The 100,948-nt window shown below is 46.4% G+C and overlaps 1 protein-coding gene across 2 annotated transcripts; it reads right to left on the reverse strand.

The window, feature by feature from the left end:
* Positions 1-21,953: 21,953 nt before the first annotated feature.
* Positions 21,954-95,849, reverse strand: ST8SIA5 (ST8 alpha-N-acetyl-neuraminide alpha-2,8-sialyltransferase 5). 2 transcript variants are annotated; one of them, XM_090037741.1, is made up of 8 exons: positions 95,577-95,849; positions 73,211-73,318; positions 56,716-56,808; positions 43,637-43,723; positions 39,581-39,725; positions 36,215-36,327; positions 32,864-32,956; positions 21,954-31,573 (listed from the first exon to the last, which is right to left on the reverse strand). In XM_090037741.1, the coding sequence occupies exons 1-8, from the start codon at positions 95,705-95,707 to the stop codon at positions 31,105-31,107; spliced, it is 1,239 nt and encodes a 412-aa protein (XP_089893867.1). In that variant the 5' UTR covers positions 95,708-95,849; the 3' UTR covers positions 21,954-31,104. The 2 variants fall into 2 exon arrangements, with proteins under 2 accessions (XP_089893867.1, XP_089893868.1); XM_090037742.1 differs by lacking the exon at positions 73,211-73,318.
* Between the last annotated feature and the right edge of the window lie 5,099 nt (positions 95,850-100,948).

Consider the following 100,948-nt stretch of genomic DNA (forward strand, 5'->3'; position numbering starts at 1 on the left):
ATTTAAAAAAAATCCCCAATTTTTGGTTTAAAAAAAAGTAACCTCTTGTTACTATAGGATTCTTCCAATCTAAGTGCAGGACTTTGCACTTGTCCTTGTTGAACCTCATGAGATCCCTTTTGGCCTAACCCTCCAGTTTGTCTAGGTCACTCTGAATCCTAGCCCTACCCCCCAGCATACCTACTACTCCTCCCAGCTTGGTTTTATCTGCAAACTTCTGGGGTGCACTCCATCCAATCTTCCAGATCATTAATGAAGATATTGAAGGGGGAAAAAAAAAAAAAAAAAAAAAAAATCGGCCTCAGGACCAACCCTTGGGACACCTGCCAACTAGACATGAAACACTGATTACTACCCATTGAATCTGATGATGCAGCAGCTTTCTATCCACCTTACAGTCCATTCATCCAACCCATACTTCCTCAGCTGGCTTGCAAGAATGCCATGGGAGACTGTATTAAAAACTTTGCTAAAGCCAAGTTATATAATGTCTACTGCTTTCTCTGCATTGTAGAAGGCATTCAGGTTGGTCAGGCACAATTTCTTGATGAATCCGAATTCAGCTTTGTAATGCACAGCACTGCAGCATCCTTTGGTGACATAACCATGGATACAGTTGCGTAGCTGGAGCTCTTGCCATCAAAGTGCATGAGCCTTGAAATACAAGGCTGGTGCTGAAGATTGCCTATGTAGACCCCGCTGTAAACTGGCACCTGATCTCTCAAGGTGGGGATGTGATGCTGGATACAAAGCTGACCATGTCAATGCCTTGTGTGCCACTGAGTGCAGAAACTGCTGTGTCTTACCCGTGCTAACCTGATTGGCCTGTAGCCTCAGGAAGGCCTTAGTTTGACATTTCTGCGCAATCGTTACAACTTCTGTAAATATGCAAGATTTGCCTTTACTTCTCAGTCCCCACATCAACAAATATCATATTGACTCACATACCACGTGCAACTTCTCCGCCAAAAGTGGGGTGGGCATCTTAAGCAGGGAAGCTGATTTTCTTTGCTGGACCAGATGCAGGGAGGAGAAGAAGCTGGGAGAAGCTGTGCTGCAAGATGGCTGCTGCTTCTCTCTTAGCGAGTAAGCAGCATGGGTAGAGTCCAGTGTTAACCCTTTTACCGCCAATGCCAAACGGTGACAATTTAGCATCTGCTGTGAAAGGGTTAACATAGGACTCTATCCCAACTCTTTACTCACAAGGAGAAGCAGCAGTCTTTTTGCAGTACAGTTTCTTTATGAAAAAGCCAGCTTTGAGTCATAACTCAATTTTTTTCTACATCCATCTACAAGCTAAGGAGGCTTGTCAGAGAGGCCCTAAAAAGCCACAGCCCAATGGAGAGGGGCGTTCAGGACGAGTGGTTGCTCCTCAAGGGAGCAATCCTGGATATGCAAGCAAAGTCCACCTCATCTCAGAGGAAAGGCAGCAAAAGGGCGCAGCAGCCCCCTTGGCTCTCCAGGGACCTGGTAGACCTCCTGTGTCTTAAAAGGAAGACCTACAAAGGATGGAGGACTGGAACCGCCACCAATGAGTATTACTCTAATTTAGTCCGGACATGCAGAGAGCAAACCAGGAAAGCCAAGGCTGCGATGGAACTCCAGCTAGCTACAAATATCTAAAAAAAGACTTTTTATTTTCCTTGATATGTGGGGAGCTGGAGGAAAACCAAATAGGGCAAATGACAGCTGACACATAGGAAAAAGCAAACTTGCTAAATGGGTACTTTGCATCAGTTTTTCACCAGTCCCATGGGATGCCCATGCCCACTATGGGTCAGGGAGGCCCGGGTGAGGGAGATTCCTTGCCCTCCATCAATGCTGACCTCGTGAAGGAACATCTTGACAGGCTGGATAACCTTCAAGTCAGCCGGCCCTGAGGGGTTACACCCAAGGCCACTCAAAGAGCTGGCAAGCATTATAGATCTGTGCCAGGGGCTGAGCTTCGAGAGCTCTTGGTGCTCTGGTGAAGTGCCAGATTGGAAGAGGGCCAATACGGTGCCTATCTTCAAGAAAGGGAGGAAAGTAGGTCTTGCAAACTACAGGCCCATCACCCTGACCTCTATCCTGTGGAAGGTCTTGGAAAAGATTAATCAAGGAGGCCATCCTTAACAGACTAGCTGAAGGTAAGATCCTGAGGGATACACAGCATGGGTTTGTTGCAGGTAGGTCTAGCCTGACCAGTCTCATTTCCTTTTATAACCAGGTGACTTATCACCTGGACAAGGGGGAAGAGATCGACGTCGTATACCTCAACTTTAAAAAAGCCTTTGATCTGGTATCCCACGATCACCGCTTGGCTAAACCGGCTAACTGCGGCCTTGACGTGACCACGATCCTTTAGCTGGGGAACTGGCTCCGCGGTAGGACCCAGAGGGTGGTGGTCAACAGGAGCCAATCGTCATGGTGCGCTGTGACCAGTGGGGTCCCACAAGGCTCTGTCCTGGGGCCTATACTGTTTAACATCTTCATTAATGATGTGGACATTGGTGTCAGAAGAGGACTGGCCAAGTTTGCCAATGATGCCAAACTCTGGGGTAAAGCGTCTACACCTGATGACAGGAGGGTGATCCAGGCAGATCTGGACAGACTCATGAAATGGGCGGACGAGAACCTGATGGTGTTCAGCACTGAAAAATGCAAGGTTCTCCATCTTGGGAGGAAAAACCTGCAGCATGCTTATAGGCTTGGCAGTGCTATGCTGGCTAGCACTACAGAAGAAAGGGACTTGAGGGTCATCATTGACCACAAGATGAACATGAGCCTTCAGTGTGATGCTGCAACTAGTAAAGCGAGCAAAACGCTGGCTTGCATCCATAGATGCTTCTCAAGCAGATCACGGGACATCATTCTCCCGTTGTACTCGGCCTTGGTGAGGCTGCAGCTGGAGTACTGCGTCCAGTTTTGGGCTCCACAATTCAAAAGGGATGTGGAGAAGCTTGAGAGGGTGCAGAGAGCCACACGCATGATCAGAGGTCAGGAAAACAGACCTTATGACGACCGGCTGAGAGCCATGGGGCTATTCAGCCTGGAAAAGCGCAGGCTCAGGGGGGATCTGATGGCCACCTCTCAGTTTATCAGGGGTGACCACCAGGATCTGAGAGAACGTTTGCTCACCAGAGCACCCCAAGGGATGACAAGATCAAATGGTCACAAACTCCACTGTGACCAATTCAGGCTGGATGTAAGAAAGAGCTTCTTCACTGTCCGAGCCCCCAAGGTTTGGAATAGCCTGCCGCCAGTGGAGGTTCAAGCACCCACTTTGAACGCCTTAAAGACACATTTGGATGCTTATTTTGCTGGGATCCTGTGATCTCTGCTGACTTCCTGCCCCTGGGGCAGGGGGCTAGACTCGATGATCCTCCGGGGTCCCTTCCAGCCCAAGTGTCTATAAAATCTATGAATCCTGCCTTCCAGGAACGAGGTGCATGTCTTATTTACGAGTGTATGGTGTGCAATAAAATAAGGTGCTCAGCTGAACATAAGATACATTCAGTAGAGATCCTCATCCCGCATTTGTTTCTGGCTGTGCGAGTAGGCCTGCCACACTCAGTGTGAAACCTCACTTGATCAGGTAGATCAGGGTAGATGTTCTCAGGATTTGGGCTTGAGATAATGACTGAATTTCTATCTCCCCTCCTCTCACATCCATTTTTTTTTTGCCTCAGGAGAAAATGTTTCAGAAACGGTATTAACTATATCACCCTTGTCTAATCAGTCATTGAGTCAATTAGAATTAAATGCTTTAGAGTGCCAAGAATACCAAAGATTTCAGTTCTGAGTTCTAAAAATATCACTTGGAGGCAGGGAGAGAGTAAAAAACCACAAGGTAGGAGACAAGAAAAAATGTTAAGTGTTCCCAACCTACATTAAGATTAAGTAAAGTAGTCATTAAGACTTGTATATACTAATTGAATAATACAGACATGTGGTAAGCAGAAGTAACTGTGCAACAGACTTCAAACCTGACTTTCAAAAAAACATGCAATTTTTGTGCTCAAGCTGTTTGCCAGATTTCCACATGCAAGTCCTAGCACGTGGTGCAACAAAACTATTTGAATAGAGCTTCAGAGAAGCCAACATCCCAGCAATGTCCCAGCTCTGCAGAGCTGCCCAATTAGCTCTGCAGTAAGCATCTTGGTGTTTACACATGCAGCTCTATTAGGCTGCAGTAAAAGAATCTACTCTGCCACAGGTTAGTACTTGTAAATACATGGACTATCCTACAGCGGACTTTTTTTTAAGTGTGCTGCAATGCATGCAAATGCCAACAGGGCTGGCTGGGGCATGAGAGTGCTTCAGTACAGGGGCTGCATGCTGGCTAGCCCTGCACTGGAGCACCCTTGTACCCCAGCCAGCCCCTCTGAAGCACGCTGAACTGGATTGGAGTGGCTCTGGGCTGGCAGGCTGACCCCCTGGGCTCCCTGCCAGCCAGAGCTGCTCTGACCCAGCTCAGCATGCTGTAGTCCTGGGTGCACATGTAAACATGGCACCTGGGAACAATAAACTCCAGCAGGGTGTGCCAGAGTTTATTGCTGCGTGTTAATAGCACGTGTAGATGTACCCAGTAGGATGTAGGGTATCAAGTCCCAAAGCTCTCTTTTGGAAATAGAAATATATTTTGAAAATATTGCCTATGTGCTCATGATGGCCACAGATCCATTGGATGGCAAGAGTAAGTAGACCTATGCAACCAGCTGTAAATCAATCAGGTTTTGAAACTTGTAAAATTCCAACATGCTCTCAGGTGGGGCCTGAATCTAGCTGACCAGTTCATCCAACCAAGGACCCTGAGGTCCATTTGGCGCTATGTGAGCCAGAATGCAGATTTAATACAACATTGTCATGGAGCAAGGTCCTAGGGGTGGCTGTGATCTCCTCTAGTGCCCCCTTCCCGTGCCAAGTTTGCATTAAAGCACCCTCAAGTCTTGTCTGCCATGTCTTGATCTTATACATCTTAAAGGGAGGCTGCCTTTCATCCTCTTAGCCACAGTTCTCCTGCTATTGCTTGTCTTGTTCTTATAATGGAGTTTCCGTGTACCCTGGCCTTATAGGCTATGCATGGCTCCAACCACTCCTGCACCATGCCCTAAGCTTTGCAGATGTACCAGACATTGTTCAGTCTGTCTCACTCTCTCTGCACCCTCTGGTGCCCACACCCCCCTTGCTCTGGGGCATCTCACAACTGCACCCCCCTTACGCTGGTGCATCTCGCGCTCAGGTGGGCTCAGGTGGCTGTAGCTGTGCCTGGCCCCTTTGCTCTAGGGCTGGGATGTGCACACCCCAAAATGCTGCGCTACCATGGGTCCCCTATGAGGCCTCCTCCAACCACAAATAGCCTCACCCAAACCACCAGTTATAAACAGTAAACAGAAAGCTCAAGCTCCTAGGCTGCAACATAAATTCAAGCCACTCAGCTATCACATTAGTCTCACCACTTCAGGGGTGCTCTATCCTTCCCCCAGTCTCGAAGCTGTACCTGCAGTCTAGCCTCTCCTCTTTGTTCAGTCCAGCCGAGCTCCTTCCCCTATGACTGCTGGCAGGGAACTGCCTGCCTGGCCTCAGCCTGGGAGTTATATAGGAGCCAGGCCCTGCCCCTTCCGGTCAGCTGATGCCCACCAGTTACCCTGGCAACCCACAGCTGGGCTCCTTACTGGCTGCTCCACAAATAGCAGGCACTTTAGTGCCCTGCTACAAACATACATGTTTTATTCTCCTCCCATCAAAATATTTTAAAATTTGATGTAATTTTACAAAGTGCATCATACTTGGCCTAGTAAACCCAACCCATAACAAAAATCACTACTGGAAGAAAGGAGAAACAGTTTTATCTTTAAGGATATCTTTAAGCCCTTGGATCCATTGCTTGATCTGCAGAAGACTTCTTGCATTACCACATGGAAGTCCCATAAGGCAAGATTTCCAAAAACAAGTGCCTAAAGCTAGGCTCCTCTGTCAGTGTTTAGAGACCTAAATCAGTGTTATGGGATGCTCAATGCTTCAGAACAAGAGGTGCGGCCCTTTGCTTATTCTTCTGCCTACATGCCAAGTATGCCATAACTGTCAGGCCCAGTTCTCCAATTGTAGGAAGCTGTTCGAGATCAGTAGCCAGAAAGGCAGCATACAATTGCTACACTGTTCAATTGCCAGGGACCCACTTCCATTGTAGTACTTCTCCATCCTGTCAAGCAACAGCTTATCAGTCTCAGTTTAAGAGTAAGCTATGAAGCTATGCACTTGGTGGAGCATTCCTCATCTGCCCAAAGGCAAAGAACAGATGAAGTTGTGGGGGGGAGGCCTTCTCCAGTTGGATGCAGGGATTTTTCCCAATTTACTGCTTGCAGCGGCCATATGGAATCTTCCAGAACCTAAAATGGGTCAGCTTTAGTTCATCTCAATTAAAGGAGGGAAAACTTCGAGCCTTTCATTAAATACCTAGCTGCCTCCTCAGCAACCAGAACCCATAATCCTCCTGCCTTCCTATTGTGATTATGGTTATTTAAGAAGCGATGCAGTAGAAAATGGTCAACACCTATTCCTGATCCCCCAGTGAGCGTGACAGTTCATATCACCTTAGATTAGAGAGTATCAATCAACTCTTGTTTTAACAGTTTCTGAAACACCAGCTGTAGGAGCAGGCATGCATTTATGGCCACAGTCATAAAGTGAATGTTTGCAATTTTAAAAGTGTCCAATAGTTGATGTTTAAATGACTGAAGTTTTAAAGCTGAAATCAACTTTGTATTTACAGACTCTCCACCAGCACTACCCATGGAGAGAAAAGAGACTGTCCGCCTGGAGGCCCTGACATTTAGGTGGCTGACAGACATGCATTCCCCTCTAACTCATGGCACTTGGCATGAAGCACCTTGAGTTACAGCACCCTTCCCCATCCCCCAATCCAACTGATGTTCCCTGTTGGGTCCAGCAGGGTAGGGGAATCAATCTCCACTTTAGAACCAGATAGTGTCTGCAGCATCTCCCCCCCACCCCCAGTCTTGCGCGCCCGCCCCCCCCCCCCCGACCTCTGGTGCTGTCTTCAGGATGTGGGGAAGGAGAAAGGGAGCTCAGTCTGTGGTTTGTCTAGATTGCACTGGAGGGGGAGCAGGTGGATTGGACCCTCCCCTCCACCCCCCAACCTCAGAGGATGCCTCCAATCCACCTGCCCCACACTTCCAGCACAGGCTAGGCAAACCCCTCCCCTTCGCATCCTGAAGAGAGCACTGGGGATGGGGCTGAGCTGCATGAGCCCAGCCCTGCTCCTAGGCAAGCGCTGACAGAAGTTAATGAAGGTGCTCCACTTTGAAACAACTTCATCTGAACCCTCATGTAAGGAATCATTGTGTGATCAGGCACTTCTAAAGCGCTCAGGAGCTGTGTGCTTTGGCCAGGGCACAGCGGTAGAGTGCTTTCAGGGGACTGGCAGCACAACAAAACATCACTTCCGTCAGTGCCCTTAGAAGGTCCTTACCTTGGCATTAGTCTCTGCACCTTTCTTATTTCTGAAAATCCTCTCATGGCTTTTTATTCTTTCATGGGGGATCACAGCAAAGCCATGTTTGGCATGTACAAACAAAGCACCCCTTTTCAGATTTTTTGTTAATAGCCAGAATTGCTTCTATAAAAATATTTCCTATATTCTCATTCAATTGTCTAAAAAAAAAAATTGAGCAATAAACTGCTATAAGTGTATTAATAGTAAGTTGATGCCATAACCTTATCTAAACTCAACTAAAAGAGAATAGGACAGAAGTCAAAACAAGAACTGAGGTACTAGCTATTTGCCATCTTTAAAAGTCTCGCATGACATTTTTAGAGCAACAGATGTGTCAATCTGCATTTTGATCATATTCTAATTTGAGCATTACATTTTGCTTCTTAAAGTCCTCCCACAGTTCATACACTGCATTATTTTATCCAGTGTTTGGTTGTGCTGTTGCCGGTTGCTAGACAGTCCGGCATTTCAGCCCAGCAGTGACTGCATTTTAAATGACTCGAAGTGAACACTGTCCTATGTTTATACACATTATACACACACACACACACACACACACACACACACAGAGTTAATAGCTTTGGTTTTGGAAATCTTCAGGGTGACTGGTGATATAATGCATAAATATTATTCCTATTATAGTCAAATAGAAAATAAGACAAGCAAACAAAAACCCCCCCAAAAATAACTACAGCTGGGAGATATTTGGGTTGCAATCCAGACTTCCAGGCCTGGTAGATGAACAAGTGGGAATCATTCACTAAATTGAACATTGAGCAGCATATCTGCATGACCAATTTTTAAACCTAGCACCACTCAGTCCAGCACTTAACATTTGGGCTATAGGCATAAAATAAATTAAAAAGATATTAGAGTGAGTACAATATGTAAGGACATGTCTTCCTATTATTATATCATTTATCTAGAACTATACAGCAATCCCTATATGTTCCATGACATCTGCTGGCGTACCTGGATTTTACAAAATTTACTAGTGGGATAATTTAGACCAGACCAGCATTTCCCATTTCTTGTTTAGGATATAACTACACGGCAGTATGCAGTGCTGAGCAGGGATACCTGAGCTTTCTTTATATCAGTTAATTTGGGCTACAGAAGCATGACACTCTTTGCATTACTTTAGGCTTCTCAGAAGCAAGAGACATTCATCCCCCAATTGCCTCTTCTTCATCTACTGGTGTTACGGTTTCACCAGTAACTCTGGGTTCTAGAAATTACTAAAGACAAATTGAAGCAGTCGCACACCTCGTTTCTAACTGTACAATCCTCTTTCTTGCAAGAGGACATTGTCTTCAGGAGCCTTAGCTCTTGATGACAAATACTTCAGTGACTATTTGTGTGTGTTTTGTGGAAATTAAATCTGCTGCTGGGAAGGATGAGGTATCATAGTCATAGAGCTAATTGATTAATTGATGATTAAAGCTCCTCAATATCCACAAAGAAAGCAGCCCTGTGCACGAACAAGTTCTTCCCCTCTTCTGGACTGGTGAGGACAGCTGTAAGGCAATGGCATGTGTTGGTGCCAGCTCTGTTCATTTTCAAGAGACCCAAGCCAAAGCTGCAGGAGTGTAGCTAAAAGCAAAAGGCCTCAAAAAGCCCATGTCTGAGTGACCATAGCATAGACCCTTGCAGATGCAACAGCTGGCTTAGTTAACACGAACACGGTAAAGAAAGCCACTCGTGCTTAATTTGGCACAATCAAACAACACAAGGCCTAAAAAGAAACACTATAAAGAAAGAACCATACATTAAAAAAATCTGAATACTTGATATCGTAGTTTCATCTTAAAATAATTAGAAGTAGCCCTGCTAAAAAACAAAACAAAACTGCTGGCTGTAACTGTGGACTAGTGTAACAAGCAGGGCTCCTGGGGCCGCTGTAATCGTTGGCCCACCCACTTGTCTAGGGCTAACTGCCCGCCTGCCTCGTCTACCATGCTTTTGATGGATCATTATGATGCTCCCAGGCAGGAGGCTGACCATTTAATTGCCCTAATGCCAAGGGCCTATACATGGCTCTGAACCTCCCATTATACCATGTCCCGTGCCTCGCAGCTGACATCCATGGCCTAACACCCAGCCTAAGTTGGCCTCTCATCCGGCCCACAATCCCATGCCCCCACACTAGGGCTCTCACTCTTTCACCCTTGCACCGGGGCTTGCAATCACACCGCCCTGCCTGGGTTCTCTATTCACATGCACTTGGGGTGCCTAACACCTCCTTTTCCCTCAGGCTCCCTGCCCAGCTCTGGACCCTCTTAGTCCCCTCTCACCCCATGCCCAACACTGGGCCTTAATCCCCTTGCCCCTGGAGCCTCACAGCCAGCTCCTTCTTGGGGCTCCCGCTGCAAGCCTACACCCCTGGAGCCTCACACCCAACTCCTTCATCAGCCTCAGGCCTCGCTGTGGACCTGGGCCCCCCTCTCAGGCCCCTTTACCTCAGTTTCCACACAGTAAACCTTGGCCCTTTGCTTTGTTCTCAGGGTGTGCTCCCCTGGCCTCTCCCATCCACAGAGTAACCTGCAAGCCAGGAGGGTCCGAGGCTTTCTAGCTCCCCATACTCACTCTTCAGTAAGGAGGCACAAATAGAGTATTTCCTGAGGACTGCCCCGCCACCAGCAGCCCCACCACACCATCCAGCCCCAGCAGGGTATAGTTTTAGACCATGCCCCAGGACCGGGAGCCTCCACCATCCCCACAGCTCCTGCTCTGTACCGCCAAGATGTTGTGTGGGCAGCAACTCCAGCTGGGTGATGTTCTCCCCAGCTGCCTGCAGCAAACTGCTGGCCCTGCTGCTCTTATGTCTAGAAGCTGGGCCTCCGTCCCAGTCAGACAGCCTCCTACTGGCTGTGTGACTCCTGGTTGGGAGTGCAACCACCTGAAGCCCAACTGGGCGTGCAGCTGCTCGCCCACACCTTTCTGAGTGACGGGCACAAGCTGTGCCTTGTCGCAACTACAAATCCCAGAGGCACCAGGAAGCAGGAAGAGGAAAGTTTCATAGTTTCATAGTTTCTAGGGTCGGAGGGGACCTGAACAGATCACCTAGTCCGACCCCCTGCCGTGGGAGGAAAGAGTACTGGGGTCAAACGACCCCGGCAAGGTGTTCATTTCACGTCCTCTTAAATCCCCCAGGGTAGGAGCCTGCACCACTTCTCTTGGAAGTTGGTTCCAGACCCTAGCCGCCCTGACCGTGAAGTCACGCCTCCTGATGTCTAACCTAAACCTACCCTCTGCCAGCTTGTGACCGTTATTCCTGGTCACTCCTGGCAGTGCTCGGGGGAACAGGGACTCCCCCAGTGCCTGCTGGTCCCCCCTGACTAGTTTATAACAGGCCACAAGATCCCCCCTCAGCCTTCTCTTGTGGAGGCTGAACAGGTTCGGGTCCCGTAGCCTCTCCTCGTAGGGCCTGCCCTGTTGATGCTTAAAGCGGTTCATTTCTCTGGAGGCCACCAAAATCACAGACACACACTCATTAGATGGCACAAAAGGTGTATTTGCAAATAGGGTCAGAGCAGAGTCAAAAACTCAGATTACTCTGAACCCATACTCTGAATTTTGCAGGCTGTATTTATCTTTTTCCTCCTGGGCACGTGTGCAGAAACAGGAACTCTTACAGCTCACTTCCATTTCATACAAGCGTACATGTGGTTACATCACTACATACATCGCATGTATATTATAATTAACTACTTAAGTATGCAGGGTGGAGAGGTAATATGCATCAGCTAATTAAGCATGCTCAGAGACTACTATAGGTCGCCAAGAGTTTAACAACCCCCCCTTTCAAGGACACAGTCAGTTGAATTCCAGCTTCTGTAATCTGCATGAGAAAGGCTAGGGAGAAGCTGGGGGAGAGTCTGCGATTTAGTATAAGAAAAGCTGTGGCAAGGCTGGCCAAGGAAAAAAGTCCTTGGCAGTGTTTCTTTCTTATCAGGTGCAAGATGCAAGCTGTGCATTTCTAACAATACTCCATTTCTAACAATATTCCATTTCTAACACTGTTGTCCCTTGATCATACGAGTGGCCTCCTCTGGACCAGCTTCATGCTGTCCACATCCCTCCAGAAGTGCGGCGCCCAGAACTGGACACAGTACTCCAACTGCAGCCTGACCAGTGCCGCACAGAGGGGGAGGATCACCTCCCTGGACCTGCTCGAGATGCATCTGTGGATGCATGACAAGGTGCGGTTGGCCTTCCTGACTGCATCCCCACACTGCCGGCCCATGTTCATCTTGGAGTCAATGATGACCCCAGATCCTTTTCCACCTCCGTGCTGACAAGAGGGGAGTTCCCTAACCTGAAGTGATGAGCAACCCTGCAGAGTCCTACTGATTTGATTCTGGACTGCAAATCCCAGAGACCTTGGGGCAGCAGGAAGTGAACACACAGCCTGTGGCAGGAAGCCCCCTTTGTTTCTCCCTAAAATCTCTGCCCTGTGACAATGTGATTAGGATGTGCCCAGCAGAGGAGATGCACCTTTACCCTATCTCTTTAGGTCACTGAGCTGGCTACATTCCTGAGGGAGGGGGGAAACCTGCTCCCTCTGCCTACGTGACTGGTATCGGCTACCTGGGTGAGGGGCATCTACCTGCGGGGCTAGAGTCTGGCCGGCAACTAGTCATGTATTTCAAATTCAAATTGGCCAACAGCCAATTGGAGCTGGCCTCCACTGGACCAGGTGAATGAGGTCACAGGGGCTATATAGGTTAAGACTGCCCAGGAGGAGGGGGCAGCAGCCATGTGGGGGACTCAGAGGAGCTTTACCATCTGAAACTGGCTCTTTCCCCCAAAACTCATGAGCTAGGAACGGCCTGCCTCCAGAGGGAAATTTCACCTGCCTTTGGAAGATGCTTGTGAGTAAGCTACTTGAGATCTGGGTAGATATCTAGCTGGCAGTAACTCAGATGCATGATCAAAAGGCTACCTCAGCCAGACTGTTTGCTTTTTAGAATTTCTATGATATTGCTCAATCTTGTACCCTATTTTCACCCTACCCCTGTAATCAATAAAGTTCGCTTTTGTGACTGGCATGGGAAACTTTTTGAGGGGTGGGTCTAAATTATGCCTAAGAGACCCCTTATGTCTGCAGACTAAGGGAGACTTTCCTTTTTGCCCCCGACTTGGGGAAGTGCCCCAAGTGCCTGTACTGGGTTGAGTACCCGTAGGACTTTAGGCCTGTGTTTCCCTGAGGACACAGGGCTGGGAGTGAGTCCCCTCTCAGGGTGGCGGCGGCTACGTTACCCCCAGGCTAGCGAGTGTGCTCCAGAAAGGGGGTCGGCCAGACGTAAGGCGCCCCTAGGGAGGTGCTTGGAGCCCGGCAGGTGGTCAGGCACAGGGAGGTGGGCGGCTCAACACAGGAGCACCCCCTACTGGCCCACTACACAGCCCGTGCTGTCTAGGTGCTAGAAAGCTGTGCCCTAGTGCCTCCGGTTTTTGGCCTGAGCCACTGCAGACATGTGATGCATTTCTTGAATCAAAAGTGAACGTATGTCCAGTTGTTCCTCAGTTTAATCTCTGTAGCTTAGATTAACCTGCAAAGGCTGAATCTATTCAGCCTCAGGCTTTTTGGCTGTCTGTACTTAGCCCAAGAAATCTAGTTAAATCCAGTTCTAAAGGTGTCAATGAAACAAAGAAATGTAAATAAAAGCAATTGGAAATTAGGTATTAAAATATTGAAATTGTGCTTACTGGACATTGGGGGGTGAGGGTTGGAGACCCCCTAACACAACATCTGCCAAATCATTTGGAGAATCCCCTACTGATGGAGACTGAAAGCCTGGCCAGCTTCACTTTGTAGCAGTCAAGACGCATCATATTATGCTTTGCTATGAATCTTGCTGTGTCAATTAATAAACCTCTCACATTGGTTGGAATGACTCGTGGGTCTGTTTGAATTTTTTACCCATCCACCCCTATTTAAAGTTGGTTAGCATTGTGTCTAGTTTTGGGCCCCACACTTCAAGAAGGATGTAGACAGTTTAGAAAGTGTCCAGCACAGTGCAGCAGAAATGATTAGGGGCCTGGAAGACATGACTGATGAGGAAAGGCTGAAAGAACTAGAGTTATTTAGTCTGGAGAAGTGAAGATGCAGGAGGGATTTGATATCCATCTTCAAATATCTGAAGGGAGATTACAAATGCAAGAGGCTGATTTCATGGATTTCATGGTAATGACAGGAGCTGGAGCTGAGGGTTGTATGCCTCGGCTATATATGGTAGCCTAGGAGTGACACTGTAGTTATGATGGTCCAGAAATTATGTGCACAGCCAGGATTTCTTAGGGTGAGCTCTTTTATTGGAAGAGCTATGTAGTTGAGATAAAGTTGAATACGCTTTTGAATGCGAGGCATTCTTTCTTAGGTCTGGAGGAAAATCTGAGACTTCAGCACTCTTGCTCCCACTCCTTGTTCACTGAAGCCAGGCATGCAGGCAGTGTGGAGTGCACACTCCAGCACCACTCTTGCACATGCCTACATCTGGGGCATAAGCCATGAAGCAAGTGCCTCACTTACCTCATTCACGCAAGGAGCGACTTCCGCATTTCCAGGAACCTGGCTGCAAGCCTAGCAGAGAACTGCAAGGGTTTCATTCCCAGAAGCTCCTGCATTTCAATACAAAGGTGAACAGAAGCAAGACATTTGCAGTTTATGCTCTTCCCTCCTTCCAAAAAAAAAAAAAAAGGAACATGGGCTTTGTTTTACTTCCGGATGATGCATAAAGAAGGCCTTAAAGATTTGTCTTCAGTGTTAGTTCTCTTCCTGCTCTCACTCTGAGGGCTGTCCAAGCCTGATTAAACAGCAAATTTTGAAACTGAGGGCTCATCTACACGAGACACTATGTCGCTGTAGCAATGAGCTACATGGCCATAGCTCATAGCTATAGTGACAGCATCAGCAAGCACGAACTGTGGTGCCAACGCTGCTGCGCAGTAGCGTGGGGAAAAGCCCGTGCAGCGTTGGGGCGGTGCAGTAATGCTGGTCACTGTGCAGTCACTGTGCAGTCAGTACTTGCTTAAATGACCTCTGGAGCTGGAATGACCTCTCTGGGGCACAGAAGTATGAGCACTACATATGGAGACACCGAGTTGCCTGTACACCAGTGCCCCCTCAGCCTTACTGCTTTAATCCAAAGGAAAACCAGGTGCCAATACGTTTTGAAACAGCTTAGCTGCAGGAGCTGCCAGAGCAAAGGAAATCGTCCTTTGCTCCGCTCCTGGACTGGCTGCTGACCAGGGTTAAAGAGCCTGGTTTACCCTATTGTGGGGTAGACCTCAGTTCCACAACATTTTGGTGGCATTTCCTCTACCAGGGGTAAGAGTAGTACCCCTCTCTAAGGAGCTCTTCTACCTGAAGCCATTGGTACCCTACAGATTGCCAGGTTATTGAACCACCATAGGTGACGGGTAGGGGGAGTACAGGGGGGCATGTGCCCCACCCAAAGAGCGAGTGCTCCAGCTAGTAAGGGGGCACAGAGAGCGCTTGCGCCCCCCCCAATTGCCTGGGCTGGGCGCCCCCCGTTACCGGCTGGCTGCTGGGGGACCCCCCCGGCCCCCAGTCATGCTTCGCCCAGACTCGGGAGGCACCAGTCAGCCATGTGAACCACTGCCCAGCACTCAGCAGTAAGTCGCAGGTACTACTATCTACTGTAAGCTAGGGTAGCAGGCAAACCTGACCTGACTTCAATAGTAGTGAATTGAGGCCTCTTTAAAAAAAATCAAAGACTTCCCTGGGCTAAACAACAGGCAAACATTGAACTAAGAAGGCAGGCCCTACTCCCAGCATTTTTATAATCCAAGTTTGCACTTTTCACACTGTTTGTGTATCCTCGGTTTGTGCTTTTTGCACTGAAGGCGACGTATCAAAAGCGTACTTAGATTATCCTGATCTCTTACACTTCCTTTTCCTCTCCAGCTTTATTGAACAAGCTTAGTCCCTAGGTCCTTTCCTCTGATACACAATGCATGATTAGAGGCACAGCTATTAGATCCTCAGGATAACAAATGCCTGCCTTTATCTGATATCAGAAAACCCTGCCTTGCCATATAAACCTGCCTGGATCCTGGCCAAAGCCCTGTAGAGCATTCATTCACAGAGCTGCAAGACCAACAGGCACTTATTTCAGCTCATCGACTACAGTTTGGCTCCACGCCTCCCATGGTATGTTCATGCTGCTGTCCCCACTGTAGTCGTCATCTCATGCAGGGACCTGTGACAACAGTGACGGCCATCAAACTCCCCCGCCACACATACTAGATTTTGTTCTGCATACCCAATTCAGACCAAAGTGTGAACCTGATGGGAGTTAGCAATCTACCTCAGCTGGATCAAGGTTTTTCTTGCATTTACCCTCCATGCATTATCTTTTTTCCTATTCACTTGTTTCCTTAGCATTGGATTTCAGCAAGTGTTCTTCTAGAGGTCAGCAGAATTAGGGGTGCAACTGGGAATCTTGGAGCTCTCTACCAGTATGAATGGATTTGGTCTTGCTTTATCCTTGATAAGCAAATAAGTACTATGATGCATGAGCAGGGTAATCAGAAGTTTTGAGGATGGCTCATTAATAGAAAAAAAATAAAACTAAAAAAGTTTCCACCCTCCTTTTAATCCACTTCTCAAAAACAAAACATGTTTCCCTTTATTTCTGAATATTGCTCACTATCTTTTTCCACTGGGAAAAGCAGCACAGGAAAACAGATCATTGCTGCAATCCATGCTACGTTATGCTGTGGTGGGATGTAGATAAGTCAGGATTGATGAAGCAATCTCTTCCTGGAGCAGTGGTAAGTGTGCTAGAAGCCCGGTGGCATAACCGCAGAAATAATTATAGCACCTAATGCTAGGTAAGGGGGAAGCTAAGGAAGGTGTGTGTCTGGGGCCTGGGAAACCCATTTCTATTTAATAAGTGATCAGTGTTGACAAAATGCTCCAGTCTCAGGGGAGAGAGAGAGAATGGGAAATAATACTTATTTTTAAGTAGCAAGCGAGCTGTAAAATGCCATCCAGATTAGAAGATAGTGTCCCTGACTAAAGGAGTAGGGCTGAGGCTCTTTAAAAAAAAAAAGGTGTAGCACCTTGGGAGCGTAACTGGGATTCCTGTGGTGATAGGAAGGTTTGGGAGAGGCCTCCCCCTCTTCCCTTCACATTTAGGGGTCTCATTTTCCAGTTTTCCCAAAGTGAATCATAGAGAAGCAGGGCTGGGCTTTAGTCCCCACCTCTTCCCGACTGTGTTCCCCAACCTGCTCTGCCTCCTGCTGCTCGCCTGCCACCACTTGATGGTAATCGGTATGTATGCCGAGGGAGGCTGCCCTTGAGACGGGGCTAGCCCTTCCTTTGGTGCCTTAGGGTTATTGTTGTGGCCTTCTTGCCACCCCACAGCTATGCCCACACCTCACTGATGACCAAGGATCCTGGTTTTCTCTGATTTAAGAAAATCCCCACTTTTCAGTTGCAAAAAAGTTGCCCCAAATCCACATTTCTCCATGGTTAAAATGAAACACCACTATCTATTTATCTGTATATTAGTGGTGTTTCGCTTAAATCATGGAAAATGTGGATTTGAGGTTACTTACTTTTAACCAAAAAACAGGGATTTTTTTTAAATTGGAGAAACCAGGATCCCTGCTGATGACTCTGTTCCCCTGCCCCTTTGTGGGGACTCTCTCCCTCATGCTCTCTCTCCACAGGGCTTCAGGCCCCAGCCCTTGTTCAGGCCCCAGCCCCTTCAGTTCAGGTCTGCCGTTTTGGGTCCTGGCTCTCCAGATCTCAGCCGTGCAGCAGACGGCATGCCAGGTGCCCTGCTCGTGGCCTTCTCCACCCCTGCAGCCACCCCCCACCCTCCAGTCCTGAAAACTCAAGTCCAATACAAAGAATAAGAACAAAGGGGTTAATCCCCTCGTTACAAGCTACTTCCAATCCTCCTGGGTCACAGCCAAGGTTACCACTATCTGGAGATACTGAAGCTTTCCTTCCCCACCTGCTGGGGTTCCTCTCACTCTCATGCCCACCACCTGCAAGGTAAAAACCCTCCTTGCCTCCCAATTTGGAGCCTGGGTTTATATTCCTAAAATCCTGCCTTTATTTGCCACCCGGCTGCTGCCTGGAGGGAGAGAGACCTGTCCAGGTGTCCTTACTTAGCTTAATAGGCTCCTTAACCACCCCTGGCCTCCTGGCTTGAGTCTCTTTTAAGCTGCCTGCTGCCCCAAGGATGTGTCCCTCTATGGGAGAAAAGGAGATCGTGGCTATGCAGCCCAACACCAGCCCTGTTAAGGATGACCTTCTATAGCCACTTCCAACGGGGCAGGTGGCTGGAGCTGGTCCCCACAGCGGGAGGAGGGAGAGGCATCTGCCCTGATTTCCTCTCTGGATGCAGCGCTTCCACCGATCGATTCCCTTGATGTACATGATGGGTGGCATACGTGGCTATGAGGAATAATATTTTGCAGATCCTGCAATCGAAAGATGAACCTTTTCTTGATTGCTTGCTTAGCGAGCAGTCTGTAATGTGATAGACTGCAATTATATCATACGGAGCAAGTTTGTCTATTCATTCCCTTCCTCTCCATGTTTCCTCCTCTTGATTGAATAATCACTAACAATAATCACAAGCAGCTGTAGGAAGGAAGTGCACCCATCAGTTTTAATGTCAGCAAGAATGAGAGCTGATTCCTCCAGCATTCATCATAATTCTACTTCTCCAGAGCAATTTCAGGTTTTTTCATAATGGCACAGTTAGTTAACACTGAGATGGCATCGGCTCTATTACTGGTCTCTAATTCAGTTGTTTGTAACCCAGAACAATAGAAACCCAGGGGCATGGAAAATATCTGACTTCCATAAAAATAAAAAAGGATGGTCTTCCCGCAGAATTTCCTGAAGTCTCAAAAAAGCTTTAAATATGATGCTTTATCTGTAGTGTTTGTGAAAATACCATTGATGCACTAAGTGGATGCTGTGCAGCTTGTAATTTTACCCAGACCAAACAAATCACATCTAGGGAGGCATAAGCTTTCCCCTGTTAACCTATTCAAGGTATTAGTTTTCCAGCCTGATTGAACCACCTAACAGATCGCTGTTAACTATTTGGCTACTGATCCCTGTATCAGAAATTGCCAGCTGATAGGTTTGCTCAGGCAATATACCTAACAGTTCTCCCTGCTCAATACTGCACCCAGGGAATATCTAAAATTAAATCCAAGATGATGTTGTGGTCTTGCTTAATATTACTTAAGTGTGATACAATTTCGAGATTTAGTTTTTTCAGTGCGGATAACGGTAATGCTATCTGACAGCACTCTTTGTTTAAGTGCAGATAACTACTTAACGGTAAACAAACTGTCTTGACTTACATGGTGCTTTGAGGCAGCAATGATGAGCATATTACTAGTGCAGAGAAAGAAGACTTAGAAAACAGACAAATTCCCATAGGGTAAGATCTGGTAAACTTAGGCTTGGTAATTTCAGGTAACAGGCCTTCCAGCTCAAATCATTCCCCACCCCAGGGATCAGGATGAGACCAAATCTTCTAGAAGTATTCAGATACAATACTGGAGATTCAGCATCCAGTTAGTCCAATGCAGAGGAAAGATTATAAAACCCCTGCAAGAACCAATGTGTCTGGACAGAGAACTATTTAACTCTCTGCAAATCAAGAGATGCATGCAGGCAACAGAAGGAAGGCTGTCACACATACAAAATGCACAAAGGAATAGCATGAATTTGTAGGAACAGAATCAGGAAGGCAAAGGCAAAAAAATAGGTTACAACCAGCAAGCGCTATTAAGACAACAAGAGCAGGTCCACTGAATAGCTCAGATGAAAAGGATCAGAGAAGCAGGGACTATTGCTCAAAGAAGAAAGTGAACCATCACTGAAAGACATAAAGACAGTGATGATGCAAAATGTCTCTGTTGCTTCAGTCTTCACAAAAGAAAGTGAACTGCCAGCAGATGGCTAGCAAAATGAGCATAGACAAAGAAGGCAGAGGGATGTAGAGCATGGTAAGGAATGCACCAGAACACTTTCCATTAATCTGAATGAATTAAAGTCAGTAGGATCTGAAAGCACACATCCCAGGGTGCTAAAGGAACCAGCTGAAGAAACAATGCCATCACTGGCAATAATATTTGCAAATACCTTGATGATGTGTGAGACCCCCAAAGGGTACCTGTAATATCTGTACACCCATCTTTATAAAGAGAAAATAAGAAAACAGAGAAAACGATAGACCAACTTGGGCTGTTTCTAGAGTAAATTATATAGTAAAGTGGTAAATACCTGGAGGCGGAACAAGCGATCACTAGCAGCCAAAAAGACAAAAATCATGCTGAATCAGTCTGATTTCCTTCTTTGAGCAGGTGACTAGTTCGGTGGAAGAGGGGAATATGGTGGACACGTAGCTGAGCTTTAGTTAAATGCTTCTCAGAGGGAAGATGGAGAAAAGTGGATGAGTTCACATTACCACGGTATAGATACATTATTGTTTGAACAGCAGCAAGGAAAAAGCAACTAATAAGGGATCAGTGCTGTTAGGTCTTAGCTCAGGGGTGGGCAGTTATTTCAGGTGGAGGGTCACTTACTGAGTTTTGGCAAGCCATTGAGGGCTGCATGACAGGCAGGCGGGGGCAGATTAATATTTATTTTCTAAATTTCTGGGGGGTGCCACAGGCCAGATGCAATGGCCTGGCCGGCTGCATTTTGTCCGCCCCGTCTTAGCTGAAGTATTAGGTCCGGTTTGGGGTACTATGTTATAAGAAGGATGTAGAGAACCTGAAGGGGGTGTGAAGGTGGGTAACAAAGAAGATAAAGGAGATTCGGGCAGGGGCATTTTGGTAGTTTTCAAATATCTGCTATAAAAAGATGAAAACATTATTCTCCCTTGGAACATGGACACAAGGCAGCAAGTCCCTACTGCAGAACAGATTTAAATCCAAACTCAGAGAAAACGTCCCAGATGTTGGAACAGTAAGACAGTGGAAAACACTATCTAGGAAAGCTGTGGGATCTCCTTCACTGAAGGCTTTCAAGGTTGGAGGAGCATCTGCTTTGGCATACCCAATCCTGCATATCTGCAGGTGGCTGGATGACATGACCTGCAGGTCCCTGTCCACCTCTCTATACAGAGGTCCCCTATAAAATCTGTACACCAAAGTAGCTTATTTTAGAACATAAGGCAAAATCCCTTTATTTGCACAAATAGCTGCATTAAGAGCAGCTGCAGAACACCCTGAAAAAAAGCTGGTTTGGGGAGTTGGTTTGTTTGGGGTTTTGGCAACAGAGCAACCAGAAGGAATGAATCCCACTTTCAGAAGCAAATCTCAGACAAGAGAGCATAGAGACAACAACCCTTTTCAGACAGAAAAGATGTTGCTCATAATTTGATGGGAGGTGCCAGAGTACTACATGCACAGCACCATCACAGATACACACATAAAGGAGGAAGATGTGGGGAGGGGGTAGATCACAAAGGTTTTTGAGCGGTTATTTTAGGACTGCTGGGAGCAACCGTTTGCATTACACTGTCTTGTCTAGGTGTGCTCAAGGCTCCAATCCAGAACTTACCATGCAGCATTCAACGGTGACACTATTCACTCTCCTGCTGATTTAAATGCCCGTCTTCATTTATCCAAGCCAGTTTATCTCAGCTGATGGTCTGGCTAAGTTCAGAGACCATGGACTGAAAAAAATACGTGTTAATATGGAATCACAAAAAAAAAATGGCACAAAGTGCTTTTAAAATGAAACTGTTAGACTGATTTATTGGACTGAGTTAAATTGTCTTTCAAACACAGTGACACAGACCAAAAAAAGTACCCTGATTACTGTTTTAGTTATGGCTTACATCAATTGATAGGCTTTCTATCACAATTGGAGTACAGCTACAAAAACAATAAGCAAAAATTACAAGGTGGAAGATTTTAGTAAACCAAGAATCCATGAGCATGAGGTTGTTAACAAGTAGGCATAAATCAAGCTGATTTTTCCCCCACCTAAACATGACAGAAAACACGAACAGAGTTTATTTTAATAGTAGCCCACATCCATTAGCTTGAAGACACAGACATTTGTTCCAATGGATTGGAATATTTGTTTCTATCAGATGACAATGGAGGACATTGAACCAGCATTTTTCCCTCTCTCTTTTCCTTTGTGTGATGGTCTCTGTCAAACACACTACAATTTCACTTAGGCTGCCATCTGATAAGAGACCTTACAACGTTTTGCAAGATGTAGACCCTAAGCAAAGAAACAAAGGTCACCACCAGTAGCAAGCAGTTTTCCTTGCAAGGTTCAGTCGCAGGGTCTCCCATGTGCAGCACTTCTACAGGATCCGGTGATGCAACCAACAGCGTGTCATTGCCAATGCTGGGTGTTCCTTACCAATAAAGTTGGTATTAATTATGGTATATACAAACTTTATGGGGCAGCGGAGAGACTTCAATGCCTTGATTCCTCTCAGGAGTCCAAGAGGATGCGAGTTTTAAGATCCATCCAACATGTTATCTGGTTATCCGCTGCATGAACTTGTAGCCATGGTGTGCACTAACTTGTTACGATGACTGGGGGTGTTAAAAGGATGCACATCAGCTCACCAAACAACTGACATGGAGAACATGTATGGCTTTCTAAAGGGAACTCGGACATATCAGTAGCATAGTCATTTATTTACAAGCTTCCAGCCCCATACGTACATTCAAGGAAGGTTTTTGTATGTCCTGTTTCCCAGTAAGGCTCACGCCTGTATCCCAAATGTACCCCACATATGCAGGGCAGTCTATGGGATTTTGATGTGCGCAAGGCATGAAATGTCAGACCCCTGCACTGTCATACCAGCGCACAGTCTGCTCTCCCCTAGGGTTGCTGAAAAGGACTTCCCTAACTACAACTGCTGTTGATTTTCCAACACCATGCAAATGACACGCTTACGCCAAATTGCCCATTCCCATTACAAGGATCACAGCATAATACTGACGTGGTTTTTCCAGTGATATGTTATCCATTCATCTATAACTTTAACTTACAGTTGTGAGACCCTGTTGCTGCCCCACAGAAGCCAACTGCAAACCTCCTGAGGACTTTGAAGGAGGGAGATTGCAGCCTTGTCCCAAACCCATTAGAACAGGTTTGTTCAATCCTCAACCTGTGGGCTAAATTTGGCCCCCAGCACCATATCATCCAGCCCATAGAGTTCCCCACAGGTCCATGGGGAGCCTCGCGGATCATTGCCCTGTGTACTAAATTGGGAGTGCAGTGTGACAATCCTGGTATATAGGGATGAGCAGAGGTGACACGAGACCCACCAGGGCCAGATCTCAGCATGCAGGAGGGGGCAGGGGTGGCAGGAGGCTTTGGGGCCTGATCCCAGTGAGCAGAGGTGGTGCAGGACTCCAGGGCCCAATTCTAGCATGAGGGGTCTGATTCAGCCCGCACCCCTCATCTGGCCCATGGGGCTGAAAGGTTGAGCACCCCTGCCTTAGAATCACCAAGGAACGCCACGCGGATACAAGCAAGGAAATGGCCGCTTCCTCAAGGCATGTGATTCCTACATGCACCCAATCAGGTCGGGAAGCCTGATTAGTATTTACAGTGTCTGCGATTTTGTATATGGCAATTTACGCTATCTCCTTGAAATGCTTTGCATAGATGGCTTGGAAATACGACGCTTCCCAGGGATGAAGGTGCAGAAATCTGGAGGAGAAAGGGAGATATGCAAAGTTTCTGCCCCAGGTAAGATTTGCTTCTTGTCTGCACACACACAATTAAAAACACTGTAGTGCTACTATCCAATATCTACAATCTATACAACTGGCTGAGAAATGATAAACTGCTTGCACCATTGCAATCAGGGCTCAGTCCTGTGATTGCCCTCATAATCCCATCCCCTTTGCTCCATACATCATCTGGCTATGGATCTGGCCTGTGGCATAACGATGCCTACTAATGCCCACTGCGGCCTGGACTTTTATTCCAGAGTCAAGCAAAGCTCCTAGCGACTTCCACGTTCCAAGGGGAGATTGGGCAGAATAAGGGCTGCAGAATTTTGCAATGGTTTCCCTTTTAAGTCATGTGCAAAAGTCCCAGAGCTCTCTGCACAATGAGATGTAAGCCAGGTGAAAAGCAGGGTTATCCTCAGGGTTGTATCATTTTGTAAATTCAGGGTTCTGATTGCAAAGGTCTATGCCACAAAAGGCCCAGAGAAGAAGCAAGTCCCCTAGCCGCTCTTTCCAGCAGTGTTTATTCAGGAACCCCCTCGCACACCAACTTCAGAAAGCACTGACTCATTGAGCACAGCATAAAATCTTACAGGAAGGACCACTCTATCTCTGTGCTGCATTACAAACAGAAGCCACAGTCCCTGTTGATTTGACTAACCACCCATTCAGTGTAAAGTATTTGTGGTATAATGCATCTCTCCATTTGAGTTTCTCTGCCCCTCTTACACATCACTCAATCACTCTGGGTGAATGATTCCCTCTGTGCATGCGGGCTGTCAACATCAAACTTGCGTTTGCCCATACAAGCACCATTCACCAACTATGCAGTTGTTATTGCAGCTTCCAAAATGTAGTGCTCCTGCAACAGTCATCACTACAACCTGCTACCCTCTCCCTAAGGTTTCTTCAGTGAAGCTCATGGGCTTACTTGCCTGCCCTAGATAACTCCCAGGTACTGACATGTGGTGGAGCCTCCAAGGAGCATCTTGGAGCCCAGGGATGAGAGACCCGTAGGCAGTGTGAGTTGACTTTACTACGCACTAGTGGAATCACAAAAGTTATGCTGCAGTACACAACAGAGGATTTACCCTGGTGTTGATCTATCACATTTGATCAACACCAGGGTTCAAACATGAGCTCTACAGAGCTGAAAGCAAGAGACTACACTGCTTATCCTGAAATGACTGGCACCCTTAGGAGCAGTCCCATTGATCCTTCCCTCCCTCAATCCTGAATTGCCATCCTGTGTAAGCCCATGTGTCCAATGCCCAATTACCACTGTTATGCTGTAATGTTAACCTAATACCGCCTTCCTCAGAATTTCACGTGAATAATATCTGGACCCAGCAAATAACTCCTAATATTATCATTACCTCTGCCCCTGTCCCAGCTCTTCTCATGCTCAGCAAGGTGGCCAAGAGTCAACGTTAACCTCCCAGAGTGATGCTAAATTGCTGAGCAAGTTCCTGCTATGACAAGTCAGATTTTTACTGCAGGCTTTTCCATGTGAAATGTCAATAGTTTAAAATAGAAAAGGATCCCCTTCATGCAGGTAGCATATTGGGGCATCCACACACATGCTCCAGGATGAGGGGGGCACTTTAATTAGAGCGGCTCTGATTGCTGCTCTCATTAAAGGGTCCGCAGCATCACGTGTGTTCAGTGCTCTGCGCTTCAAGATCGTGGCAGAGGCACTTGAACTAAAGCTGGTTCGACAAGCTTTAGTTAAGGCATCTCTGCCACCATTCTGAAGCACGGGGACGCTGAACAGACATGACATGGACGCTACTGGAGCATGTTAATTAACATGCTCAAGCAAACTTGATTAATTGTGTCTGTTCCAATGTGTGCTAATTAGCAGACGTTGGACCAAACATCTGGCCTGTGTATAGGAGCCCTTGGTGTGCAACTCGCCAGCAGCTGGCTTCTTCAAAAAAGCATTTACAGCCATCAAGGGTCAGCCAGATGTACCAGGTGTAAAAAGAAGCTTAAACAGTGGGTACTTTAACAGTGGCTATTGTTGTTTTCACTGGATGTGGGGGAGCCAGATACCATCAACTACCAGGAATTTCCTGGTTTTCTGAAGCTTAACACTGATTAAACTGGGAAACAAAATAAAGACAGAAGAGCAATGGTGTGGCTTTCCTAACAGTCTTTTAGCCCTTTTTGTCCTCTTCTCTAACTGGCAACATTAGGCAGGGCTGCTGCGCCATAAATCAGGGGCAGGCAAAATCGCAGCCGACTTCATTTCCCAGCAGCCCCTGTGGCAGCAGCTCCTTTTGGGTTAGGTTTAGGGTTAGATCCACTGCCCACGTGCCCCCTGGGACAAGCGTGGGTTTCACGGGCAGGGTGTGCAGGGAATGGACCGTGGCTCTGCCCCAGCTCTGGCCCTGGACTGTCACCGCCCCAAGATTACAGCCCCGGAGCAGCCCCGGGCTGGTGGAGACCCCAGGACTGTGGGGCTCCAACAGCAATGGGCCAAGGCTGGGGCAGAGCCCCAGTTCTGCAGTCGTATGATCCCGGGGTCTCCACGTAGACCAGCCGAGAGCTACATGGGCAGGGGCTGCTAGGAAATGGAGTCCGACCACGGGCCAGATCTGCCATTTTACCCACCCTTGCCATAAACTCTGGCTGGTTTGAACACTGAACACCTCATTCTGCAGTTACATGTCACAAGCAATGAGCACTCAATGAGCAGTAGAAGAGGAACATTCCCTTCTGTGACATTTATTTACACAGAGAACAATTTGGCCTTCTCAGACCTAGTTCCTGAAAGCTGCTCCATACTGCTAGAGTCCTGCAACGTGACCCTTGACGTTGTTTTCTGCAGGTAGTTGTCTGGGGTTTGGGGGCCCGGTGCAAGACCTGAACCCAGGACAAAGAAATGCCATTCAGGGCATTTTAAAAATGCCAAGAACTTTTTTTAAGTCCCTTTTCCAGCAATAATCTTCAAAATGAACAAGATAAGTAACAATAAACTCTCAAGGAAACAGCATACATTTCACATCATAGACTAACCACATATAATACAATTATTTAAAAATATATATATGGGCTCCATATGCTATCATATATCTCTAAGTCCACCCATTTATGTACACCAACACAAAAAGCTTCAGAAGCATAGATTTGGGGCCAAGTTCCACAGTCCCTACACAAATCAACCACCCATTTCCTCCAAAATAAGTTTTTGCCTGGATGAACACTGCTGGTCTGGACCTTTTATGTTGGTTGGAAGCATCATGCATATTAATTCTTAAATCACTAAAAAAATAGAGTAATTAGAGAATCATCACCAAACACAGCAAAATTGTACTTCTTACAGTATACCACTGTTTTAGGTACATTATTCATTCACGTGAAATGAACAAAGGAAAGGAAGATCTATTATCCAAGAGTCAAGTTTCGGTCCTAAAAATCCAAGTGAATTGAAACTGAAATTGAAAAAGGAGAATTGCACCATTATCTTCCTACTTGCAGGTACCTTCCCAGTGCTTTCCTTCTTCTACTAGTGTCCTTCACAGTATGTCAGGCTCCTAATCACTGTTCACTTCATTCAGAACAAAATACCCTCCACCCCGGAAATACCCAGTAGTGTAACTGAGGAGGGGTGACTGGAGCAGCGGCCCCAGGCACTGCTTTTATGGGCAGGTGAAAAAGCAGCCATTACCCCAGTGGTGGCTGACAATCCAGACACAATCAGGATAGGAGCCAGCACTGCCCTGGGTGTAGAGCTGTGCTGCTATACCTCTGAAGATACCCACAGCACAGAAATACTGAGCCAAATACTGAACTCAGTTGCTCGCTCTTTGCTCAGAAAGAATGACTGAATCCTATTAAGGGCTTCAGGATCATTCCCATTATTATAAATCTCAATGCATAACGAGAGGCATTGTTTTCCAGTGGGCTAGACAAGGGCTGGGCCACCCAGCTCTCACACAGACTCACCCCTTGGCCTCAGGCAATTCATCTACTTGACTCTTGCCTTGGTTTCTTCAGCTTTAATAAGAGGGCATGACAATCTGCATATCAGGAAGATTAGTTGATTGGTGTTTGCTGGATACTGTCAGGACGACCAATGTTATGCATGTTCTAATGATGCTACCTGCTGTTACATAACACTTTTCACCCTAGATCTCAAAGTATCCTGTAGACAGTAGCTGACCAATGTCATATCCATGTCACAACTGGACAAACCAAGGCCCAGACATTCAATCCAATTTAATTCAATCCAGTTTAATCTCATTTAGACCAGCCATCTATAGCAAAAATGGGACTAGAACTCAGACCCCTTCCATTCCCATCCTGACCTCCTAGTCACTGGATTACATTGCACTTTTCATCATCAAAGCCCTTTAGACATCATTTTAGGAAACACATCAAAGACACACGTTTCTTTTATATGCAAAATCAAGGCAACTCAGACCATGCACTCAGACATCCATCAATTCGCACTCACTATGCTTAGAATTTCATACTTATTATTTACAAAGAAATGCTCACTAAAAAGTAATACACCTCCAGTGCCTACAGCCTGGCAGCAAGAAACACAGGACCCCCCAAATACAGGCATCTTGCCTGATTCCAGCTATTCTTCTCCTGTGACTTCTGAAATCTATAATCTATTACCCTCATGTCACCAGACTGTGACCTTAAAAATCACTGCATTTCCTATTTCAAACACAGAGCACTATAGTAGTATTACCATCTGGTCACTGCTAGTCAATAGTGACTTTTTAAATAATATCTGCTGTATTTCACTTTCTTTTAATCCTTGTTTTGTGTGTAGGGTAAGCCATTTTGATAGCTGCCGGGATGGGAAAGGGGCTTCAAAACAGAATGCCTTCAAGCTGAAAGGGAGGCAGACAACATCTTGTGAGCTTATTAGATCTCTGTAAACTAAAAACCCTAAACTCTGGCTTAGACTTAAATTTTACCCCAAAACTAATCATCACATATAACGCACATACATTTACACAGCACTCCACAGAATCAAAGATAAACTGGCCTGTAAAGGACCTCAGAGACCCTCTCGTCCAACCCCCAGGGAGGGTCATCTCTGTCTAAGCCACCCTAGACAAACAAACATTCATATAACCTGCATCTAAAAACTCCCAAGTCATACCCCAATTAAGACATTTTCCTTGATAAAAGCCCTTGAAATCTAAGTTAGACAAGACAAAACACTGGACAGTACATCAAGCATGGAAAGACGTGGAGACGATGAAGAGAGAGAATTGTCGGGGAAGAGGGCAGGACTGCCCCAGCTGAAGGAGGCATGAAGCAAAGAAAGTTATGAAGATGCAGGCAGCCATGGGAAATGCATAGGAAGAGGATGCTGGAGTAGGAGAAATGAGAGCAAAGAGACAAGATCATGCAGAGGTGCAGCATAGGTGACTGGATGTGATACAGTAAGAGCTGGGGAACCATAGTGGGGTCTTAGGGAGAAGGTCAATAGGATCAGAAGCAAGACCAAGAACGATGTTAGCAGCACTTTTGTTTGTCCAGGCCAAAGGGGAGAGGGGAAAAGTCAGGGAAAATAGACAGGAGCATGTTGCAATAGCCAGGGCGAGCGAGAACCAGGAAGTATTAATAGCAGGGTTGCTGATATTCATGGAGCAAAATTTACAGGATTTGATGAGCCTGAATAAAAGGAAACAGAGTGAAAAACGACCCAATAATTGTGAGCCCAATAGACAGGAAGGACAGTAGATGTGTCTATGGAATTAGGGCCAAAAACTGCTACTACTGAATTCAGTAGAGTTTATCTCTGACATCAACTGGGTCGTTAGAAGTGGACGCTGGGATGACAGGAGTTGAGAAGGCCTAGAAATTAAGTTGATGGCACCTGTAGAAATAGGATAAATAGCTGGAAGGAGACCAGTTGATGCGTTAAAGACAGACAACCAGAAGAAAGTTCTTGAATAAAGGAATAAGGGAGGGAGTGGTGGGATAGATTGGGGAAAGGACAGAACTTGTCAGACCTGGGTAAGTGCTGTTTTTGAGGAAGATGGCTAAGTAAACCTTTTCTGGATCCAACCTCCACATACTCGTCTTGTCTCTAAAAGGAGGCCTCTTCCATGTAGACCAGAAAAGGTGTAGCTAAATCAGTATGGCAACAGTTTACAAAGGTAGGGTGCCTGCAAAAAATATTAAACTATTCAGCTATAAGTTTTGATAGTCCTGGGGAAAAGCATGATCCCAGGTACTATCCTCTACCCTTAACAGACCCATAATCACTATACAAAACTATACTCTGCCAGAGGATGCTAACATTTGCTTCAGGTTAAAGGCTTGTCTGCACTTCAAAATCTTGCCTTTTCAATTACAACAGCATAGTAAAAGCAGCAAACTCCATCTTAGTGTGGACATGATTAGGCCAGTATAAGAATACAAATACCAGTATCATTTATACCAGTTTCAGAACCAAAATAAATATAATTATTAATATATTATGTAGTATAACATATTAATATTATTCTAAATATGATGATACACAATGCCTTTGTGACCAGGAAAATCGCATCTACATTACAGCTTTTACCACATTACCTATGGAAGCAAAACAATTCCCCTGACACAACTGACATACTCACACTGGTTAATCTTCTAAGTCTAAACTAGCCTTAACTGGGATAACAATTTTAAGGATGCCCTCAGCATAAAGCAGTGTCTAATTAAGACACCTGAGGTCCTTAAGTACATCATTTTCATGTTCATCAAACTAAGTTTTCCCATTGTGTCCTAACATCATTCCCTCACCCCATGAGGACCTCCTAGGAGGTACTTACAAATATGACATAACTAGACAATTTATACAACAGCACATCACAGTTCTGGTACTTCGTCAAAATCAACAAAATATTCAGAATAGCCTTAGTCACACCCATGCTCTGTGACATTTGAGTCCCAAAACATCAATTCTGCCAAAATCATGCAGAATCATCTCGATGGCTCAACAGAGTGATACAAGACCACCGTTCAGCTTGAAAACTATCTGGCAGAATTCAGAGGGGACAAAGCATTCCCAAGATTGGAAACAACATCTGAAGTCCAGAGCTGGTGACTGCAGAAGAAGACATACATAGACACTGTTAGCCTTTTTGGCTGGAAGGAAATATTACATCTATGAAAAAGACAGATGCATTTGGAGAAGAGAAGAAGACTTGTTGGGGGGGAGGCACAGGGAAGAAGCATCTGTGATGCTTTTACTGATTCAGTAAGACTTGATATTGATAGTGAGAGTTGCTGGGAACTGGAGTTTAACCCCCCGCTGCATCTTGTCTGAATTCTTATCAAATGACCGTCTTGGCTGTATCACATCTAGCAGATGTGTTCACCAATACGGTGCGACCTGATGGAATAAAGATCACAGCTTATACACTTGCCCTTTGAACTACCCAAATACATAAAGAACTTCCTTTTAAAATCTGAACGCATGAGAACCACGTTTCAATAAAACTGCCGATGTCCAGTGGTGTCTGCTTCAGAAGCATCTGTGCAATGCCATCCGCTGTGTGCTAAAATCCTCCTCAACCAGTGAGTTCAGTTGGGTGCTTTTCCCAAAAGTGAAATGACACCTACAATGATGTGCTTTGTGGATCTCTAAAACCTATTAGAAATGTGCTTCTTTCTTGATTTGATTTCTAGGGCAGGGCATATCTTGTGACACAAGCGTTTTGCTTTACCCGAATCAATGTGAACCCTACTCAGCTAGCAGGAAAGATGCTGCTATCCCAGCTCCCGTGGAACGCAATGCCTTGAGAAATTTGTATCAAACAATTATTGCATAATCTCATGATGTAAGAAAACTCTTCTACACTAAACACAGACGGTAAGTTCCTGTTGCACTTTTACACCGGAGGAAAAAGACACAACCATCAACAGCAGCTGCAGGTCCCTGTGTGAACCCGCAGGATACCTTTGCTGTGCATGTGAAGGAAGTTGAAGATTTCCGATGGCATAGCATGGAAGCCAGGGCGAGGTTTGACATTGTCATAATAGTGATGAGTTATAAAAATCCCTGAGGGGTTCATGGGGAAAGCCCAAAAGCCAAACAGGTGGACCTCTTCACACAGCTCCAGGGCAGCAGTCACCAGAATCAGCCCCGTGCTAATGCGCTTGGCCCGCACCCCTTGGCCGAGCCAGTACCGCGAGACATTGATGAGATACTGCGGGTGGAAGTAGTAAACAGCTTGCTGAGATTCAAAATCATCCAGGACGTATTTGACCCGGATGGAGACGTCCGTGTTGCGCGTGTTGTAGAAAGCGGGCAGCAACACTGACGCGTTTTCATAAACCTGGAGCACGTCGTAGAAAGGTTTGCGCCATTTCTCCAGTTTATGGAACCTGCAGGTACAAGAAGGCAAATGACAATCTGGCTGCAGAGAGGTTCAGCGCAACTAAACAAACCAACAAGAAACTCTTATCCTGATGGGGAAATATGTTGCGTGACTCATTCCTGATTTTTCAGTTGAGCTGGTTGCAAAAAATTCCGTTGACTTTTTGTTCCAGTGAAAAATGAAAAATATATTTAGCTCAGCAACTGGGGTACATATTCATATGAAAATTTTGGCATAAAGGGAGAGGAACTTAAAGTTAGGAACTTATTTCCCCGGATCAGTAAGTTCACTGTGACCGTTGCATGGTCAGTTGCATGTTATTTTCTTCTTTCAAAATACAGGCATTTTAAGATTTTTAAATTTTTTGATCAGCTATTCCTTAAATAATTAACCCCTATTGGCATAGAGTTATGTAAAATAATAAATAAGCTGCACAACAGAACAGAAAAGTTAATGAAATATCTGAATTCCTATATCTGATCAAATATATGTTATCACACTCAGATTATTCATAGACAGCGACATAATGAAGGAAAAGATTGACTAAGTGATTTAATAGTAGATTTAACAGTAAGGCCCCTATTGTATGATTGACTTTACACATGGGAACGCTGTCTTTGATTCAACAGGATCATACAAGACTCTGCTTAACTTTATATATACAGTACCTACCATAATGGGACATATGCAGATGCCTACGTGATTTGGTGAATGATAGCCAGAATCCCAGCATAGCACAGAATCAAGCCCCTATGTCCAGTCTAAACTAGGACTATGAAGTGGGTTTAGCAAACTGGCTAATTAGCCTGGGTTAATTAGCAAGATTTAGTATCCTTGGACAACCCTTGGCACTCAAACTGACTAGCATTAAGAAGAAGTTTCTCTGTTTACACTAAACACGACATTTTATCTAAAAAACATAATTAAGTGTTAGCTTAGTTAATACACTTACTAAACAGTGTGGACACTAAGCACGTGGAGGAGAAGATGATTAATTCCTGAAGTGTACACATGGCATTTTTGACTAGGAGAGGGCTCCCCTTAAGGTGATTTCAGTTCATCAACTACCCACTTTTCAGTATTAAAATGCAAATCCAGGTGCTGCTATTTATCACAGTGTTTAGATACAATAATCAGGAACTATTTTTTCTTGCAGTTAATTACCATGGGAAGAGTAAAATACATGATTAACAATGGAGGATTTTTAAACCACTGAAGACAGATTTGAGTGATATTTTTCTGTTTGCTTTGCAAAGATATGGGAAGTCTAGAGAGGTTTAAAAAGAAATGACTTAACCTTTCAGTAATTATACTGGGATTGACTGTCACAACATCTGTCTTCACCCCAACATCCACTGTATATTTCTCAGATATAGGAGGCAAGTTGCATCTAAAGGAAAGAAGTAAACAAGCATGTTAAATATTTCATTGCAGCTGTTCAGGACTAGAGAATGAAGTCGTGTTTAAACATTTGTTCCAAGAAGCAAAATTAGAAACATGCTGTGAATTTAGATTCTGATCAAACTGTGCTGATGTTCAAACTGCGTATTGCAGGTAACAAGCCAGTGATGCTAGTAGGTGTCAGAAGAAATATATTTACTCTTTTCTGCTATGGTGAATGCTAACCTCTCTAGTAGAAATGTCCATTGCTCATTGATAATATTTCCCTCTTGATGGCTCATTGATTTGCTTTTGATAATATTTTTGTCCAGAAATACATGGCTGAAATTCCAGTAAAAATAATCTCTAAAAACATTGAGTTCTTTAGTGTCAACTGTAATGCTATGGGTTATTTATACATTTGGCCCAAAAGCTAAAATTAAATTCTGAAAAAATTCAGTGAAGTTACAGGACATACCATGCTTTACTACAAAAAAAATCCAATATACTGAATCAGAAAAACATTATGTCTCAGCAGATGGTCATTCAATGGGTAAACGTTTCAAAGATACATATGTGACTTAGGCCCTCCTAAAAAGCCAGTGGTGTTTATACACTGATAGACCACCTAATTAATGGTTACATACGTTGTATAAAAATTATGAAATCTTCTCACTCCAAAGATATTTTTGTCGTGAAAATGAAAAAACAATAGTCCCTGCCCAGGCATTTCTTCTCCGCACGCGTCTGATATGCTTCAGTGCAGTTTGCCAGTTTGGGCAGTAGGCGGAGCTAGGCGACAGTACATATTTCCGTAAGTACATAAAATAGACAATTCTTTGTGATAAGTATTTGCTTATGCAAGAAGAAAATGTTTTAAATCCCCCTGCCCATAAGTCTGTCTGTCAGTATTAAAGTAAGCACAGGCCTCAACACGATACCACTGAATTCAGCAGATCTCTTTTGACAGGCCATGCGGCAAAGGCTGAAGTGCTCAATGCCTTTTTCCCTCAATCCTCATAAGCAAGGTCTGCTCCCAGACTATTGCACCGGGCAGCACAGTTTGGGGAGGAGGTGACCAGCCAACAGTGGTGAAAGGACAGATTAGAGACGATTTATAAAAGCTGGACGTGTACAAGCCTGACAGGGTGCACTTGAGGATGCTGAGGGAATTAGTCAATGTGACTGCACAGCTGCCGCCATTATCTTTGAAAACTCATGGTGACGGAGAGGTCCCCAATGATTGGAAAAGGGCAAATATAGTGCCCATCTTGAAAAAAGGGAAGGAGGATCTGGGGACTATAGACCTGGAGCAAGACTCTCTAAGAATCCATTTCTAAGCACGTGGAGGAGAAGATGATTAGGAACAGTCAGCATGGATTCACCACGGGCAAATCACTCCTGACCAACCTGATTGCCTTCTCTGACAATGTGACTCGTTCTGTAGCTACAGGGAGAGCAGTGGATGTGGTATACCTTGACTTCAGCAAGGCTTCTGATAAGGTTTCCCACTAGGCCTATGCAAAGTGGCTAGTATTCACTTCTGATTCAGCTGATTTGGGGGACAGTGATTCGATTCAGTGACTCGAATCCCTGTCCCTGAATCGATTCAGCCAAATCTGATTCGGAGATTCAGCCGCTGCTGAATTGGCCGAATCTCCAAATTGAACAGGTCCCATCCCCCACCTGCTCTCCCAGCCCTGTCAATGGCTGTCCTGCCTGGCCTGGTTTTCCGGTCTTAAAAAAAAATAGTAAAGCCCTGTGCTCACCAGCTCCTGCCTGGTACGGGGGTGATCCCAACTGGCCTCCACTGCCCCGTGCTGCGTGGGGAGCTTGGCCACGAGCCCCCAGAAGCCCCAAGGGCTGCTGCAGCAGCTGGTGAGTGCCAGGCATTTTTTTTTTTTTTTTTTTAAAGAACCGGGAGCTGGGGCAGACGGGGCAATGGAGGGAGCTGGGAGAGTGGGTGGGAGATGAGGGCTCATGGCAGAGCCCCCCATGCAGTGCAGGGCAGTGTGGGAACAGGGGGATTGCCCCCACCGCCTGGCAGCAGCTGGTGACTATGGGTTTTGTTTTGTTTTTTAAAGCAGCAGGATGCTGGGGCTGGGCAGGGCAGCCATTGAGGGGGTGGGAGAGTGGACAGGGGTCAAGGGCCTGGGGGATCAGGCATGGGATGGGGCTTGGAGGGGATCCCCCCATGGTCCCCTCTCCCCTCCTCCAGCCCGCCCCCCCCCCCCACTCCACCCCCTTCTTACCAGCACAGAGTCCAAGTCCAGTTCCCTGTGGTGGCAAGTGGGGACTGCCCGAATCTCTGAAGCTCTCTGAATCTTTTCTGAATAGATTCAGGGAGCTTCAAATTGATTTGGACCTTTTTATTGGTCTCACGATTCAGTTTGGATTCGGAGATTCAACCGCCAAATCGGGCTGAATCTCCTCCGAATTGAATCAGCACTCAAAGCTTGACACAGCTCTATTATCCACTCACTAAAGTTACTCCAGTTGTCCACCTCATAGCTGTTCCTCTATAGATCCAGTACTTGCTTCAACAATGTTAAGCAGTATAAGTAGGTGGGCATCTATATGTATTCTGTTATGGCCATCCTATTTCTAGAAGGATATACCAAAAGTGGAAAGGAGTCTGAAACACCACAGATATTAATTAGAGGTACACAGGGTCTTCCAGCTGAGGGATGGCGTTAAAAACATTGCAACTGTTTTGCTTGGAAAAAGTAATAAAGGTGTTGAACAGTAAAGAAATATCAATACGGTGCTTCTATTCATCGTTTGACCAAGTGAAATAATTAATCTGCTCTTATTTTCACCAGTTTAAACTTGGTATAACTTATTGACTTTAGCTGGAATTAATCTGGGTTTATACCAAGTTCTCTGACCTGATGTATGTATAAAGAAATACTCGATACCTTTTCCAACACACAAACTAAACTGTGGAATTCAGACTCCTCCCCAATTACAACAGTGAAGAGAAAAATATATAGGGATATCGACCTTCAGGACATCAGCCAATTACTAGTCACATGTTGTTAGGCAAAAAATAACCAGACAAGTATGTTATTTCACAGTTGTCTATTAGGCAAGTTTTTTTCTTCTGAACCATATTGTTCTGACACTGACAGAGACAGGGTAGAACATTAGGTGAAATATTGTTTTGATCAAGCCTGGCAATTCCTGTACTATTAGGTCAGAAAGATGAGATACATGATCCTCCATTTAGTATCAGAAAATGCTAAAATTGCTGCATAGGAAAAATTACCGAAATACAAAATCTGCACTGTTGATCTCCCGTCCACATCTGCTGTTCTTCAGAATCCCTCCATTCCCAACTACAGCACATTTCTTAAATTGGGAGCGATAATATGGCATATCCTACAACAGAATGAGAACAAACCAGTTACTCTCCTGAAATATGACTGTGGCGGGTCTCTTTTTTTACAACTGTGCCTCCAAAGAAAGTCATACAGATAGGGAATTACCAAGTATATCATCCCCAGCCATTCGTAATGCCATGTTTATTTGAACTGACAAATTCAATGGAGAAAACCCTAACCTTCCACTGATATCAACAACTGATTCTGTAAGGTGCTATTCTCTTAAAGACTTTCTTTCATTTCTGGTTTCCAGGTGGGGACATGAACCATAGAATCAATCCATCATAGGCATTTTATTCTGAATTGCTACAAAGACTCTCTCTCCACAAACTGACTTCCTGCTTATAAAACCCAAAACTCTGCGCACACAAGCCATGCAGCCCAGTTTAGAGTACTCAACAGGTCCACAAACTTCAGAGGAAGGGGAGATATTCTGGATGTTGATCAGAACTGAACTTGAATGCTGGGGTTTGATATTCAACCATCATAAGCTGTCATAAAAGCATTAGGCTTATTATGTAGTACTTGAATTAGGACAATACCTAGGGGCCCTAATCAGGGATTGTTCTAAGAACTGTACAATATAACCCAAAGATAACTCCTGCCCTAAAAAGCTGACAATTTAAACCCTGACCTATAAAAATACATACAACTTCTGAATGTTATGAATGTTGACTAGTGCCCTTGACATAGATAAATTATGTGGGTCAATCTTTGCTGGATTGAGGCCTGGGTTGCAAGCATCTCTTCTCCCTGCTGAAGGGCAAAAGTCTGCCATCACACATGCATGTAGGTGTTACTGAAGTCAATGGGAGCTATGATCATGTATGCACAGGCGAAGTGGAGCCCTGAGGGTGAGAGAAGCATGCAGTAAAAGCTCAACAGGAATGACACCCTATGAATATGCAGAGATGTGCTTAGGTATGCATGAAAATGCTTCTGTTGCCATATACATATTTTATCAATAATTTTAGACTGAAAAATTGTGATGGGAAATGTATTTCTAAGTGATTATCTGTGGCATGCTTTCCATGGGTTCCACAAACCTGGGGCTGAAGGGTGTCAAGAGTGTCCATCCACAAAAAACATGGGCTCTGACAGACATACAGGTCTCCACTCTAACTCATAGCGTTTCAAATAAAGCACCATGAGGTAGAGCACCCACCACCTGGCCCAAAAGATGTCTGCCTGTTGGGTTGTGGGAGGGGGAAAATCAAGTTCCACTTTGGAGCCAACCCGGGGGAGGAGTCTGCCTGCAATCTCTCTGTCCTAGCATCTCTCCCACCACACCCCTGCCCATGTTTGCCTGACCTGAGCTGGAAGAGGAGGGGGTGGGGGGCTTCAATCCACTCTTTCCCACTCCAGCTCAGGCCAGGCAAATCCCATTCCACAGCTCCCTCCCCTCCCCCTCCCCCTCCCTTCTTGCAGACAGCACCAAGGGGCAGCTGGGTTGCATCAGCCCAGCCCCAATCACACTGACAGACTGACCCTAGGGAATACAAGCTTCCTAAGGTGCTCCACCTCGGAGCACCTTCGTCTAATCCCTCATTAGATGAGGGTTAATTTGTCTCACAATTGGCTGCTTTTGAAGTGCCCCACACCTGTGCACGTGTCATGGGAAAGCTGTAGAGCACTTTCAGGGGGCCAATCACATGACATATGTCACTTCTGTCAGCACCCATACAGAGTCTTGATGCTCTTACACAACAGACCTTCGCAGAACTGAGCAAAGAGTGGGACAGGGTTTTCCTAGCATTCCTGTCAACTCAAACGTTTACATTCCACAAACTTCAGACATACGTTGGTTCATCATCCAAGTTGCAATTATTATTTCTGATCTCGGACTGGATAAGTGACGCAGCTAACCAGCCTAGGCCGTGATTTAGCAAAGCACTTAATCATACCCTTAACTTCAAGCATATGTATATATCCCCTTGATATCTATCAGCTGTAGACATATGCATAAAATTAAATATGATGTCCTTCAATGGAATAGAGATGGGATTACTCATGTGCTTAAGTCCTTTCCTGAACTGAGGCCACAGTGGGTGAAATTCACCTCTCATGCAGAGGTTTATGCCCAGTATAAGTTTCAGCTATGCCCTCAATACAGCATTTAAGTGAGACTTTGGGTATTCAGCCTTGGAGAAGAGTGATGCAGTGGTTGGGAACATGGGCAATTTGAGTTCAGCTCCCTGTTCCACCAGACTTTTTCTGTGGCATCAGGCTTAGCTCTTCTGTGCCTCAGTTCCCCCATCTGTAAAATAAAGTTAATAGTAATGCTATATATGCTATATCTGTGTGGAGTACTGTACTAATACATGTTATAGATTATGCTGCATTCAGATAGTGCAATAACAGAAATCATGTAAGCACTTAAAATACGTCATGTTGCAGGCCTTTGGGAAAGGGATGAATTCCATAAATGCACAGATTGAAATTCATATAGCATCAGTAGCATAACTGAAAGGGTGACTAGGGCAGCAGCCCTGGGGTCTGCCTTTTTGGGGGAGCACAAAAACAGGTGCTGCTGCAATGGTAGACAGTCATGCTGTCGCAATCAGTTTGGCAGCAGCCCAAGCTACTCTGTGCGTCACAGCTGCCCCAGGCATGCAGCTGCCTGGCTACGCCTCTGCACAGCATGATTTTGTTGCATAATCCAGAGTCGCATGAATTATAGCATGCACTGTCACCTGAACATGAGATCAGACTGTTTACACTGTGTTTCTACTTCAGGTCAAGAGTTGCTGATGGAAGAAATTTGTGAATTTAAAATGGCAAATACATTTGACTGTTTTGTAACCTGATCACACCAACAGTCTTCAAACTGGAAAAAAAGGGATTATTTAAATGAACTATTCATTGAATTCTAGATATTTCAAATACAAACAAAAATCAGAGCGAGCTAAACATTGGGTTTGATGGACATGAATACATCCTCATTGAGTTCTGGTCAGTAATCTGCTTTTATAGACAAATTTCTGAAGTGTTTTCACTAGACACTTAACTCTGGGGGCAGTAATGTTCTGCTGTAAACAGCAGACACATTGCATGCCAACTTAAGCAGATATTATGAAGCAAAATAATCAGAGATGCTCTTATGGAAAATAATCATACTTGTAGTAAGACTGTAAGAAACCCTGCAAAAAATGTCTACCGGTTGGTTGAAGTCTGACTACCATATAGGAGTATCTGATACAGCAATGACAGTGTAGTTGATTCCAACACACGTAGGCAGCCCCGTAAAGCACCTTTGGAAACATCCTGAAGATTTCTTGATTGATATGGAAGATCCCACTAGTATCCACTTCATATTTCAGTTTCGTTCCCAGGGGAGTATTTTTCTGGGTGGTGAATAGAAATGCAGGGGCATTGCAACATCTGGATAGAGTAGACCTGTAATATAAACAGCAAAAAGAGATTATGTATGAAAACTAGGTCTTACAATTACCACGGAAATCACTGCCCATTCCTTACAGATGGTAAGGAATCTTTCAAAAATATATATGGAGTTGGTTATATGCTTTTTTAATAGGAAAATGCTGGTGCACCAAAACCAAAGTCCTGCTGGACTATAACAGGTCTGATGAACATTTTTACAATGAAAAATGTTCTCAGGTCCAGGAATACCTGGTTGAAATCAGAGACAGGGATACCCCAACCTCTCAAAACAGCAAATGGCTTCACTGACAGTGCACACAAGCTACTGGCTATCTTGGGGAGAGCCTGAGCATGGGCGATTGGTGCCTCCCGAGTGGGGGGGGGGGCCACCAGATTACTGATGGAGGGGGTGCGGGGGTCCCCCAGCGGCCAATTGCCAAGGGGAGGTGGATTTCCGGTTTCGTGGCTGGTGCTTCCAGGGGGTGCATGTGCACCCGCATGAACCCCCTACACATCACCAATGGCCTAAGCCTTTCTCAGTCTCCCCAGTTATCATTCCACTTTGTATTAATCAACTGTTTGTGGGACCAGAGGCCATCTCTACCGCACAATAGGAAGGTCATTCACCTGGGATGTAGGAGACTGGCAGTACAGGAACTTGTCCCCGGGATTCCCAAACCCCAAAGAGTGTTTCCCTCCCTCTCTCTCCCTCCCCCAGTTCTTCTGGAGTCTCTCTCATTTCTGAAAGAAAATCCTTACTTGTATCCTTCTGTGAAACAAGAAAAGTTCTGAAAGTCTGAAACGTTTCAAAGGATACTCTCCATTGAACTCTAGCCCTGATGACACTATTGATAGTGCTCTACACTCACTACAGAGTTCATGTTCAATTCCAATATGAAGGTGTGACAGGAGTATCAATATCAGAGCCTTTCTGGAGTGGCTCCGCCCTCCTATAATGGGCCAACCGCCTGCTTACTCGCCTGCCATGCCTTGATCCTATTTGATTAGAAGGTGGTTGTAATCAGCGGGAGGCTACCCATTTTTCCGTGCCCCGGTGACAGGGGGCGCTACCTGCGGCTACTTTTCCTCCCCTACACTGCAGCCCAAGCCTCGCAGATGGAGTTGACGTGGTTTGACCTGGGCCTTGTTATGTTCTGGCCCTCCTCTTTACTCCCAGGGCTCCTCACTGCCCCGTCTCTTGCTCACTCTGGGGCTCCTCGCTGCCCCTTCTCCCTTGCTCTGAGGCTCCTTGCCACCCCCTAGCTCCGGGGCTTTTCGCTGCCCCCTAGCTCCAGGATTGGGGCCAATGTGCCCCCAAACAAAGCTGCGCCCTCTCCAGTGCCAGGAGACCCCATGCTACTGTGGAGCTCCTATGAGGCCTCCTCCACCCCAATAGCCTCGCCCGGTCCTCCGGTCAAAACAGTAAACATAAAACATAAAGCCCCTGGGCTACAACATAAAAACTAGACCGTCTGGTCAAACAAAAATCTACTCCCTACTAGAGTGAGGGAGTGGGGGGGAAGGAGGGCTCCCCAACCTCAGCAGTGACCGGGGGATGCTCTCACTGCCAGAGTCCTCCCCTCTGTCTGTCCGAGCTGAGCCCCTACTCCCACAGCTGCTGGAGAGGGACTGCCCTCCTGGCCTCCTACCTGGGCTTAAGAAGGGATAAGCCCTGCCCTTTCCTGGTCAGCTGGTTTTACCAGTTGCCCCGGCAACCAGCACCTGTGCAGCCCTGGTGACTGGCAGCTGAGCCTCCCCCTTTCTGCCACTAGGGGTCTCCCCAGAGCAGTCTCTGCTTTCAGGCGTAGGGCACCTGAGCGCACTGCGACAGAAGGAATGCATCATATGCACAAAGGAAGCCACTTTCTTGGTTCACACCTTTCATTTAATGCTTGTTTGCTTTTATCTTTGGATCCAAAATCCAGTCATCATCTCCACTTCTATTCTAGGAGAGGTTTCCTTCTGAGTTAATGCATCTGATATTTTGGTGGTGAGTAGGTTATGACAAATACACACATTTACAAATAGGGCGAACTGGTTCCCAGCTGAATTACCTTTGCTCTTAGGGTAAATGGCCCATGTTATAAACTGAAAAAATAAACCGATTCTGTATGCTTTTTGTGGATGTTATTTATATAGTCTATATAAAGAAACATAGAATCAAATATACATATTGCAAAGGCTGAAGTTCTACAATTTGATGAGGCTAATTGAGGGAATGATACAATGCTCCAATCAAGGTCATAAATGAGACTGAATCAACAGATGAATGGCAATAAATTATCAAATAACTACAAGAGATACTTGAATCGAATCAGGAGGGTGATACAGGAAAGAACTGCTCTTTCATTATTTCTGCACCAGGAGAGTGAGGGAAGAGCTCTTCTCCTCTATCCTACAACCCCAACTAGTGTTCCTGGAGCATCGACCTAGTTCACCACTATGAAGGCCTGCTCTAGTCTTAATCTTTCACCACCAGAGCACTGCACCACCCTGTCCCACCCCTTGGGGCAAGTGCTGGACGTGGAAACTGGTGGGAGGAGAAGCTCAGACAAGCAATGGTAGGAAGATGTCCATGTGGGAGCTGGGGGCTGCAAATGAACCCCTCATGAGCTGCATGAAGCCTGGGTTGGACAGCCCTTTTATAGGGGAAGATTTATGAACTCTCCCAGTGACTTTTAACGAGGAGAGGAATCACTTCTTTTCATCCATATCTTTATCACAAGAGGTTCCACTTGCTCTAAAACAATGAAAGTCTTCCCAGGACCAAGCCAAACAGGTGCCTAGCACAAAGCTGAAACAAGGCTTTGGGTCCAATCAGACATTGCTCCTACACAGCTGGAGTCCTCAGCTTGTTCTGAGGCCATTTCATATGAGCTTCAGCAAGGGGTGGGTGCATGAGATGAGACAGAGGTACCAGAGGAATAAGTAGCAGAGGTCTCTGGAGGGCAGAGAAGTGGCCAAGGTGCTCAGGAAAAGATAACTGAACAGGGTTAATAAAGGATACAGCGGGATGGGATACAGCAACCTGGACTCTGAATACAGAACAAGCAATACCGAATTCCATGGCAATGTTTCTGATGACGACAGGGCCAAATCCTCCCCTAAAAGAAAGTCCTCACTGCCATCATTGTAGACGCACCCTTTCACACTGGCAAGGTGAGCCTCCAGCAATTCTAGTGACGGCAGCGGAGAATTTGGTCACAAAGAGCAGGGCGGCACTTCTGACGGAGAGGCATGACTGAGAGCCAGAGCCTCAGGTTTCTCTTCTCTGGTTGGCCACAGACTCACTGTAACCTGGGATAAGTGCTCCGTGGCCCAGTTTGCATGCTGTCTCCCTGACACATGCATGGCATGAGGCTGGGGGAGACCATCACAGACTGATTTCCCCTCCTTCACAGGGAAGTGGATATTTTATATTTTACACTGCAGCTGACAAACCAAGGAGCAATGGGCTCCAGTTGCAGCAAGGGAAGTTCAGGTTAGATATTAGAAATAACTTTCTCATGAGAAAGGTAGTAAGCACTGGAACAGGTTACCCAGAGAGGTTGCAGACTCTCCATTCTTAAAGGTTTTTAAGACCCAGTTGGACAAAGCCTTGGCTGGGATGATTTAGCTGGGGCTGGTCCTGCTTTGAGCATGGGGTTGGCCTAGATGTAACCTCCTGAGGTCCCTTCCAACCCTCATTTCTATGATTCTATATTAGATGCCTCAATAGCAACCTGTCCCTTGCTACTTAGCTTTCCTTTTATAAACCCTAGTCAATTCTAATTTAAATGCATCAGCGCCCCAGATCATAATGAATGGTAAAGAGTAACAGGGTCCTGATGTCTTACTTGCTCCTTCATAGCTATCAATGTGATCATTTCATCTGATTGCAACCAGCTGTGGTCAAAGACAGCCCCATCAGTAGCAACCCTTCTTACTTGAATAGGTTAGCTGCTGTTACATTCATCTCCCATTTGCATATCTGCAAGCTCTTCCACCTGTCGAACAATTCAGTTTGCTTCACCCTAAGGAAGAAGAAAAAAAGACACACGGAAGTCAGAGTTTGCTTTTATGAAATGCATTCATCACTATTGGTAACACTTCCTTAGGCAGACATGAGACAGTCACGACGGAGCAGGAAGAGCTGGATGAGCCATAAGGAACCCCTCAGTCCAAAACAATCCCAGCGGTTCTTACGAATTCCATTACTCAATTGCCCAGAAGTCCTCAACCAGTACTGGAAATTCACTGGTCTAGGCTCTGTAAAAAAAAATATTCCCTATTCCAGTGGTTTTCAACCTTTTTTAATTTGCAGACTCCTTAGAAATTCTGAATGGGGATGCAAACCCCTTTGGAAATTTTCAGTGGAGGTGTGGACTCCTTTGAATTGTACGTGTGGGTATTCACATACTTTTGATGGATCATAGTCATCTTTTGCAGACCCCTTAGACATAGTCTGTAGACCCCCTGGGGTCCATAGACCACAGGATGAAAACCAGTGCCCTAAACAGGCCCTACAGTTTAAGTCAGCACAGCGGACTTAGAGCAGGAAAGGAAGCAGGGGACAGTGGGTGAAGTGACTTGCCTAAGCGTTGTACAAAAAATCAGTGATCAGGAAACAGTGCATCACACAGGGTCCCAGCCCCGTACCTTGAACCCTAGAACTGGAAGGTTACCGCTTTTCATTAAAGGCAGACCCTGAAGTTGAATGAAACTGTCAGTTGTGCCAATGTCCACCTTCATAGTTGCTCCTAATCTCCAAACCTAAATTTCCCCTGCTGCACCTTAAGGCCATTGCCCCTTGGCCTGTCTCCTACAGCCACAGAGACAGACCCATCTCTATCCTCTCTGTAAGCACCCTTCAGCTTTTGAAGATTGTTATCAAATCTCCCTTCAGTCTTCTCTTCTCTAAACTAAATAGCCCAAACTCTTTCAGCCTTTCCTCATAAGTCATGCTTCCCAGACCTCTAATAATTTTTGTTGCTCTCCACAGGACTCTTTCTAAACTGTCCACATCCTTCTTGAAGTACAGGGCCCAAAACGGGACACAGTGCTCCAGGTGAAGCCTCGCCAGTGCTGAACAGAGCAGAAGAATGACTTGCATTGACTTGTACGTGCCACTTGTGCTCTGGCTAAGCAAGGATGCTAGGCTGCTAAGGAGAGACTGGGAAACCCCAGGAGGACCTGTGTGCTCCTTGGGGAGGAGCTACAGTAGAGAAGAGGCTCTGAATCAGGGAAGAAATCAAGGTGATGGCTGCCCTGTGGATGAAAAGAAATGCAAAACTCCCAAACTCTTGGTTCAGAGATGATACCTTTTATTCAGCTAACTAAGAAATGGCAAAAAAAATTACCCCTCTTTGCGAGCTTTCAGGCACGCAGTGCCCTTCTTCAGGCTAATGGAAAATTAAAGATGGCAAAAGTCCCCTTAGGTAGAAAAGAAACTTCATTTTGCACAGAGGAAGCTGAAAGTAGATGTCTGGATCTCTGGGTCCATGAGAGTTCCTTTGTGTGAGTTGCTCTTTGATGTGCAGATAAGGCTGTTTTTTTAACCCTGGTGGTGTCAGATGGCAGTAGACATTTTTCTTTCTTGTTTAGCAATGAAGTTTCCAAAATTGGCTAAAAAAGTGCATGTGCTCAAAAGCTTGCAAAGAAAGATATATATTTTTTTGCAATTTCTTAGTTGCTCTAATAAAAGGTATCATCTCTGAACCAAGAGCTTTGGATTTTTGCATTTCTTTTTATCTCAGACCAACACAGCTACCAAATACATCCCTGAAACTGGGTGAAAGGCATGGAGCAGATCCAAGGATCCAAGTAAGACTTAAACTTTGTTGGGGGATGTTTCTCTGCTAAGATGCCTGGGTGAAGGCCTTCCTGGTATCTTTGATGAACTTTATAAAAGAACAAGAACCTTAGAGGACATGGACTGCTATGTAAAATCCTGAATGGGTCCACATGGGGAACAAAGACCAAGCAAATATGCACAGCATGCACCATCTCAGACTGCAAGGGGATGCATAGAAGAGAACCACACCATTGTCACAAGGCATTTTTCCCTGCTTCATTTCTTGTTAGTGCTTTGTCTAATGTAGGTTTCACTTCAGAAGCTATTACACAGTAACCTTAGGATGACGGATATATTTTGCAGATAGCCTTAACTTCATTTAGTCATGCTTTGATGCATTGTAATAAATGCCTTCACAGCTCAACTTCTCTGCTCCCATATACTATACTGCAGCCATAAACCTGTGTTCAGTATGCGTAACTGCAGCTTGGAGTTCATCACCAATGCTTTAGGCTTCAGTTGTAGGTAGTGAAGGGGAAACAGTCTGAATAAGAGGAATCAAAAGAAAAAGTACCGAGCAGTGGGGAAATGTCCTTATTGCTAAGTAATCCCATACAGCAAGGTATACTATAGTCCTCTGCTAGAAATGAGCCAGATTTTTCTGTAGACAGATGTGTGAAGGACAATATTGTACTCCAGGGCAAGGCCGAGGACTATGACCTGTAAGGATCAGCATTTTGGAACTGTAATACATTTCCAGAAGTTATTTCTACCTCACATTTTATATAAGTTTTCCAATATTTGGCCTTTAATAACTAAGGAGAGGGACTAGGATTACTGGATTTCACGGAGATTTTTATGGAGTTTGAGGTTTCTTTGAATCTGCTGGATCTTGGTGTATTCCCTTTGGGTTGAGGACTTTGAATGCTCTCTATCCTGTCTTTCAATAAAAGAAGGCTTTGAAGAGCTGTTTTATACTTAAACTGGATGCAACTTTGAATTTTCTAGAGTAAGTCACACATAAAGAACTAGGTCGTTCTGCAGCCTACCAGAGCATGCTAATTTAGAAATCTTCCATTATCCCCCCAAGCTCTCTAAAGAAGAATGGATATTCTGTATGCACATTAGAAAAACATAGCCCAGAAAAAAAGCCTTACTATGTTAAACAATATATACTGTACATCCAAATCTAACATTATCTCATTAAGTCAGAGTCCATTAACAGTTAAGCACTACTTGGTAAGTGAGAGAAGGGATTTCCCTCTATGCCACCTAGTGAGTATTTGAAAATCACATATCCAGGACTCACCATCTCCAACACGAACACTGGTAAGAGTCTCAAGTTCTCATTCTTGCTATTTATTTTTAAGCACTGTGAATCAGCACACAAGATAGAGTTGTTACTCCAGTGTCCTTCATCCAGTGCCAGTTATGAATGAAGAGGTTGTAACCAGCATTTTTATCTGTGCAAAGTCAATGAGGGAGGTTTGCATCCAAGGTTCATAGACATTAGGGCTGGAAGGGACCTTGGAAGATCATCGAGTCCAGCCCCCTGCCCCAGGGGCAGGAAGTCAGCTGGGGTCATAGGATCCCAGCAAGATAAACATCCACATGTCTCTTGAAGGTGCTTGAACCACCTCTGGCGGCAGTCTATTCCAGACCTTGGGGGCTTGGACAGTAGAGAAGTTCTTCCTTATGTCCAGCCTGAAATGGTCATGGAGGAGTTTGTCACCATTCAACCTTATAATCCCTTGGGGCGCTCTGGTGAATAGTCATTCCCCCAGATCCTGATGAGCACCCCTGATAAACTTATAGGTGGCCATCAGATCACCCCCGAGCCTACGCTTTTCCAGGCTAAAGAGCCCCATGGCTCTCAGCCTGTCATTGTAAGGTTTGCTTTCCTGAACTGTGATCATGCACGTGGCTCTTCTCTGGACTCTCTCAAGCTTCTCCACAACCCTTTTGAATTGTGAAGGCCGAAACTGGATGCAGTACTCCAGCTGCGGCCTCACCAAGGCCGAGTACGAGGGGAGAATGTCGTCCCAGGATTTGCTCGAGAAGCATCTATGGATGCAAGCCAGCATTTTGCTCGCTTTACTAGCTGCAGCATTGCATTGCAGGCTCATGTTCATCTTGTGGTCAATGATGACCCCCAAGTCTCTTTCGTCCATAGCGCTAGCCAGCGTAGCACTGCCAAGCCTATAAGGACGCTGCAGGTTTTTCTTCCCAAGGTGGAGAACCTTGCATTTCCCAGTGTTAAACACCATCAGGTTCTCATCTGCCCATTTCCTGAGCCTGTCAAGATCAGCCTGGATCGCCCTACTGTCCTCAGGTGTGGACGCTTTACCCCAGAGTTTGGTGTCATTGGTGAACTTGGCCAGCCTGCTCTTGACTCCAATGTCCATATCATTAATGAAGATGTTGAACAATATGGGTCCAAAGACAGAGCTTTGGGGGACCCCACTGGGCACAGGACACTATGATGATCGACTTCCGTCAACCACCACCGTCTGGGTCCTACCACGGAGCCAGTTCCCCAGGCAGTGGATCATGGGGAGGCAGAGGCTGCAGTTAGCCAGTTTTGCCAAGCGGTGATCATGGGATACCAGATCGAAGGCTTTTTTAAAGTCAAGATATATGACGTCAATCTCTTCTTCGTGCAGTGCTATAACAACCAAGTGTTACCATAATCGCTGTTTCAATTAATACTCAGCATTGCTGTAGCATCCTTCATGTGTGAATCACCAAGCACTTAACCTCTATTAGGTCTGTGCATAGGTCAGTATTACTGTGACTGCAAGCACCTTGGGGTAGGGATTGTGGGCTGGAGCCCAATAAAAGTGCGTAAAGTAGGACTTAAGCAGAAGCAAGGCACCTACATCAATAACTGCAATCCAAAAAACCTTATGTCATGCCAGGACTTGAGCAGCTGGGTCCGGGACCAGGATCAGGATGGGTGAGCAGAATCCAAGGACAAATCAAGTCACGAAGCCAAAACGTCAATAGGAGAGCAGGGTCTAAGAGTGAGCCAATCACAAAGCTGAGAGATCAAGTGAAGAATGGAGTCAAGTAGGACTTTTTTAGTCAAGAAGCTGGGAGATCAAGCAAAGAATGAAGTCCAGGAGCAAGCCAGAAAAAATGGCAAAGCAGTCTTCAGTCACCCAGCTGCCACCTACCCCTGAAGACACCAAAACTTACTGTGCCCTACTCTGATTTAATTTAAATTTTATTTGGGCTTAATCCTATACTCGGACACGCCCAGAACTGCCTCAGGCTAAGCAGCTCTGCTTCGATCTCCTCCCTAAACCCAACTGGAATCCAGCAGTTGGGTGTGCAGACCTCTAAAAGGCATGATCCAGGCACTGAGTGTATCTAAGACTCAGACAGGATTGGACCCCCTCACCAAAATGCAGATGTGATTGCTTTCTATTAATGGGTGGGGGTGATGCCTCACACTGAATTTTTGGAGACCTCAGTCCTTTGATGGATCTGATCCCTTGTCTTCCAGGCCTGATACTTCCCAAATAACTGAGGAGCTGAGAGGTAAAACCTCCTGCTCAGGGTCACGCAGCAAGTCAGCGGCAGTACGGCAGCAGGGGATGACTTGGTGGGATCTGCAGTGCAAGGTAACCTAGGGGATAGTGACCACCCATTGATAGGGTTCACTATCTGAAGAAAGGTGGGGAAGATAACTAGTAGGGCAGAAGCGCTGGACTTCAGGAAGGCCAACTTCCAACAAGCTCAGGAGATTAGTTAGGGAGGGACTGACTGGTAAAAGCCTTGGAGAGATGGGAGTCCAGGAAGGGCGGGCGTTTCTCAAGGGACTAATCCTGCAGGCACATAAAAGGACCATCCCAGTACACATAAAAGGGGGCAAAATAGCAATGAAACCCTCTTGGTGGAGCAGGGAAATCCAGGAGAGCCTGGAGGGAATAAGAGAGGCCTACAGGCTGTGGAAGCAGGGGGCTGCCACCAAGGAGGAGTATACCTGCTTGGCTCGAGCATGCAGGGAAGCAATGAGGAGAGGTAAAGCGGAAATGGAGCTTAGGCTGGCAGCAAAAGTTAAGGATAACAAAAAGTCATTGTTTAAGTACATAGGAAGCAAAAAAAAAGGGTGCAGGGTAACTTAGGGCCCCTTCAGGATGAACTAGGGCAACTAGTAACGGATAGGATGGCCAAAGCGGAGCTTCTAAATGATTTCTTCGCATCCATGTTCTTAGACACGAATACAAATACACATCCCATTGGGACCTTAGGTAAGACCCGTATATCAACCCGCCAACTGGGTATACCAACCTGCCAGCTGTTCACGCTGACCTAGTAAAGGGGCACCTGGAGGGGCTGAATGTATTTAAGTCAACAGGTCCTGATGATCTTCATCCTAGGGTACTTAGGGAATTAGCTGGAGTCATAGCGGAGTCACTGGCACAACTGTTTGAGCACTCGTGCTGCTCAGGTCAGGTCCCAGAGGACTGGAAAAGGGCCAATGTGGTCCCTATTTTCAAGAAGGGGAGGAAGGAGGAACCGGGTAACTATAGGCTGGTTAGTCTCACCTCTATCCTTGGCAAGACCTTGAGAAAATTGTTAAGGATCACATTTGTGGGGGACCAGCAGGTAAAATGATGCTAAGGGGCAATCAGCATGGGCTCATAGCAGGCAGATCCTGCCTGACTAACCTGGTTTCATTTTACGACCAGATCACAAAATGTTGGATGAAGGAATAGAGGTAGATGTTGTTTACTTAAATTTTAAAAAGGTCTTTGACACAGTGTCGCACCCAATTCTTATAAATAAACTAAACAGTTGCAATGTAGATTATTACACAGTCCAGTGGGTAGAAAATTGGCTTATGGGATGCACCTACAGAGTGGTGGTGGACGGGTCGGTTTCTATCTGGAGAAATGTGGGCACCGGAGTCCCCCAAGGCGCTGTCCTGGGACTGGGAATGTTCAATATCTTCATTAGTGACTTGGATGAGGGAGTAGAAAGCACCTTGTCCAAGTTTGCTGATGACACCAAACTAGACGGCAGGGAGCGAACTGAGGCCGATCTGGACAGGCTGGGGAAATGAGCTGAACAGAATAGGATGCAGTTTACCAAGGACAAGTGCCATGTGTTGCACCTGGGGAGGATGAATCATCAACACTCCTACAGCCTGGGAGGTACCATACCGAGTAGCACAACTGTGGAAAGGGATCTCAGAGTTGTAGTCGACTCCAAAATGAACATGAGTCACCACTGCGATGGGGTAATAAGTAAAGCTAATGCACCCTTTCTTGCATAGGTAGGTGCATGATAAACAGGTCCAAGGAGGTGATACTTCCCCTCTATCTGACACTGGTCAGGCCGCAGCTGGAGTACTGCGTCCAGTTTTAGGCACCGCACTTCAGGAGGGATGTGGGTGGCCTGGAACAGGTTCAGAGGAGGGCCACTTGTCTGGTTAAAGGCCTATGGGGACTGATTGGGAGACCTGAACCTCTTCAGCCTCTGCAAGAGGAGGCTGAGAGGTGATCTCATGGCCGCCTACAAACTCACTGGGGGGACCAGCCAGACATAGGGGATACGATGTTTACCAGGGTGCTTGTCGAGGTAACTAGAAATAATGGCCACAAACTCGAAAAAAGCAAATTCAGATTGGACATCAGGAAAATACTCTTTACAGTGAGGGTTGCCAAAATACGGAATAAGCTTCCAAGGGAGGTGGTGCTGTCCCTTTCCTTGGAGGTGTTTAAAAAGAAATGGAACAGACATCCGGCTGGAGTCATCTGACCCCAGCACTCATTCCTGCCTAGGGCAGGGGGTCAGACTCGATGATGTACTAGGTCCAGTCTGACCCTAACAACTATGAAACTGAGAAGAGAGCCCTTCAACCCTTATTCTGTACCATATTTTATCACGTACAACATACACTCTTTCCCAAAAATTCAGCTGCTGGAAACTGAGGTACTCATTATCATCATGGAAATGTGGTAAACGTAGTTTCTGCTGCTTAAGCCTTTGCCAGGGGAAACAAGAAATAAAGCTGCATGTGCTGCAGGAAGGGCTCCCTAGCTGCTGGCTATGAACACTTCCTCTTTCAGCCCTGGCAGAGGTTTTCAAGAAAAGATCTTTTTTCCTCCATTCTTCCTTTCAAAAAATAAGATGCATACTTTATTCTGGGGCATGTTGTATGCTAAAAATGCAGTGTTTTGCTCCGACCCCTAGCAGCTTGTTTCTCAGGAAAACAGCCTATGAATGAATCAGTGACCCCTAGAGCACCCGGACAGGGACACGTGCTCCTGCAACAATCTGAACTGTACTGGCCAGGTATCAGTTTTCTTTTGCAAGGAAATGAGGTGTGAGGTTGATCCCAGCAGCATCCATGAATGTTCAGTCGGTTTGCTGGTCCCACCATGACCTCTGGATGAAATTCTCATCTGGCTGGGGTCTTGCCCAGTATTGGGGACTTAAAAGCAAATGTCAATCATACTGGCAAGCAGGAGAGGTACAGGGGAAGGGAAGAGCCTCCTGTACAACTATACTCATTACAGACATGTCCTGTCAAAAGATAGGACTGCTACCAGCCTACATCCTTAAGCTACTGCGGATGTAAGCAAACCACTGGTGTAGCTCTGCTTCTGACACCCCCCCAAAGACTGTGTGCAGCGCCCCTTCTGCCTCTCTCTCATCTATTGTGCCCACAGCCCTTCCTCATCTGACATGTCACCCAGTGTCTTGTCTCCTTTGTTTGCTCTTGCTTACAATGAGAGCCTTCACAGCCTGGATTCATGAATAGTCTCAGTGAAGTACATGAAATTTCAGCACATGCTTAGCTGCATAGCAGGATGAGAGCACAGGGTGTGGGGTATGTCTTTATTTCTGCTTATTAATAATAAATGCCTGCCTGTTAATACTCAAGTTACAGACCTCAAAGTCCCTCACAAAGGTCTTTTTCCACCAGTCCACATATGAAGAAACCAAGCGCAAAGATGGAATGAGACTAACATGAGATCACCCAGCAGACCGGTGCACCATCCACTGGGCCATACTGTATACTGTGTGCAAGTGGCCTCCAAATTTATAGTAGCAGATGCATTATTTTTAATAATAAATACCTTACCTAAGCCAACAGCTGGACTATTTTTATGCAGGGAATCTCTCCAGCTTTGTTACGGTATGGTAGAGGAGAACTGGTCATTTAATCTTCTAGAGCTCAGCTTTAGTCTGCCACGTAAGCAGAACTCAGGAGTATCATTAGAAATGAACACAGCCTGTGCAGGTACCATGGCTCAGGTGGTTAAGGTGCCCGATTAGTAAACAGGACAGCCTGGATTCAAATTCTTTTTACTTTTAGGGTTACCAAATTTCCAGGTCCAAAAAAGAGGACACCTGTGTGTGGGGGGGAAACATGATGGTGGGTGGGGGGCAGTGACATGCCAGTGCCCTGCCCCTGCCCATTCTGCTGCCCCTCACTCCCGACCCACTGACCCCAGCCCTGCCAGTACCCCTCACTCCCAAACAGCCATACCCTGCTCCCCCCTACCCTTGATGATGCCCCTCACTCCCAACCTGCAGCCCCTCTCCCCCTGCTCCCCCCGCCCACCGCCAGCCATGTCACAATGTACCTACTCCTGTCTGCTCCCAACCCAATGAGGCAATGCCCAGTCTGGGCTCTGGGTCCCTGGGCTCTGGTGATCACACCTCAAGGATGAAAATATGCACAGGGCAGCTGGCTGCTTCTCCTGCAGCTGGGGGAAGACCCAGTGAGTGTAAAATCATGTGCTTTAGTGGGGGAGTGCAACTGAGACAGAGCGAGTGAACAGGAAAGGGGAGATACGGCTGTGAGTGACAGAGACCAGCAGCGAGAGGCTGTTGGGGGCAGAATGGGCTGCTCCTGCACCAGGAGCAGGTCACACACACACACACACACACACACACACACACACACACACACACACACACACACACACACACACACACACACACACACACACACAATCTCTCTCGCTCCCTCTCCTCTGGCTTGCAGAAGCTCAGATGGGGAACACGTGACCTCCAACAGCCAATCACCTTGCCCACTGCTCCCAGCCCAAAGCAGCCTGTCCAGGACACTGGAAAACCCAGACATTTGTTCTTATTTTAAAAAACCTACCTGGATGCAGCACAGGGGGCCAAAAAAGAGGACATGTCCAGGAAAACCCGGACATATGGTAACCCTACTTTCACCTTACTGGAGAGGGTAGGACACAAAGCAATGGCTTTCAATTGAAGCACAGTAGATTTGGATCAGCTGTGCAGGAAAGTTGTGGGATCCCTTTTACCTGAAGACTTTCAAGAGACCGTGAAAAAAGCAAGCCAGGGATGATTTAGGAATTGCATTGATGCAGGGAATTGGGCCAAATGACCCTTGAGGTCCCTTCTGATTGTATAAGGGATGTAGAGAGAAGAAAAAGATTCTGTCCAGAGGACACCTATTATTTTTGATTATTTCAATCCCTTTGGAGGATGTATAATTCTCAAGCCTATTTCATAACAACATAAGAATTGATATTTACTGGGTCAGACCATAGTTTCGTCTTGCCCAATATGCTGTGTCATACAGTGGCAGAGAACAGGGAATGAAAAGGAGAATGAACTGGGTATGACAAGGTGTAACAGGGATGCGGGGTTCTCCTGTATGGGCAGCCTGTCTAACACTCACATACCACATCTTGATGTCTTTACTTGTTGGACGAATATATTGCAGGAGGCTGCCTTATGCCCACGGCCCTGGTTTGGGGGTCTAACTACATGGCCCCACCATCCCCTACACCATGTCTGTCTCCACCCTCTAATCTTAACAACACTTGGTCAGTCAGTAGATCTTTTCATTAGGCTTTGTGAGAATCTCAATTGCCCTTGGGAACTACATGTTCAGTCAAAGACGATTATGAATCTCCACAGCTTGTTCCCTGCCTTTATTAAACTGCCAATGGAGGTAGTGAACTAAAATAAAGAGTTGTCATCACTCGTCATAATATTAAACCAAAGCAGCCATACACCATGAGAGGTCGGTATCCTTCCCTCCCCCAGTCTTCCTCTTTCTGGGTTTCCCCTTTGGAGGAGAGCCCTTTTGGCCTCACTTACAATGTCATGAAATTCCTTAGAGATAGTCTGGGCAGTCACATGCTGCAAAAGCCTTGGACACACTCAGCCACTAGGTTATTCCTCCCTCCAGTGGGGTTACCGTTTCTTCATGGGTGCCCTTCCCTGTTGCTCTTGATCACAACAGGAGTACAGCCCCACTTCTGATGGCTATTGGCCCACCACTTTACTTGAGATTACTGCCTCTCGCAGGTACCGTCTTATCCCAGTCGGGGTTCCTATAAACTGGGCCACGTCTCTGCTGTAGCTCCGGCATTCACTGGCCAGCATCTCCTTGATGCCATCAGTAAGTATGCTATCCCATGTCTTGACCCCAGTTTCAGGATCTGTCCTCCAGTCCCTGCAGCTGGGCATCACCCCCTCCCCCCCACCCCCAGTCTTGTTATTCCTCTTTTAATTTTCGCACACCCCTGACATCATTGTCCAGCATCCAGTTAAAAGGGGCTGCGCTTGCATTCCTTTCGGCCTTGCTACTTCTTCCCTGGCATTGGCTCGACTACCACGTAAGCATAGCAGGAGTGGATTCCTGCTACACAAGGGTTTTTTTCCACTGTTCCTCTCTCACTTGCAGCCTCCAGCATTTAAGGTCTAGGAAATTCTAATTCAGAGATTGTACTTCTAGCTCCCATGCTCAATAGCTACCATTGCCCCTTTCCTCCAAAATTTAGTCCAATCCCTTTTTGAAACTGGCTACACTGTCAGCTTCCACATCTGGTGGCAACGAGTTTCACACTTTAATTATATACTGTGTGAAAAGAATTTCCTTTTCTTAGTTTTAAACTTACTACCTACTAGTTTCATTTTGTGACCCCTAGGTTGCTGCATGGCAAGAAATAATAAATATGGTAATAAATCCCTGTTTCCTTTCTTTTTGCCATTTAGTGTTTTGGAAACCTTTATCATAGCCTCTGCACCAGTGTCTCTTTTCTAAACCGAATAGGCCTGGCCTCTTTAGTCTCTCCCCATATGGAAGCCCCTCCATACCACTCATCACCCTGACTGCCCTTCTCTATACCTTATCTAGTCCACCTATATCCTTTTTTAAGGCATAAGGACCAGAACTGGGCACAATATTCAAGGTATAGAGAAACCATGGGTTTATAAAGGGGTATGATAATACTTTCAGTTTTCTTTACAATTACCGTATTAATAACGCCTAACATTTTGTTTGCCTTTTTTACAGCTGCTTAGGATGTTTTTAGAGAACTGTCCACAATGATTCCCAGATCTCTAGCTGGGGTCATCTGACCTCGGTCCTCTTTTCTGTCAGGGGCAAGGGGTCGGACACGATGATCCATTGTGTCCCTTCCGACTCTATAATCTATGAATCTGCGAATCTTTTTCCTGTATAGTAACAGCTAATGTAGAGCTTATCATAATGTAGGCACAGTTTGGGGTATTTTTGCCCAGGTGTATCACTTTACATTTATCTACACTGATTTTCATCTGCCATTTAGTTAACCATTTGCTCAATCATGCCAGATCCTTCTACGGTTCCTCACAGTCCACCTTGGTCTTTACCACTCGAATAATTTTGTGTCATCCACAAATGTGGCCACCTTGCTACTCACCCCCTTTTCCAGAGCATTTATAAATATGATAAACAGCACTGGTTCCAGCACAGATCCAGGGGGAAGCTCACTGTTTACTTCTTTCCATCCTGAAAACTGACCATTTGTGTACCCATTTCCTTTGATATATTTCCTGATATACCTGTGAAAAGATGGCAGACAGAACATGCACACCATACTATCTGAATGGCAGAATGTTACCTATCCTAATAAGTTGTTCAAACTCCTTCGAAATCTGAAATACGTGGGTTGTAACATCAGCGGGGTGCCTTGAGTGCTCTGTATAAGAGAAAGTATTTGTTTTCCCTATCGCTAATCAAAATACTTATCATGATGAAGGGCCTGAATCAAAGCCCAATGAAGTCACTGGAAGGATGTCCATAGTTCAAATGAGCTTAATCCCCTCTACTTGGATGAAGCAGAAATCACAGCTGCATGAAGTTGCGACCTCTGACATCCATGTCCTTGATAGCTTCATTAAACACGCTTGTACCTTTTTGAAAGGCAACTCTTGTATAAAATATTTGCTCATACTTACATAGAGAGCACTTTCACATCGATTATATCCTGTCTCAGCTCTAGGCATTTTGTTGAGTTGTACTCCAAAGGACCTTCATAAAACTCAAAGTACCTGCGGAAAAAAAAGAGCAATGACTAGAACGACAAAAATTACAAACCAACCCTAGACCTTATAGTATGTCTTTGTGAATCAAGAGAATTGTGCCGTGTTCCCCGCCTAATTCACCGCTGCATGATCTAACCCCAGGCGAAAACAAGGATATTCCTCAACAGTGAAAATCTGATATCATCTGTGACTTCAAAATGCCTTTTCCGCCAAGCGTACCCATCACTCTACAAAAACAAAAGCGCTAACTGCTAGATTTTCAAAAGAGAATACCCAACCATTTCCATTCAGCTAATTCAAAATAAGTGGCCAGATTTCAAAAATGCTCTACACACTGTAGGTCTCATTAATGTAGCTACCAAGATAGGCAGCCAGTTATGTCCCCCAGCCTAAGTGAAGCAGCCATGTTTTCAAAGCCCCCTGTTGACCATGAATAATGGGGAGCGTTGGGTGCTTCTGAAAATCTGCCACCTCTCCTGAGAAGTCTGCATAGGAGTTTGAGCACTTTTTGCAAATCTGACTATATTTTTTCCTCCTCAGGTTAAACTCTGCAGCTTCTACATACCAAGGAGAGAATGTTTTATTTGGGTTTTTCTCCACAGTTTTATACAATTTGGCCTTTTCACTGTTTGTTTTCCAGGTACACGTGTTTGATATATGACCCCTTTACTTTAGGGTAGAACAGGATTTAAATGTTACTTATATGCACAAATAGGGTGGACATCAAATTCTCAGTGAAAGCACAAAGGCTTTGTTTTCTCAGTTCAACACTCCCACCGTACAGATTGGGCTGGAATAAAAGGGCAAATTAAACTGAATATCATGTATTGAAATTAGACACCAGAGGGAGCCCACGCTGGCCACCACATTTAATGAAAACATGTTGAAACCACAAAAGGAAGCTTAATGATATAAAACCAAGCTCCTGATCGGCCTAGCTGCTGAAGTGACATTTCATCACTAATCAAAATGTGATATTTAAGAGAGAGACTGAGAACAGAAGCTTAATGCAAGAGCTAGCGATAAGTGACAGTAATAGTCTCTCCTGGCCTTCAAATTGATTTGTCGGTAACTACATACTACCTCTTCTAGATATTTTGTATTTTCATTAAAGAAAGAAAAAAGCATAAAGATTTCCTTCATTGGGGGTACATATGAACAACAGATCTGAAACGTGGGTTAAACGTACTTAAAAGATTTTTCTAAAGTAAGATGGCATCAAAATATTAAGTTTTCAATAACCACTTAATTGAAACTGTCATGGACTATCAATTAACGTTGTGAGAGTTATTTCCTCTGGGAGTTCCCAAAAAAATCTCATGGAATGATTTCCCTTAACAGTTTGAGCTTGGAGTTAAAAATAAGGGAGTTAAAAATAAGTGCCTTATATGTGAAAACCTCATTTAGGACACCCTGCATTTAATCTGGAAAAAGACCTGCCACCCAAAGCTCCTAATGTAGCCAGTGGGAGCCAGAGGTGCTCAAAGCCTCTAGAAATCAAATACTTCATACATGTCCAGGTACAAATGAACCCCCACAAAGACTGAGGCATTCACACGTAGCAACCAATCAGAAATGTGTCCGCAGACACTGCAGGGCAACAACCATGGCCTTTTTCTGAGTTTCACAAAGGTGCGTGTATATTTTCTGGTCTATATAACACGGCATTATTATACAGAAAGAACTTCCCACTTGTTGGAAAGTGTTTTCAGACGGAAGCCCAAGAAGGTATAACTTACATTTTCCCCTATCCTATCACCCTCTGATTTAGATTTTTCACAAGTTTCAACTACATATCGTCTTATCAAAATGTAGGTGAAGCCTCCCATGCTTATGCATTCACTCTGCATTTGGCGCACCAAATCTAACTGAAGACAAAGAGTCATGAGCCCTGTTTATATGCAGAATTGCACCAGTTTAATTTTTACTGGTTGAACAGCTGATTTGATCAAAAACCTTTCGGGGCACATTTGGATTCAAACATGCTTCTGCCAATTGACCCTTCCTACTATGCATATGCAGCAGCTCTTGCCAGACTGGAACTGCAGTTAGGAAATTTAGCACATCCTACCTGGTGGTATTTTGGAAGGCACAACCCAGTGCTCTTCTACTGCGCCTGATTTAAGCACAGGGCATTTGCATGTAGTATCAGCTGGGACATCTGTGGGATCTGGACCCAGGGCCACTGGTTCTGAGAAGCATGGTGCACTGATGGTTGGCTAACGGACATATCTCAAAGGAAATGGTTGACCCAGTCCTCTCTACATGCCCAGCCGCTAAAGGGCAACTAAAGCAGTATCTCCACAGCTTCTGAAGGGCACTGAAGCATAAGTCCTGCCTGCTCTGTGTCTCATGGATGCTTATGAGCTGCCCGGGCTACCTGATCTGCAGGCTCGGGCGTGAGTGGGCAGGATTTCTCTTTCAGACTTGCTCCAGAGTTAATATAGGCATGTCCTAGGAGCCCAGCTTGAACTCCACTGGGTTACATGTACATGCTACGGGGTCAGGTCCTGTCCATTTTCTTCCCACCACAAGGCAGGCAGGTTGAATGGACAACAGTCGACCTTTGTGGCAGCATAAAACAGCAACTGCAAAACGAAGGCCTGACCTCCCACTCACTCACTGCCAGCTTTCCTAACAGTAGAAAGTCCGTCTATCTCATAGGAGCCCTTCCTTGCTTAAACGACTGTGAGTGGGAAGGGACTCGGTCCCTGAATGAGCCCACTTCGAACCATTGCTAAAGGATGAAACGTGCCCTTGTGAAGACATCCGGCACAAGGTCCATGCCACTCAATGTCCCTCAGGGTTTGCATGGGACATAAATGGTGCGTTAGTGATGTGCTGGCCTTCTGCACAAAGCTAAATTTCACCCAAAAAGAAGGAGAGACATATTAAGTCCCTGACAACAGACAGGAACTGTAGAAACCCAGATGGATACCTCTATCGTCACTGTGCTGTTTTGTGTCTGGGTTCCCACGTTCTAGACGTCGAGCTCCAGTGCTGAGTAGCTTGCGTTACCGTACGGGACTCCTGCGGAGGGAGGAGCTGGCTCCTGCCCATGGCACTAGCCAGGGGCGCTGGGTAGGAAACTTCCTGAGCCCCAGGGATTCCCTTGGATTGTTTCTTGCTTAAACAAATAGCAAAGCCCCAAAACAGGTGAAAGAGATGCAGAGAGGAGGCAATGGAAGGGCCAAGAGATCATGTAAAAATTAAAGTGCACCTGCAATATGAAGGAAACCCCAGATCCATGTCACATGTATAAACAGTGACATTTCAGAAGATTATGGGGCCCTTTCTTAATGAGAAATATCCTGTTCACAAACAGCCCAATTGTTTCCAGTGGATTCCTTGTATAAGAGGTCCCTGATTTTGTTTCCTGAGCTCGTGCAAAGGGCCAGAAGAAAAGCCTGGCACGTGCAAACTCTCTGAGAAGCTACAATAGGAGGTACTTGATGGGCAGAGGTGGCCCACAATCTTCATGCCATCCTGACAGTATGTGCCTGTGCCAGTGTCTATCGGATGGGTAAGATGTGGGTTCAGCCCCCAAGACAGTCCGATTGCTAGCCTTTCTGCTGAGGCTGCCAAATGGGATGCTACGGGATGCTAACTGCCATGTAGACACTGGCACAATGGGAAATTGCGTGAAAGCTCAACTCACAACAGTGCTTGAACTGTCACCTGCACTTTCCATCAGCATGGAGGGGAAAGGCTCCTGCCCTCTGTGCCAGTCAGTTTTCTTAACCAGGCCATAACACCATTAAGGAGTCAGTGAAGCAGCATCTACTGAACAAAGAATTAAGTTCCATTTTCCTCCCTTTCCTCCCAATATTATTGGCTTTACAAACGGATCGCGTCCAGCTGCCGCCTCGTCGATGGATCAGTGCCGGGCAGCACCATGCAGAATGGCCTCTTCCCGCAGCATCGCCGCACGCTGTACTTTCTCCATGAGGAGCTCTGTACCCTCTCCCACTCGCTATGTTGTAAGTGCATGTACTGCCTATTAACTCCCACTCTGCATGATATGAATCCCTGCAAACTGACGATGCATCAGAGAGTATAAATAGCACAAATAGGTAATAGTATAGAAGTTTGTCCTTCACGCATTTATATTTAACATCCAGCCAAGAAGCAGGGGTGGGGGTGGGCTGGGAGGCAGCTGATTAGTTAGCCAGGTTCATGTTCTCAGCGGCAACAGACACTCTCAACAACCACCCTCCTATGCAAAAGGGACCTGTGCTTCAACCTCCCCAGGAAGAATCATCGTTTCGTATTATATTCACTAGAGTTTAAACTGTCCACCCTTTGCTCACTTAGTACTTGCTTCCTCTGCTCAAACCCAAATAATTTCTCTCCCCTGGGGATCCCTGAGCAACAGAAAAAACCCGCACTGACGAACCAAAAAAGATCGCAAGGCTCACAACTGAGCACGTCGCACATATATGTGGTGGGCTGGTTACTCCCGTAGTTCTCTATCCTATCCTCTGAATTCACGTATTGCTGCATGTGCATCCAGGTCAGTTTTGATTCTGTGCCGTCTCACAGCTCTTTCCAGGATCGAATCCCAGATCTTAAGACCACACAAGGTGCAAGTGTTGAGGGACAACTCTTCCCTTCCGACCCCAAGTACTGAATGCCCAGAAGTGGCATGTGACTTGCTCTGTGGTTTTCCAGCCCCGAGTAGCTTTCATCTTTTCTAACCTTCGCTTCTCCCCCTGTGCTTTCATTTATAGCTCGGCCCGTATTGAGTTTGATAGCAAGATTTGGCTCAGTAGCAGTCCATTAGCTACTGCAACTCTCAGCTCTTTGATCAGCCGCAGTCAGGTTACTTTTGCCTTGATCACAAGTACAATTTCCTTAATCATGCTCCGTAAATTAAAAGTCTGCAGCTCGAGTCCTTCCTCAGAGAAAAGGAATGCAGATTCATTTGATACGCTGTCCAGAGTTTTAAAGTATTGTTTAGGGTAAAGATCCGGTCTGCGTCTTTAAAAAAGTTCTCTCTCCCCTTACAAGCCACCCTGCCAATTCCTGTAGTGAAGTGAGCCTGCCAAATCTGTGGCAACCCTGGCCTGATTACAGCAAAGGACTGTGAATCCACATGGACAGGATGACGACTTCACTGCAGGAACAGCAAAGCTCTTCTCCAAAAGCAACCCCTGCAGGGGACAGAGAAAATAAGCAGCAGAAGACCAATCCTGCAGGCTTTTCATAAGCTTTGTTAAGGAAAAAATCCCATTGACTGCCATTAAGCCTTTACGTGAGGGCCAAATCTTGCTTGCCTTACTCCCATGCATATCTTCACGCAGCTGCATGAATCAGTCTTGCGAGGTTTGGCCACAAAAGAAATTTCAGGGTTTGACCCCAATACATTTGCTTTGTGTGCGTTTTATGGACCCCAAGACTGTATACAGTTAACACTCCCCTAGCACGTTCCCACTCCAAGGACTGTAATCCCTACCCTATCCCTGAAAGGTAGGCAGGTATTGCCCCCGTTTTACAGAAGCCAATGCAATAGCAAAGCAATTGGCAATTCAGTGGAACCAGGGGCCCAGGAGTGCTGGTTGTACAAATACTGCTCTGTGATATACAAATACTATATATTGGGCAGTCCTCGACTTACAACTGTTCAAATTAAGATGAATGGCAGCTGCGACGCTTGTAAATTGACACCTGATTTTGAAGTTCTGGCGTGGGTTTCAGCTTTATAGCGTCTGTCCTAGTGGAAGGGGAGGGAGAAGGGAAGGGGCATTGCGGGGCAGATCGAGGCCCCTGCGGTGAGGGAGGGACTGGGGCTCCGGCAAGCACTGCCCACCCAGGGCTGCACCAGGCTCTGGGAGGGCACAGAAGCAGCCGCGGCTCATCCAGCTGCTCCTGCCGGGGGCCAGGGGTGGCTGCAAGAGAAGCTGTGGCTGGTCCAGCTTCTCCAGGGCCGGGCTGCTCCCACGGCTGCCCATAGCCCCTGCTCCAGTGGTGCCAGCACATGTACAAAATTATCACTCAGGGATTTTTATGATGGAACACGAACATTACGCTTAACCTGCTGTTAATCATATAACTGCAAAACCAGAATCAAATCTCTTTAAAAACCCTCTTTAAAAGGCCAGCTTCTCCCGCAGCCACCCCAACCCCCCTAATCATTTTGTACATGAGACTTAAGCCGGGGGGGGCATGTTTCTGGAGGCTTAAGCCCCTGGTGGTGGGGCGGCCCCTCCATGTCTCCCTGCCCAGTTGCCCACAGCAGCACTGGGAGTGGAGGCTATGGGCAGGCATGGGAGAAGTTGAAGCTCCCACCACTTGTCCAGGAGGGCATGGCAGTGTGGGACATGTGCCCCCAGATCTGGTTGGGGTGGGGCAAGCTGTGCTCCAGGCAGATCCAGGGGCAAACGCCCTTCCCAACACGTGGCTGGAGCAGCAGCATACCACTTGTCTGGGAGCCATTTGTTGGGCAACTTGCCTGGTGCTCGCTCGTCACCGCTGCTACCACTACAGCACTACCTGTACTGAAAAACGATACGTCCCAGTACAGTGTAAAATAAATAAATGCATCTATATTACTCATCTATAATTGACTGAGTATTGTACAAAATTCTGGGTTATTTTTGGTGAAAATAGGATATCGGGCCTTGGCTCAGGAACCAATCCCCTATTTATAAACATTGTCCCCTATGGGAAAATCAGTTTCAAGTTACAACATTTCAACTTAAGATGCGGTTTTCAGGCACCGATGTGTCGTAAGTCCAAGGACTGCTGTACACGAGCAGAAACCTGCTATGGAGTCTGGGGATGCACCAGTAATACTGAGGCCTGACTTCTGAAGTTAACACCCTGTTGTCCAGCACAGAATCATCAAATCATAGAAATCAAGGGCTGGAACGAGGGACCTTGAAAAATCATCGAGTCCAACCCCCCTGCTCTGGGCAGGAATAGTGCTCATATCAAATGATCCCAGCAAGGTGTCTGTCCAGTCTCCTCCTGAAGACTTCCAAGGCTGGGGACTCCACCACCTCCTCGGGAAGTCTTTCCCAGACTCTGGTCACCCTTACTGTAAAAAAGTTCTTCTTTGCATCCAACCTGAAACCATCCACCAACAGTTTATGACCATTGCTCCTTGTCCTCCCCTGGGGTGCCCTAGTGAACAGTTTTTCTCCCAGCTCCCAATATTCAACCCTTACATACTTATAGACGGCCACCAAGTCCCCCCTCAGTCTTCTCTTCCCCAGGCTGAACAGTCCTAGATCCCTTAGTCTTTCCTCATCAGGTTTGTCCTCCAGGCCTTTAATCATCCTTGTGGCCCTTCTCTGGACCCTTTCAGGGTTCTCCAAGTCATTTTTGAAGTGCAGTGCCCAAAACTGGACACAGTCCTCCAACTAGGCTCTCACCAGTGCTGAGTAGAGAGGAAATATCACTTCCTTAGCCCTTCTCGCAACGCACCAGCTAATGCATCCCAGTATGCTATCATCTCTGTTGGTTACAGCATTGCACTGACGGCTCACGTTCATCCTGTGATCAACCATAACCCTGAGGTCCCTTGCGACAGGGGACACCTGGAGACATACTGTTATTAAATAATATCTTCTGCTCCCAGAACTGGTAAAGGAGCGGGAACTGGAGCACACGGATCAACGTAAACTCTTCCCTCCCCTAAGGGGAGAAATGTCACCTTGCTCTGTAGGCTGTTCTTGCAGTCTGCTAAACAGTGCAGCAATGGTGAAAACCTGTCACTGCTTGCCTGGTGCTGGGAAGGCTTCTTATAATGACTATCCCTAGGGTGGGCTGAGAGGTGAAGTCACAAAGGATGAATCCATCTTAAACAGATGCAAGTACAAGTGTCTGGCAGGCTCCTGCTGTATCAGTCAGTATCCACCCCAGTGCAACTCTACTGAGTTACCTAGAATTACCCCAGAAATGAACTGTCCTTCAGAGGAACTATGTATTTTCTCTTCGCAAATCTCTGATTCAGTATCATCTTTCCTGATGCCGCCCCTGCCACCATGACCCGCTGCGCAGCTATCAGGTCTTTACAGTAATTCTAATTAAAATCAATGGCACTTAAGCAACAATACTAACTGTAGATCAATATGTGTATTGATTATTCCTGCTGAATAATATCACAGCAATCTAGGACAGTGGCAGCAAGAGCAGATAGGGATGGGTAGGTGCATTTGGAAATGGGCCCACAGGGATGCAGAGACATTGAAAAGGACTTGGTAGTGACAGATAATCAACTGGACAGGAATTCCCTGTGATGCTGAAGCTAAGGGGGCAAGTACCCTTCTTGGATGTATAAGCAGGGGAATATCATATAAAGGAAGGGAGGGAGATCACCTTCGTACACTGCCTCGGTGACACTGTTTCTGGAATACTGCATCCAGATTCAGTATCAGCTCTTGGAAAGGGATGTGAAAAACAAATTGGAAAGACTCAGAAAAAAGCTGCAAAAATGTTCTGAGATGTAAAAACTCACCCTTCAGATGTCAAATCTACTTCAATTTCTCTAAGAGGTTAAGCAGTGACCAGTACCTACACAGGGATGAGAATTCAGATCGCAGATGGCTCTGTAATCTAGCAGAATAAGGCGTAACAAGCTCTGACGGCTGGAAGCTGGAGCTAGCCAACTCGGATGATAAATATCGTGGCCATTAACAAAGCACGTAACTAGCCACTGGAACAGTTTACAGGGGGACATGGTGGATTCTCTCTCACTTAAAAGCTAGTGAACTTTCTAAAAAACTGCTATTGCTCAAACAGAAGCCACGGGCTTGAGGATCAGGTCCGATGTCCTGGCTGATGCGGATGGTCAGGTGAGACATTCACAACGTTCCTCTCAGACCTGAACCCCCTAAACCAGTGACGCTCAACCAGGGTGCTGTGGGCGTCTTGAGATCCTTTCAAGAAACCTCTGGGTGCCACACCATGTTAGCACTGGTAGGTGTGCAAACATGATTCACAGCATAAACCTAGTTACTTCAAATAAGAATCCATGGTATTAAAAATGTTCTGACCTGCTGTAAACTTTTCTGAGCTCTTTGCAACACAAGAATTGCTCTCTTATCTTTCTGTAGTCAAAAATGGAGTGAAAACTAAGAGATGACTTTTTCCAAGGGGAGTCTCAATTCTGTCAAGGGGAATCTCAAGCTTACCAAGGGGTGCAATGCATTTATTGTAGGGTGCCTTGAGCCTAAAGAGTTTGAGACCCGTCGCCTGACACATCCCTCCGTTTTCAGAAGCAACCCTTCGAAGAAATGCTTGCCTAACTTCTTTCTTTCCATTTCCAGGAACATTTCAGTGTTCTCCATGGTTTTCTATGTCCAGCAGCAGCAGTGCCAGGAGACTATTGGCACTGCCACCCAATCATCCACACGTGAAAAGCTAATAAGCAAATAAAAGTCTGGATACTTTGACTGACATGAATCTGAACTCCCAACTCAGGATGCTCTTGCTTCTTATTAGCAGAGCCTCTGGCTCTTAGCTGCTGTTCTGCACAAAGGCTGTAGAGCCACAATGACCCTAACCTGCACTGTGCTCCTGACTGAGTCTCAGCAATGTTTGTGACTCCTTCTGTTAAATCTTCACATGTCAAAGCCCCATGAGGTCTGCAGGCAGTTTACACATGGGCACAGTTAACGTTATGATTGCTGTCCCTGGGCACGTGCTCTTCACCACTGTAAGTGCCCCTAGTCTGTGTCCTCCTGCGTCTCAGTGTACCACCTTCTGCTCCACGCAATCCTGATTTTGATCTTATCTTCTCACACTTCATTAATGGATCGTATGGGGTCTTAGCTCAGCTGCTTACCACAGACTTCTGAACAAATTGATCCACGTGCAGAATTGTTCCCTGTGCTCATCTGTGCTGTTGTTAGGACACTGTTCGACATCTGTATATTGCAACAGTGGTAAAGGTTTCATCTGGAACTAAAGAAATAGCAGTTCTTGAGGGAAAAAAATGGAAGTTCAGTACTCTTCTGTTTATCTACTCATCCATAGTGAGACCGGTCTGCAGGTAACCCAATAGACTAGTTCTGGTGTCAATATTACAGGTATGCATATCTTCAGAATCATCTTACACAATTCCTGATTGTACAGAGGAGCTCTCCTGGTTAGTAACATGGATATTTAATGTATGCTCTTCTGTCCATTTTTCCAGAACACAATGTAGCAACATCAGCATGGCTCTAAAAATAATATCTTTGATCTAGTGTTTGGCAAGGAAGAGTTTTTGGTTTCTCTTTGTTTTCAAGGTCACTGCACCAAGACATCAGCTCCTCTGTGAGATGCAGCGACGGAGCCAGTTGTCTTTTCCAAGACCTCTTTTTAATAGACTACTGGTTGCGTACGTTAATCGGTTTGTTCCCATCACTCTGATTGAAACAAGCAGCTGATCTCGTCATCCATATGACCCCCTAAGGGGCATCTCAAAGCATGAGACAGGGTTCATAACATCAACATAATGTGTGAACAATGGCGTTTTTCGAGTACGTGTTTATGTCTAGTCCCAATCACTGGCTTGCGCTCTTTCATCACAAGCCATGGCTTGGGTTCCTCCCTGTAGCAGGGCACTAGGGTGCCTACTACTGACGATAGAAAATGGCTTAGCTCCCACTTATTAAGGCGGCGGGTGCCAGTTGTTATGGGAGCTGATTAGATCAGCTGACTGCCAGGGGGCGGGGCTTGGCCTTCATAAGCAGGGAAGGCTGAGGCCAGAGACAGTTCCCTCCAGACAGCCGCAGGAGCAGGAGCAGGAGCAGGAGCAGGAGCAGGAGCAGCCCGAGTCAACGGTTGCAGCCTGACCGCTCTGACCGGCTGCAATGATGCAGAGGTAGCGAGAACCCTGACGGAGGTACGAGAGAGAGCCAGCATGGAGCGGAGTTGGTATTATAAGCTCGGGGGGCTTGTGACACGTTATAGCCGGCTGGCGTATAGTTTTGTTGAGTTGTGATTATTGCCGGAGGACTGGGCAAGGCTGTAGGGGTGGAAGAGGCCTCAGCAGGAGCTCCCCAGTAAGGTGGGGGAGTTCCTGGCACCACAGAGGGTGCCGCGTTGTGGGGTTGTCCCGACCCGAGCCCAATGGGGCGACTTCGGGAAGAGTCTAGCAGAAGGCAGAAGCCCAATAGGGCGCGGGCCCAGGAAGGTGGGTCTAAGCAGTGGCGGGGGGTCCCGACACCAGCCCAGTGTGGGCATTACCAGGACAGGCCCCAATTGGAAGTCCCAATTGGGAAGAGCCCCAGTGGGGCGTAGGCCCGAGTCGGGCATAGACAGGCCCGAGTGCGGGCGGGGAGCGCAAGGGGCGCGACCACAGGCCCGAGTGTGGGCATCAAGCGCAAGGAGTGCGAGCAAGGGCCCCAGTGGGGGCATAGAAGGCCCCAGTGCGGGCGAGCGAGCGTGAGGAGCGCGAGCAAAGGCCCCAGTGCGGGCAGAGAGCGCGAGAGGCGCGGGTACAGGCCCGAGTGCGGGCATAGAGACCTCGGGGAGCGCGGAATAGGCCGGTACGCGAGCGGCCGCGGAACACAAGGGAGGCAGGCCCGAGCGGGGCACTGCCTGTGAGATACGAAGCCCCGAGAGGGGAATAAGCCCATTGGGAAGTCCAGGCTGAGCAAGAAGGGGCGCAGTCAGAAAGACGCCCCAGGAGGGGGCGCATATATTGAGTAGGCCCCGGGAGAGGACAAGCACCGGAACTCGGAGAAAATCCCGGTATAGTAAGATCAGCCCCGTGCCGAGAAGGGCAGGAAGGCAGCCTCCTTAATTGAACCAATAAGATCAAAGATGTGGCGGGCAAGACGGGGGATGCGTTAAGGACCCAGACTTGGCACAGTAGGCAAGGGCGCTAGGGGAGGTCACGGCGCCCCTAGGGGTCATCCTGCCACACTCCCATTTCTCCTTCCAGCTGCAAGTTGGTCCTCTGTCTATTAAGAGCCCAGTCCTATATGGTGAGTCTTACTGTTCTGGCCAATGAGTTTTGAGAGCTTAAATCAAATCATTTGTTAGAAAATGCAAGAATATGAAAGGTGATTCAATGCAACTATTCCTGATACTGTATTGGCAACATGAAGCACCCCAGATTTGTTAACCTGGGAGACTGCAATATGCATATTCACAAGACTGCAGCTGCAGAAGCTTAAGACCTTCATGGGTATCCTCTGGTCCAACCATGCAGCTGGTGACACACTGATCTTCAGCAGAGATATTACAGATAAAGATGTTATAACCCAGCTGCGCTCTGAGATACAACATCAGCTAACAAAAGCAGTGGTCAGAGCCCATCCGGTGCCCCGGCAATGACAACACCAGTGACCCAAAGGCTCAAAGACATCAACCAATTCCAAAGCCCGCCAAAGAACAGCATCCCACCCAGAGGATGATGAGGGCGATGGTTAAGATTTCAAGTACTGTACATGCACTGCTCCCCTAGTAACAAAGGGAGTCAATACACGGTAGATTACTAAGACACTCTCTCTTTTTCCAAAGACATTTCAACTGGAAATAGCGGGTGCATCTCCCCGTTTCCTATTGTACCAAAAAATAAGGAAGTAAGGAACCTGAAGTAAAACATCTATGTCAATCATCTAACCAGGAAATAAATATTGTGTAGTGTTGCCAGCTCCCCCAACTGCATCATAATTCTCCAGATATTTGGCATTCTTCCCAAAGCTCCAGCTCCTGGATTCATGTGATCACATTACATTCTACCATAGAATCAGAGGCAGGAGGACAGGAAGGGACCTATAAGATCATCAGGTCTGGTCCCCTGCCATAGGCAAGAGGTAATTGGGCTCAAATGAGCTCAACGAGGTATTTGCCCAGCCTCCTCTTAAAGACTGCCAGAGATGTTCCAGATTCTAGTTACCCATACAGAAAAGAAGCTTTCCCTTGTGCCCGGCTGAAACTTTTCCTCGACTAGCTTGCATTCATTGGTCCGTGTCTTCCTGAGGGGGACTTTTTGGAAAAGTTGTTCACCTAGGTTCCTTGACATATTTGTAGGTAGCTATCAAATCAGCCTGTGCAAAGGAAGACTGAGAGGTGAACAGTCCCAGATCCCTCATGAGTTGCAGGGAAAAAAAAATTGAAAATGTGCCCCCCCCAATCCCCAAAGATTCAGTAACAAGAAGGCAAATAAAGAAAAACAAAAATTTACTGCATTTTTTTAAAAAATGACATAATTTTTAAGCCAGTGTTATGTTTTTGAGGGGTTGAAGAGCAATTAATTTTTTTAACTCTGAATATTGACAATACTGCTTCCTACACATTTTTATACACTAAATCAAAGGGTATAGAAAGAACTGACCAGTATTAGATCAGGTAATCTGAGAAACAGCATGAAAGCAGGTCATTCCTGTGCATATCAGTACCTCTCACTATGAATGCCAAAAACGTGGATCGATGGTTTTACTTAAAAAATATATTCTGCTATATTGCCTGAGGAATATGCGACTGTCTGCAAAACACTCTCCCTGTCTATGGTGCTGGCATGACTGACATTACAGCAAGATCTGAGCAATGTTTAATACATTTATCCTTTCAACAGCCCTATGCAGGACAGAAGAGCCTCATCCTTATTTATTTGTGGAACAGGTAATTTGCTCACAGCCTGGAACCATCTATCAAACTACAACACTATATATGATATACAAAAGTGATATAATTAACAAGTTTATATAATATATAGACATGATTATATGCATATATAATTGTTATAAACAAGCACACTTCTGATAAACCTGGAGCTATAGAAAGATATGGAATTATAATTATAGCTATTCAAATTGCATGTGTATGTATGTGTATGTGGATTCATGTGCGTACATATACCACATATACATATCCACATACTCATACATATATAGATCCAAACCCAGACACATTACCCTTTATAAGAACATGCTATCACACAATAAATTGCAGAGCTATGCAATGGATTGTATTTGTTATGCATCTCTTAACACATCATCTGCTCATTAGACATAATCTTCAAAGTTCATTATACATATATGTATAATAAGCCTTAGGGGTTATGTCTAATGAGCAGATGATGCATTAAGAGATACATATATATGTCTCTCTCTCTCTGGTCCAAACATGCAGCTGGTGACACAATGATCTTCAGCAAAGATATTACAGATAAAGATGTTATAACCCAGCTGCTCTCTGAGATACAACATCAGCTAACAAAGGCAGTGGTCAGAGCCCATCCTGTGCCCAGGCAATGACAGCATTAGTTGTGTCTCAGAGAGAGAGAGATGCATCTCTTAACGCATCATCTGCTCCATATATATATATATATATAGAGAGAGAGAGAGAGAGAGAGAGAGAGAGATTTATTGAATAAGCGTGTATGTGCGCGTGCGTGCATGTAACTAGCTAGTCAGCCCCATGTAAACTAGGAAGCAAGTTCCATGTATGGTAGAAAAAATGAATTATTTTTATGGCTGGTAGTTTTCAATAAATGTCAGAAGCTTGAAGATGCTGGTGGACTTGAAAATTAGGACCAAACCCTTGGGAAATATCAAGTGAGTACAGGATAGGGGAGGTGGGCAAAAGTGCAGAGTAAGCCCAATCTATCATGCAGCTTTGCTGCTCAACATGTGACCTCCGTTTCATACTTACATATACAGCATCCTTGTCTGCATTATGTATGTTCAGTTAACAAACAGAGCTAATACAGATGTAGGTACAGACTTAATTGCAGCACAAAATCCTAATGTCTCGGGTCCACACGTGCACCTGGCAATCGGCTTCAGAGAGGTTTGAAATTTGGATCTGCATTACACATTTAGAGCCTGTTTGTATGACAGAATAAGCCTGATCCTACACACCCCTCAATTTGGTGGGAAGTAAGTGGGTTGAGGATCATGTCCAATGCAGCATCTCTTTTTTTGGTTTGTAACTGGTTTATATGTCACAGTAAAGGATTATCTCCCTTCTCAACCCCGTGCTGAAGGATGCTGTCTCAATCATGCGTGCCTCAAGGGGGAAAGCTATATTTATTCAGTCTCTCATCTCAGCAGTAAGATTTCTTTCTTTGTGTCTCATTCAGTTTTCTCATATGCTAAATGCCCAGGCGGAAGACTTTCAATGCATCGCCTGTGAATGCATACACAAAGGAGGTCATTCAAGCGCAATAAAAAATGAAATATATATGTAAACCACCTATTTTTTTCCATTGTTCCTGTGTTAAAAACATAGCTGAGTTAGTTCTTCTTCTAAAGCTCCCTTGTCTATTTAAACAGAATGACTGGCTGGTAGCACTGATATGGTATCACATTGCAGCTAAGGGAGCCGTAACAGGAATTGCAGGGCTGCTCGAGTTGAGTGTAACTGCATGATTTCTGGCAAAGCAGCCTTCGTACTTCCGCTCGCCTTTGAAATACTATCAGTGCCCAGCTGGAGTGTGCTAGGGTTACCAAAATACTCTATGCTGGATACTTCTCACAAAGACCTTAATTTATCCAAGAAGACTACAGCTGCATTCATACCTGGGCAGTAAGTCCAGGCTCTTTTATTATTTTGATTACTACTGTGTTATTTTTTTTCTTTCTGCATTTCTAAGAGCATCCCTGCTACTGTACCTGGAGTTATGAGATGCTCAGCACACTTGCCTTCCCTTGAAGTGAACAGGAGATGAGGGCACTCGCAGTTTAAGTCCCCCTTTGATAAAACACACCACTTCTGCCCAGACCCCCAGCAGGGCTTGAACCCAAGTGCTTCCGCTCTAAACACAAAAACCTCTGTGGCTTGAGTTAAACAAATCAGTCCCTAGTTAGGTGCAGCAGCAGACTCGTTAATCAGGTAGGCCAGCCCCCAGAAGGGAACAAAAACTCACATCCTAAAAGTGAGACTTCCATAAAGAAAACTCAAGTATTGGCCCCAACACACAACTAGACCTATGTAAGTGGATCATGACATGTAAGGGACTCTATATGGACATAAGTGTTGGTACCCCAAAAGCTGACTGTATACTTGAGGCCCACATGACTTAAATTACCTTATTATACAACTCATTTTCCACTGAATCCCTATTTGTGTTATGTAACATATAGACTAACAAACACTACACATGTAGGGCCTCAGTGTTGCTTATATAGAAGTTAACCTTTTTGTGATTTCAACTGGATATTCCTTAAGAGATTTTCAAAGCAGTGGAAATAAAGGAAGTCATCAGGTGATGTCTTGCTATAATGGTCAAGATATCACACATTCTATCACAAAAAACCTGCCTTTCCTGTATAGTACTCTGTAAATATTTTGGGACAGACTGATCAGTCTGTTCTGGTTCCTCTGCATTACGAGGAAAAAGGCAAAAACACCGGAGAGCACTGCTAAATCAGGCCTTTTACATACACAATACTCCCCGCTTGTGCAAACAGAGACCTCCCTGGTCAGCCTTTTCCCCTCCAGAATCAATCTCTTGTGTTTGTACCTTGTACCTGTGTCACTGCCACTCTTCACTGCTCCGTCATCCGTGAAATTAAAGGTGCCGGTCCAATTTGCCAATTCCTCTCCATTCGCCCAGCTAAACTGCAGCCCTCTAATAAGAAAATGAGGCAGTTGATATTTCATGTCATTCATTTAGTTAACTCTTTCAAGAATGTGTTCTGTTGCCCCTTTCTTAACACTGTGAATACGATACCCATAGGGAAAAGAAACACCGAAAACCACAACTCACCGTCATCTAATTGCAGGTGGTTACGGCTTTAACTTTCACTTTGCTTAACCTTCTCTGGGACACTTTTTTCTAATACCAACATATCCATCCCCCCTCCGCCCCTTGAATTAGAAGAAATCTTTTCAAGATAAGCATCTATCCTGCACATAGAGATATGGGTGTCTGAAATAAGTGGGTAAGTCACTTGCACAAATAGGAAGGTGCACAAGAAAACAAGTGATTGCATATGCAAACAGCTAGACACCAGGCACTGAAATCTAGCCTGGTAGGACATCTGTACCCACAGGGCCACATATTAAAAACAGTGCAATTTTACAGCCAGAATCAATTGTTAAAAATGACAGAACCTAAATACATTCTCTGGTTTGGGGGCCACACTAGGAAACAGCGCAAGATCCACTTCCTGCCATTATTCATGATCTCTGATTGCCTGCCCAAATCATTTGATACTGGTTTTGCTCCCTGACTGGAGAACTGAAACATTTCAACAAATGCATCCACTTTTGTGGTTACGCGCTTCTTAGAAAGGCATAGAAAGAGAACTCCCACTGGTGGTTTAAAAATATGTTTTTTAAAGCCCAGTGTGTGATTAGGGGAGGGGACAGGGAGAGGCTCCTAATGTTTAATGCTTGACGTTGGCAATGCTCTTTTCTCAGTAAAAAATAGTTACTAGTTTGGGTTGGTTGGAAGGAGAAGGGTCTAGGGGTACACAACTGTCGGCTGATAGATCAAAAAATAAAGGGAACCCAAAGCAGCTGGGTAGGGTTTCGTCGGCTTTATGGCAAGATTGGTTAAAGTTACCAGTTCATCTCCTTCCATTGGTCTGAGTGAGAACTATTATCTCAGTACGCAGTGAAGTAGAGAAGCCCATTAGGGCATGTTAAATTGTGGGCTTTCTTCCTCCCCAGAGCCGAGAAAGAGGACAACTTGACATGCTTCTCTGCCAGATGGTAGTAGTTTGCTTGTTCCAGACTGAAGAAAGCAGCAGGCACATTCTCTGCTCCCTTGATTGTCATTGTTGTTTTAAAGTACTAATGAATCCCAGTTGGATAACTGACACTGATTTCTGCCGAATTAACCTGGGTGCTGTGGTCGCAGTCATTCACGGAATGATGACTAGCACACGGTGAACAACCAGCCCTGTCGTCTGGCCATAAACACCCTTGTGCACAACCTGATGCAGGCGTTGAGACAAACAGCCAGCCCCCAAACACGCGTGTGCATAAAATCCCACTGGTGCAAACAGCGAACAAGGAGATCAACCCAAACAGCCAGAGGGAAACGTTCACAGGGCTGGCCTTGCAGTACCTGCCTAGCTCGTACTGTTGACTCTCTTGATTTGCCTACTGGCAGGTGCTATAGTGAGTAGTACACGTGTAACTAGCATGATATGTTCATACCTTACTAATGAGTAAGGAGCATAGGAGTATAAAGTCCAATTGCATTGTCACTGCCAACCTATTTTCTATGTGCTCTAGGCTACTGGGAACCATGTGAATACAGCAGCATTCGCTCGATGGCAAATGCAGACTCTCGCAGCTGAACAGGAGACATCAACTACTGACCCAACACCCTAACGTTACAACCAAGAAGAAATTTTCAGAGGAAAAGATTTAACAAAATCTGATGTCTTCCCCCCTAAAACATAATGTTTTGCAAACATTTGTCACCACTGTTCATCCACATGTTGTACCTTTTCAATGAACTAATTTTACTTATTGCTGAAGATGTTAGACATTTAGAAGATGTTAGAAGAATGTTTCTAACATTACTGGAGCTGTCAGAAGTTTTTAAAAGATGTAGAATAAAACAGGTCTCTCTGGGACCCCTCTGAATTGAAAATGGGAGCAGATTTCTGAGAAAATGGTGAAAGTTTTTTTTCTCTGTCTTTCCCTGCAGTTTTGTGTTCAGGGAATTTTTCAATACTCAGATTTGGGGGGGGGGGGTGTTACAAACTTTATCATCCAAAAATGTCAGTATTTCATACCTAGAAGCCCCGTTGTTGCTCAGAGTAGACCCACTTTGAGTTCTGAATAAGCTGATTTTCACTAAAAAAGGATCCATTATGAAGCAAAGAAATGAGTTAATACTTAGGGCCAGACCCAAAAATGATTTAAGTGAAATTTAACCTCCTAAATCCAAGTTTGTGATCCTGAAAGCCTACATGCAGTTCTTTACCTGAAAGTCCCCCAGGCATATGAAGTTCAGTTTTCGAACATGGACATAGTTTTCATAGACATTAGGGCTGGAAGGGACCTCGGGAGATCATCGAGTCCAGCCCCCTGCCCAAAGGGCAGGAAGTCAGCTGGGGTCATAGGATCCCAGCAAGATAAGCATCCAATTTACTCTTGAAGGTGTTCAGTGTAGGTGCTTGAACCACCTCCGCTGGCAGACTGTTCCAGGCCTTGCGGGCTCGCACAGTAAAGAAATTCTTCCTTATGTCCAGCCTGAAACAGTCTTGCAGGAGTTTGTGACCGTTCGACCTCGTCATCCCTTGGGGCGCTCTGGTGAACAGACGTTCCCCCAGTTCCTGGTGGTCACCCCTGATAAACTTACAGGTGGCCATCAGATCACCCCTGAGCCTGCGCTTGAGAAGCAGCTCAGCCTTGAATGGGCCAGGCGCAGCTCAGCTCATACTCCCACTTAAGCCCAATCAGAAGCTATAAGGGAGGCATTGCTCCAACTAATCCTAAGGGACTCAATCCAGCAGAATCTCTTAGCACATGCCTAGTTGGGCCAGTTGCACACAACTTGCAGTGGCACCTGCCATTTTCTTTTAAAACAGCAGTGGTGGTGCTCCCCGCTGGGATGTACTTTTATGCACTAGATGCATGGTACTGCATCTTTCCAGTGCCAGATGAGTGAAGTACAGCCGGTCCATAACCCAGATCCAGCACATGGACCGACCCCACACACTGGATCTGAAGCCACATGCCAGGTCTGGCCAGAGCCTGGCTTCACACATCAAGTCTGGGACATGTGCCAGGTCCAACCCCATATACCAGTGCTGAGGCCAAATGCCACATGCCAGGTCCAGTCATGGATGAGCCCCACACAGCAGTCCTCTGGCACATGGACCATGTCATCCTGTCCATGGGGGTCCCCACAAGCCCCAAAACCTAGCAGGGGAGGAGCAGTGGCAGTGTTAGCTGCTACATGACTTCCAGAGTGGGGGTGTTGGTGTTGCCTTGGGCTCTGGTCTTGCAACAACAGCCTACACCTGTTTTCCGAGGTAAAGAATCATGCAAGTCCACGGGACCTCTGCAGAAGTGTTAGACATTACTAGTGAGTAGTCTGCCAGCATCTTTGAATGTCCCCTGCACCCTGTCTTCTGCAAATGCACCTATCGGCCTATGGTCAATGGCAGCGAGTCAGTATGGCGCTCCGTGACCAGTGGTGTCCCCCAAGGCTCCGTCTTTGGACCGGTTCTGTTCAACATTTTTATCAACAAGGTGAACATCAGTGTCAAAAGTGCACTGGCTAAGTTCACCAATGACACTAAACTTTGGGGCACAGCGTCCACACCTGAGGACAGGCTGACTTCAATATGCTTAGTAAGTCGGCGGACACAATCCTGATGATGTTCAACACCGATAAATGCAAGGTACTCCACCTCTGGAAATAAAACCTGCAGCATGCCCACTAGGCACCACTGCTGAAAAAGACTTGGGGGTCATGACTGACCACGTGATGAACATGAGTCACCAACGCAATGTCCCAGCTAGTAAAGCAAATAAAACCCTGGCTTGCATCTACAGATGCTTCTCAAGTAAATCTCAGGATGCCATCGCCCCATTGTACTCGGCCTTGGTGAGGCTGCGGCTGGAGTACTGCATCCAATTCTGGGCTCCACAATTCAAGAAGGATGTGGAGAAGCTTGAGAGAGTCCAGAGAAAAGCCACGCACATGATCAGAGGGCAGGGCAACAAGCCTTATGATGAGAGCCATGGGACCCTTCAGTCTGGAAAAGCACAGGCTCAGGGGGGATCTGTTGGCTACCTATAAGTACATCAGGGGTGTGCATCAGGATCTGGGAGAACATCTGTTCACCAGAGCGCCCCAAGGAAAAACAAGGACCAATGGTCATAAACTCCTACAAGACCATTTTAGGCTGGTTACAAGAAAAAATGTCTTTACTGTCCAAGCCCCCAGACCTGGAATAGACTCTCTCCAGATGTGGTGCAGGCACCTACTCTGGACTCATTCAAGAAATGTTTGGAGCTTATCTTGCTGGGATCCTTTGACCCTAGCCGACTTCCTGCCTCTGGCGAAGGGGGCTCGATGATCTTCGAGGTCCATTCCAGCCCTAATGTCTATGAAATCTATGAAATCTCCAGAGAAAGGCAATGTTGCACAATATTTTCTTATGCAGTCCTGTGAAAGCATGGAGGGACCAAGGGCCAGGTCTTCAGTTGGTGCTAATCTGAGCAGGCCTTTCACCTTCAATGGAGCTACATGTGGAAGCCACAGGTAGCTTCATTGACGATTTAGTCCAAGGTGGCTCTTTCTGTGTGGTATATCAAGTGTGAAGCAAACATGAGAAAGTTTTCTGACCCACCCTAAATGTTATGCTGGTTGGAATAAAGACTCCTTATTCTCCTCCAAAAGCCCCAGTGTAGTTCATTATTTACTGCACTTAACTCCATACTGCTAAAAATTTTGATTTGTATTTCAACAAGTGTCAAAAACATCTGGTTTTCTGTCATTGCTAATGTGTTTGAATTAACAGTAGCTTGGGACAGACAGTGTATAAATGAAGGAGACTTCAGAGAGCTGAGCTGAAGTTGTGATTTTCAAAATTAAACCTCAGGTTAAATTTGGCAATTCTGAGCAGCACTTACAAAATATGAAGCTAAATTCTCCCTCTTTGTGCATCTCTGCTCCTCATAAAAAGCTGGGAGAGAAACAGAAATGCTCAAATGACAAAAGGTGTCTATTCATGAAGCATAGGAAACTATCGTTCCAATTCATAACGTCCTGCTTTATTTGGAGGGCTTGCTGCAGCCAAGGCCCCATGTTTAAAGGAGGATGTATGTTCTGGGAAAGATCCAAGAAGAGATCAGCAAGTCTAACTTTAGGGAATGATGAGTATGTCTTCGGAGGAAAGGCTTAAAATGCTCAGCCTTGAAATGGCAGAGAAGGGATCTAATAAACAGAAGCAGACATCTAAAGAGGGTTACTTAAGTGTCTGCTCGCCTTACATGGGAAGAACGGGCCACAAGGTTGGGAGCTGAGCTTAAGGTTAAGGACAGTTGAGAATGTCAAGTAAGGTGTCAGAATCCCTCAAAGGCCAAGTGATCCGTGCCACCACCTGCCAGACCAGAGGTTGGTAACCCACTGGTTGCAGGTCAGATCCAGCCTGCAGAGCCATTGGATCTGATCCGCGGAGCTGGGGTTCAGCAGCGGTCGGCAGCAGGGGCTTCACCTGGGCCACACCGCACCGCGCTACGACCAGGCAGCTAGCGACAAGGAGCTTTCCTGTGCCACATTTTGCTGCAGCCAAGTTGCAGAGAGAAGAGGCGGCAGGGAGAAGCTGTGACAATAGGGGTGGCGAGGTCCTAGCACCAGTCCACCCAAGACCCAAGCTGGGCCACTCCATTCAGTCTGCCATCATAAAGCTGGACCAATATTCGAGAACTGAACAGTCCTGGGATTACTTGCATGATGGTAGGTTTGCAGGACTGGAAAGAGACTGTTGTAATGTATTTTCTGGAGCCAGGTTCAAAGAATAGATACTACAAAAGTAGGGTTGGAAGGGACCGCAGGAGGTCATCTAGTCCAAGCCCCTACTCAAAGCAGGACCATCCCCAACTAGATCATCCCAGCCAGGGTTTTGTCAAGCCAGGCCTTAAAAACCTCCAAGGATGGTGATTATACCACCTCTCTAGGTTATACCTACATTTCTAAATAAACCATTCCTGCAAGTTACAGCAATGTACAGCAATAATGGATTACAGCCATCCAAGAGCACCTGCCTCAAAGTTAAGCCAGTGCTTATGTATCTTTGATTTCACCTAAAGAAAAGCAGGTTTCTTATCTCCCTTGTCTGTCAAGGAAACCATGCTAACATGAAGCAACTGCTAACTGATGGAGTGGTATCTGCCCCCGTCTGCACATAATTTGAAACAACAGTATCACACTGGAGTATGTCTAAAACCTACAGGCCAGGCTTTAAAACATCAGCATTAACTGTTTTGTTGTTGATCACTGTAGTAGGTAGATGTGGGAAAAGGACAGAAGGAGTATGAGACCTTTGCACCAGAAAGTACCACAAGTTGGTCCCTGTAAGAACAAAGGCAGCTCCAAGTTTTAGGAGAAGGAAACACGGAAAGGACTATTTTGATCCTAATCAGAAGCTGAGCCAGTGGCTGTGCAGTTGAATAAACACTGGAGGAATGCGAGAATAATGGGAAAACAGAAAATTAACCAGCAGTGTAATTCTGGAGGGCTTGTCAAGAGCAGCTGTCAAAAAGCAGCAGGCAGGAAGACTAGCAAAAAGCCCCTTGTGATAATCCGAATAAGATACAAGTATTGCATGGACTGAGGGCTTAGTAGCAGAGGATGACAAATTATTATAGGATCTGTATTACAAAGATAAGCAATGAAAGTGAATGAACCAAGCTATGGTGATTAGGATTCACGTTCCCATCACACTGGGTTACAGAGATCAGGGCTGTTCCTTTGCTTTCCCGGTGGTACAATTTGTCTGCAAGTAAAAAAGGAAAAGTTGCGCTCAAACCAGGTGTGGCTGGTTGAGAAGAGGGAAGGCTCTTCGGGCCGTAGGTGGCCTTCTGTCCCCTAAATAACTTGATGGCCGTGTTCGTTTATGCGGCTTCTGCAAAAGAATCAGCCTGATAATAAACGGCCTGCCCCCGACATGTCGTGGAGCAGAACGAGACAAGGAAATGAAGGATGTGCTAGCCCTTCTCCACCTCCAAGGAGAAGTGAGCAGCAAATTATAGGCAGGGGAAAGCATCTACCTCTAATGTCAGCTCATTGAAAGAAACCTCCAGCTCACCTTGCTTCATCTCAAGGAGAGGAAAATTTACAAAAAAAATTGTCAGCCTGACGTCTGGACCATCTCCCAAGCTGCAAATACTACAGGCTAACAGAATAAACTCAGAGGCAAGCATAAATGGAGCAAACCCGGTGGAAATGCACGCCTGTAAGCAAACCTGCAATCTGACTCGATCTGCTGATCTCACAGATGGGCTGGCCGGGCTCAGCACCAACATTTGCTGGATGCTTCTCTTCCAAATGTCTGGGGCAGAAGGATTGTCCTCCGAGAGGCAGTTTCTCAACAACAGTGAGAGAAATCAATGAGTCGTCCCTTCTTTTAACTATCAATTTCTTCTCCTCCCTCTTCCTCTCTCATATTCACTTCCATCCTGACCTCATTTCTCTCCTCTACATCTCTTAGGTCAGGTCCTGCCTTGAGGCAGAATTATGTAGTAGCCAGACAAAAGGAACAGAAGCCAGAAGGTCTGGCTTTCCCCCTCCCAGCTTTTTTTATAATTAGTGTTATCAAAGTGCCTCTGCGTACGAGGCATGGAAAAGGACCACCGCATCCAAGGGGCAGCATAACCGCAAGCCCAAAAGATGGTCTTTATCCCAAGTAGTTTACAACATGAACTCTGCCACTGGCATGCCACACAATCATAGGGAAGCGCCACTTTGAGTACATCTATATCTTCTCTGAGATCAAATAAATCATCAAGAAATAGGGCTGGAAGGGACCTCCACAGGTCATCTACTCCAGCCCCCCGTCTGAGGCAGGGTGATCCCTAGCCAAACAATTCTATAGAAATTCATCATTTTTTCTAACCTCTTAGAAAAACTACAACCCTAACACAACACAAGACATAACCCCTAACCCAGAGCTGGGAAATTATTTCAGGCTGGAGGGCCACTTAACGAGCTTTGGTGAGAAGTTGAGGGCCACAAGGGTAGCCCCGCACCTTGACAGGTGCCCCGTCCCCTGGTCGCCAACCTGGGGCTGAAAGTCCTGCCCCTAACCCCTGACCTTCCCCACCAGAAGTCCCTCCCCTTGCCCCCAGAAATACTCCTTTTGGGAAGGGGGTCTGCCATCTTGGCACCATAAACAGAACCTGCTCGAGATGCATCTGTGGATGCACGACAAGGTGCGGTCGGCCTTCCTAACTGTGTCCCCACACTGCCGGCCCATGCTCATCTTGGAGTCAATGATGAGCCCAAGATCCTTTTCTGCCTCTGTACTGACAAGAAGGGAGCTCCCCAACCTGTAGGTTGTTCCTCCACAGGTGCATCACTTCGCACTTGTTGGTGTTGAATCCCATCCTATTCTCATCCACTCACCCTTGTAACCTATCTAGGTGTTTGGAGCCCCCCCATAAACATGCCCCCCCATTGCACACAGCCCCTGCTGTAAGTAGCAGCAGCAGGCAGAGCCCCCCAGCAGAGTGTGGTCCCAGTGAACCCCAGGACTGGACATGGCCAGGCCGCCAGCTCCGTCGTGCAGGGCTCACATGCCCAAGCCCTGCGCCGGCAGGGGGAGCCCCACATGATGAAGCCGGCAGTGCAGATCATGGGGCTCAGCTGGGGCAGCAGGAAGAGGGGTGAAGCCGGCCCAGATCCATAGTGCAGAGCTCCCCGCTATTCCCCATGGCCTGCACATAGCAGCACGTGAGGCCAGGCCACTGGCTCCATCATGTGGGGCTCCCCGAGAGGCACGCGGCTCCAGCAAAAAACCTGGGAACTGCATGCAAGCCTTGCACAATGGAGCCAGGCAGACCCCAGGCCCCTGCCAGGTCAGGCTCTGCACTCCTGCCGCCCTGTGCTGGGTCCCTGCCGGCTCTGGGGCAGCAGCATGGGCCCTGCACTGCCACCCAGCTGCTGCTTTGCTCCTTCCCACCATCACCACCACTCCCCACAGCCAGCTACCGTCACTCCCCCCACCGCTCCCACTTCCCTGACCCCTATACGTTGCCACTGCCACCCTTCCCCTGCTGCTTGCCTACCTTTCCACCCACTCACCACCCTCCCCTCCTTCCCCCCGATCCATCTGACCACCTGCCACCACCACCACTTTGGGCCAAGGGGATGATCCCAAAATCGTCACCAAAAAACAAGTTTGCCCAATTGCTCCTAGTCTGAATGTGCCAGCTGCCAAAAATGTCATGGATTTTATTTTTGGCATGTGTCTTGAGCCACTCAGGATTTTGGCTTCGGGCATCCTCCTGAGAGCAGTGCTGGGTGTGACCACATGACATTTCTTCATGGTGCAGAGCGGGACTGAGCTGGCAGGGCTTGCGTCTCACGGGCAGTTTTGGAATTGCTGTGAAGTTGTCCCCTTTTGTCGTTCTGTGCCTCAGTTTCCCACTCTCTTAGCTAGGAATCATCACTCCTACCCTCAGCGAAGCCGGGATGATTCATTAGTTAACAGTCATAATTCACCCTCTGAAAACGTAAAATGCTTTTCTTGGCTCATTGGCAAGCTTCCTGCTTGGTTTTAGGTACATCACATGGTTGAACATCTGTAAAATAAAGCAGCGCTTTCTCCATTTGCAGAGGAGACAGGGGGGCAGGAATAAACTCATTATAAATTGTGGCATGCTTAAACACTGTTGAGACAAGGATTAAGAAAAGGCTATTTTAAATGGATCAGAGAGAGGAAATTAGGTTTAGACTAAAAGGGGGGAAAGAGAATTTGTCATATCCACAGCTCAGTGGAGAGAGGGAATAGGAGGAGACAGAGGCAGGGCAAAAAGGCTGGGAGGAGAGCAGGGATCAGACTTTGCTTGCCATGAGGCAGGTTTGCTTTGTGGACTGTCATCCGGATGTTTGTTCAGCTTCAGGTGGTGCCTGACCTGATAGAAAAAGACCTCAGACTGGCTTGTTATTCTAAGTCCTACATATTGTGAATAAAAGTGTCCACGCAACAGTTAATAATGACGCGCTGCCATCTAACCAGTACTGGCAGTCTAAAATATGTGCCGAGTGTGCTTGTTAGAGTCCAACCTAACTTTTTGTTCTCTCGAATCTACTGACGGCAACTAACGGCAACTAAGTTTACTTTACGTCTCACATTTGTTGGGAGCTGGGTAGGCGTGCAGCATGGCAGCACTCCTACCCACACTTGTGGCCGAAGTCATTTTATTTCTGACACAACGGGCAGAGTCAAGGCAGAAGACATTCACTGGGTGGTATCGTTAAGTGGCTTCGATGGTAAAATTGTGACAAGTAAAAGGCACGTTATATGATCCCTCTGATAGTTTCCTGCTATCTCTCCTCATGCTCATAGCCATCATTTAATATGCCATCAAGGCACAGCAGTGCAGAAAAATAGCAAGGCAGACACAAGGATGTGTTTGCTTGTCATAGCCCTTGTATGACATCTTTGCGGTCACCAGAATGATGTCAAATATTAATGTGGCTCCGTTTTGTTCAGACATGTGTGCATCCCACGTTACACAACACAGGGAAATATGTCAGATGGTCTTATGCTTTGCTGATGCCCTTGACTGGATGCTTTTCCTCTCATCAAAGTCCCAGGTAAAATTCACATTTATATTCAGTGAGAACTGATTCAGGTCTAATTTAACAGCATGCTCCACCCAGTGGTAAAGCAAGCCAAAGCCAGGTTTAATCCGGATGCCGACACCTATATATTCCTGTCTGCCACACGAATACAGTGCTACACGCTAATCACTTACTGAGCCGATTGTTTCAATGATCTGACTTTCCACTTGCGGCAAGGCTGACCATATGATTTACAAGACTCCAGACTGCTGGGAAAAGATAAAAAACTCACCTATGAATTTACCACCTACTTTAGAGTCACTGTCAGAAGGATAAATGAAGGCAGTGTGTGCTGTGGGCCAACCCCAAGAAAGTTTTATGGCTAAAATCTGGCTGTAGAATAGATAGGCCAGCAGTCAATCAATAGTTCCTCATCAGCTGGCTAGTTATCAGCCAGTTTAACAAAAGGAGACCATGGGAAACAGAAACTGAAAAGGTATGTGATCTTGGGAAACAGCAAGAATAGTGTTCATTAAAATAAAGGAATAAACCAGGTAGGGCTCTTCGGAGAACAATGTTCAAAGTCGATGAGTGCAGACTGGATCCAGTGTTTATGAACTTGGCATATGATTGGTTCACTTGGCATATGATGGTCCAAATGGACTTCCAGGAGGGACGCTCTCAAGGCAGCTCATTTAGCCCTGCCCAGGTGCCCGCACAGCCCCAAAAGCTCCAACTGCACGGAGAACTCAGGTGGGTTTTTCTACGTGCTGAAAAGCATGAAGAGCCCTGCCCCTTTCAACCTGACCCTCCTCCATATTCTGCCCTTTCATGCATAAAACCAGAGGGCATGGTCTGTCCCCACCAGTTTGGGGGACCCCAGAAGCTGGCTGCCCAAGTGTTCAGTTGGGTTCAAAAATGCAGACCCCAGCCACCCTTTTTATAAAATGTGCTGCGAGACATTTGGGGTCTCAGCACAGCAGACGGGCTCAATCTCTGATGGTTTCCTCCACCAGGTGTAATTAAGCCTAGACTCAAAATGACAAAGAGAAAGTATAAGGACAATAACGGGCATTACAGAAGTACGGGGGGAAGGCTGAACAAAAGAGAATGGATTAAAGCAGCAGCCGGCAGGGGCATTCATGAAAAAAGGGAAGTTAAGTCCACAGCATGCCTAAGGGTTACACAGGCTGCTGAGCAATGGCTATACTTGAATTAAAAAATGAAGAGGAGATATAAAAGGCAATCAAGGGTAAGACCGAGGCACAATCAAACCAGGAAAATCCAAAGCTCTGCACAAAGATTAGGACTGAATGGAGTTCAAAGAATGTAAAAACAATCCAGAAAATAAAATCAAGCCAAGAACGAGAGAGGCTGACTGAGCACTACAGAGATCTGCAGTAGTAACCGGGGGGGGGGTAACGATCACTCCTAGCTGGAGCCATAGAAGGACTTGGATGTCTCGGTGCTCTGCACCAAAGCTTCCTACACAGGCACCCTCCCATCTAGCCAAACAGCGAGCCTAGGGGGCACATCAGTACTCCCTCCACGGGGATCCCAAGAGACAACCTTGGTCACTCTCCACTTCCACACAAGCCACTTGCAGCAAAATGTTGCGAGGCTGATGTTGGTGGGGTCGGCCGCCATCTGAATGTTTGTTCTGGGTGGCCCTGGCTCTGGCCAGCAGCTGTGTTATGGCAACTGCATGACATTTTTTTAGCATATGGCAGGAGCGCAGGAGGTACAGGTTACCCAAAGGCAGGCTCTGAGGCTCTACATACAATAGACAGGGAGAGAGTTAGGCCCTCCACAATGGCAAAAGGCTCTGCACCAGATGGGGAGCCAGACAGAAAGGCTATCAAGAAGGTTGAAGCCTACTCCTTATCCCCCTGAAGAAAGAAGCACCTAACTCTACTTGGCATTCTCTCATACTAAGTGCCTAAACCAGCTTGGTCCTTCCTTGCAAAACACAGCTAGGAGAGAGTGCTGCTTTTTCCTCATTAGCCCAGGGATTAAAACACTCAACATGGGGTATGGGAAATCTTCTCCGCTGCCTGAGAAGACCCATCTCTCCATCAGGACACATCAGGCCCTTGGGTATGCTGGGATGGCATAATCTCAATCTCTCTTGAAGCTGTTCTGTTCTGCCTGGAATAATTAATAGTCCTTAGCCCAGAGAAAGAACAAGAGATAATGGTTAGGGTGCTCGCTGGGCTCAGGGGTTCATCTTGGCTTCCTACCCCTCTACCAATAAATACTTAAATAGTCCATGCAAAGTTCAACAGCTCCACCAGAAAAAAAAGTGGAGAGTCCCAGGCCAGAACACCCCACAGCCTGGTAGATGGGGTAGTTGCCTGAAAGGTGTGAGCTGGGGTTCAAATTGCCTCACACAGAATAGGATTTGGGAAGATAAAATTTGGTCTCCCACATGCCAAGCAAGTGCACTAACTATGGAGATACTGGTAAAACTCCCAGTCAAACTCCATTACTATGATGTAGGGACCAGCCTGACAGATAAAAGCCTCCTAGAGGAGGCCTCATAGGCAAGAACATCTGTGGTAGATAGTGAATCCCAAAACAGCCAAATATTGTGAAAAATAGCCCACCCCTGTCAGGACTTGGGTAGATGCACACAAAAACTTAGATGCCAAGAGAACATTGGTGCGAGAAACTCAGACAACTGCAGGATTTCAGGTGCCTTTAAAATTAGGCAACAACTGAGCAAGGGTTTTGAGAATGTAAGGTTTGGACGTGGACACCTAGAGTGGAAGTTAGACACTTCAATCTATTTGCAGACCTAGCTCTTAATGCTCAAAAGAGCTCTGCAATGTCCTACCCAGAACCTCTAACTAAGATACTCAGCCCAGGAAGGCACTGCTCTCAATAGTACGGCTCCTGACCCCGGCAATATAACATGATGATTAATTTTAGGTCCTGTTCTCTGCCACCTCACCTGAGCAGGGGTTGCAGAGGCTAAGGCCCCTGCCCTGTGAAGATTACTATTCCAGTGGATGAAATGTATAACTTCCCATTCATGAGAACAAGCTGCCTTGTCATTTCTAAGCTTTCAAGTGTCATGAGTCAGGACCCCAACCATAAATCAAAAGATTAGAGTAATGGTAATGAGAATCCTTTTTTTAGCATCTGGGTTTTGAGTGCTTAGCATTCATGTATTCAACAATCAGCATGAGCAATAGAAGTTCTTTTTTTAATGAGAGCTGAGAGTCTCACATAATCACATGACTCCAGGCTCTAGGGATTTAAGAAAGGCACCTAATGAAGTGATAAAAAAATCCCAACATCACAAGAGCTGGCAACAGTGAATCATGTTGCCACTCCCCAAGCATTCAAAAACGGATGTACAGTGAATGTGGAGGGGGGACAGGAGACTGGGAGGGGAGCAGTAGTAATGGGGACTCGTGGGGCAGGGAAAAAGAGATGGCAGACAGAGAGAAAATCACAAGGATAAGAGAAAGGAATAAAAGGGGATGGAAAGGCAGCTGCATTACCCCATCTGGTAGAAAAGGATGAGCGAATCCAGACACTGAGGGCAGGCAGCTTCCACCTCCCATGTTCGGAAAAGTCTCCTAGATGGGGCCTTGCAGGCAAGACAGGCGAGGGAACACCTAGACTGAATCCTAGCACAGCCAAGGTGTGAACCAGGCCTCACTGCCTACCTCTACACCTCACTGCGCACCCTTGTCAGGACTCAGGTAGATGCACACCGAAACTTAACGGCTCCAAAAAGAGAAAGCAAATGATAAATATAAAAGCTTTAAAAATATCTCCTGATCTTTAAGCCAATTTCCTGACTTGAGGGGGAGGGTCTGACTCAGGGTTCCTGCACACTGGAAGTCTGCAAGGGGTACATCACTGATCTGTCTAATTGCATGCAGGTGAGTCCAAATGCCTTCACTAGGGTCAGCCTGCAAATAACAGAGGGAAGAGTTACCCCATGGTCATTAAGCAATCAGGACCAGCTTTCTGAATGGACTGACAATCGGCTTAGATACCAAGAGCAGCAGCGGTTAAGGAAAGAGGCAGGGGGTATATGTGGGCATTACAGGGATCAGAATCTGAATTGAATTTGTTCCTGTATTAATCAGTGAGCTGAAGGTGGGCGTGCATCTGATGAGTACTTCTTGGCCAACACGCACACACACTCACACTCTCTCTGCAGTGAGTTCAATGCTTTGCTCAGAGGAAGCTGCATCTCTGAGGCCCACTGCAATGCAGACCCAAACCAGTCCCATGCCATGACCTGGTCGTAGCCAACCCACAGGTGACTGAACTGCGGACTGAACTAAAGTCTCTGGCACTGGGACTGAAACAAGGCACCTTCTCTATACTGAGCCGTAGAGGATCTGTAACACACGCACCGAGTACTGAGCTCCTGCATGATGATTTGCCAGTTTATCCCGACTGGCATAGCCGGCGTAACAATGCAAGAACCTGAATGTTTAAAATCAGCTGAAGTACAGGACACGGGCAGGGACCATGAGTGGTTTGCACAATTCTGTAAAGCAATGTATAAGATACTAAGGCTGTGAATAAAATCACCCAAAAGTACACGGAACAGAAGGTTCTCGCTGCCAATCTCTACTCCCACCACTGTGTACGAGAATTTTGCCATTGACTTCAGCGTCCTGCCCTTAGGCAGCTACAGCTCTAAAAACCCTTTGCCATTATGCTCTTATTCTCTTTTTAAAAGCAAATGAACCGATGAGTCAGAAGAAATTATTCTAGCCCTGTGCAAGCCACTGAAGTTGGGGCTGGGATTTTTGCTTTGTGAGACATTTTAACTATAAAATCTCAGCTGCAGCCTTGGATAGAGCTGTGAACATTTGCAAATTTCTGTAGTTTTAATTCACAACTGAAGTATTTGCGATCGCTCTCCTTTTATTTGGTCCCTGGAGGAAGAAACATTATGTAAAGCAGCTGGCAACACAAGTTAAAAAAGGCAGGGGGAATGCAAGTAAGAAATTACTTCTAAGGAAATATACTACAGCCTGCCTGCCACTTTCTTCTTAGCCGACTTACACTGTGCTATGAACACTTAGATCTTGATCCTAAAACTGCCCACTCTTTGCAAACCATGAGATTTCTTAACATAAGGATTTAATACAGTCAGAGAACATGTCCTGCTGCAGAAGCAATGCTATTATTAATATAAGGAGAACACCGTTCAGGCTACTTTCACTCTCCTCTGTTTTCTGCCTTTTTCTCTTCCCTACTTTCACTCCCTTTTCCTTGTTTCCCACTTTTTCTACTTCTCTGCATTTTTCTTTCTCCTCTTACTGGTTCTCTAATTACTACTTACATTTTAAAAATCACCTTCTGGAAGACTATTACAACATAAGAACAACTCTTGTAGTAATACTTTCTACTTACCGCCTTTAACCCAAGGAACTCAAAATCTGGTTAAAGGCCCCTGAAGAAAGTACAGGCTGTATTATTCTTCAAACTTTAGCAGTTTAGGACTATGGTTTCCTGGGCTTGTTCTTTGCCCAAGATAGATAAAAATCTATTTGGCTGTTCATGTATATCAGATCTATTAGGTCTCTGAAAGCACTGGATTGTTGCCTACTCAATAGTCTAGCTTCCAGTGTTTTGCTTAATCTATTTTTAAATCTATTTTAAATGTTTGCAAGTTACTAAATTACCTATAAACACCAAAAAAAAAATCATGGTTTTTAATTTCTCAGAATTGTTTTCCAAAATGTTTTTTGTGAACCCAAATAACCTGAACAGGTTTATTTCAAATACTTAGACCCTAAAAATTAAATCACATTGGCAATGCACATTAAAAGCATGACTTCATTAAAAAATAAAGCCCTTTCTGTGTATCCTGGAGCTCTGATCAAGGAAAAGTGCCTGTGACATATCTGCTGATCTGGGGGTTGAAATAACACAAGTGATGGTTATTTCAACAGAGAATTGTGAGCCCTTATCTCATGGATGCTTTCCAGATTCACATTCCTGAATCATAATCATAAATTGACGGAGCTCTCATGGACCATGAAAATCGCTGTAGTTTCCCTGAGTCAGTGTTGTCACCCCACTTCACACCAGTCAGCAATCTGGTCTCTCCATTTTTCACCATCACCATGAATGTGATGGGCGCTGCACTTACACGTGTCATCTCAAAGTTAGCAGCAAGGTAGATGGAAGAGGGGTCACAGAATCATAGAAGTCGGGTCGGAAGGGACCTTGTAGATCTTCAAGTCCGACCCCCCACCTGGGCGGGAGAAAAGACTGGACTGAAATGAGTCCAGCCAGGTAGGCATCAAGCCTCTTCTTAAAGATCCCCAGGATAGGGGCCAGCACCACTTCCCTAGGAAGTTGGTTCCAGCTCCCAGCCACCCTGACTGTGAAGTATTTATTGTGGATGTCTAATCTAAACCTCCTCTCCAATAACTTGTGTCCATTGTTCCTTGTCATGCCAGGGGGCGCTGGGGGAAACAAGGTCCCCCCCAAACCCTTCTGGTCCCCCATAGTGAGTTTATAGACAGTCACCAGGTCCCCCCTCAGCCTTCTCTTGTGAAGGCTGAACAGGTTCAGGTCCCGCAGTCTTTCAATGTAGGGTCTGCCCTGTTGTCCCCGGATCATGCGAGTGGCCTCCTCTGGACCCTTTCAATGTTGTCCACATCCCTCCTGAAACGGGGCGCACAGAACTGGAGACTGCTCCAGCTGTGGCCTGACCAGCGTCGCATAGAGGAGGAGGATCACCTCCCTGGCTCTACTTGAGATGTACCTGTGGATGCACGACAAAGTGCAGTTAGCCCTGCCAACCGTGACCTTGTATTGTCGGCCCATGTTCATCTTGGAGTCAATAATGACCCCAAGATCCCTTTCTGCCTCCGTGCTCTCAAGAAGGGAGTTTCCTATTCTATAAGTGTGCTGCTGGTTTCTACTGCCTAAGTGCAGCACCCTGCACTTGTCAGTATTGAAACGCATCCTGTTTATGTCAGCCCACTCCTGTAACCTATCCAGGTCTTGTTGCAGTCTTTCCCTCCCTACTAGCATGCTCACCTCACCCCAAATTTTGGTATCATCAGTGAATTTAAACAGGTTGCATTTCACCCCGTCGTCCAAATCGCTGATGAAGAAATTGAACAGTGCAGGCCCCAGGACCGAGCCCTGGGGGACTCCGCTGCCCACTTCCCCCCAGGTCAAATATGACCCATCCACCACTACCCTCTGAGTACGACCCTTCAGCCAATCTGCAATCCATCTGACTGTGTAGGCATCAGTGCCACAGTCGCCTTGTTTTTTAATGAGGATGGGGTGGGAGACAGTGTCAAAGGCCTTGCTGAAGTGTAGAAAGACTGCATCCACAGCGACACCTGCATCCATTGCCTTTGTGACCTGATCATAAAAGGCAATCAGGTTGGTCTGACAAGACCTGCCCCTAATGAAACCGTGCTGGTTGCCCTCGAGCATCATCCCTGAAGCCGGCCCATCGCAGATGTGCTCCTTGAGGATCTTCTCAAAGAGTTTCCCAAGTCGTAAGGAACTTCACAAGTGGTGCGCAGCCCTTTAACATAATTTCTAGGGAGTTGCGATCATTTATTCAGCTTGAGCATGTGGCTGAGCAGTGCCCTGAAGCCCAGAGGCTGGCATTCGATGACACAGTTATAACACGAGTGGCTGCTGATGGCTCGTGTGCTCCCACTGCTGCTGGCACACAAGGAGTTGCGCTGGCCAGCCAATGTAGTGTAAGGAGCCAGATTCTCCAATGGGGTAAATCAGTGTGGATCTGTGGCAGTCGGTGCAGCTACGCCAACAGACAGCAAAGCCAACAGCAATTCTTTTCCCCGGCAGGCTGTATTATGTGGATATGTCACTCTCTCCTATTAGTGATAACAAATAGGTGGTGTTACAGAAAGAGGAACCCTTAAATACTCTGCCTACTAATAAGGTAGCAGCAGCCACTAGTACAGACAGTTTTTAAGAGTGGTTAGATAAAGTCTAGAGTGGGACAGAACTGCTTAACAAACCGGGGAACTGACGGGGACTTGGGGTGCTGTCACCTGTGATTTCCAATACTCGTCTGTGCTTCCGGAAACCAAACCTGAAGCAAAGCTTGTCTTGCAGTTCAATCAGTAATGTGCTAGGAGTCAGTTGTTTCACAGTTTAGCTGGTGGTGTTTCATTTCACCCAGATATTATTTCACATCAGCAAAGACGGGACAGGACCGAGTCAGGAGCTCTGACTCGTGGGGGTGACCTTAGGCAAGCCAGTTTGTATCTCTGTACCACATTTCTTACTCGGTGGGAATGCCAATAACAACACACCGACCTCTGGCAAGTGCTGTGAGGCTTGGGTAACTGTTGGCCGGGGAGGGTTTTCCCCTCCCTGCATGATGCTGCACAAGTGCTAAATGTCCCCGTCGTATTTGTTTTAAGGAGGACAACTGTAAACAAAGGGTTTCTCTGCGTATACATGGATGACATTTGATGCTCACTTCAACTGCATAAAGCCTTTAAATATCTATGCCCACAGGGCAGTTTACTGTTTCTTGCTCACCGTGCGATGATCTGGTAAACTTATAGATATGTTTCTCGATGGAGGCTCAAGGCAAAGCTTTGCCTGATTTCTGTAGTCACCGTTCAAAAATCATTGTTTACTTGTGTGCTAACACCACTGACTTCCCCAACCAGTGCAGGAGTCAGGCCCTAGGGCTGGGGACAGAAGTTACACCTAAACCAGTTTAAGTGATCAAAAATCAGTTTAAACCTGTAATGCAGTGGTCTCCATCCTTTTTAAGTAGGAGAGCACCTTTGGCATTTAAAAGCAACCCAAGATCTACTGTGTGCTGCTGCCCCCATCCAGCTAGTAAGTCTGTGGAGAGGGAGGAAAGGAGAGGGCAGATTGAGACAGAAGGAATAAAAATTATTTGGGGATGCGCCTTCCCAGCAGGTAAGTCCCACCCGGCCTGGGCCCTACTCGACTGAGCCCTGCTCCTGCCTCTGCAGCACTGTCCCTCACCGCGGGGGCCTCAATCTAGCCCCCGCCCCTTCTCTGCCCCACGGACTGACCTGCTGGGCTGGGGCGTGCATGTGCATACATGCATGTCCTGCCACCCCAGCCTTGGATCAGCTCCAAGAGGCTCTGAGATCTACCAGTGGATCGATGACCACTGCTGTAACAGAACAGAAGTTCAGCGCATATAAACTGGTTTCAAAATGGCCAAAACCGGTTTAAGATCAACCTGGTTAAATGCGGTATCAGACTTAACTGATTTAAGTCCAACTGGTTTATGGCACTTCTGCCCCAGACCTAGAAGGCCACTATTTAAGAAGCCTTGGCTAGTGGAATATGGGTGTCACCAAGCGCCAGTCTCACATCTGCTCTGCCCACTTCCTCACAGCGTGTCCCTATGCTACACCTTATGGGCCGGGGACACCGTCAGGGCGTTCCCTGGCATCAGAGAACATCCTGGCAGTCACACAGGGCCAGACTTCGGGCTCCTTGCAACCGCTGGCCCAGACGAAGGAGCTGCGACTCAGCCGAGGAGGAGGCTCCACAGACAAAAACAAAAAAAATCCCACAAAGGATGAGTCAGCACAAGAGCGCAGGCTCCAGCAGGCTGCAGTTCGGGGTCTGAACAGGAGCCCCCAGCATTTACCCTACTTCGGCAGATCAAGAGGGAGGGTATTTTGAATCGTATTATAAATTCTACAATCAAAATAATTACCCCAGGGACCTGTGTAAAAGAAGCCTAATTACCACTCGCTTTTTTATCCCTTTACTAGGGGGCTGCTGTTTCCTGCTTTATCACCTCTTCTTAGGAATTTTCCAGCTGTGGGTGAGACTTTAACCCACCCATGAAAGACCTCAAGCTGACTGTGGCCTGCCTTCCTAGGGCAAGGAGATGCATCTCCTTAAGGTGAACTACTTTTGGGATGGAAGTGGACAAGATATAGCCTTCCAGTTTTTGGCAGCACTGCAAAAACAAGGGAAGATGCAGCTATTACCACTGAGTGCCTGTTTCCAGTTTCTAAGGGAGCTTTTCCATTGACTTCAATGGGCTTTGGATCAGGTCCTAAAAGTGCAGAATACAAAATGTCATGCTTCTTCTTGAGAGCTCCCCAGGGCTCTGCACTCCCTGCGCTAAACCCTGCAGTCCCCAATGAAGCCCAGCGTTCGCTGTGCTACGTGGCCACGCGAGGCCTGCCAGATCTGTTCTCTCGATTCGAACTCATGCCCCTGGTTTTGCTGCCCTGTGGCACGCCCTCTTCATGAGGCTTGAGTTTCTGCATCTGTCTGGCACAGGAAAGAGAAGAAAGTTGGTTCCCTGGGGTAAGCCTGGGCTCTCTCTTGAGTTTCTGAGAGTAACGGTGGCCTCTTCTGCAGCGTGGTCTCTTTCCTCATCCTCGAGTCCACTATTGCTCCACATAGTAGGGACTCTGAAGAGAGGTTTCTGCAGGGTGGACACCTGGCTGGCTCCCCTCCATGGCACCACCCAGGCGGAGACACAACAGGGAGCAAGCCTGGGACCCGAGCTCACTTCTCCCACTCTCCTCCGCCCGTGCTACCGTGCCGCTAGCAGGAGACTCGCTCAGGAGCCGCTTTTTGAGAACAGGCCAGAGTCAAGGCAGCAGATGAAGGCACTCTGCCTCCAGGCACTTGATGGCAATCTCTTTCCTGGAAGGGTCCAGAATTTAGGGGGGGACCTCCCCCCCTGCCATTTCCAGGGCGGTCAGCATCACACCTTTCCTATCTCAGTGGTCCCTTTCCTATTCCTCTCGGGCCAGACTGCATTCTGGTAAGACACCCATCTTAAGTTTATGCTTTTAAAACCTGGTGTTTTTACTCCAAGTCATGGGGCTCGATTTCTAAGTTCTTTAATTACCCTCGGCTGCTTTGGAAGAAATCCAGGAGGCCTGTTTTTGCTGAGCATCAGTAGCCCCAGCACGGACCATGGCACAAGATGCAGCACAGCAAATCTTGGAAAGTATCTTGCCTCGTATTTACCCTGCATCCAAAAGCTCCAGCTTGGCAAGCGGTGCTGCCACTATAAATATCTTACTTCCTCTCCATGGAAGATGTCCTTGGAAGCCACTGGCTGGAGCGTGTTGTCAGTGGGGGCATGCTTTAAATGAACTCTAGGCCCTGCGTAGCATGGTCATGGAGGGTCAGAAAAACACCAGACAACTTTTTTTGGGGGGGGGGGGGAGGGGGTGCAAGGGGATGCAGGGGGGAGGCGACTAAGTTTATCTGCAGCTCTCATTAGAGAGCAGGGGTGTGAGCAAACCAGCTGAGGGTGAACTTTGCTGGCTGACTATCAAGGCAAATTCAAGCCATAACTCACTGCGGCGCAACAAGGGAATGAGAACAGCAGAGAGCGGCCAGAAAGTGCACCCCCAGCGAGGAAAGAAAGGGAATCGGCGCCTCGGGGCCTGATCCTGCCACATCCTGAGCACCTTCATCCTGCTCTGGTCCCACCCGCCCGCGAGCGGAGGCAGCCCCCAGCGCTGCAAGGGAAGTGGCTGGCTGGGGCAGGGGTGAGCCCGTGCCAGCCCTTCACCCGCCGCCGCCAGCCCTCGGCCGCGCGCAGCAAGCCCGGCGGCTCCTGAAGAAGTTGGAGCCGGCACGAGGGGGGCCCCGGGCCTCTTACCTCTTGAGGTAGTTCCTGCCGTAGAGGATCTGCTGCAGCAGCGTGACCAGGGCGAAGGCGCAGAGGAAGATGAAGAACAAAGTTCTGTTGCCCAGCAGGTCCCTGCCGGACGAGGGGTCGGCGTAGCCCATGCCCGCGGCCCCTAGCGCCGCCCGCCCGCGCCCCGCGCCCCGCGCCCCATGGCCCGGCCCGGCGCCGCGCCGCGCTGCGAGCCGGGCGGGGGGCGCCGCGCTGCCGTGGCCCGGCGCAAGCGCGAGCAGACAGACGTGCGCGAGGCGGGGGGGGGGGGGGGGGAGCGGAGCGGGGCCGCCCGCAGGAGGCGGCGCGCGGCAAGGTCGCCGCACCCCCCTCAAGGACGGGCCTGGCTGCGGGGATACCGCACACCTGCGGGGGGCAGCCAGCCAGCCCGTTCCCCCCCCACCCCGCCCGGGTTGGGGTTACATGAGACCTAAGCGGGGCCCGGCATTGGCGTGAGTAGTGGGGTGGTGGGTCTCTGCAGCAGGGCGCCTGAAAAGGTCGCTGTAAGCGGCTGGGCGCTAGGCTGCGTCTGTCACGTCGCAGCTCAGCGGAGAGCGGGAACGGGAAGGAGACTGGGTGCGGCGCTGGCCCGCCTGAGTTGGGGCGCGCCTGTACATGTGCGCGCCACGAATTTAGGCGCGTGTGGCTCAAATGCGCTATTTGTGCCTGTGGTTGGTACCTGCAAAATTTGCCTGGGGCTGCCAGGAGTCTAGGTACGGTGCCGGTCCTAAGCAGAGCCGGACTGGCGGTGGCCCGGCAGGGGTCTCCTCTGGGATGGCAGTTCTGTGCAGTTTAGGAAGCCTAAAATGCTTTTTTTTTTCTTGCCGGCCCAGCTCGTTCAGTCTGGATCAGAGAGACGAGGGAGTTTCAGCATCCAACAAAGAGCCCGCCTTCAGGACAAGAGACCACAGCTCCTTGGTTTTCAATCCAGTTAATGCAGCGTGTCCTGGCCAAGTGTACCAAAGGGAAGCAAAATGGAGTGAAAACCCAAGCAGATTATGGGCCAGAGCCCTCTCATTCAGTGCTAGTGAAGAGCTAGCATGCTAGGGGCCTGGCCACCACTTCTAGGCACAGTCAAAATACAGATACTAATAGTCATGGCCTGTCTGAATCCAAGTTGTACTGGCCCCATGATGTAAAAAGTTGACAATTTACATCATCCACAATTTATCTTGGCCCTTTCATATCTTACCGCAAAAATGCATGACAGGAATGTTTTCATTTGTATTCTGCCTGGAGGGACGCACACACTGATAGCTGCTTAATGAAGTCACAGCCGCCCGTGAGTCCCTCTGTCAGAGTCAACCAACCACAGAACCAAAGATGCTTCTTTTAGCAATTTATTCACTGAAGCCTATATCACGAGGCACCTGTTCTGCACCAGGACCCTTCTCCTATCTAACTGGGATCTAACCAGTACCCTCTTTCTATTTAGCAATAATATAATGCACTGGGTCTCAACCCTTTTAGACTCAAGGGGCGTCTTAAGTGCCAGCACCTAGCTTTCTGTCCTTTCTTGCCTACAGAAAAATAAAAAACTGATTTTCCTGTTGCAAAAAAACCCAGAGAAACCATAACATGCCAGGATGGTTGATACTGTGGATTCCTGTTTGAAATCTCTGGATTTGTCTTGTGAATCATGTATGGGAGTTTGCCCACCTAGCCATGTTAATACTGTGCAACACCCTTAAAAGGATCTCACAGAATCTCAGGGTGCCATAGTACCCTGGCTGGGAATCAGTGGTATAATAGCACCGTGGTCAGCATGAGCACCGGGCTGAGAGCTCAAGTGATACAGGATCAGCTCTTCTCTGTAAAGCTTAGAAGATATTTTTAAAGGCACAGAGAGGGGAACTGGCTCTCATCCATTTTCCATGCAAATTGCTTTTCCTTGCCTTTGAAAATGCCCCCTAGAAAACTGCCATTGCAATACATTCTGCTGCTATCCCAAATTGATATCCATGTGTATGGCTGACTTTGGCAAAGAGATTCCAGAATTGCACAAGCCACCAGAGCACAGAATTTGCCCACTTCAGAGGGCAGTAGCAATCTCGGCATCCTAGGTGGGCGAGAGACCTTGCAATTCTGCCAGTCCTAATCTCTGTATTTGTAATACGAAAATGCCCAAAGTGAGTAGCATTAGCACACACAAAAAGAAATCATTCTACACTATGTTTTATTGCCCCAAACTAGTAAATTCCATTATTTTATTCCTGATCCTAGCCTAAATACCAGCATTAGCAGCCATAATCTCTTCCCAACATCAATATGTGTGCTGTCACTCAGGAGTGGTTTGACTTTTTTCACCTTCATCTGTGAAAGCAGAGATAGCAGGAAAATGTGGCACTTGACAGGACTGTGTGAGTTTGACACTCTCCAGAGAATTTTGTGCCCAGGAAGCACTGGAAACATACAATAAATAGAGAGATTTTGTGTGACAGACATAATCTTGCACAAATACTGTGCCTGGTAACATGAAACCTATGCTTATTGTTTTCCAGCCAGCACTGCAACATTGCAAAAGAATTAGGAACAAAGAAATATGTCTAGCACCACATTTTCAAAGGGCATTTAACAATATGCCTGCAACATTTGTTGGAGGATCCTTGCGGGAGCAGAAAAGCCGCCTAAATGCATGCAAAATGGTGAATGGCTGGCAGAACCGTCTATTTGCGCATTTGTTTTCAGAAGCCCTTTGAACATTTGGCTTTTGCAACTGTTACCATCTTTATGCTTCTGGGATGAAGCAGATAGGATAAAATTCTTTATATTTTTATACATTTGTGCCTAAAAAGTAACATACAAAAATCAGGAAACACATCCTGTTTTGGAGAGCAGTACTTTGCATTGGGCATATACATTGAAATAAAAGCCATGCTGCATACAAGGTTTTGTGGACTTTGATGTGACCTGTAGATAGTGTCAATGGGTGGATCTAGGATTTTGAAAAGTGGGGTGCAAATGGTGTGGTGCATCACCACATATAACACAACACACGTTCTTGTCCAGGTAAAAATAAACAAGACATTTTACTAGGATTTGGGATCTAAGCAAAAACAAATATAACCTTATTGGAATGTGTGTTTATTTGTTGTGTCCTATATTATGTATAAAAATACAACAAACTAGGCAAAAAAATAATCAAAAGTTGTTCTTTCTTTAGTCCAGCTCTCATTAGGATTAAATGTACATCTCTTTAGGTTCATAAAACAAAATCCAGCCTTCTTGGGCATCTTGACAGTACATCCGGTGCTTCACGGAAAGTCACTTCTGCACCTGGGTTGGCGTTCAGCTGAGTTAATGTTTCCACACCCAAATTACTGTTTTTAGCTAGAGGTAAAAACGCCCTACAGCTGTGAAACAGAAGCTACATTCAGAGGAGCAGCTAATGAGAGAATTACAGAAGAAAGGAGAGCTTAATTAGTGGAACAGGAAGACCATCTAAAAAGGAGAGCAGGTCCTTAACACCTGTGGAGTGAAGTTTCGAAGGAACCAGGTGGATTATAATGATCTTAAATGCTGGAAGCTGCAAGCAGGAGAGGAACAGTGGAGAAAACCACTGGTGGTGGCCAGTTCACACTCCCTTTCAGCATCTACTGTGTGACACCGGATACTGGTCTGATCCAGTACATGGCAGTTCTTATGCTCTTATGTTAACTTTATCTGAAAGCAAGGGCACCTAGCATCTGGTGTAGACTTTTTTTAAAGGTGCTTTATATTTAAACAGTATTTCACATGCAACTCAAAATCACCGATTTACACAGCTGTGACATTGCAAAATGAAGAAAAACTCAAGAGTTTCTTTCTGTCTTCCCACTCTGCCAGTTTGGTGGCCCTTCTGCTGACTGTCACACATGTAAGAGGACATCCCTGCAATATACCTGAGCAACCCGCAATGCAAGAGATTCCAGTGCAACATGTTTAATCCCATGGGGCTCTGAAACAGTAGGATTAAGTGAAGACTATTTTAAACGTGTGTTATCCTTGTGCTAATTACGGGGGGCCTGATTCTGCAAAGCAGTCACAAAGGTATATGCATTGGCACTCACTGAACATGAAATTCTTAAAATGAAGAATGCACTTACCAGTATGAAACAGGATGCAGACAAAACCACATGCAGTAGCACAATCTAATATTGAATACAACATCTTGTCCCCAGGGGTGTCAGAAATCCCACATCATTACATTATCTGCATCTTGGATTTAATTGAAAGGGTGCAGCTAAGCCACAAATACCCATGGTCTGTGTTGTGAAAGTCCATGAACAGCAGCCAAAAGACACTTGGGTTCTGGGTCTTCTAGCTGTGGAACTGCCTGGCTGGGTGGAGATCACTTAGAAGAAGCATTTGGTGTCTATACTGGATGTCTATTAGATCACATATTGACTCATGAGCTGGCATGAAAGCAGCTCCCTTCATGTGGCAGTCATATGCAACTTCAACCATGAGCCCCTGTCTGTGGGTGAACCACATGTCATGCTTACATCTCACAGGAGATCTCAGTAGGGGCTGGGGGTAGCAAGCTCAAGTGCAGCTGCTGCCATGATTCATCAGCAATTGTCACTGATTTTTACCATTAATGGCTGCTTATTACAGAGGCTGCCTTGCACTTCCTTATAACTACTCTGCAGACCACATTTAGGTTTGCATACAAGTGATTTTCTGTACTGCAACAGTGCATGGAAAGCCTGCTGAAACTGTAAGACACAAAGCTTTTGGCTCAGAAGCAATATCTTTCATTGGCCCAACTAAATAGTAGCAAAAAATGTCTTTCTTTGCAAGCTTTCAGGCACAAACACCCTTCTTCAGACTGAGGAGGAATCAAAGATTGTAAAAGTCCTCTTAGGTAGCAAAGAAACTTCATTTTTGCTCAGAGGATGTAGAGAGTGGAAGTGTATTCCTCTGGGTGTGCCCGAGTCTTTTTGTGAGTGTTGCTTTCTGATGTGTAGATTAGGCTCTCATCTTCCCTGGTGGTGTCTGATGTTAGAGGCAGACAGGGAGGGGAATAATCCTTGTTTCCTGTTTAGCAATGAAGTTTACTTTTCCAAAACAGCTAAAACACAATGCTTGAGGGATCTACGTTGTGGTCGTGTTGGTCTGAGAAAAAAAGAGATACACACAGCTTTTGGTTCAGAAGCAATATCTTTTATTAGACCAACTACATAGTAGCAAAAAAATTCCTTTCTTTACAAGCTTTCAGGCACAAACACCCTTCTTCAGGCTGAGGAGGAATCAAAGATTGTAAAAGTCCTCTTAGGTAGAAGAGAAACTCAGAGGATGTAGAATAGAAGTTTATTTTCCTGGAATAAAGTTTATTCCCCTGAAAGTCTTTTCTCAGACTGCTGGAACTACTT

The sequence above is a fragment of the Crocodylus siamensis genome, chromosome 3 (assembly GCF_052110815.1).
Source record: "Crocodylus siamensis isolate JL-2025a chromosome 3, ASM5211081v1, whole genome shotgun sequence".
NCBI lineage: Eukaryota > Metazoa > Chordata > Crocodylia > Crocodylidae > Crocodylus > Crocodylus siamensis.

Excerpts from the sequence above, each read along its gene's own strand:
- ST8SIA5 (XM_090037741.1), bottom strand. The coding sequence starts at position 95,707 with ATGGGCTACGCCGACCCCTCGTCCGGCAGGGACCTGCTGGGCAACAGA. Across the intron at positions 43,724-56,715 it reads GATGTGAAAGTGCTCTCTAT|GGTGAAGCAAACTGAATTGT; the intron begins GTAAGTATGAGC and ends CTTCTTCCTTAG. Across the intron at positions 31,574-32,863 it reads CCCAGTATAATTACTGAAAG|GTTCCATAAACTGGAGAAAT; the intron begins GTTAAGTCATTT and ends TTGTACCTGCAG.